This window comes from Sorex araneus, chromosome 3, assembly GCF_027595985.1.
Source record: "Sorex araneus isolate mSorAra2 chromosome 3, mSorAra2.pri, whole genome shotgun sequence".
Taxonomy (NCBI): Eukaryota; Metazoa; Chordata; class Mammalia; order Eulipotyphla; family Soricidae; genus Sorex; species Sorex araneus.
The window spans coordinates 123,952,740-124,096,918 of NC_073304.1; the positions used below are offsets into that span (position 1 = coordinate 123,952,740).

The 144,179-nt window shown below is 46.6% G+C and overlaps 1 protein-coding gene and 1 long non-coding RNA gene across 7 annotated transcripts; one reads left to right on the forward strand and one right to left on the reverse strand.

The window, feature by feature from the left end:
• Positions 1-1,819: 1,819 nt before the first annotated feature.
• Positions 1,820-87,508, reverse strand: RNF24 (ring finger protein 24). 4 transcript variants are annotated; one of them, XM_055130955.1, is made up of 6 exons: positions 87,377-87,508; positions 30,161-30,310; positions 14,868-14,910; positions 12,551-12,592; positions 5,189-5,268; positions 1,820-3,688 (listed from the first exon to the last, which is right to left on the reverse strand). In XM_055130955.1, the coding sequence occupies exons 2-6, from the start codon at positions 30,301-30,303 to the stop codon at positions 3,550-3,552; spliced, it is 447 nt and encodes a 148-aa protein (XP_054986930.1). In that variant the 5' UTR covers positions 30,304-30,310; positions 87,377-87,508; the 3' UTR covers positions 1,820-3,549. The 4 variants fall into 4 exon arrangements, with proteins under 4 accessions (XP_054986930.1, XP_054986925.1, XP_054986929.1 ...); XM_055130950.1 differs by lacking the exon at positions 87,377-87,508 and adding an exon at positions 86,923-87,053; XM_055130954.1 differs by lacking the exon at positions 87,377-87,508 and adding an exon at positions 73,034-73,050.
• A 133-nt stretch (positions 87,509-87,641) lies between these two features.
• Positions 87,642-96,263, forward strand: LOC129403394 (uncharacterized). Of its 3 annotated transcripts, XR_008629175.1 has the most exons (4): positions 87,642-88,201; positions 91,049-92,984; positions 93,249-93,312; positions 94,132-96,263. It is a non-coding gene; the product is annotated as an uncharacterized LOC129403394 (long non-coding RNA). The 3 variants fall into 3 exon arrangements; XR_008629174.1 differs by having other exon boundaries at positions 91,049-93,312; XR_008629173.1 differs by having other exon boundaries at positions 93,249-96,263.
• Positions 96,264-144,179: the final 47,916 nt, after the last annotated feature.

Sequence of the window (144,179 nt, forward strand, 5' to 3'; positions counted from 1 at the left end):
CCTTTCAGAACAACAACAGATTGAAAGTTCCAGCTCTGGGCTGTGCTGAGTGGGTTTAGGCGCTGGAGGCCACGGGCTCTGAAGCTGCCCATCCAAAGCCTCTTGTCCGTGGGGCCTCCAGCCACCCAGCCGGGCGTGCCCGAGCCTGCCGTGGACAGGGCCAGGGCCTGAGCTTTCTCCTCTGAGGGGCAAGGGGAAAGCACCATCTGTCTGCAGGGTTGCCGCCCCTCCCCCCCCGGGGAGGCCCCCTGTGCCTCAGCCGGACGCCCTGTCTGGCCACCCCACCAGGCAGGGACAGGTTTCAAGGCTCTTGCCTGACCAGACTGCACCGCCTCGAGGAAGGGGGCAGAGAACTTGCGCCTTTTGTCTACTTGGGCGGGGTCAGGCTGCTTTGAGTCCCTCTTAAGTCAGCTGAGTTCGCTCCTACCTCTGGTAGCACCTGCTGTGGCATCTGGGGTCACCCCAAGGATCACAGGATCTGAGCTACCAGGTTAAGAAGGAAGCCTGTCGCTGCCCAGTGGCCCCTGTGGGGACCAGACTGTTCCTGTGTGGAGAGACGAGAAGACCAGCACCCAGGGCAGTTCTGGGGCCCGGGAAAGGCAGCCCCACTGCTGGCGGGGGGTGTCATTTAGGAGAGAATTCACCTGACCTCTTACACGGACCTGATTTTAACCAACACTGAAGGCAGGGGCCAGAGCGACAGGCTAGCGGGTGGTGAGGCGCTTGCCTTGCTCCTGGCCAGCCCGGTTTGATCCCCGACGCCCGCTGTGCCACTGCACCCCACCCCTCCCCGCTTACCAGGAGTGATCCCTGAGAGCAGAGCCGGGAGTGAGCCCTTAAGCACCGGTGGGTGTGGCCCAAAGAACAACAAAAAAGGGAAGCAGGCTACTCAGTTCCTCAAGCAGCGCAGCATGATTAAGTCTTGGGAAGAAATGATTTGGGGTAGGGGCAGGAGCGATTGTTCAGCTGGTGGGACATTTGCCTTGCATGCGGCCAGCATGGGTTCGATCCCTGGGACCCATATATGGTCCTCAGGAGTAACCCCTGAGCACTAACCGGGTGTGGCCCCCAAAACAAAAACCGAACGACTTGGACAGCAAATCAGTTGGGTGGTGTTCAGAATTGTGGAAACGGACCCTGGACTAGCTGGACACCAGGCCGAGAGGGGTGCTGAGGGCACAGTGGACACAGTGGACACCCCTGCTCCCCGGTGGAAAAGCCGCACTTAGCCATCATGGGGGAGGGGGGGCGCGGCTAAGGGTAGAGCCAGGTTTTGATTTTTAAAATTTCACCCTTCCCTGCACTACCCCTCGCCCTGTGAGGGTGCACACTTATGGGTGTTAAGGTCATGTGAGGGCCATCTGTGGGGCACCAGGGCAAGGCAGCCCCAGGACGGGGGTACAGGGGGAAGTGCAGTACCCAGCATTCTTGTCATTTCCCCGAACGGCCAAAACCAAGGCATTCCGTTCTAAGCACCAACCGCACTCACTGCCCTGAGCGGTGACACGGGGTGATGGGAACGTCCCTCCCTACAAAGACAGGAATGCCTGTAGCTGAAAGGCAGCAGCAGGTGTCCTGAGCTGACATCATTTGCAGCCGGAGTCTAAGAAATCCTCATGTGATGGGAAGGTTTCACTCCTGTGCGGGGAACCCCATAATAAGAGCATTTTATCCCGAGGCCGGTTCCCAGCAAATAATGGGCGTCGGCCTGCTCAGAAGCAAGCCGCCTTCCGACACCGGGCGCGGAAAGCACTTCACTGTGAACGGGGCTGTGCAGCATTCAACTCTATTGTGCCACAAAGAGAACACAGAAACGGTGGAAAGGAGGAGTGTACAAATGGTTCTTTTCACAGTACCACACAGACTAAGGCTTTCACAGAAAAATATTCCACACCTCCCCAGCCCTGTTTCAGCTGGAGTCCAGTCTGCATACCGCGGGGAGGGCACCTGTGGGAAACGGCCAACTCGGACCAAACTGCATCTGTAACTTTCCAGACTGGATTCCGCCCAGCCAACTGGATTCCAGACTAGTGGGAATTTTCCTCCTCCGGACCCAGCCACCTGAGCCAAAGGCAGGTTTCCTCTCCCGAGTTAAGGTGGAGGTGGGGGTCCAGAAAAAAAAAAACTGGCCCCCTGCCGTGAAGAGTGCAGGCATCCCTCAGTGTGTGGGCAGGGCTGAGGCAGAGCTGGCGGTGGGTGGCAGGGCTGTGGGGGGAAGAGGCCCCGGTGCTGCTCCGAGGGCGCCCGTTTATAACACTATTCACGAGTCCTGACGGACTCTGAGTCGTTTCTGGAGAGGTTGGGACAGAGAGAGCCAAAGAGCAGCATGCACTTTGCTCCTGCAAAAGACACTTGCGATCGCTTCTCACAGGTCCGAACACGGAGGCCCGCGGCACAGGGGCGAGCGCTCGGCCCGAGGGAGCCGCCCGCGCTATTTACACGTGGATCCCAGCTTCACAACGACACAGGGACCCGCCTTATTTGGGCTGCGTGAGATTGTTCAGAAGTGGGTGACAGGCCTTTTCTCTCAGGCGGAGAACAGGGCAGGGAGGAGAGGCCAGGGGTCAGCACCCCTCTTCACGTCTCCGTGGTGACAGGAGGCTCGGCCACTCTCAGGGACGCTCCTCTTTCTCTCTCTCTCGGACCCCTCACAGGACTGACGGAGGCGTGGGGGTCCGGCAGCTACGCTGGGACTATGCTGCATCTGAGGGGTGTGGGCAGCCCCCTGGGACCCTTTGGGTCACACAGGGACAACCTGGGCTCACAGCCCGAGGTGGGGGCTCTCTGGGCGGGGTGGGTCGGAGAGGAGCAAGGTACCGGGCTCTGGGCAGGCCTCTCCCAGCTCAGATGATGTGCTAAGTGGTGTGGACCCGAGGGAGACTGGGGGCGGTGAGGGGCCCGGCTTCGTCTCAGTCACCCCCCCCCGCCCGGGGTTCCCAGATGGCCTTATCGAAGGAACATAATGTGAAAATATTTGCTGGCAGCACCTCCCCAGGCGCTGGCCGCTGGTCATGCTTCAGCCCCGGCCAGTGTCGCCGCTGCCTCTGCTGCCTGCCCAGGTCACGCACGGGGCAAAGGCAGGCGGCGCTGCAGAGACGCCCAGGGGTGAGGGTGTGAGTAGGGGGTGGGGGGGTGTGGGGAGGGGGGAAGGAGGTGCAGACCTGCCCTAGCTCCCTTCTCTAGCACTTGTGTTTCTCGTCCCTGCTGCTGGCTAAAGATTCACCTGGCCACGGAGAGAAGTGTCTGGGAGACGGGGTGTCTCGGAGTCTCAGCCAAGACCCTCAGGAAGTTTCCTGAGCCCAACCCAAAGGCTCCTCAGCTCCTTTTCGCTTGGCATTGGGGTAGTGTCAGAGTGCTTTGGCTGTCCCAAGACCCAGAAGTCAGGGTGCCCAGCGTCGCGGGCCCAAGAGTCCTTCATGAGGCAAAGGAAGTGGCAGCTGGTGCCCTCGGGCAGAGCAGCCAGTGTCGAGGCCGCCTGTGTTCCTCCCGGCTCCGGGTGGCGGGGGGCGGCCGGGCGGCAGCCCCGCCCTGGCTGGGTGCTGTGCCGCGCTATACAATGTTCTCGGCCCCGGGCAGCGGCCCCTGCGGGGGCCCGCGGTCCTGCTTACTGTGCAGCTGGGCCAGCTGCAGCACCGGCATGTTGCAGAGCGGACACACTTTCCGCACCTCCAGCCACTTAATAAGGCACCTGCAGAGGGAGACAGCGCGGGGGGAGAGTCAGGCGCGGGGAGGGCACGCTTCCTCCCTGGGGCGGGGTGGGGGGGCCCAACTCACCTGGCCCACGGGCCCCTTTTCAGAAAATAATTCGCCCAGCATCTCGCTTCCCCTTAGAACTCCTTCAGGGGCTGGGTGATAGCACGGTGGGTGGGGCTCTTGCCGTGCTCGGGGCCAGTCCAGGGTTCCATCCCTGGCACCACATAAGGTCTCCCAGGCTGGGGCTGGAGCGATAGCACAGCGGGTAGGGTGTTTGCCTTGCATGCGGCCAACCCGGGTTCGAATCCCAGCATCCCAATATGGTCCCCTGAGCACCGCCAGGAGTGATTCCTGAGTGCAGAGCCAGGAGTAACGCCTGAGCATTGCCGGGTGTGACCCAAAAAGCGGAAAAAGAAAAAAAAAAAGGTCTCCCAAGCCCTGCCAGGAGTGAGCCCTGGGTACCGCTGGGGTGGCTCCCCCACCCAGATCTTTAGGCAAACAAACAGAACCCCCCACCCCCGCCGTGGCATCCATGGCTACTACAGGCTCCCTTCAGGGCGGGAGCACCCACCCCAAAAAGGACAGCAAGAAGCCCAACAGGCACCACCCTGCGGGAGCCCCCAGGCTCTCAGGGAATGAAACACCCCAGAAGTGGAGTTGGAGAAAAAAAATTTCTTCCGTCTTTTTCTTTTTCTCTTTTCTGGGTCATCCCCAGCAGTGTTAAAAGGTTTCTCCTGGCTCTGCACTCGGGAATCAATCTAGGCAGGGCTCCAGGGACCATACGGGATACTGAGGACTGACCCTGGGTTAGCCAGGCCTAAGGCAAGCGCCTTACCCCCTGTACTATGGCTCAGACCCAGAAATTTTTTCTTTTTCTTAAGGCAAATACTAAGTTGCAAGAGGAGGGAGCACCTGGCAGTCAGGGGATTGGGGAGCACCTTTCCCTAGGACCCCACAGGCAGGCTTCACTTCTTTTGATTCAAAGTAACTAGGGCCCTTAGTACAGCAGGCAGGGTGCTTGCTCCGCATGGGCCAACCAGGGTTCAACTCCCAGCAACCTCTAAGGGCCCCCAAGCCTGCCAGGATTCTCAGCATCACCAGGAATGGCCCCAAAACGATGACAACAAGAAGTAACTAGAGTGGGCTTGGGAGAGGCAGCTCGACAGACTGAGCCTGTTCTTCACAGACAGGAGGCCCGGGTTCGATCCCTGGCACCACAGGGTCCCTTGAGCACGGGGCTGGGAGTGGCTCAGGACCGAGAAGATCTTTCCCTTACAAGTTGCTTTGGAGATGGACGCTCTCGTCGGAAAGTTCCAGTTTAACGGGCCTGCCTGGGCTCTGAAGTCGGCCGTGCTCTCCAGCCCAAGGCCCGCTGTGGGCGTCACGGTCTGCCACCCGGGTCCCTCTGGACGGCATGTCCCTCCCCCCGCCCGCGGGTGCTTCCTGCTGGCCACGCTCCGGACCCGGCCCGCCTCCCCGCGCCGTCGGTACTCACTTTCTGTGGAAGGCATGCTTACACGGGCAGATCCCCAGCTCGTCCCGAGGCTTGAAGTCTTCCAGACACACCGCACAGAGCTGCAAGGCAAACCCGCCGGTGAGCCAGGGCTCGAAGGAAACCGCAGGCCCTGTGGGACCTGGGAGAGGTCCCCCAAGCCCCCTGGCCTCTGCCTCGCTGTGGCAGCAGAGCCTGTCCCCGGTGGCTGACAGCGAGGGGGAGCACTCCTGCCGCTCTTCCACCAAAGCGGGGAGAGGAGGACACGGCACACCCCGCAGGGACTGTTTCTAATTCCCGGGGGCCTCTCATCGACACGGGCCTTTAGTGGGTGGCTGTTCCTGTTACATAGGAAGTAGTTCACAAGGGCATGGGGGAGACCCAGTAAGGCACTTGCTATGCACATGGCTGACCTGGGTTTGATCTCCAGCATCTCATATGGTCCCTGGAGCACCTGCAGGAGTGATCCCTGAGAGCAGAGCCAGGAGTCAGCCCGAGCGTGGCCGGGTGTGGCTCCAAAGGCAAGACCAGTTATTCACAAGCTGCCAACGTTACACTTAGGAAAGTGCAGGTGGTCGGCCTTGCTCTGGACAGGTGCTCTGGTGTCGCTCCATGAAGACAGGGCACCGTGGCACACAGGAGGCTGAGTTACAGCCACGACTTGTTTGCCATGGACCAGTGCCCGTGGACACCAGGCCCACTGCATTTACCCCCTTTCCAGAGGTGCAGAGCGGGAAAGCAGGGGCCTTCAGTGGATGAGTGGCTGGGCTGGTGGCTGAGGCAGTGCTGATGTGCCACTTCCCTCTCCTGCCTACTTGCTTCCGGGTCCACCGAGGAACCCTGGATCAAATCATCACTTAGGATAATTTTTTTTTCCTTTTTGGGTCACACCCAGCAATGCACAGGGGGTCACTCCTGGCTCATGCACTCAGGAATTACTCTTGGCGGTGCTCAGGGGACCATATGGGATGCTGGGTATCGAACCTGGGTCGGCCGCGTGCAAGGCAAACGCCCTACCCACTGTGCTATCACTCCAGCCCTGGGATAATATTTTTAAAAAACAGATTTTGGGGCCATGGGGTACTTGGCCTACACCTGCTGATACTCAGGGATTACTCCCAGCGGTGCTAGGGATTAAATCAGGCTAACTGCTGGCAAGGGCCTTACCCCCTGCACTGTCTCTCTGGGTCTATGATGATGAGTCCTTGCTCCAGTGCTCACCCAGCCTATTACAGGTGTTTTTCTTGGGGGAGGGTGTGGATTACACCCAGTGATACGCAGGGATTACTCCTGACTCTGCATTCAAGAATTACTCCTGGAGGTGCTTGCAGGGATCATAGAGATTGCCAGGGATTGGGACTGGGTCTACTGTGTGCAAGGCAAATGTCTCACCCCCTGTACTATCGCTCTGGCCCTTTACAGTTTTCTTAAGTGACCTAGCAGGACACGTGGCTCTTGGTGGCAGTGGATGCTGGCCTCCCATATTCTCCTGGGAGCCCGTGTGAACAGCAGATGGGATCTTCACAAGAAGAATGATGGTGCCCTCTTATCAGACTTGGCGCCGCTGCTGAGGCGGGGAGAGCCGGGAGAAGGCAGGGGAGCTGGCAGCCTTGGCTCTGACACCCTCCAGCGGGACCTCTTCGTGACCTCTGCCACGGTGAGGACTCGCTCTGTTCCTTCATCTCGCAAGCGGGGCCAGCACCCATCCAGCCCAGCCCAGCCCAGGGCGGGTGGTGAGGGCTGAGGTTATACGGCTGACCGACCCACATGTCTGCGTTTTCGAGCCCCGCTGAAAAGAAGCGATGAGAAACTAGGAGTTCCAGCTTTGGGGCTCAGTTTCTCTAGCCTCATCACCCCAACTGCAAGTACGCCTCCCTCTTGGAGTATGTGGACAGGACCTTAAACGCTCAGCTTCTCTCCCAAGAGAATCTCCGAACTCATGGCCCGATAGCTCCGGCTCTAGGCATTTGGTGTGAATACTAACAAAGGGCAAGAAGTTGGACAAGTCACTCATTCTTTTTTTTTTTTTTTCAGGATCCGATATTAGATCTATAGCCTTTTCAAAACAGACTTATAGTGGCCGCCCCTGATGGGATACTAGGTTACCCTGGAACACATTCTGAAATAACAGCTCCTTGAAAAAAGCAGCGCCAGAACATAAACTCAGACATGTTTAATGCTGATAGTGACCAAAAGCCAAGGGCAACTGTGAAGAGAGAAATCTTAGGTTTGACTGAGAAGGCCCCTGGAGGGTTAAATTCAGTGTGCAACTTTATAGAGCACATTCTGCAACGAACTTTACTTTCTAGGATTCATTTACTTTTTTTTTTTTTTTTTTTGCTTTTTGGGTCACACCCGGCGATGCTCAGGGGTCACTCCTGGCTCATGCACTCAGGAATCACCCCTGGCGGTGCTCAGGGGACCATATGGGATGCTGGGATTTGAACCCGGGTCGGCCGCGTGCAAGGCAAACGCCCTACCCGCTGTGCTATCACTCCAGCCCCATAGGATTCATTTACTTTTAATCGTGGGTAATAGTGAGGGATGGGGCCACACCTGGCAATGCTCAGGGGTCACTCCTGCAGTACTTGGGGCCCTTTGCAGTGGCGGAAATTGAACCAGGAGTGGCCATATTCAAGGTAAATCCCTTAACTCCTGTAATATCTTTCTGGTCCCTGTCTAGTACATTAATGTACATGAATGTCATAAATGAAGGACATTCATCCCATTTTGAAAATGAAACAATCTACCTATAAACCTTAATAGTCTTTCCTTCAGACGTGTATAATTTGTCAATTTTCGGTACATTTGCAAAGCTGTGCAACCATTATTGCTGCTTTAGAACATTTTTTTATCACCTGCCTCCCCAAAGTCCAGATCCTTCAGTAGTTACTGCCCAGCCCTCAGAGCCACTAATTCTGTCTTGATGGATGAGTCATTCTTGTCTAATCCATCTTGAACGGAATCACTCGAGATGGGCTATTTCCAGACGAGAATGGAATCATGGAATTGAGCAGCCAACAAGCCTGTCTCCTGTCATGCTGAAGAGAGAAGGTGAACAGGTCTGTAGCCCCTAAATTCCAGGTTTCTCTGGGTTCACCCATGCTGCAACATGAACTGGGCTTCGTTCATTTTTTGGGGGGTCACACCCAGCAGTTCTCCAATTTTACTCCTGGCTTTGAGCTCAGGGGTCACTCCTGGTGGGCTCAGGGGACGTATGGAGTGCTGGAGATCAAACCCCGGGTCGGCCTGTGCAAGACAAATGCCTGACCTGCCGTACTATCTCTCTGGCCCTCCCACCTTTGTTCATTTTCAGGGCTAAATAGTGTACCGTATTGCAGGGGCACACACATCTTATTTACCCTTTCATCTGCTGAGAGCCATCTGCAAGTGTCTTCATCATGAAAGAATACTGAATTCTGTCAAACGCCTTCCCTGTGCCTATTAGGGCCACAAAGGATCTTTCGCTCTTGTTTTCCTATGAATAGAGTACGCACGTGAATGGATGTCCCTCTGAGGAACCAGCCTTACATTCCTGGGCTAAATTCCATTTGGAAGCCAGGTGGCTGGCCAGGCCACTGAACCGTGGATGTGGGTTTCTGGCCCTACAAGGCTCTGCATGTCTGATGGACTCCCACAGCCACAGCAGGCAGACGTGGCTTTCTCTGGTGGCGGCGGTCTGAGCTGCCTTCCCTACCCTGGCGCCGTGTGGACACGGCCCTTCTGCTGCTGGGAGGGAACACGCCTGGGACCCACGCCGCCTCACCGTGGTTGGTGCCGTGGCAAACCAACCCACCCACCTGCCCAGGAGACTGTCACCATCTACTTTCAGGCACTGTAGCTGCAAGACTGTTTATTTAGATCCCCACAGTCTTCGCCTAAGGGATTCTTCTCTACAGAGTCTCTATTGCAAAAGCTCAAGGAATGAATCTCTGGAAGGGGAAAGGGGGAGAAGAAGAAAAAAAAAACTTAGGGACAGGCAAAAAAAAATAACTACAGTTAGGTCATGCTCCCTTTACCGAGAAGAAGTCTGACACCAGCTGATTTTCTGGCCACATCAATATTAGACTGATACTTTGATTTCAGATGGAACCACAGAGGCCACGAGATACTTGGCCTTCCTACTCTTTTGTTTTGTTTTGCTTTGTTTTTGGGCCACACATGGTGATGCTCAGGGGTTACTCCTGGCTCTGCACTCAGGAATCACTCTTGTTGGTGCTTGGGGGACCATCTGGGATGTCGGGGACAGAACTGGGGTCAGCTACGCAAGGCAAGCTGCCTACCTGCTGTACTCTTTCTCTGGCCCCTGTCCTTCCTACTTTTATGAGATGTGCCAGCCTTATCTGATCACACTCTAGAAAAGTGAGAGTATGAAAACCTCAAAATATTTCTTCGGGGGCTGGAGTGATAGCACAGTGGGTAGGGCGTTTGCCTTGCACGCGGCCAACCCGGGTTCAATTCCCAGCATCCCATATGGTCCCCTGAGCACTGCGAGGGGTAATTCCTGAGTGCAGAGCAGAAGTAACCCCTGTGCATTGCCGGGTATGACCCCCCCCCAAAAAAAAAGCAAAAAAAAAAATTTCTTCAAGATGTGGTATGGAGGATCAGCCGTAAAAGCACTATTTTAGGGGCCAAAGAGATAGTACAGGGGTTAAGGTGCTTGCCTGGCATCCTGCCAACCCTGGTTTGCGTCCCCAGCACGGCATATGGGCTCCTGAACAATGAATGCCAGGTGTCACTTCCGAGCACAGAGCCACGAATAACCCCTGAGCATCACAGGGTGTGGGATCCCAAAACAAACAGCCCCCCCCCCCCAAAGAGCATAAACTGTATTTTATTTAAAAATAACAGTTAACTCTCTCCGATATCTCTGGGGGCACTAGCAGAGATGCGCATATGGTTCTCTGCCTCGCACTGCAGCAGAGGTGGGCAGCAGTCCCAGAATGGCTGCTGTGTGCCATCCCACGGGACTTAACGAGGGGCACAGATGGAAGCCTGCAGCTGCCGGCTCCGTCTTCCTCTGCCTGAGCGCAGGGACAAAAATCATTCTGCAAGAAGCAGGGGGAGACGAGGCGATGTCACGATTTCTGGAGTCCTCCCTTGCCGGAAGTCTCAGTTTTCTGTATTTCTCAGGTCTCTCTGATTTTACGTTCAAGGAAAAGGGGCTGAGGTCAGGGCCAGTAGTAAGCCCTTACCAGAGCTGGGTGGTCCCACCCTCCCTCGCCCTCCAGTCCCCTCACCACCCCAAATAAGGCTTACTTAACTCCTAACTATTAGGGGCAATGCTGCAACTTTTGTAGTCTTAGCCTCAAACACATTTTAAAAACTAAGGAAAGATGAGAGAGGGCACTAAAATGAAGAATAAAAATTCTTGACAGGGGCCAGAGAGCTAGTACAGACGGCTGGGCAATGGCTTGGGGCACCAGGCTGGCCACAGGCAAGGCAAGTGCCCTATTCACTGTACTATCACTCCAGCCCTAACCCCACTTCTTAAAAACTTCTGAAATTAAAGGTAGTTAAGGGGCTGGAGTGATAGCACAGCGGGCAGGGTGTTTGTCTTGCACGCGGCCGACCCAGGTTCTAATCCCAGCATCCCATATGGTCCCCTGAGCACCGCCAGGGGTAATTCCTGAGTGCAGAGCCAGGAGTAACCCCTGTGCATTGCCAGGTGTGACCCCCCCCCAAAAAAAAAAGATAGTTAAGCATACAACGCTACCTGTGGCGTATTTGATATGCCAAAAACAGTAACAACAAGTCTCACAATGGAGATGTTACTGGTGCCCGCTCGAGCAAATCGATGAACAACGGGATGACAGTGCTACAGTGCTACTATCAGAAAATGGTTCAAGACATGATGAAAAACTATAGGGCTGAGGAGAGAGCCCAGAGGGCCAGTGAAGGGACTTTATGCTGGAGCTCAGTTTGATTCCTGGGACCACCTCAGGTGAGCAACCCCTGTGTGGTCAAAAACCAAACAACAGGGGCTGGAGCGATAGCACAGTGGGTAGGGCGTTTGCCTTGCACGTGGCCGACCCGGGTTCAAATCCCAGCATCCCATATGGTCCCCTGAGCACCGCCAGGGGTGATTCCTGAGTGCAGAGCCAGGAGTGACCCCTGTGCATTGCTGGGTGTGACCCAAAAAGCAAAAACAAAAACAAACAAACAAAAAACAAAAAACCAAACAACAACAACAACAACAAAAAGGATTAAAATGACATGTGAAATGCCGACTGGTTCAGCCCTTTTGGAAAACAATATGGACGATTCACAAAAAATTAGAAATTGAGCTCCCATTTGACCCAGCAATACCACTCCTGGGAATATATCCCGCAGAGGCAAAAAGGTATAGTAGAGATGGCATATGTATTTCTATGTTCATTGCAGCACTGTTTACAATAGCCAGAATCTGGAAAAAACCAGAGTGCCCCAAAACAGATGACTGGTTAAAGAAACTCTGGTACATCTACACAATGGAATCCTATGTAGCCGTCAGAAAACATGAAGTCATGAAATTTGCATATAATTGGACCAACATGGAAAATATCATGTTGAGTGAAATGAGTCAGAAAGAAAGAGACAGACATAGAAAGATTGCACTCATATGTGGAATATAATGTAACTGAGAAGTACAAGTTGGCAATGATGCAACTTCTGGCAGATATCTCTCTGGACTTAGTTACTAAAATACTAAATTACAGAAATCCAAAACTGAGAGGCCGCTAAGTGTGGTCACTCGACCTCATACCTCTTCATCCTCAGCAATGGAAAACAAATTATCTAATGCTTCCTTTTCAGCAGGTCTGACTTTAGGGGAGCGACTCTCCAAACAACAATAGTGAGTTTTGTTGAAATATTGTATGCAATCAAAGTGAAAGTAAAGTGAAATTTATTAGTTACACAGGCGGGGGGGGGGCTAGGGGTGGGGGGGTTAGGAGTGTGGGGGGTGGGGTGGAGCTATACTGGGATTCTTGGTGGTGGAATATGAGCACTAGTGAAGGGATGGGTATTCGAGCATTGTATAACTGAGATTTAAACCTGAAAGCTTCGTAACTTTCCACATGGTGATTCAATAAAAGAATAAATTAAGGGGCTGGAGTGATAGCATAGCGGGTAGGGCGTTTGCCTTGCACGCGGCCGACCCGGGTTCAAATCCCAGCATCCCATATGGTCCCCTGAGCACCGCCAGGAGTAATTCCTGAGTGCAGAGCCAGGAGTAACCCCTGTGCATCGCCAGGTGTGACCCAAAAACAAAAAAAAAAAAAAAAAAAAAAGAATAAATTAAAAAAAAATGACATGTGAGAGGTCCTGGATTCAATCGGCAGTGCTGAAAAAAGAAAAACAAAACCCAAGAAAAGATAAACTTACCTCATGTAAATTCAGCTCTTTTACTTTGTCTTTCAATATAACCTGTTAAGATAAAAAAAATCCAATTAAAAAATTTCACATCATACTCACGTATTTTTTCTTTTTGGGTCACACCTGGCGATGCACAGGGGTTACTCCTGAGCACTCATGAATTACTTCTGGCGGTTTTCAGGGGACCATATGGGATGCTGGGAATCGAACCTGGGTCGGCTGCGTGCAAGCCCTACCTGCTGTGCTATGGCTCCAGCCCCCACTAATATGCATTTTCAATTTGAGTATATAGCTCATGCCCTCATAGTAATGTAGAGAATTTCTTTTATTTTCTAGGCAGAACATTTTATCAACTTTTTTTGTTTGTTTCTTTGGGCTAGGCAAGTGAGCGATGCTTAGTAGCGACTCACGAGGGTTTATTCTAAAGGTGCTCTGGGGACTGTGAGGTGCCAGGGATTGACCCTGGGTTTCCTTCGTGCAGAGCGTGCTCTCTGGCCCTTTGAGCTATCTTCCTGGCCTTTACCAACATTTGTTTTCTTTTTGAATTTAAGCAACTCTGGGGCCAGAGCGATAGCACAGCAGGTAGGGCATTTGCCTTGCATGTGGCCAACCTAGGTTCGATGCTTAGCGTCCCATATGGTCCGCTGAGCAATGCCAGGAGTGATTCCTGAGTGCAGAGCCAGGAGTAACCCCTGAGTATCACCGGGTGTGACCCAAAAAGCCAAAAGAAAATTAAATAAATAAATTAAAAATAAATAGATAAATTTAAGCAACAATGCAGTATTCTCCTGAAACGAAATTTTGAAACTCTGATATTAAATTCTGGAGTGAGACATAACACATGCCCTGTAGGAGGCAAGAGTTTGATCCCTTGCACCACCTTGTCCCCTGAGCACAAACCAGGAGTAGCCCCTGAGCATTGCCCACTTGGAATAAATGTACTATGGAGGGGAAATAAATGAAGTTGACTTTCTTACGAGCCTGGATATACAGCATTGGCTTATAGGACTGAAAAATCAATGATTTACAAGAGAATCATAAGTTATGGAGGTATATACTAAATTTATAATGCAGAATGTATTTTGTTTTTGCAGTGACAGGGACTTTACCCTGAGTCTCATGCGAGGCAATGACTTAACTGCTTTGCAATGTTGTCGTCAGTCCTAATTGAGCATATTTTTATATCTAAAAACAGTGTATAGCTATCTTTCTATCTATCTATATAGACAGACTTTCTTTTTGAGCATACCTGGCTGTGCACAATATTTTACTCATGGTTCTGTGCTCAGGGATCGCTCCTGGTAGGTGCAGAGGGTACAACTGCTGGAACCTAGGTCAGCTGCATGCAAGGCAAGTGCCCAATCAAGTGGACTATTGTTCTGGACCCCTAATTCAGTACATTTTAAGAATCAAATTTATTTTCTTTCACATGGCTTAAAGCTCTGTCATTTTCACCTCTTATGTTTGTTCATGTGGTGCCAGGGATTAAACCCAGGGCCTCACATATGGAAGGCATTCTTCCTACCATTGGGCTACATCTCCAACCCCTCCCTTTCCACCTTTTAAAAGCCACTAGGGGCCTGGAGCAATAATATGGCAGGTAGGGTATTTGCCTTGCATGCGGCCAACCCTGGTTCCATCCCCCGCCAGGAGTAATTCCTGACTGCAGAGCTTGGAGTAACCCCTGAGTATCACTGGGTGTGACCTAAAAAGCAAAAAAAAAAAAAAAGAAAAAAAGAGGCTCACTAGGTCATTAACTTTTTTTTTGGCTTGGGTGCCACACCTGGCGGTGGTTCAGGGCTGTACTCCTGGCTCTGCACTCAGGAATAACTCTTGGTGATGCTCAGGGGACCATATGGGATGTCAGGGATTGAACTAGGGTTGGCCGCAAACGCCCTACCTGCTGTACTATTGCTCCAGCCCCAGGCTGTTAAATAGTACTTAAGACAGAAAAAAATACTTGAAAGTGAAAATCTACATCTAAATAAATTTTTTTTTTTTTGCTTTTTTAGGTCACACCTGCCAAAGCACTGGGGTCACTCCTGGCTCTGCACTCAGGAATTACCCTGGCAGTGCTCAGGAACCATATGGAATGCTGGGACTCAAACCTGGGTCGGCCACATGCAAGGCAAATGCCCTACCCACTGTGCTATCACTCCAGCCCCTGAAAATATATTTTGAACTACAAATTGGCATGTGAAATATGGAGTAAATAAATAAATAAATTTAATCCTGGTTTAAATCTAATCCTGGTTTAAATTATGAACCATTCTCATATTTTTGGTTAAAAAAGAAGACCAAAGTCAATCTAAAGTAAATTTCTTACCTGCTTATAGGCATAAAATTCCTTGTGGGCTTGATGTCTTAGCCTGAAAGAAACAAACAATGTGAAATCTAGAATCCCAATATAACAACTTGAAAAACTGAAATTGCTGAATTTTGGTATTTATGATTTGAAGCCCAGTGTCTTTAATCCTAGAATATACCTATATGATCTATTACCACGTTATGACAAAGCACCCAGTAAATTGAGGTATTTTTGTTTGTTTGTTTGTTTTGCTTGTTCATTTGTTTTGTCTTTGGACCACACCTGACAGTGTTCAGAGCTTACTCCTGGCTATAAAGTCAGGGATACTGGTGGTACCTGGGAGACCATCTGGAGTGCTGGTCAGCTGAGTGCAAGGCACAGACTCAACCTGCTCTAATATCTCTCTGGGACCGAGTCCTGAAAGTATGACTTAAGTGTAAGTCCTAGTGAAATCATATTGAAACAGAATCTCATTACAAGTCCTTTTCATATTGATAGTCCACTTGTTTCAAAATTTAAAATAATACATTTAAATGAAAAATCACGTCTTTAACAGTTAAACATGCGACCAATAATGTATGAAACCTTTGGTATACAGCTATGTAAGTATTTATACACATATCAGTGTAAACTATTACCCAGTTCAATCTTTAGAACATTCCCAGTGCCTCCTGAAACACTTTCAATCAATATTGACTACCAAGATATACACATTCTCCAGAATTCTATTATATTGATTAACTAGGCCAGTTGTTATAAAATTTCATATAAATGGATAATTTTGTAATGCTCTTTTGTATTTGGGTCAGCTGCAATTTGTAAATTCAAGTCACTGAAATTTATCCTTGCTGCAGTAATTCCTTTTGACTGCTCAATCATATGAATATAAAATAATCAATTCATCCATTATCCTCATGACAAATATTTAGATTGCTTCCACTTAGAGGCTATTATACAGTTGATCATTCTTCCACATTCCCCTTTTTTTCGGGGGGAAATAGAGAAGCACATCCAGCACTATTCAGGGGCTTTTCTTGGTCCTCTCACAGGCAAAGCGCGTCCATTAGCCCTTTCAGCTCCATCCCTGGCTCTTTTGTTCTGGGGAGGAGGCCCATTCCAGTGGTGCTCAGAGTTTACTCTCAGGGACCACTCCTGGCAGGGCTGAGGGACCACGCAAGGGCTGGGTTCTCTACTGGTTGCAAGATAAGGACCTTAACCTCTATCTCTCCACCTGCCTCTCCCCAGCCCTCTTTAACGGGCTGCTCCGGTGTTTGTTCCAGTTTCTACGATGGATATAAATGTTCTATTCCACATCATTGCCATGGCTCTTGGTAGGGTGAGTTAAAATTTTGTAGCAAATCTGATAGATGTTCAATGGCTTCTCATTGTGGTTTTGAGCCGGTATTTCCCAAATGATGTTTCTGATCCTTTCAGTTACCCGTTGCCTATTTAGTTCGCTTCTATCATGGGGCTGGAGCGATAGCACAGCAGGTAGGGTGTCTGCCTTGCACGCGGCCGACCTGGGTTCGATTCCCAGCATCCCATATGGTCCCCTGAGCACCACCAGGGGTGATTCCCAAATGCAGTAACCTCTGTGCATTGCTGGGTGTGACCCAAAAAGAAAAAAAAATTCGCTTCTGTCAGGGAATGCCTGTCTCTGCCTCCTGAGCTGCCTTCCGTTGCAGACAGAGCTCTCCGCACACAACGCTGGGCGCAGCCTTGCCAAGAGTGGACCTGAGCCATACAGTATGGTTGGGGGGTTGACCCCTAAAGTCGTCTCTATTTTTCCTATTGGAGTCACGTGTTTCAGGTGCAAGCCCTCTGCTCTATCTATGAGTTCTCTTTTACCCTATGGCACCCTTTTATTTCTTTAATAGTTCCTCTTTTTTTTTTTTTTTTGGTTTGTGTTTGGGTCACATGCAGCAGTGCTTAGTGGTTCAATGCTGGGGTTCCCTGTGATGTTGGGGGTCAAATCGGGGTCTTCTGTATGCAAAGTGCTTCAGCTCTCTTAATGGCATCTTTTAGTGAGTGGCATCTTTAATGCACAGATTTTAAATTTAAATAAGCTTTTTTTTTTTTATAATTTCAGATTTTTTTTTTTTTGGTTTGGTTTTTGGGCCACACCTGGAGGTGCTCAGGGCTTAGTCCTGGCTGTGCTCGGGAGTCACTCCTGGCAGGGCTCGGGGACTATATGTGATGCCGGGGACTGAATCAGCCACGTGCAAGATGGGCTCCCCGCATCTCTCCAGGCCCAACAGTAGTTCTGTGTGTCTGGTTAGAGGATCTACAATGCTTTATTTGGATATGTATAAACTTACATTTTAATAAATAAAACAATAATTTCAATGTGCAATTTAGGATTCTTTGGCCTCTCCCCAGGTCATAAAGATACTCTTGTGAATGTCATGAAAACAATTTATTTTGCTTATCACATTTAGGTCTATTATACACCTGAAATCAATTTTTTTTTTTAATAAATGGTGAGGTACAGTTTATTTTTAGGCCATACATAGCTGTGCTCAGGGCTTACTCATGTTGGGGGTGGGGGACCAGGAACTGAACCTAGGTCGGCTGGATGGAAGGCAAGTGCTCTGCCCACTGGGCTACCTCTCCAGCCCCCAAGATTTTTTTTTTAATTCACAGATTTTCATTTGATTCACTTATTGAAAAGCACCTTCCCCCCTCCCCCCTTTTCTTTCTGGTTTTTGGGCCACACCCAGTGGTGCTCAGGGCTCACTCCTGGCAAGCTTGGAAGACCGTATGGGATGCTGTGGATTGAAGTCAGGTTGGCCACCTGCAAGGCAAGCGCCCTACCCATCTCTCCGGCCTCCTAAGATGGAGCCTACTTTGCCTACTGCTTTGAAGTGGCATACCTCGTAAGCTATAATCAGACCCAAGCTGTGGGTGTATTTCTTGTTGTACAGTATCTCTTAAAAAAAAATCAAGTCCACCCGAAACCTCAGAATATATATAACCTTAATTAAAATGTCTCTTGAGGCCTGACCGTCAGTATAGCAGGTAGGGGTTTGTCTTGCATGTAGCTGACCCAGGTTCAATCCCGGGCACCCCATTTGGTTCCCTGAGCCTCGCCACGTGTGACCCCTGAGTGCAGAACCAGGAGTAAGCCCTGAGCACCATGGGGGGGGGTGTTCCCAAAACAAAACAAGGGAACAAAAAAATAGGGTCTTTGTAGATCACTAACGAGTGAAGATGACGCTATACTGAGATTGGGGTGGATATTAAGTACGAATCACGTCATCTGGAGATGAGGCAAGGTCATACAGAGGCACGGGGAGGACCAAGTGAAGCAGGCGGAGACGAAGTATTGGAGCTTCAAAGCCTTCGAGGCGAAAGGCTGCCACTGAGGCCAGATGAGGGAGGAGGATGAGGCAGCCAACCCCCTCCCCTCTTCCTGCCTCCAGGACTGGGGGATTTAATGTTATTTGTTCTGTTTTTGTTTTGGGTCACACCTGGTGGGGCTCAGGGGTAACTGCGCACTGCACTTAGGAGTCACTCCTGGCGGTGCTCAGGGGGCCAAATGCAACGTGGGGGATTGAACCTGGGACCACCGTGTGCAAAGGCAAGAGCCCTACCTGCTGTCCTACCTCTCTGCCCCCCGCGCCCACATACGTTATTTTAAGTCACTCAGTTTGAAGTACTTAGAGCAGTCCTGGGAAACAAATACACCTTGTATTAGTTACAGGCTATTTAAGAAAACCCTTTATTTTGAAATAATATTAGACTTACAGAAGCGTTTCAAAAAATAGCAGAGTTCACAACCCCTTCTATGTCCCCCAAAGTTCACATCTTACAAAGTCACAGTACAAAATGATCAAAAATACAAGGACAGTAGCTTGATACAATATTGATAAATAATGGACCTCATTTGAATTTGACCTTTCCCACTTTTTCTTTTCTTTCCGGTCCTGTGATTCAAGATCCCTCCTTCCATTTCTTGTTTGCTTTCTCCAACCCTGATCTCTACTTTAAAGTTACTATTTTCTCCTTTATAATTGATCAGTCAGTATCTTAGGGGAGAGATGAGGAAACCCTACAAACACCTTGTATTCCCAATTTTTTATCCACTAATTTTAGCACTCATTTTTTGTTTTGGGGCCACATCTGGAGATGCTGAGGGGCTACCCCTGGCTCTGCACTCAGGGACCACTCCTGACGGTGCTTGGGAAGACCATATGGAATGCCAGGGATCGAACCTGGGTTGGCCACGTGCAAGGCAAACGCCCTACCCGGTGGGTCATCGCTCTGGCCCTTAGCATTCATCTTGCCCGCAAACAATTTTTGCCATGTTTGCCCACTGGCAATTTTCTAATTTCTTATACATTCATCTATTGCAATATGCAATAATTACAAAAACAAATGTGATTCTTATGTAAAAAAGAGATTTTAACCCGTTCATTTATTTGCTCATACAAAATTTTATGGGTATTTGTTTCAGTCTAATGGCTATAATAAACTGTAATCATGATTTTCTGCTCAGATAGATTAAGGCTTGTCCTCAATGAGCTCCCTAGGTTGGCTATTATTCTCTCATCAAGCCCTGGTTCTTTTTCTGACGACTTGCTGTTGTTGGGGTCACACTGGCTGTGCTCAGAGCTTGTTCCTGGCACTCAGGCATCACTCCTGGAGGGGCTCAGGGGACCATATGGAATGCTGGGGATCGAACCCAGGTCAGCTACGAGCAAGACAAATGCCTTCCCCACTGTCCTATGGCCCAGGCCCTTCTCCCTGGTTCTTTTACATATTTGCCTGCTGCGCCTGAAGGGTGCTCTGGGTGCATGCCCTTTCATGCCCCAGTTGTGGAAATGACAACTTTTAAAGAATTCTGGTTCTTTTTACTGGAGAAAACAGTATTTCAGATGTTTTTCTAAGTTACACGTGATGGTAAGTAACACTGTTAACAATTTTTTTTTTGGTGGGGGGGGAGGGTGCACACCTGGCAGTGCTCAGGGTTTACTCCTGGTGGGCTCAGGGGACCATAGGGGGTGCTGGGAATCGAACCTGGGATGGCCATGTAAAAAGCAAATACCCTACCTACTGTATTATTATTATTATTATTTTTCTTTTTGGGTCACACAGCTATGCTCAGGGGTTACTCCTGGCTCTGCACTCAGGAATTACCCCTGGCGGTGCTCAGGGGACCATATGGGATGCTGGGAATCGAACCCGGGTTGGCCACGTGCAAGGCAAACGCCCTACCCACTGTGCTATTGCTCCAGCCCCGTTACATGCTGTATTATAGCTCTGGTCCTGACTGTTAAACAATTTTTAAAGCTTTCTTCTTAACAATCTTTCTCCATTCTTCCTGGTCCCCTGCATTAAACGCTTATGGTTCCCCTTATAAATTTCATGAGCGGGTTAATTTCCTGAAAACAATCTTCGGGCTTTTGATTGAAATGATCTAGAATTTATAAATCAGTTGGGGAACAGCTGTTACCCATGTAAAACTGACCTTTCCAGTGAAAAAATAGTGTTCCTCTACTTATCCACATTTAAAAAAATTTCTCTGTGCACATTTCTACATAAAGATCTTAAACATCTTTCATTAAACTTAATTCTAGGTTGCTGTGACTTTTTTTGAGGAACCTCCCAGGGCATCTTGTGGATTCAAGAGCCATTTTTGACAATACTTTGCCTGGTGATCACCAGGGCCCCCCTCCTCAGTGTGCCTGGGGGATATTAGGCCTACCCATCGTCGGGGGGGTGGTGGTCATGTGGTGTTGGTGAGAGCACTCTGGGCCTCATACATGCAAGGCATGTGCACCACCCCCGTGAGCTACCTCCCCGGCCCCCTATGTAGTGATTTTTGATCTACTACTAATGATGTTTCATATGTCAGATTATTTTGTTGAAAAAAAATTATGCTGATCTTCTATTTACTAACTTGCTCATTACACTTATAAAATCTAAATAATTTATCTGTAGAATCTTCTGGAGGTTTTTGGTCGTGGCCCACTGAGGCATTTTAGTTGTACCCTAGAAAACAAACAACGGTTCTTTGGCTCCTACGCTTTTGTCAAGCTTCGATACAGTCCACGATACTAGCTGAGGCTGTCAGTATGCTAAAACCAAACCCAAACGGATTTGACCATTTTCCTCGTCTCTGAGCTGCCCGTCAAACCTGGGGCTGGCTCTTCTGAATCTGTTTAACCTTGAGGGTAACAGTTCCCCCAGCACTGGCTTCATCTGTTATTTTAAATTTGCCAGTGTGACTAGGCTTCATCATCCCAGCAAACAGATGATGGCCCTGGAATATGGCCTAATAAGAACACGGCACTTAGCTTTATTTTCTGCATTGCTGCTGCTCTTAAAAGCGCCAGCCAGGACATTCTGTACACTGTCAGGGAGCACAGGAAGATGGCAGAGAGAGGGCCAGGAAAACACATATGCAGACATGCAGTCACACACACACACACACACACACACACACACAGTGGAAAGTGCTCTTCTATGTTTAAAAAAAATCTTAAAAAAAAAAACCCAAAACAACCAACTTGGTTTGGGGTTTTCCCCAAAAGTAGCCAGGGGCTACAGAGTGCTCCATGCTCTCGCCCAGTGGTGTTCAGGGGACTCCAGGGTGCTAGGGATCAAATCTGGGGCTCCTGCACGCAAGCATGCACCTAGCCCTTGAGCCATCTTCCTGTGCACTCTTTCCGACTAAAACACAAGAGACAGGAATTAGCCCCAAACATGAGGTGTGTGACCTCGAAACAACAACAAAAGCCGTTGTCAGGGGTGGAGGGGTGGGGGGGTGGGGATTCATACCAGGCAGTACTCAGGATCTTGGGCTGCTACCACTGTTAGTGCTCAGCCTGGTGGTACCTTTGAATACTTTTGTGGGGGCTATACACAAGCATAGCCCCCAGTGATGCTCAGGGCTTACTCCTGGTCCTACACTCTGGAATCACTCCTGAAGGTGCTCAGAGGACCAAATCTGGGTTGACCTTGTGCAAGGCAAGCACCTTATCCCCTAGACTATCACTCCAGTTCCACGTTTTTGATTTTTAAGTGCACAAAATCACGTAGAACCACTGTTTGAACTCTACCCTTTACGTATTTTTATACCTATCATGTTTATTTCACTTTTCTTTTATTCCTCCCCCAGCTCTTCTCTCCCTCGGGAGAAAAGGAGAGTTCTCTTTTATTCCTTCTCCCCATAATAACTAGGATCTTTAGTACAAATTGAATAAGCGCATGACAGATAATATCCCAATCAATGTCAGTATTGGTCATTATTTACATATTAAAACAACTTTCATTCCTGAAACCTTATCTTATGTCCATGAATTTGATTTACTAATAATTTGCTCAAATGAGGAACTGATTAATAATTGCTCCCTGTAATGTCCTTGTCAGATTTTTGTAATAAAAATTATGCTGGGGGCTGGAGCAAGAGCACAGCAGGTAGGGCGTTTGCCCTGCACGAGGCTGACCTGGGTTCGATTCCCCTGAGCACCGCCAGGAGTAATTTCTGAGTGCAGAACCAGAAGTAACCCCTGTGCATTGCCGGGTGTGACCCAAAAAGCAAAAAAAAAAAAAAAAAAAAAAAAAAGAAAAAGAAAAAAATGATGCTGGCTTCATTATGGGTTGAGAAATAATTTCCTCTTTCAATTCCCTGGAAGTCATATAAAACTGGATTTTTTTCCCTGAATGTTTGGAGGAGTTCACCAGTTTGCAGTCATTTTGTGGGAATGCTCTAATGCTATATTCAATTTATTAGAAAATCTACAATTATTATTTTTTTTTGCCTATTTACAATTATTATTTTGAGCTAGCTTTTTCTAGTTCATAAATTTTTATTTATAGAACACATTATTAACAAGGTAACTAACCCCCTTCCCTCATTATGAAGTCACTGCCCGGGGCCGGGAGCGATAGCACAGTGGGTAGGGCGTTTGCCTTGCACGTGGCCAATCCAGGTTCGAATCCCAGCATCCCATATGGTCCCCTGAACACTGCCAGGAGTAATTCCTGAGTGTAGAACCAGGAGTAACCCCTGTGCATCGCCGGGTGTGACCCAAAAAGCAAAACAAAAACTTCTCCTGGTAACCTCTAACTTGATTTCTGGCTATGTGGATTTACCTATTTCCATATATGTCACTGTCATCCCATTGTTCATCGATTTGTTCGAGCGGGCACCAGTAATGTCTCTCATTGAGAGACTTATTGTTACTGTTTTTGGCATATCCAATATGCACAGGTAGCTTGCCAGGCTCTGCTGTGCGGGCTCCATACTCTCAGTAGCTTGCTGGGCTCTCCGAGAGGGGCGGAGAAATCGAACACGGGTCAGCTACGTGAAAGGCGAAAGCCCAACGGCTGTGCTATCGCTCCAGCCCATGATATAAAATAAATCAGAACATGCAACCATTTCTGTCTGGCTTTCCGCTTAGCATGATTTGTTTGCTTCTGGGCCACACCTGTGGTTCTCACAGCTTTCTCCTGGCTCAGGGATCACTCCTGGAGGGGCTCAGGGGTCCCTATGGGGCGCCAGGGATCAAACCTGGGTTAGCTGCTTGCAAGGCAAGCACCTGGCCTGCTGTGCTAAGGGCCTGGCACACTTTCTGCAAAACAGGCTCATACTTTTTTATCGGTATGTATCAGTCCTTACTGGTAACTGTATTATCAGTAGTTTTATCAGTAGTATCAGTCCTTACCGCCCCCTTCAGGCTGAATAATATTCCGTGTTATGCCACTTTATTTACCTTTGAATTGTTTGCAGCTCTTTACAAATAATGAAACCAAAACCAAGACAACTATTATGAATCATGATGCTATGAACATTCCTACATAAGTTTCTGTGTGGACCCACTTTGTTATTGCTTAGTATACGTACTTAGGCGTGAAACTGCTGGGTCAAACGGTAACCTATGTTTAACCTCTGTTTTTTCTGAGCTGCAGCTGGCAGTGTCTGGGGACGGACCACATTACCCTGGGACGGAACTGGGGCTCCAGCATGCGTACCGGTCCGATGCTGAACGCTTTCGGAGACACTGCTGAATTCTTTCTGCAGCAGCTGCAGCATTTTACATTTCCATTAGTGAAATATTATAGAAGCAATCTGTCTTAATGAGCTAAAACTTAGTAAGCATACGATTTAAGTAATCTACACCTTTTTGGTGGGTCAGCTTAGAAAAATATACAGAGAAATTAAATAGCAATATTTAAATGAATGAAACAAATTCTATCAAGTGTTCACTAAAATGCAGCTTGGTTTGTAAAAGTGCTTCTCTGACGTGAGTCTCTGCGTTGGCTTATTTCCCAAAGCATCATGACTCCCGGTTTGTGCGCACCTGTTTATTCAACCCAGTGTTCAAAGTTCATCTCTTCTAGGCTGTCCTACTTAAGCGGATTCTTTTGATTACTTAAAACAATTATTTTGATTTTGTGGGGGTCCTCCCAAGCAGCGTTCAGGAGGCCCAGAAGTGACTCCCAGTGGTACTCGGGCAACCAGGCGAGGTGTCACTCAATGGCAGAACTTGAGAATGTGGTGGGGTCCGGCACCACCCCCAAAGTGCTCGGGGCCCCAGGCCCACGTCCAGTGGTGCTCGGGTGTCTTCAGAACCACACACAGCCTCGCCTGGCAGGAGGCGGCAAAGGGTGTCGGGGTTTGTTCTCAGGTCCAGCCCCTGACAGGAATGTGTCATGACCCCTGCGGTATCTCCATGGTCCCCCGATTACGTCCTTATTCTAACCCCCACCACTCGTATGAAACCTAATACTTTGAGCTGTTTTTCTAGAGTGATTATGAAATTCTGCACAGGTCGCTCTGGAAGGAGGCCTGATGAATACAACTCTCCGTTGCTATTTTGGTTTTGGGGCCACACCTGGAAGTACTCACAGGCTATTCCCGGCTCTCTGCTCAGGGACCCTCCCTGGTACAGGGGAGTCAAACTAGAGTCCTTGCGATGCAAGTCAGGTGCCTCAACCCCTATACTAGTTCTCTGTCCCACACCTTTATTTATTTGTTTGTTTTGGGCTACACCTGGCTGTGCTCAGGGATCACTCCTGGCAGTGCTTGGGGGACCATATGGAATGTTGGGATCAAATCTGGGTCCGTGACATGCAGGGCAACGGCCCTTACCCACTGCACTATCTCTCTGACCCTACCACTTAATTTTTTTTTAAGTAATTAAGACAGCATTTTTTTTTCCTTTTTGGGTAACACCCAGCAATGCTCAGGGGTTACTCCTGGCTCTGCACTCAGGAATTACTCCTGGAGGTGCTTTGGGGACCATATGGGATGCCGGGAATCGAACCCGGGTTGGCCGTGTGCAAGGCAAACAAACGCCCTACCCGCTGTGCTATCTCTCCAGCCCCTATGAGTGCATTTTTAAAGAGCACAGCTAAAAATGGATCTGATCCCAGCTTTAACCAAATTCTATTTGCGTGATTACCAAAAAAATTAATTTCTATAAAGTGAAGATAATAAAATTACCTAGACTGGAACGGGAGTAACAGTACAGCGGATAGGGCATATGCCACGCAAGCGGCCAATCCAGGTTCAATCCTGGCACCCTATACTCAAGCCCCACCAGGAGTGAACCCTGAGTCTTGAGCACTGCAAGGTGTGATCCAAAATCAAACAAAATGATAATAAAACAAAACCATCTAGGGGGCTGGAGCAATAGCACAGCAGGTAGGGCGTTTGCCTTGCATGCGGCCGACCTGGGTTCAAATCCCACCATCCCATATGGTCCCCTGAGCACCGCCAGGAGTAATTCCTGAGTGCAGAGCCAGGAGTAACCCCTGTGCATCGCCAGGTGTGACCCAAAAACCAAAAAAAAAAAACAAAAACAAAAAAACAAAACCATCTAGATAATTGCAGGGTACATCATGAGACAGAGTAAATAGGATTTCAAAAAATATGAATGTAAAAGGTGATGATTAAAATAAAACCACGTAGCTCACTGCCACTACAAGTCTCTGCTCTTCAGTGGGACCCAACTCAGCCAAGCCAACCATACCTATTCATACTCATCATCATAAGCTTCATTCATCATAAGCCAGACTCATGTCCATGTGCTTCTGCTTCACCTTCCCCCCTTTCCTCATTTTCAGTCACCCCACAGAGAACAGGGCTGTCAGGTATGGAGCTCTCTGCTCTCCTGCAGTGACTCTCGTCTGTTTGGGTTTCCCCCTTGGTTACGGGCCACAGCGGGTGGAGCTCAGGGCTTACTCCTGGCTCTGTGCTGCAGGATCACTCCTGGTGGTGCTCAGGGGACCGATTTTGGTGCCAAGGATCAAACCAGGGTTGTCTGCAAGCAAGGCAAGCACCTCCCCCCCGTACTATCTCTCAGGCCCACTTTCATCTGTCCTAAAGAGTGTATTCTGCCCACGACAGATGCAGCTGAGACTTTATAGTGTCTTCATACCATCACGATACATTTTTACCCTCCCAAATCTTCCACAAGCATTCCTTCTTCTTAATATACATCCAAGTGTCTGTCTTAAAAAAACAATGCAAACACCAAAATACTTTCTTAACTCCAAAGCAATCTCCTCCACATCACCACCCCCATCTGTTCTTGGCCAACTTGCTTTGAAGATGGATCCATATTCCATTAATCCATTTTCATTTACACTATAGTGAGGCTTTGCCCAAAGCTTGACTTTCATCACCCCAACCTACTACAAATTCCCTAATGAAGACTGTGAATGCAAATGTGGCTGTCAAATGTAATGGAATTTTAAAAAATTCTTCTCTTACTGGATCTTCTTGGGAGTAACTGACAGAACTGAATCCACTGAACTGCTTATGTGTGTTTGGGGGGGGAGGGAAGGGCAGGAGGAATCGTGGGGTATATCTCCTGCTATGCCCCCCCCCCAAGTTCTTTCGTTGGGCTCCTCTAAGATATCGTTTCATCCAGGATTCTGTCCTGGGCTCATTTTATTTCACTATATACAGTCTTCCAAGGGCACACTTCTAGCTTTAACTGCTACCTATCATTACATGACCTCCTAATTCCATGCCTAACTTCTCACAAGTTTTTAGACCTATATTACCCAAACCATATCCAAAACCAGGTATCTTGACTTATATAGGGAACTCAGTCCTCCCTGTCCGGAACAATCTCTTTTTTTATTTGTTTGTCTTTGGGGCCACACCCTCTGGTGCTCAGGGATCACTCCTGCTCTGTGCTCCGAACTAGCTCCTGGAGGGTTTGGGGGACCATATGAAATGCTGGGGATTGAACCTGGGTATAAAAAAGAAGTGCCCTACCCGCTGTGCTATTCCTCTGTTCTGTGAAGCAGAATCACTGTAAGCTTACCTCTGCCTGGTACAAAATATCCATTCAAGCAAATTCTGTTCATTTTCATCTCCCATTCTTTTTTTTTTTTTTTTTGGTTTTTGGGTCACACCCGGCGATGCACAGGGGTTACTCCTGGCTCTTCACTCAGGAATTACCCCTGGCGGTGCTCAGGGGACCATATGGGATGCTGGGATTAGAACCCGGGTTGGCCGCGTGCAAGGCAAACGCCCTACCCGCTGTGCTATTGCTCCAGCCCCTCATCTCCCATTCTTATTATTGTCCATAACCCCATATATTTTCTCCCTCCACTGCCATTATTTTGGTTCAAGACTTTATAATTTTTAATAGGTAACTAAATTTTATCATTTTATTTTTAGTTTTCAATCTTATCATAGTTATGTGTATACACATTTTGCTAAAGGGTTAGCAAAAACATCAACAGTTCTCTGCCTGTTGATAACATGCCTGATATAATATGCATCCTCCCTCTTTAGGCCACTGCTTGATATTTACTTCCCTATTGTTAAAAACCATTCTTGTGTTGCTACTTCTTGATTTTTCACTTTTAACACATCTACTGATTTTCTATTACATTCACCCAACAAAGATCAAGTGCTCATACTGTGCTAAGCACTGTTCTTCATGACTGAGCGATAATAAACAGATAGACAAACAATGTATCTGGGGAAAGAGAAACTGACAGACCGAAATTAGACTATTATGTAACTCATTATGCTACAGGCTCACTCCTAGCATGATGAGATGTCCTCCTTCTGTGTCCCAGGGGTGACATTCCTAGCCGAGAGAGCAGATTCCATACTACGATACCGGGCAGACCGTGGTTCACGGCGAGGGTCTCATCCTGACCGAAGGTGTCTTCCTCTCATGCGTCTGCCCAGTCTGACTCATTTAATTTCACCTATCGGATTTCGTGGTAGGAGGGAGTTCACTATAGGAAAACAGAAGGGCTCTCGGGGAAGGGGCTGGAGAGTTTAAATTATGTTCAAAGGAGGACTTAAAATTTTTTTTTGTTTTGTTTTGGGACCACACCCGGAAGTGCTCAGGGTTTACTCCTCGCTCTGTGCTCAGGTTGGACTCGGGGTCCACGTAGGATGCAGGGGATCAAACCCTGGTTGGCTGGCACAAGGCAAACGTCTGACCCACTGTATTTCTGTTCTGAAACCATCGGACTTGGGTAATTTTAAAGGAACTGGCTCTATCAATCTGTCACTGTCACTGTCATCCCGTTGCTCATCAATTTGCTTGAGTGGGCACCAGTAACGTCTCCATTATGAGATTTGTTGATAGCTGTTTTTGGCATATTGAATACGCCATAGGTAGCTTGCCAGGCTCTCCCATGCAGGTGAGATACTCTCGGTAGCTTGCCGGGTTCTCTGAGGGGGCGGAGGAATTGAACCTGGGTTGGCCGCACGCAAGGCGAACACCCTACTCCCTGCGCTATCACTCCAGCAGACTCTATCAATCTCAAGGTTAATTACAAGTGACTTATTAAACCCAAACTTAGTGTTTGAAGAGTTAAGAGTGACCAGCTGGTGGGAGGGGGGGTGGTTTACTTGGCAGAGCACATGCCTCATGTGTGTGAGGTCCTAGGTTAGATCCTTGGTGCCACAACAGTAAAGAACTAGGATCTCCAGGAAGGGAAAACTCCCTACATCAGAATTAAGCCTTCAATATATCAATGGTTTGTAAATGAAAGTTTAGAAATGTTTGAACACGACTGTCTTTTCTAATTATACAAGGCAATTTTAATGTAGCAGATCTTCCTTTATTTGCCTAATAATAAAGAATAAAAAGTAAATTTTATTTTTATATTAAAATTTTATGTTTATTCCATACAATCATTTTTATGCACTATCAATGTATAAAAACAACTATCATTTTAAATCTCTTTACTTATTCAATTATTTCAAGGAACAGTGAGGTAATGTTTCACAATTTAGTCCCCAAAAAATGTACCCAGATGGGGCTGAGAGATAGTATAACAGGTAGAGCACTTGCCTTGCTACCTAGCTAACCTGGGGTTTGATCTCCAGCATCCCATATGGTCCCCCAAGCACCGCCAGGAGTAATTCCTGGGTGCAAAGCCAGGAGTAACCCCTGAGCATTGCTGGATGTTGCCTCCAAATGAAACAAAAAAAATTAACAATTTGTTTATTAGTGTTTTCCTTCCTTCCTTTGTCTCTTTTTTTGGGTGGTGATGGAGGAAGAAACCATATCCTGCGGTGCTAGGGGCTACTCCTGGTTCTGTGCCTGGGAGTGAGGCCTGCAGTGCTCTAGCAACCAGATGTGGTGCTACGGACCAGAACCAGGGTGTGGTCACTGTAGCTGCGTACAAAATAACGTGATTTACCTGCTATCTCTCTAGTCCCTGTTAGTATTTTTCTTAACACAAACACGTTAACTACTTAATTTTCCAGCCCAGTTGTAAAAGCTGTACTGTGAGCTATATATATATATACACACTCTGGGAACATTTTATAAATAATTCATTTGGAATATTTTGTGTCCTGTCATTCCCCCCCCCCCCCCCCCCAAGAATAATGTGGTTTTAAATACTGGAGAAGAATCACCAAAACATTCAGCAGATCTGTTTCGTGATTCCTAATGACTTTTCCTAACAATGACGCAACACCCTCCTGAAAGGCAATCTCAACATCTCTGTGAAAGTCTATTAAATTGTGGGACAATGACACAAGCTTATCCTAGACCAAAGGCCGCCTTCTGGAAAACTAAACCTGGGCCGTTTTCTGTTATAGAGTGAAACACTGCAGGACTGAAGACTAGAGAGATGTCTTTCTTCCAGCCATGGTGGCGCTTGGGGGTGGCTCCCGGTGGTGCCCAGGGCATTGTCTGGTGAAAAACCTGGGCCTCTGAACCAACCTTCCCTGCCTAATTATCCTGGGCCCTCCGAGCTGTCTCTTCAGCCTAATTATTCTACTTAAAAAACTTGTTTCAAGGACAGAAAGCTGATTCAGTGACGATTAACATATTCTGAAGTAACAGAGAATAAAAATTAGTTACCTAATCAAGTAGCAACAGAAGAGTAAACTAAGGATGAAGACAAATATAGCAGTCCCAAAAACCACAATATATATGTTGAGAGGCAAATTCTGGAATCCAATGTTAGGCATCCTGAAGTTGTAATGTGGGAAATCCGAGCTCATGGATGAACTGTAGGGGAAGAAAAAAAAATGTGGGGGAAAAAAATTAGGCATGAAGACTAAGAAGCAAGATGTATGTATACACATATGAACTTTTTCTAAGACTCGGCCCCACTGGAAACAAACACAGTACACAAAGGGTTAACACGCCTGTCATTTTACTATGCCCAACCAGGTGTACGCTTTGCTTTGCAAATGCCAGGACATGAGTCGGATCCCTTATACCGCTGGGTCTCCAGCGCACTGCTAGGGTAGCCCTACTTGTCCTTGGCACAGCTCTGTAGCCCCAGACCCTTGCGTCACCGGGAGGCCACACCCCATGAAAATTTACCAAGTATTTATTATTGTGATTATTATTTTCCAGGGGAGGGTGTTGAGTCACACCTGGCAATGCTCAAGGGTTACTCCTGGCTCTGCACTCACAAATGGCTCCTGGCGGTACTTGGGGGACCATCTGGGGTGCCAGGGATCAAACCTGGGTTGGCTGGAGTAAACCCCGAGCACAGCCAGATGTGGCCCAAAACCTACCCTCCCCCCAAACACCCAAAAAGAAATTCACCTCTTCTAGATTCATCCCTCCAAGATTCAAAAGTTAAATGTTAGAAATAACATATCTCACAAGACAGTAACAAATAATTACATGATTATGTATTACAATCTAAGGTTTTGAGAATGCTTTTGGGAAAACTTAAAAGTTGGGAGAAACATAAAAGGTATGTGCTAAAAAGCAGGAACAGGGGCTAGAGTGATAACACAGCGGGTAGGGCATTTGCCTTGCATGTGGCTGACCCAGATTTGATTCCCAGCATCCCGTATGGTCCCCCGAGCACTGTCAGGAGTAATTCCTAAGTGCAGAGCCAGGAGCAACCCCTGTGCATCACTAGGTATGACCCAAAAGGCAAAAAAAAAAAAGAAAGAAAGAAAGAAAGAAAGAAAGAAAGAAAGGAAGAAAGAAAGAAAAATAAAAAGCAGGAGCAAACTATAAATATATAACCTCAATCTTATAAACAATTGGAAAAATATGTATATATGTATATGTATGTGCAAAAAATAGTTTATTTACCAAAACATTAACTTTATGGCTTGTGATATAGTAGTCATTTTGATTTTCTTCTTTCTCTAATTAACTTTATTAAGGCAGTTACTAGCATTTTACTATAAATTGACAATTTACAGTAAAAGTATTAGCAATTTACAGTAAAGGTACTAGCAATTTACAGTAAAATTAAGCATTTTGCTGACGCTATTTTATATAATCTTCATATAAAACTTCCTAGGGAAGTACCATAATTTCTCTCAGTTTTACAGAGAAGAAACCCACACTTAGTGTCTTGAACACATGCCACTATGCCTAGGAGCCAGATTCTTTTCCAACTCCAAAGCGCGTGATCTCTGCCTTTATTGCTATAATCTTCCTAATGGGGCCTTTTTCTTTTACTTTTTTTTTCTGTTGTTGTTGTTGTTTGGGTCATTCCCAGCAGTGCGCAGGGCTTACTACTGGTTCTGTGCTTAGGAATCACTCCTAGTTGGTTGGGCTTGAAGACCCATATGAGGTGCTGGGGATTGAACCTTGGTAGGCTACCTCTTTTTTGGTCACACCTGACGATGCACAGGGGTTCCTCCTGGCTCTGCACTCAGGAATTACTCCTGGCGGTGCTGGCGGGGTGGGGTGGGGGACCATATGGGATGCTGGGAATTGAACCAGGGTCGGCTGCGTGCAAGGCAAACGCCCAACCCGCTGTGCTATCGATCCAGCCCCCCACCCACTACCTCTTACCAAAAACCAGCAAACACTGTTTGGGATGTGGCTCAGTGGTAGAGTGCCTGCCTAGTGGATCTAAGGCTGTGAGTTTCATCCCTGGCACAAGCTGTGTGCCTGAGTGTGTTCCCAGTGGCTCTGCTGTTGGGATTCCAGGTGCCACGATGGAGTGTATAATTTCTTTTGTTTTGGCTTTTTGGGTCATACCTGGCGATGCTCAGGGGTTACTCCTGGCTCTGCACTCAGGAATCATTCCTGACGGTGCTTGGGGGACCATACAGGATGCTGGGGATCGGACCCAGATTGGCCGCATAGGACAAACATCCTACCCGCTGTACTATCGCTCTGGCCCCTAGAGTGTATAATTTTTCATGCAATACAATCAAGTGTGTGAGAGCCACAACGAAGGAGTACAACTCCTGGTAGGCACCACAACCAAGGCTAGGACACCCCCAGTCACTACCGAGGCAGCAGCAAAGGAAAGGTGGAAAACAACCACCTCTCCTGGCCCCACTCAAAATACTGTTTGAACATTCAAAAAATATACATATTTTGATTTGTCTGATAATAATGATCATTGCATAATTAAAATGGCATAAATGGGAGTTGCGCCTTGTCCTTTAGGGCATATGAGACTGTGATAAAATGATTTGCCAAGACTTCTTGCTAAATCTCTCGTCATTTTGATTCCTTTCAAATAAAGAGTCTTAATTTTTTTTTTAATCACACAGGTCAGTATTGTACAGTAGCCACAAATGAGCTCTTACTAATTTATTTTCTGATCATTCTATTCACCATTTCCTAAAGTTTTGTTGGGATACGCCATATAGAGTAAATCTGTCATGTGCCTAAGCGGGTAGGTTAGGATGGGGGTGGGGACTGGTGATACTGGTGGAGGGAAGGTCACACTGGTGGTGTTGGAACATTAAATGCTTGAAACAACTATATCATGAACAACTTTGTAAATCACGGTGTTTTCAACAAAAACTAATTTTAAAAAAAGGCAGAAAGAGCTATTGCCGGATCACACACCGGTAACTGAACTGCACATCTGACGATCAAAACGCAGTAAAACCTACCAAGCACACCACAGATGCTATTTATATCAAATGTGTGAAAAGGGTGTTTACAGATCTTTGGCTTCCTATTGGTCTGAAGAAGTATATATTTATAACGTGGGCACCACCGAGATGCTGACTGGTTATATCTGGAGCCTACAGGCTTATTGCTTTTATTTCTAACTTGGAATACCTTACACAAGAACTCAGTAGCTGCAAATAACATCTTCACCCCACAAGAGCTCCTGGCTCTGCATTCAGGAGTGACCCTGGAGGTGCTGGGGGTGGACCCAGGGCCAGCGAGCTGCACACAAGGCAGGTTTCTTAATGCTGGTACTGTCTCCCTGACTGTGCTTTCTTTTTCTTTTTTCTTTTTCTTAAATGCCTTTTCTTTTCCTCTTTGGGTCACACCCGGTGATGCACAGGGGTTACTCCTGGCTCATGCACTCAGGAATTACTCCTGGCAGTGCTCGGGGGACCATATGGGATGCTGGGAATTGAACCCGGGTCAGTCGCAAGCAAGGCAAACGTCCTACCCGCTGTGCTATTGCTCCAGCCCCTCTTAAATGCCTTTTTATTATATAAAGTAGTTTACAATATTTGATTACATTTAATATTCAAACACCAATCCCACCACCATTACATCTTCCCACCACCATATTTCGGAAGTTTCCATCACTACCCCCAATCCCTGTCCCAAAGCAGAACCAAAATAATATATTTTGTTTGTTATGAAAAACTGCTAAAAATGCTACAAAAAAACTATCTTTAGAGGAAAGAGCTCCAAGATTGTTGTATTTCACCTAGGGGCCATTAAGACCTTCTATAAGAGATCACTAACATGTTGTTAAATGTTGAGCCTTGTGTGCTTTTATATATATATATATATATATATATACAGACACACATATATATGTATGTATATATATATATCTGTAAAAAAATATTTGCCTCTAAGATTGGATGTCTACTACTTTGAATCCCATCAAATGTGGTGTGGTACTCTTGGAGTATGGGCAGGGTGTGTCCTATGAAGTGTCTCGGTCCAGGAATAGGTTCACTCGTGGGTGTGGCTCAGCCCGAGTGTATGGAGAGTGGCCGTGAGCATGGCGGTGGTTGGGTTCTGGAGGTTTTTGGCTGCCCGGTCTGGGTCCCTTGGGGCGGGGAGGGCTCTCACCCACCCCCCCTCCTTCTGGGATGCCCCAAGGGAAACATTTGGCTGTTTTCACTCAAAAGATAATTTGTTTTTTCCCTAAAATCAAGGACGGGAGTTTATTTAAGTATAGGAAAATTGTATCACATATATCTAGTACATGTATTGTGAAGTTTTAAGAAAATTACAGTCTCAGGGGCCAGAGTGATACTACAGTGGGTAGGACACTTGTCTTGCACATAACTGATCTGGGTTCAATCCCTGGCACTACATGTGGTTCCCTGAGCCCCACCAGGAGTGACCCCCTGAGTGAAGAGCCAGGAGTGAGCCCTGAGCATCACCAGATGTGGCCAAGGCACCCTCCCCCCACAAAAAAGGGGAAAAGGAAATTAAAGCTTCACACTCAGATCTTCACTTCCATGTTGCTGACAAGGCCTCATGGATACCCATGTGGGAGTCACAATTTAGATTAGATGACTCTCTCAGACACAGCCCGCACCTGACAAACTATGATAAAGTAGCTCTTATCATTTTATTATTATTATTTTTTGCTTTTTGGGTCATACCTGGTGATGCACAGGGGTTACTCCTGGCTCTGCACTCAGGAATTACTCCTGGTGGTGCTCACGGGACTCTACAGGATGCTGGGAATTGAACCCGGGTCGGCCGTGTGCAAGGCAAACGCCCTACCCACTGAGGCTCCAGCCTCAGCTCTTACCATTTTAGAAAAACAAGATTAAACAGCCTTGCTTGGCAGCCTACAGAGAGGAAAAAGGCAAAGTGGATATCAGAACAGGTTTGCAGTTAGTAATTCTGGATGCTGTTTCCCAGCTGTCAATAGCTAGGTGTCAAAACACTTTTTCCCCTTTCTTTTTCTGGGTTTTTGTGCCACACCTGACAATGTTCTGGGGTTACTCCTGGCTGTGCTCGGGGGACCATAGGGAATGCCAGAGATCAAACCTGGGTCAGGCACATACCAGGCAAGCACCCTACTGTACAATCACTCCAGCCCCTAGGTGCCAACACTTGATATATTTATAGATATCTATCTAACACCTATCTACAGCTCCATTTCTCATCTTCTAAATGGGACTAATGAAGTATGTGAAAAGTCTAAGGGTTTGGACAAAAATAGTCAATGTGCATGTGCGTGTGTGTGTGTGTGTGTGTGTGTGTGTGTAACTACTGTGGGTATTTTGGTGGGGATATTAAAGAAGAGTAGTAAACATAAGAGAACCCCTGACAGAGAGTAGGTCTCGGGCGAGAATTCCCCCAAGGCCAAATGCCCCTTGCTCTGGGAGTCCACACAGCTGACTTGCCAACCTGGAAAGCTTCAGACCAAAGAAGCCACGACTATAGGCTACAGAGAGTGAGGCCAGTGGTGACAGAAAACGGTACTTCAGGGATTTCTGCAGAGGGTGGCTCCAACAAGGAATGCCCGGGGGAATTCTCACTGCCACACGCACACCATCAAGGTGGCACTGGGGAGAGACAGGTGCCCCAGTGTTCCTGGGAGCTGACTGCTGAGGCTTTCCTGTTAAGTGCTCAATACCTCGAGGGGCCCCAGGGAGTCCCCTTGTCCTCACTGTGGGCAGTATGTGATGTAAAATACATTTTAGGAATTTCCCCCTTTCTTCTTGTGGATTAAATGGCTTGGTGACAACTGACACACTGGCTCAAGAGTTCAAGTAGATGGTCTATTGCTTCAAGATTCAATTTGGTCTAGTGACATGCTAGTTTGATAGTGTTTTCATCCTCAGGTCTTCTCAGCATGAGTATTAGGAATTATTTTGGAGGGTTTTGGGTAATATTCGCAGTGCTCAGGGAACCATGGGGTGCTGGTGATAGAACCCGTTTTTTTTTTCTTTTTGGGTCACACCCGGCAATGCTCAGGGGTTACTCCTGGCTCTACACTCAGGAATTACTCCTGACTGTGCTCAGGGGACCATATGCGATGCTGGGAATCGAACCCAGGTAGTCCACGTGCAAGGTAAATGCCCTACCCGCTGTACTATCATTCCAGCCCCTAGAACCTGGATCTTAATAATTTTTTAATTGGGGTTGGGAGTAGACAGGGCACAGGCTTGTCATAGGGTCCGCCTTGAGGGTCTCCCAGGCTGCACCTGACAAAGCTTGAGAGAACTGTACAGTAGTGGATATTAAACCAGGGTTGGGAGCATGCAAAAGCTACCTCAACCCCTTATTATCTCTTCAGCCCCATTAGTTCATCATTTTGGGGAGGATGGGTAGAGTCTGGGCTATGGGGCCAAACCAAGGTCAGCAGGATGCAGGCCAAGTCTTAACCTCTGTACTCTCAGGCCCATCAATCTCCATTTTCCATATCATCGGTACCAATCTCCCTTAGACTTTCATTTGTTAATCCATAGTCCCGATTCTTTTGAGAACACTCCAGATCTCTGAAGAGAAGCCCTGTTTTGCTCTTTACCTATGTGATGCTGTTTTCATATGCTTATAGCCTGTATATTTCTGTTTCTTATCCAACTACATTGCCCATCTTTGTTGGGGGTGGGCAAGGTTAAGCCAGCAGTCAGTGCTCAGGGGTTAATTCTGGCTCTGCACATTTAAGTGACCCCTGACAATGATGGGGGGACTCATGTGTGGCTCTGGGGACTCAAATATAGGTTGGCAGGATGCAAGGCAAGTGCCTTAATCCTTTTACTTGTCAAGGCCCCCATACACCTCTATTTTCTTGGTTTTGGTGCCATACCAGGAAATACTCGGGGCTTATTCCTGGCTCTGCACTCAGAAATCACTCCTGGTGATACGTGGGGGACCATATCTCTCCAGTCCTCATAAACATCTTTTAAGTTGAGGCATTTTTCTTTGGAGGAAGGAAAACCACACAGAACACACCGCGCCAAGAGGCTTGATAAAGTATTTTCATTACTCTCCCTGCTTAGCAGCGTCTGGCGTGGAACTGGCAGGTCACTTTATGTCCAGCATTCCAGTCAGATCCAACAAGGCTCTATATTGTGGGTACTGTGCTAGTAAAAGAGATGAGAAAAAGTAGTAACAAGAATTTAGAGGGGGGAGGAAGTCTGATCTAGTAACATTTCCCACATCAGAATTCTGTCTATGTTTGGAATTCTCACAGAAATGGGAAAACGATGGTCCTTCCTACTTCTGTCTTCTAAAGGGCCCCTTTTCGGTGCTCTTGGGAAGGTGGGAGGCACCGGCCCCTCCCACTGCTGCCGAGATGTGACCCCGGGGGCCGCACGCGCGTGCGGCTCCTCCACAGCTGCACGAGCGTGAATCCAGACCCAGCTGAACCAACTTCAACATGGACTGCTCCTTGCAGATTGTCTCCAGCCAGAGAACTAAGCCGCGACCCCATGCCCGCCTAGGAGGGGAAAGGTATTTCTCTCTCTCTCGCCTGTCCCTTCCTGGGGATGAAGGGCGTGGTGACCACCATATTATGATGACCACAGATGGGGTTTACCAGCTTGCAATGATCCGGAAGAAATCTCCCTGGACTTAGTTGTTAAAGTACAGAAATACAAAACCGCGCGGCCGCTGCCTCATTTCTCTTCACAACAGGTCTGACTCTAATGGGGTGCTCCTAATAATATTGGTGAGGTTTGTGTTGAAATATTGAATGTAACCAAAGTAAATAGAAAGTAAAGGGAAACTTATCAGTTACAAGGCGGGGGGGGGGTGCGGGGGTGGGCAGGATGGGAGGTGTACTGTGGTTTTTTTTTTTTTGTCTTCGGTGGTGGGATATGGGCACTGGTGAAGGGATGGTTGTTTCAGCATTTTGTGACTAAGACTTAAGCCTGAAAGCATTGTAATTTTTCACATGGTGATTCAATAAAATAAGATAAAAAAAAATAAAATAGCAAACACTTTTTTTTCACTGAAAGCATTACTGGATCATGTTGTTTAAGGCTTTTCATGTTTTCTTGCTTCCTTCTGCACAATCTCACTATGAATACCTGCCTACTTTATTTATGTAATCAATAAACTAATAAGACCATTATCTTTATTTTATAAGTGAGAAAAGCAAGACCCATTTAAGTGTAAGCAGAGATAATAAACATATATAATCCCTACATTCTTTACTTTGAGGTCACTTTGCAAGGGTCTCCTGTGTACCAGGTATGGCAGAAACCAAATGGACCCTTCCAGCTTTTGGAGCCATTTCCCTGTCCTGTCTCTCTCTCCCTATATGTATTGTTCTGAAAAAGTTTGCCTGAGAATTGTGATATAAAATAATTATTTTATCTACTTAGTTTAATAAAAATCTGAAAATTAAAAAAAATAAATAAAGGGCCCCTTTTCAAGTGCTAATTATGGAATTCATATTGCAGGCTGCCTTTTATTACTAGAAAACTACCTTCTAAAAATTATGTGTATATGAAGGGGTCCAATATGATCCGAAAGGAAACTTGGGAAATACCATCGCCGAAACTGGTTAATTTTGGAACTTTCTCATGTCAAGCTTATTATTATTGTTGTTACTATGATTATTTTATTGAATCAGCATATATACTCAGTTACAAGGTTGTTCATGACTTGGTTCCAGTCATACAATGTTCCAAATCTCACCCCCTTTACCGGTGGACATTTCCCAGCAAGAAGTCCCCAGTTACCCTCCCACCACCCTCCCATCAAGCTTATTTTAAAAAGCTTTACTTTTAATCAGTTCTATTAAAAAAGAAACATGATTTATCAGTCTTTTTCATTTATCAAATGCTGCAATTAAATAGTTTCTGTTTTATTGATCCTTTTTAGTTCAACCACACTGAATACTGCAGAACAACAGGATCTGTGGTAATCCACCACCATTCCCAGGATTGAGGATATGCCCATGAGGTATTAAATAAAAGATTAAATAACAATTTAGCTTACAAGATGTGTGTGTATGCAGTAAGCTTTCCTCCTCAAAGCTCCATTTCTATGGCTTATAGATTGTGTGAAATGCCACTTTCCTAAACTTGGGTAGAAGTCTTCCTTTAATAAACATGTAGAAGTTTTTGTTTCCAATTTCCGCCTCTCCTTTTTGATTTTATTAACTTAACTGAGACATAACTAATTTGCCACAAAATTAATTTTGGGTGGACCTCTTTTTAAATGTACAACGATTTCTAGTGAATTCAAAGTTGTGTAATAATCATCATCATCTGATTTCAGATCATTTTTATCATCCCCAAAAGGAAACTATCTGCCAGTGTTTTTTTTTTATTCCCATGACACCCTGAAGCAACTATACATTCATTCTGTCTCCAGAAAGTCACCTTTTTTGGATCATTTTATGTCAATGGAATCAAACCATATGTGGTCCTCCGCATCTGACTGTTTTTCATTTAGTATACTCTTTTTGTTGTTGCTTTAGGGCCAACCAGGCAGTGCTGAGGGCTTGCTCCCGGCACAGGGATCATTCGTGGTGGGACTCAGGAGACCAGATAGTGTGCTGTGATCAAACCTGGTCAGCCATGTGCAAGGCAAATGTCCTACCTGCTGTGCTGTCGCTCCAGCCCCATAGACTGTCCTTTTCTGGCCCAGCTAGGGACTGAACTCACGGGTTCCACAGGCAAACCACTGTCAATGTTCCTGGCAACTCCACTCCTCAGTTCTCCCCCAAATTTAGGACTCTCTGGGGTTATAAAAAGCTAAAACAGACTGGCCTGGGGCTTATGGATTGGAGGACGTGACAACCTTTCTGGGGAAGCAACCGCATGACATTCTATTGATTATGATGGGGTCAAAGTGGTCCTTTCAAAACACATTTACATCGATCAGCTTGCCGGGGCCCTGGCTGGAGAGTAACAGCCAGTGGAGACCGTGTTTCTTGATCTCTAACACACTTCCAGGACGTTTTCCTGCCATTGTGGGTTCATGTGACACATGTCCACTGAATGTTTCTCAGCAGTTCATGCTAGCCCTCCTCCCTTATGAATATGTGTGACTTTCCTGCACACACACACACACACACACACACACACACACGATAAAAACAAAAAAGCCAAACAAATTGCTGGTATATCATAAGCTGTGATATCACTCTTATCTCATGGGCTTACAACATCCCTCCTTCCCTCTCTTTGAAGCTATTTCCAGTCTAGACTGGCGGACGCCCCTTCCCAACTTGAGTCATTTCCACTGCCAGCAAAGTTCCTCTTTTCCATTCAGTTTTCCTGTGCTTTTCTGAGGATGGCACCATTTTAAGGCTTATTCACCTTATGGTCATAGTAGTACTTGGTTCCTTTTTACTGACAAATAACATTCCATAATTAATGCATTACATATTATTCATTTACCAGCTAATGTACATTTGGACAGTTTCCACTTTGGGGCTATCATGAACAATGCCACTGTGAGCATTTGTGTAATATTTCTGGGAGGTCTACTTATATTTTCACATTCCTTGGATATACACCATGAAGCAGAAATGCTGGGTCAGATGGTAGCCTTATGTTTAATCTTTTGGGGACCCGCCAGACTGTCTCCTACATTGGGCAGAGAATTTTACAATTCCAAGCATAAAACTACAGCTATCAAGGATTCTCCGTATCCTATCCAAAGCCAAAGTTAAATAACCAAAATATTTTAGATTTTAATTATCCTACTGAGTGCAGAATCGTCTCTCACTGTGGTTTTGTTTGAGGGTCATACCAGCTGTGCTCAGGATATGATCCTGGCTCTCTGCGTGGGGGTCTCTCCTGGAGATGCTCAGGGGACCATGCGGTGGTGCTGAAGACTGAATATGGGCCTCTCACATGCAAAGCATGTACTGAGTTATCTTTCCAGTCTTGTCTGCCTTCTTGTTTGTTTGCTTGTTTTTTTTTTTTCTGTTTTGGGGCCACACCTGGCTTAGTCCAGGGCCTATTCCTGGCAGGCTTGGGGGCCAAAATAGGGTCTTGGGGATTGAACCTGGGTCAGCCATGTGCAAGGCAAGCACCCTACCCACTGTACTCACTGTATTATGTCTCTGACCCTCTCTTTATATATATATATATATATATACACACACACATATATATATCCAGCCATGCTGAGCATACTGATCATCTGTATATTATCTCTAGTAAAATATTGAACTTCTTTGTCCAATTTTAAATTGGTTTATTTATTTTCTTCTTGATTTGCAAGACTTATGTGTTGGTTACAGGTACTTGAAATATTTTTTAATTAAGGCTACACCCAGTGGTGCTGGAGAGGGGTCAGGGCCACTCCCAGCTGTGTTCAGCTCAGTGGTCTGGGACTGGTGGTGGGAGGGCGTCAGGATGACAGTCAGTGGTGCCTGGGGTGGAACTCAGGTTCTCGGAGACACTAACCCTTTACCACATCTACTAGCTCCCTGGGACCAGGATACAGGTGCTTTTTATCACAGTCTCAAGACCCCTTTTGGGGGATGGGGGAGGTTTGGGCCACACCCAGTGATGCTCAGGGGTTACTCCTGGCTCTGCACTCAGGAATCACTCCTGGAGGTGCTCCTACATGGGGGAACTATATAGGATGTGGGGGAACTAACCCGGGTCAGCAGCATACAAGGCAAGCTCCTTAGCTGCTGTACTCTCTCTCAAGCCTCTTGAGACCCTTCTAACCCAAGTAATGCACCATGGGGAAAGGTGCTAGACAGACCTGGGAGTAATCGTGCACTCAGAAACCTTGGAGTTCTGTGCGACCTTTCAGGACTCTCCCCCCATACTCAGTTATGCGACTCCACATGGGATAATGATCCACAGTTTAAGAAGCTAGTTTTTTCATTTTTATTTATTTTTTTGTTATTTCAATAGCACAGCGGAGAACCCGGCAAGCTACCGAGGGTATCTCGCCCGCACGGCAGAGCCTGGCAAGCTACCTGTGGCGTATTTAATATGCCAAAAACAGTAACAACAAGTCTCACAATGGAGACGTTACTGGTGCCCGCTCAAGCAAATTGATGAACAATGGGACGACAGTGCTACAGTGCTACTTTTTTTTTTTTTTGCTTTTGGGGTCACACCCAGTGATGCACAGGGTTTACTCCTGGCTTTGCACTCAGGAATTACCCCTGGCTGTGCTGGGAATCGAACCCGGGTTGGCCGTGTGCAAGGCAAACACCCTACCCGCTGTGCTATCACTCCAGTCCTTACTGTGTTATTTTTTTTTTCTTTTTGGGTCACGCCTGGCGATGCACAGGGGTTACTCCTGGCTTTTGTAATCAGGAATTACCCCTGGCGGTGCTCAGGGGACCATATGGGATGCTGGGATTCGAACCAGGGTTGGCCACGTGCAAGGCAAACGCCCTACCCGCTGTGCTATTGCCCCAGCCCCACAGTGTTAATTTTTAAAATCAGATACAGTTTGTGGATTTAGGTAATAATCTGAAAGATACAATCCCAAATGCCATAGTTCTGAATGTCAAAATCCCCAAAATCAAAATTCCTGAAGTCTAAAACATCCTAAATCCTGAAGGATTAAAACCTGTAAACTATATGACTCTGTGAGAAGTAATTTTAAACTCTCTAAGACCTTCACTTGTATTTTTAAAAGGAGATTTGTTTGAGAAACAGACAAATAAAAGGCAGGGCAACAATTAAATGAACGACTGGAAAAGTTTTATCTTCCGCAAATGCAGATATTCAAAAAGATCATCTCTCTTATGAGGAAATGTATGCCCTTTTATAATCACACATTGCTTATGAGGTAGGTATCGTAATAGTGCACTTTGTGGAGTCAAATTCGCAAGAATGAAAGAGCATAACAAATTAGAACTCCTGAGAAGTTTTTACTCTGTATCTCAATTATTGGAAATAATATATAGATGAAAAGAACTTTTTTGTTTGTTTTTTTGGGTCACACCTATTAATGCTCAGTGGTTACTCCTGGCTCTGCACTCAGGCATCACTTCTACTTCTGCTGGTGCTCAGGGGGACGTATGGGATGCCGGGGATTGGACTCAGGTTGGTTGTGTGCAAGGCAAGTGCCCGACTTGCTGTACTACTGCGCTGGCCCCCAAATAAAAATAATTTTATTCATCTTTAATTCAAAAATCATAATGAAAAAACACTGCTGACAGAGTACACGGCAGGGGAATTATAGAAGGATTGCTGACATAACTGGGAATAGCAGAGGGGGAGGGTGGGGGTGAGATGGAGGGGGTTGAATGGACTATGGCGAAGAGTTACTGGTGATAGGCGTGATACTGGAATATATTCAGAGAGGTCTGAACCCATACTCCTCTAAAACACACACAGTGTACTAAACTGATTTTATCTCAATTAAAAAAATAATTTAAAATAATAGAGAAAAAAATCACCTTTCTCTTCCTTCCAAAGATGAAAAAAATGATGTACAGGAAATTTGACATATGAAAAAGTCTGTAACAGAGACAGAAAATGGGCAAATGCATGACAGCAAGTGAGAACAAGCTGGCTTTCAGGATCATTAACTCTATGTCAAATCTTTGCATCTTGAATCGCTGTGCTTTTTAAGGCATGGCTTTTCTCAGAGAATATGTTCGCATTTATTTTTCATGACACCCTGCTCCTTTGGAAAGTAATTCAATGTATACCAACAGGAGCGATTCCCGTTAAGCCTCTCTCCTGTGCCACTCTGCTTGGTGTTCCGTGCGCGCCAACACACGGACACTGATCAAACAGCAGCCGCGCGGCACGGGAGCTGGAGCCTACTGGCATCGCTCAAACAATGAGGAGTTCACAGGAGGATTCTGCAAAGCGGAAAGAAGGCACCCCCATGGTGGAGAGACCCTGGAATTTCTTTTCTTTTTTTGATCCTAAAATTTCTTGGCTCAGACATGTCAGACCTGGAGCTGCAGAAGTCGCAAATCAGGAATGAGAATGAGTGAAGACCAAAAGTACAAACAAGAACAAAAAAATCTAAACAAATCGATTTGGCCACAACAACAACAACAACACACACACACACACACACACACAATAACCGAGCAAGGCAGAAAACTTAGAAGGAACTGCAGTAGAGAACAAGTGGCTTTGCAGGGGCAGGATCAGAAAGGGCCAGTAGGAATCTGGAATTGGACCTGCTGGGGGTAATGCGGGCCCCTCTCTTCGGTACCCATCGATTCGGCCTGCCTAGAGTGAGGCCCACATACACCCGATCCGCAGTCCTCAGGGGGCTGGCTGTATCCCTTCCCACAGGGCGAGATCGGAGGAGTCTGAAGGAGATCAGGCTTTTATTTTATTTTGTTTTATTTTGGAGTCATACCTGGCCTTGCTCAAGGTTTACTCCTGGCTCAGGGGTCATTCCTAGCAGGCTGTGGGGGCCAAAACTGGGTCAGCAAGTTCAAGGCAAGAGCCCTACCTGTACTTTTGTTCCGGCCCCACGAATCTGGATTTTGCCAGTCGGTGGTAATGAGCACTCTCACCCCTCCCAAAGGCTCCCAGTGACAGCCTGGAGAAGAACTGAAACTCCTGTCTGTCCATAGTAGGAAGGAACCACCGTCCTTAATCAACAGACACCGGAGAAGGGAGGTGGCCTGGACTACCATCTTCACCTGGTGGTTGTATTTCAGAATTCTTTAATTTAGGTTTTGGCTGCCACAGCACTGTCTGAAGAAGCCAATTACTATGGAAGGTCTAGTAAGATCACAAATTAAAGTTTTTTAAAATTTAATTTTATTTATTGTTTTTTAAATTTTATTTTAAATCAACAAACACCAGTGATAAAATGAGAGGGTATGTGACAAATATTTTTAAAGCCGTGATTATAAAAAATATTGCAACAATTATGAACATGCTTCAAACATATGAGAAGTCTAAGCAAAGAAGATACAAAAAAGGAAGAAAAGAGAAATTCTAGAACTAAAAATTACAGTAATTAAAATTAAAATCTCAATGGAGGGGCTCAATAACGTGTAGAGGAGAAAAAAGGAAAGAATCAGTGAATATAGTATTGAAGGCAAAATAGAAGTTACCCAACCTTAAGAGAGAAAACAGATTAAAAAAAAATGAACAGTTCCTCAGAGACAAATAGGGATCTGATTTCTAAAATGTTAATATTTGGGCTAGAGAGAGATTAGAGAGTACAGGGAGTAGGGCACGTGCCTTGAAAATGGCTGACCCTCGTCTGAGACCCCCGAACTGCTTATGGGGATCATATGCAGACCCCAATCATGCCGCCAGAGTGGCCCTTGAGCACAGAGCCAGGAGTCGGCCCTGAGCACAGCCTCATGTGTACCTCCCCAAATAAATAAAATTATTGAAAAAAAAACCCCTAAAAATGTAATATCCACATCACTGATTTTTTAAAAAAATTTTATTGAATCACTGTGAGATAGTTACAAGCTTTCATGTTTGGGTTACAATCTCACAATGATCAAACACCCATCCCTCCACCAGTGCACATTCCCCACCACCAATATCCCGGGTATACCTCCCCTTTCCCACCCTCCCCCTGCCTCTATGGCAGACAATATTCCCCATACTCTCTCTCTACTTTTGGGCATTACAGTCTGCAACACAGACACTGAGAGATCATCATGTTTGGTCCATTATCTACTTTCGGCACACATCTCCCATCCCAACTGGTTCCTCCAGCCATCATTTTCTTAGTGATCCCTTCTCTGTTCCATCTGCCGTCTCCCCTCCACTCATGAAGCAGTCTTTCAGCTATGGGGCAATCCCCCTGGCACTTGTATCTACTGTCCTTGGGTGTCAGCCTCATGACATCACTGAATTTTTATGAAGGGAAAACAAGAGCATAAAAACCATAAGTTTTGATATTTTGTCAAAATTCATCAAAATTGATACATTTACAAAAGACAAGTACCGATAAAAAAAACTGAACAAACAGAGTGAGCACAAAGAAAATTGTACCAAGACACAATGCTGTCAATTTTCTTAAAACTATAGACAAGAGGCTGGAGCAAACCTGGCCGGTAAGGCTCTGGCCTGGCCTCAAACCCTGGAGTCAGTCCGAAACACAGACACATCCCCCAAAGGCAAAACCAAAACAAACCACCAACTAAAGAAAAGGAACATATTTTTGGAAGCAACCAGAAACAAATGCATAATACCTCTAGAGGAAAAGCCATTTGAATGAGAGCAGATACCTCATCAGAAAGTACAAAGATAGAAGGAAATGCTGCAATAACACTTTCATATCCTGCAAGAAATGGGGCTGGAGAGAGTACAGTGGTAGGGCACTGAGGCCTTGCATGTGGCTGACCCGGGTTCGATCCCCAGTATCCCATATGGTCCCCTGAGCACCACTAGGAGTAGTTCCTGAGTGCAGAGCCAGGTTGAGCATTGCTAGGCATGCTCCCCCCTTTCCACTCCACTCCCCCCCCCAAAAAAAAAACAATCCACCCAAATCCTGAAAGTAAGTAACTCTCAACCCAGTGGGCTAACCTTCAGGAATGAAATAGAAATCAAAACACAATCACATGAAGTTTAAGATGTTAGTAGCAAAAATACTTTTAAAGACTGAAAGGGAAAGAGAAAGGGAAGGGAAGAACACTGTAAAGGAAGTTTGGAATATTAAAAAAGAAGCAGGCCAACATTGTAGGGGGCTGGAGGAAGTGTCCAGAAGGTAGGGTGGTTTGTTTGCCTTGCACATGGCCATCCAGGGCTTGATCCCGGCACCTCATATGGTCCCCTGAGCCTGCCACGAGTGATCCCTGAAAACAGAGCCAGGAGTAAGGCCCTGAGCATGGCTGGATGTGGCCCCCAAAACCAAAACCAAAAACCGTTTTGGCTTTGCAAACAAACTCAACTCCCCTCAAGCCCCACTGATCCCTGTGTAAACATAAGCTTCTCTCAAGTTTTCTAAATAATCTCTAATGGCTAAAAAAAAAAAAAAAAAAGCTGTCCAATGTAGTTTCAAGTGCATACAAAGAAAATAGTTTAAAAAGTATATTATATAAATGATCAGGAAAATTGATAAAGATTCCCGGTGTTCAAACACCAGCAGACTGCAAACATACATCTATCACTAAAGAAAATCAATGTGCAAATAAAACAATTGTTCACATAACCAAGAAACAAGAGATCAGAAAACAAATACGTATGTATATTTAAATCCTAATGAATAACCTGTTCTTAATAGTAACATTGAAATACAAAAGGAAACTTTATTAGAAACAATAAAAACTGGGTAAAACACAATCATAGTGAAGGTCTTAAAAGCTGACAGACCAGTAGGGGGGAGGGAGCCTGGGGGAGGGAAAAGAAGGGAAGGAGAGGAAGTGAGAAAGGGAGAATACAAATACCTATACAAATAGGGTTTTGTGACTTCAAGAGATGAAACAAACTCTTCCAATGAATCTGGAATATCTACATTTAGATAAACTGTTTATATGTGAAGAAAAACACTTGAAAGAGTAGAAATCTTATAAGCCACATTCTGAGACCACAATGCAATAACGTTAACTCAACAACAAAAAGATAAACGAAAGAAAACAACTTGGAAATTCAAAAAATAATCCTTGAAATGACTTGGATCTTCTTATTTTAGATAATCAAAACAAATCACATTTGGGGAAAAAAAAATCCTTGTACTGAAAGAAAACTTCATACTCTCCAATACTAATGTTGTCAACCTAAATTATGAAACAAATGAAAGATTTCACTTGTTTTCTTTTTTTTTCCTGCTTTTTGTATCACACCCAGCATTGCACAGGGGTTACTCCTGGCTCTGTACTCAGGAATTTCTCCTGGCGGTGCTGGGGGGCCATATGGGATGCTGGGAATCAAACCTGGGCTGGCCGCTTGGAGGCAAACTCCCTCCCTGCTGTGCTATCACTCCAGCCCCCATCTCACTTGTTTTCTTTTTCTTTTTTTTTTTTTTTGGTTTTTGGGTCACACCCAGCGATGCACAGGGGTTACTCACTCCTGGCTCTTCACTCAGGAATTACCCCTGGCGGTGCTCAGGGGACCATATGGGATGCTGGGATTAGAACCCGGGTCGGGTGCGTGCAAGGCAAACGCCCTACCCGCTGTGCTATCGCTCCAGCCCCTCACTTGTTTTCTTAAAGAGAAAGATTTCACTTTATAAGTTAAAAAAGAGTACCTCAACAACAACATAGAAAAAATTAAAACTAAGGACCAGAGAGACTTCACTGGGCTGAGTTCATGCTTTGCATGCCTGCGTTTAGCCCTGATGTCTCATGGTTGCATGAGCAATAGGCTGGAAGTCACACCTTGGTCACCATCACGTGTTTCCCCTAAACAAATAAAAATAGATGAATTAAAAACAAAGTCCAGAGAATCAGTCAACCAAATATGAATGAGATTAAAACTATAGATATGCTAAGATAAAAAAATGAAATGTAGGTGAAAATTCATTTATGTCTAGATTAAATGTGGGGTTTTACTAAATAAGCAAAACTGGCTCAAGGGATCCTAGGTGTGACGCAGCCAGAACAATAACTAAAAGATGGGAGCACAGCCAGTACGTAGGACCCTTGGTGAACATGGGTGTGAGCACTGTGGTGAACCCCAAGAGTAACACTCCAACTGTGTGCCTCAGCTCAGAGCCTAGATCAAACTCAGGTCCTCCCTCATGTTATCATGATCTACACGGAGCTGCATCACCAGCCCTGAGCGTTACAGGGAATGAGTCAGAGAGACCTACCACGTCTGGGCTTCATGCGTACATCTGCATCCCAACAACTGCTTGGGTCTCCATAGCCCCGGGCCTTCAAGCTCCCCTGCTGTTACACACTGGCAGAAGAGAAGGGGGTATCTTCTACACGCTCCTTTCATTTCATTTCTACCACCACCGTGATTGCCTAGGAGTCAAACGCCCAACGCCATTTATTGTTGTGCTCATGCTACTATTTTTCACAAAGAGGATAAAGATGTCTAACCTTAAACAAACAAACAAACAAACATGGAAGCTGCCAAATCTTCCCAGATCAGTAGATCAATCTCTGGCTGAAACCTCCTTGGTCTTCTCAGCACGGGGGTGAGAGATTCCCTTCCCACCACCACCCACATCCGACACCCTCTGACTATGAGCAGCCCAGCTCCACAGCTCCTGGAGTGCACAGCCAACACCTCCAGATCTCACAGTACTGACAGTGCCAGAGGACCACAGCATATCTGATGGGAAAGTTGCACAGCATGGCGGCAAGTTCAGAGTGAAAAGAACAAAGATGGCTCGACCAGCACCACCCCGCTCAGTAAATCCTCAGACAGTGACTTCAGTAACATCACTGTGAGAAAAAGAAATGATCACAAATTGACTTATTGATCTATTTTCTGATATTCCCATTTGCCATTTTTTTTTTTTGCTTTTAGGTCACCCTGCGGTGCTCAGGGGACCATATGGGATGCTGGGAATCGAACCCGGGTCGGCCGTGTGCAAGGCAAATGCCCTACCTGCTGTGCTATTGCTCCAGCCCCCCATTTGCCAGTTATTTAAAAAAATTTATTAGTGAATCACTGTGGGGTATAGTTACAGACTTACAAACTTTCGTGCTTGTGTTTCAGTCATACAATACCCATCCCTTCACCAGTGCCCATTTTCCACCACCAATGGTCCCAGCATCCTCCCACCACCCCCACCTCGTCCTCTCCCAACCCCACCCTGCCTCCTCTGTGGCAGGGCATTCCCTTTTGCTCTCTCTTTCCTTTTGGGTATTCTGGTTTCCACTTGCCATTTTTGGTAACAAGCAATATGAAGTAAATCTGTTTGTGCCTGCTACAGGGGCAGGCGTGGGGTGGCGGTAGGTGGGAAGCTGGGGCCACTGGTGAGCGAAGTGCACTGGTGGTGGGTATGTGAACATTTAATGCCTGAAACAAAGGTACTATGAACAGCTCTGTAAATGGAAGCTTCGAAAAAGAGAAAGAAATTGAGGATATATGATTTTGTTTTCTACCTAGTGTACTTGTATCATTAAATTTCCTGCCTGGTCTTATGTAACAGTGCTTGTACTGTTTTACAGCTTCTGTCTTTGATTTTCCCGTTTGATCCACTGAAACTCATTAGCATCAAATACTCAGATGTTTCTGCAACTCAAATTTAAGTGTTAAATCCACCTCCAGCTCTGTGGCATGGAAAAGACCTAAAATTTTGTATCCAAATATTCATTTATTCCAATATCATTTCTAAAATTCCTTTTCTGCTGTCTTTAAATTTTACCTTTCTGACAGAGCCACTGTTTCCACATATCTGTGAATATCTCTGATTTTTGTAGTGTGTCCCCCCCATTTAGCAGAACACAGCATACACAGAAGGATACTACATTTACCACTACTCTCCCCTTTAATACCTTTAAGGTGATTCTTACACAATCATCTTTCAAACAAGTTTTAAAAAACATCCTGTTTAGAAGTTGACTGAAAGTATATTAAATTTATAACTAAAGGGAGACTGGGTCTTTATATCCTGACACATGATGCATCTTTTCACCTACTCTGTCTTATTTTATGACTCTCAATAGATTGATGGTCTATTCCTATAGGTTCTAAACTTTTATTTAGTTTAGTCGTTATTATTACATGTATATTATATTTATTAGCTATTAAAGAGGAAATATTTTTTCATTATATTTTCTAAGCTGGCTTCTTCTGACACAGAGGAAAAAAATTAGGGCAATAAAACATTTAAAAAAATCTGAGTAAAGCTTCCACAAAACACCACTCTGAACAGTGAACACTCCAAGAAAAATTGACTGCAAAATATATACCTGGGCAACTTATCACAGTGACATTCTATATGGGACTTGTTTACTGACATATCCCCTAAAATAATTATTAGAAATACCAAATACAGCTTTTGCTTTGTACTAGCTGATCACTTGTTCATCTTTCTGATGAAAAAGTAGCACGCTGAAATTTGTGTCTCAAGATCCTGACGGACCTGCATACTTACACACTGCTTCAGAAGCTGTAACCATAACCAAAGATGATCTCAGGAACAAATTATATGAGAAAACAAGCATGCAACCTGTTTTACTCAGCTTATACAGGAGCCAGCTGCCAAAGAGACCACTGGTTCAGACACGTGACTGAAATTCAGCTGAGAGGCTGCCGTGCGTCTGGTCTCACTGGACTGACTAGTACCCAGGCAGACTGAGTCTGAATCAGATGCGAGGCTTTCTGTACTATTTTAACAGCAGGGGCAGACTGGATTCTTCGAAACTAAGCCCACATTTATTGCTCTCCCTTATGCCAGAGGCCAATAAAATCTGCAAACACCTCAGCTACCCGTTGAAATGGGTAGATTTACCATTCAAGAATCGAGGATTTTGGGGGCTGGAGCAATAGCACAGTGGGTAGGACGTTTGCCTCGCACGTGGCTGACCTGGGCTCGATTCCCAGCATCCCATATGGTCCCCTGAGCACTGCTGAGTGATTCCTGAGTACATTAGCCAGGAGCAACCCCTGTGCATCGCCAGGGGTGAACCCCCCAAAAAAAGATTAGAGGATTTTGTTTGAATATGCATTAACTATGTCCTGAGGGAAACCTAAAAAAGTTATACCTAAGCTGCTTCTGGTGGGGAGGGGGACAGAACCTAGGAAGGGTAGCCTTTCATATCTTTTTAATTTTTTCATTCTTAAGTAAAGAAACTGAGTATGTATTTAATCTGCATGGGTTTGCATCTGTATAGAAAAGCTGAGACAATGATCTCAAAGAATTGAAAGTAACTGAGCATATCCACCCTGGTACACAGTAAATCCCTCACCCCCCATCCCTGCCCCAACACCAAAAGCATCCCATCCTAAACCAGGAATGCCACCTCCATTTCATCAAGAACTTCTTAAAACCAATTTTCCTTTACTCTAACTCTAAATTTATAGAAGTTAAAGAATCATTTAACTATTTCCTCCCTGTGAATAGTGCAAAAAAATTTTTTTTTAATTTATTCTTTTATTGAATCACCATGTGGAAAGTTACAAAGCTTTCAGGTTTAAGTCCCAGTTATTCAATGCTCGAACACCCATCCCTTCACCAGTGCACATATTCCACCACCGAGAATCACAGTATACCTCCCCCCACCCCCCACCTCCTCAGTCCCCCACCCCGCCTGTATAACTGATAAATTCCAATTTACTTGAATAGTGAAAAAATTTTATTCATTTCTAATCAATGTCTGAAAAATCTTTTTCATTACGTTTACAAATAGGCAGTTCCATGAGTTTCAGCTATTAGGGAGATTTTCCTAGGTTCTGGCTAATCCTGAGTAGAGGTAAGGTGGTCTTTCTATTTGTACGCAGGCCCAGGCCCTGGAGTATCACCAGGTGAGATTTCACCTGGACAGGTTTTGTGCCTGAGCATCTAAACAGACATTCCTGCCGACACCACTACCTCACTTTCTTCGAAGTGCTCCTGTCTCCACCTCTTTCTTGTACTTCAGAGATTTCTTCTGCTTTCCCAGGCTTTTATCATCTTCCGTGGCACTTGGCTACTGGAATATGTTCTTCTTAAATACTGAGGCTTAAAATCCTGTAATTTCAAAAGGCAAGATAAATGTATCTCCTCTCTATTGTCTAAGCTTCAAAGTCTGAGGTCATTCTTATCTTTTATTCTCTGGAGGAGAGATCCTTCTTTACTCTAGTTTTAAGAAACTGTTAAGTAGGTATGTGAGTACATTGTCTGTTGAGTACCAAATCTGAAAAGTAAGCACTTTACAAACTCAGTAGGCAAAGGTCTATTTTATTTCTCTAATGCAACTTCAAATTTGCCTTCACTGAAGTTCCTTCTATTTGCATCTTCTATTTACACACTCCTTGTTTAGGGAAAATTACTGCAGGAGCAAAAAACTAGGTCTACTGGATTTGTTATAGCTTGTCATTTCCAACTACATTTTAATCTAGAGCTTTCCATTACTCTCAATTTTACTGACCACCTCAATTTTCTGATGGAATTCTTCCCCTCCCTTAGGAGTACTTACATATATATTTTTGCTTTTTGGGTCACACCCAGCAATGCTCAGGGGTTACTCCTGGCTCTGCACCTCAGGAATTACTCCTGGCAGTGCTCGGGGGACCATATGGGATGCTGGGAATCGAACCCGGGTCAGCTGCTTGCAAGGCAAACGCCCTACCTGCCGTGCTATTGCTCCAGCCCCAGGAATACTTATATTTTTATCACAGGTTGATTTAATGCTACCCAGTTCCTTTTGCTAGCCATTGTGTCATTAATGCCTTTCAGTCCTATTTCATTCTTTCTGCTATTTTCCATTTTTTTTTTGTAGGGGGTGGTGTTTAGAGGGCCTCGAAAGAGGCCTCAGCAGGGGCCTCTCCTATAGATTCTTGGACAACAAAGTCAGAATTTCAATGCCAGGACCTGAGGACAAGGCGATGCTCAGGTGCAGCTATGTCACCCCCAGCTACTCCTGGAATTCTGGCAGGGCCATACCCAGCAGTATTCTGGGGCCTCAGAACGGCACCCAGGGCTGGGGATCAAACCTGGGTCAGCTGCATGCGAGGCATGCAAGCCTTTACGACTAAATTATCTTTCTGGCCCCCTCTCTGTTAGTTACCGCCATTTCCTCTGAATTTGTGCACAGTTTTTCTCTTTGTTGGTGTTGCCAAAGTTCTAAACTCAAGCCTTCGGTGTTATCTTTAACTTGTTTAACAAAGGGGAATTTCATCTTCTAATACATTACTTCAGATGTCTGTAATGTTGATGTTTCTATTTTTACTCTGCCATACTGCCAGCAATGATTCTATGTCAGTCCTTAAAGATGCTGCTCCATTTCTGTATAATGACAGGATCTCTATTTCCAATTCAAATCGTCCGTCCAATCTTTCTGAAACTTCACTTTGATGACGGTAAAGTATTAAAATGCTATGTCACATATTCCCTTCTGACCTCTATCCTACAACCATGCATGCACTATAATATCACAAATAAATCTGCATATCAGCATTTAACTGTTCATTATTCAGCTTCGTGACTAAGACTGGAACTCTGGGACCAGAGAAACCAGTATAGGCGGTTCAGGTGCAAGGCTTGTTTTGCACAAAGCTGACCTGGGCTGCATCACCAGCACTGCAAAAGGCCCCCCGAGCAGTCCCAAGATTGCTCCCTGAGAGCAGTTGGGAGAAACCACTGAGCATTGTGGTTATGGGCTGAGAAGCAAAAACAAAACAACAAAAAGGAAGTGATAGCACAGGGCTGAAGGCACTCCCAACCCACCTGGACCCCCAACGTATCATAGTCTCCTGAGCACCTCCGGGAGTAACCCCGGCCCCAGAACAGAGCTGAAAGCAATAGTTCCCCAGCAGTGGTAGGTATGCCCTCACTCCTCCCCCCGCCCGCTGAAAAAAAAGACCTCATAAGAGCATGGGTTGTAGGAATAAGTATGGAATAATGCTGAGAGAGTCTGAAATAAAAGACAAATTGCAAAGGAGGAAAAAAATCTCAAGTTGAACTTTACATCCTAATCACACAAAGCCAGTACAAAGAAATAAGTAATGGGCAATTCTCATCCTTAGCATGGAATAAACCCCAGGTGTAATATAATACCTGCTTAGTTTGAAAAAAAAAAAGCTGGTTTCTCCCTCAATAAAACATGTTTTTCTTCACAACAAAGGAACTTTTTTTCCCAAAAATGCAACAGGAAAGCACTGCCTATGTCACTCAAAACCATATTCTAATTACCTGCAGATGCTTAATTTTCAACATCTCTCAAGTTTGATGAATGGGCCAGTGAGCCTCTTTCTTTAGAATCAGATCTACTCTACATTAATGGCTTACTCTCCCCTGGTCCTTGCACAGGCTGGCATAATAGGCACCTGCGGAGCACGAAACAAATATAACTTAAATATGGTAAAGGGCTGGGAGACTGCAGTGCTTGGGGCACAGGCTGGGCATGCCTCGGTCCAGGTTTGGGTTCTGGCACCCTGTGGCCTCCAGAGCACTTCTATGTTCTACGTGTGTGCGGCTGCTCTGTGGCTGATCGATCACGATCCGGAGGCCAGCTAGACTACTTTTGGTACCAGCAGCTGCTCGCAGAAATGTCTCTAGACTGTGAACTAAGCCATAGCCCCATGCTGCCCCAGGAAGGGAAATGATGCAATTTCTAACATAAATCTCCCTGGACTTAGTTACTAAAATACTAAAATACAGAAATCCCAAACCGTGCGGCCCTTATTGCGGCCGTGCGACTTCATATCTCTTCATTTTCAGCAATGGAAAACTAGTTATCAAACGCTTCCTTTTCAGCAGGGCTGATTTTTTGGGGGAAAACTCCAACAACAATAGTGAGTTTTGTGTTGAAATATGGAATGTAATCAAGGTAAATAGAAAGTGAAGTGAAACTTATCAGCTATGCAGGCGGGGGTGGGAGGTATACTGGGGCTTTTGGTGGTGGAGTATGTGCACTGGTGAAGGGATGGGTGTTCGAGCACTGAATAGCTGAGACATAAGCCTGAAAGCTTTGTAACTTTCCACAGGGTGAGACAATAAAATAAATAAATTTAAAAAAAAGGAAATTAATCTGGAGCGATAGCACAGTGGGTAGGGCTTTTGCCTTGCACGTGGCCGACCTGGGTTCGATTACTCTATCCCTTTAGGAGAACCTGGTAGGCTACCAAGAGTATCTCGCCTGCATGGCAGAGCCTGGCAAGCTCCCAGTGGCGTATTCAAGATGCCAAAAACAGTAACAACAAGTCTCACAATGAAGACGTTACTGATGCCCGCTTGAGCAAATCGATGAACAACAGGATGACAGTGATACAGTGATCCTGACGGACAGGGGAAAGTTGAAGAGCATATCCAAACTCCACATTTACACAGGAATCTAATATCTTTTTTTTTGGCTTTGGGTCACACCCAGTGATGTTCAGGGGTTACTCCTAGCTTTGCGCTCTGGAAACGCCCTTGGCGGGCATGGGGGACCATATGGAATGCTGGGGATTAAACCTGGGTTGGCTGTGTAAAAGGCAAGTGGCCCACCCACTGTAGTATTCTTGGCCCCAGAAATCTAGTACCTTAAAAGTTGTTATGACCCATTAGTGGAAGAAAGGACCCCCACATTTTTAGTGAAACTCAACTGTAGTACAACTGTCAGTCTCCATGACAACAACTTTGCAACTTTGCAAAATGGACACAGCACCCACAATCATGGACGCAGCAATTCCGCACTTAGGAATTTATCTTTCACATGTGTTTATGTGTGTACATAAAGTCATGCACAATTGCTAGGCTTTTATGTAGTCTTGCTTGCAATATCAAAAATTTAGAATCGATCTAAATATGTAATTGGTTGTATTATAGGAGATATCCACAATATATAGCATTTTTGCAGTAGTTAAAAATACTGCATACTTTTATACATAAAGATATATGTATAAATGGTCTGCTATAGGTTTCAGGATAATATTGCTAAGCAGACAGAGACAAGGTTCAGAATGGATTATTTGGCACATCACCATTAATGTAAAAAAGAATGAAGAGGCAAGCTAATTTTGTATATGTCTAGCAAGTCCCTGGAATGATATGTTAAAATTTCCAATTAGGGCTGGAGAGATAGTAAAGGGGTTAAGACACATGCCATGCACCTGGCTGACACCAGTTTGAACCCTGGCACCACTGATGGTCCCCCACATGCCGCCAGCAGTGATCCCTGGCCACAGCCCAAAGTCTAGAGCACCATCAAACATGGCCCACACGCTGCAAACACCTGCCCCCCCAAAAAAAACAACTAACCCTGAATTATACTGACAGGCTGGGCGAGACAAACTTTCCACTGACTGCTATCTACAATTCATTTTATATTTCATACTATTACTTATTAAGAAGAGTAAGATAAAAAATTAATTTTAAGTATAAATAGTACTATCTGTCAAGACCTAAGGATTTTTGAAATTTAATTTTTTAGGGATAATTTTTTTGGCCACACCAGAGATGCTCAGGGCTTGCTCAGGGCTTACTCTTGGTGGTGCTTATATGAGGCGATCATATGAGGTGCTGGGGATTAAATCTGGGTCCCCCACGTGCAAGGCCCTCGAGGGGTTAACACCCATAACCATCTCTCTGGCCTCACCCCACCTCTTCATACAAACACACTCTCTCCAAATTCTAAACTTTAAGTTCACATTTAAATTTTCTCAGAGTTAAATTCACAGAAAGCCATACAACTTCCCATCAACACTAGCTTCCTCAATGTTAAAACCTTACACAACCATATTATAATGAAATTGATGATACAAAACTATTAACCAAACTGCCAACTGTACTCAAATTTCACCACTTTTTCCATTAATGTTCTTTTTTTTTTTCATTTTTTGAACTTAACCCAAGGTCTCATGTCATTCAGTTATGTCTCTCTGTTCTTTTTTGTTTCGTTTTTTGGGCCACACCCGGCAGTTCTCAGGGCTTACTCCTGGTTCTGTACTCAGGGATCACTCCTGACGGGGCTTCAGGGACCAAATGTGGTTCCCAGGATTGAACCTGGGTTGGCACATGCAAGGCAAGCACCTACCCCTTGTACTATCTCTTCTGCTCCAACCTCTTTAGCATATCCAACTTGTGACAAATAATTGTTACCTTTCAAATTTGGTTAATTTTATCCCGAAAACGTCATGTTATTTCTGGAAACAGCAAATACTAAAATTGTGCCTTAGGATTTGTTGCGCCTATGTACTAATCAAGAAAACATTCTTCTATAAGGATCCAAATTTGTGTAAGGACAGAAAAAAAGAGCCAGTCTTTAAATAAAGGGAAGAGCCAGCTGCGATCAACTCAATAGGTCAGCTATACTTAAGGTATCTGCCCGTAGAAAATAAATCAGCAATCCGTTATAGCTCCCTGGAAGAGCACAGAATACCAGATAGAAATCAATACAACTATGTTTAATGGACCAGTTATGAAAGATTAATTATTATTATCATTTTGTTTTGGGACCACACCCAGCTATGCGCAGGGTTTACTCCTGGCCCAGTGCTCAGGGATCACTGCTGGCAGACTGGGGTATGGAACCTAGGTTGGTCGTGTGTAAGGCAAGTGCCCTACCAAGATTAATTAGATTTTTTTTTTTTTTTTTTTTTTAGTTTTTGTCCTCAGCAATGCTCAGTGATAACTCCTGGTGTTGCTTGGGGGACCATATGGGATGCCGGGGATAGAACCCAGGTCAGCCGGGTGCAAGGCAAACGCCCTCTCTGCTGAGCTTTCTGGCCCTGGTGAATTTGTTTTTAAATTTAAAAACTTGAACGGGTTCATTCTACAGAGACATAACTTAGCAGCTAAATTCGAGTGCACAGCATGTTACCAGAGGGCACTGAATTCCCACTAATTACCCCCTACACAGCCCCTCTTATCTAAATTGTCAATGAAAGTTGCTGAGTGTCTGATTAAATTCCTTAACTCATGGAAGGGTGCACAGCTTCTGGGCTGTTCAAGCTTCTCTCAGGAGACAAAAGTCTCCTATAAACTTTGATGGGCTGCCTCTGTTCTCTTAAAAATTATTTCAGTGACCCTGGTTTACAGTAATGTCCGAGATACAGTGTTCTACCACCACGCCCTCCACCTGAGCGTCTGCTTTCCTCCACCAAACATTCCTTCCTCAGGGTGTGGGTTGAGCACCTTGTTCCAGAACGTCTCAAGGAAATGGTCCATTCCCGGAAAAGGCACGATTCTGTCAGAATTCATAAAGACGCTCAGACGCTCGGAAGAAGAAAGACTAGATTGCATTTACAGAAACTGAAGCAAGGAAGTTTAGTAAACTAAAAGTACTTCTGAAGTGGTAAGACAAATACAAGTTAACAAAAGAAAAACGGGGGAGATTCTGCTCTTGACCAGCCTCCTTCCCAGGAGGAGAAAACACCACCCCTGAGGTCTGGAAACCCAGAGAGAAAGGAGGAGAAATCAGACGGCTCCAGTCTGCGGCAGCGCTCCAGGAAAGAGCGGAGGCTGGGACTGCAGCCTCCCTCCCCGGGGAACGCAGGGAAGTCTCTGTGTCCTCCACTCTACAGGAGGGGGGAGTACAACAGTTTCTCAGGGATGTTGTTTCTCTTTTTCCTTTTTTTTTCTCGTGGTTCTGAGGATCAAGCCCAGGGCTTCACCCAGGCAAAGTAAACACTCTCAACCTCGGTCCACAATCTGAGTTCCTCGGAGGGGGACTCATCCTCGTCACGAACATCTCTTCTAAGTCTCCGGTGGGATGCGGGCAGGGAGCTCAGTGTGAGACTCTTCCTCCGCGAGGGATGGTCTGGACCCGGGCCGCGTCTCCCGGGGCCTCCCTGGATCAGTTCCACAGCTCCGAGCGGAGACCACAAGTGAACTCCTTTCTGAAGTGACTCAGAGCAAGGAATTCTGGAAACGGGAATTAGTTGAGCTACATTTTTCTTCGATAACCGTTTCCAGATGGCTAATCCTTGTAAATCAAAAGCCAATCTGTTTTGGGTTCTTCATTTGGTCGGAGAATTCGATAGCCGTAAAACAACATCTACGATGTCCATAACAAGAGCAGCAGCCCCGAGAACGGCCCTGAAGGCAGCGGGTGGGAAGGCTCCCTGCGCCGGGCACTGGTGAGGATTAAGATTCTATGTGTTGCAAGCCATCATGCCCCAAAGTAGAGGGAGAGTAGGGGGGATATTATCTGCCATGGAGGCGGGGGAGGGTGGGAAAGGGGGGGTATACCGGGGATATGGGTGGAGGGATGGGTGTTTGATCACCCATCCCTCCACCCATGTGTGATTGTAACCCAAACATGAAAGCTTGTAACTATCTCATGGTGATTCAATAAAATTAAAAAAGATTCTAGATGTTACAGGACCAAGTACAGATCAAAGCTCCTTCTGTCTACTGCGATCACTTTGTCCCCTTTTTTTAGGGGGGACTCCTAGGCAGTGCTCAGAGGGTCCATGAGCCACTCCCTGCCGGTCTAGACTGATTGGGCTGGCGGTTCAAGGTGAGGGCCTGAGGATGCAGTGAGGCTCAGGTGTGAAACGCTGCTCGACCGAGCAGGGCCAGGGATTGCTCAGGGCAGTGCGTGGGGAACCGTCTGGTGCCCGGGATCACACTAGGGTTGGCTGCATACAACCTCAACCCCTGTACATTTCCCTTTGCTCTGCTAAGAAAGATATGGGAAGATTTCACCCTTGAGATGATTTCAGCTTTGCGTGCAACTGACCCTGATTCAATCCCTGGTACCACAGAGTCCCCTGAGCACTGCCAGGAGCCAGCAGAGCTGGGAATAGCCCTCAAGCACTGACAGGTGGCCCAGACTGAACCCTCCCCCTCCACACCCCTCCACACTGAAGAAAAGATTTAAAGGTAGACAATGGAATAGCTGAGACAACAGCACAGATGAAATATTACTTAAATAGTTTAGTGACTCTGATACCACTTGGGCTGGAGTGATAGCACAGTGGGTAGGGCGTTTGCCTTGCACACAGCTGACCCGTGTTTGATTCCTCCGTCCCTCTCAGAGAGCCCGGCAAGCTACCAAGAGTATCCCACCCGCACGGCAGAGCCTGGCAAGCTCCCCGTGGCGTGTGCGATATGCCAAAAACAGTAACAACAAGTCTCACTATGGAGATGTTACTGGTGCCCACTCGAGCAAATCGATGAGCAATGGGATGACAGTGATACAGTGATACAGTGATACCACTTACTTTCCTGCCCTCCCTTGTTTATGTCTTGGGGGCCACACCCAGAGGTACTCAGGGGTTTCTCCTGGCTCTGCACTCAGAGATAGCTCCTGGGGAGTATGAGGGACCATATGGGATCAAACACAGGTCAGCCGCGTGCAAGTGCCCGACCTGCTCCAGTCTGGCCCCATCATTTTAAATAAAAGGTCATGATTATTCCTGGACAATAAATAACGCCCCTATAGCTGTGCTTGTTGAGGCTACATCCAGCAATGCTTAGGAGTGCCTACTGGCTTTGCATTCAGGGGTCACGCCTGGTGGTGTCTGGGGAGACATGATGCTGGGGATCAAAGCACACGCAAGACAAGCACCTGCTCTTGTACTACCTCTCCAGCCACTGTTAGGTGTTCAAGAATGAAGTCGTAAGCATTACCCCTGGGAGCTATTTCCTACATAAAATGATAAAAGACGAGGCTCTGAATGTGGCTCAAGAGGACAGTACTTGCCTTGCACATTAGGCCCTGGGTTCAATGTTCAGCAACATTTACCATAGTCACACAGAAATGTAAGACTGCTATAAAGTTTCATGATGCAAAGAACAATTGTTCTGATTTTATGAATGAATATAGTGAAAGTGGTTTAAGTTTGAGATTCCCAACCTTCAAGATTAGGAATAAGAAATGCACCGACAGGGCTGGAGCAATAGCACAGCAGGTAGGGCATTTGCCTTGCACACAGTCGACCCCAGTTCGATTCCCAGCATCCCACATGGTCCCCTGAGCACCGCTAGGAGTAATTCCTGAGTCCCGAGCCAAGAGTAACCCCTGAGCATCACCAGATGTGTCTCCTAAACAAAAACAAAACAAAACAAAACAAAAAGATCTTGTGTACTCATCCTGATGACTATAATATATTCTTAGTTATTTGGGGGGCTGGGAGGGAGTGGTTCATACCTAGCACTGCTCAAGCGCGACTCCTGGCTCCGAGCTCAGGAGTGACCCTCCCCTGAGGTACTTGGGGGGAAGTGTGGTGTCAGAATTCAAAACAGGGTCAGCTACAGAGCAAGAGTTTTAACCCTCGTACTATCGCTCCAGCACAAGAATAATTAATATATTCTGAAGAGATGTTCCCCGCCTCCCCCCAAAAAGAAGGAAATGTTCCGGGAAATGTTTCTTAGTTTTCCTGTATCGTTAACCAGACGGTGCTAGAGACTTCCTATGTCCACCCCATCTGCATTATCTTTTCTCCCTTCTTCTCTGACTAGAATTTTTAGGTGGGCACATTGCTATGCTTTCAGCTTTCCTTATTCTATACAAGAACACATATCTCAGTTCTGGCTGGCAGAATGGATGCACACTGAGTGTGCAGGAATCATGCGTGGTGGAGTAAGGAAGGTGCCTTCTACCTTTTTGCTTGACCCTTTTCCTGCTCATTGTAACGCAGACGCCACTGCATTGATCAGTGAGAGTACGGTTTGTGTCCAAGAGGAGGGCAGAGTGCTAAGGGAGAAAACAGTGAGTGGGAATAGTCTCTCATACCATGAAACTCCACACCAGACCTGCGCTGACTTGCGAAAGAATGAGAAATAAATTTGAATCTGAGTTTACACAAATTGTTGTTTTCGTTTCTGGGACACACCCAGAAGTCCTCAGGTCTTATTCCTGGCTCTGTGCTCAGTGCTCACTCCTGGCAGTGCTCGGGGACTGTATGGAATGCTGGGGACTTAGGCCGGCCGTGTGCAAGGCATGTGCCCTACCCACCCACTGTACTATCACTCTGGCCCCGGTTTATATCAGTTTTTTTTTCTTTCTTTTTGGGTTACACTCAGCAATGCTCAGGGCTTACTCTGGGCTCCAGACTCAAGAGTTACTCCTGGCGGTGCTTGGGAGATGATATGGATGCCGGGGATTGAAGCTGGGTTTGCTGCATGCCAGGCAAACGCCCTCCCTGCTGTACTATCTCTCCGGCCTCTACATCAATTGTTGTTATTGTTATTCATAGTTGAACCCACCTACTTCATGCACTAATGTTCTAGCAAGTATTATTCTAAGTGATTTTGTGTTAAACCATTTGGTATATCACACCATGGATTCTAGTTCCCCAAAATAATTATTTTTGCTAAAACAATTTAGGGACACAATGTTGCTACCAGGCTAACACCAAAACACCAAAATCTTGCCACCACAGTCTACAGAACCCTTCAAGCCTACTCCCACTTCTTAGTAATTCAATTCTAAAGTCAGAGTCTAAAAAATATCCCCTTTCTCCCCTCCCCCCGTGTTCATTTTCTACTCTCTAACTTCATTTCTTTGTATTACCACATATGAGTGAGAACTTCCAGAATTTGTCCTTTACCCTTCTTATTTTACAAGACCCACCCCAGACGTCCTACCCATGCTGGAGCAGACAGGGCAAGTTTCTTTTTCTAATGTCTGAGCAGTATTCTCATGTCTACATCATGTCTTTTTTAGTGCCAAGGATAAGAGCCAGGTCTCTTGCATGCAAGGCATGGTTTTATCAATGCCACATATTTATCTAGTCATCTGCTGAGGACACTATGTTTGTTTTCAGATATAAGCTATTGTAAATAATCCTGCAGCTATCATATGATAGCTTTAGTTTTTTTTTTTTAATCTGCGAAGTCTCCATACTGTTTTCCATAGAGGCTAAATGAATTATATTCTCTTCAACAGCGAATGATGGTTCTTCCTCAATATCCCTGCCAGTACCTACTATTTCTGGACTGCCTGCTACAGACTGATTTCACTAGCATGAAAGTGATGTACTTACTGTTGCAATAAATGTTAATTTTTTTTTTTGTTTGGGGACCACAACAGGCAGTGTTCAGGGACCACGTAGCCAGGGATCAAACCCGAGCCTCTTGTAAGCAAAGCATGCCCTCAGCCGACTGAGGCATTGGTCAGGGCCCAGGAAACTTCTTTTTTTTTTTTTTAAGGCCACAATTTCTTCTTCCTACAGGATAAACTGGTATTACTTTGAGATTATTTTTTCCTTTTGTTTTATGGTCACACCTGGCAGTGCTCAGAATTTACTTCTGGCCCCATGCTCAGTGATCGATTCTTGAGGTCCTCCAGGGACCCTATTTGATGCTTTAGATCAAACTGGGGTCAGCCACATGCAAGGGAAATGCCTTTAACTCCTGTATGATCTCTCTGGTCCTAAGAATCTTAATAAAAAGTTAATGTAGTAGACTAGCAATGATACCTCAGTGATAAAAGCTCATGCCTTGCATACGTGAGGCCTTGGGTTCAATCACTGGCACGGCAAAATAAAAAGTGATCACAGATAAACTTTCAAGTCTCATGTTAGGTAAAAGGAGTCAGTGAGAAAGGGCCACATTGCATGTGCTTCTGTTAATATGAAAATCCCACAATGGGCATATACAGGTGCTTAGTTGTGTGTATGTGTGCGTGTATATTTATGTACCTACATATATATCACATATATATACTCACACACTTATACACATATATATCAAAGATTAGTGGTTTTAGGCAGGGATGGGGTAGGAGCAGTGGAAGAACTGGAGAGTAAGGGTTAGAGGAGTAGAGTGTCTATTGGGGATAATAATGTTTAAACTTGATTTGGGTTATGGAATATATCAAATCATTGCTCTGTTTACTTTAAATGAGTGAAATTTCTGGAATTTTTCTCAATAAAACTAATTTTTAAAGGAAAGGATTGGGGCTGGAGCGATAGAACAGAGGGTAGGGCGTTTGCCTTGCACACGGTCAACCAGGGTTCGATTCCCAGCATCCCATAGGGCCGCCCGAGCACCGCCAGGAGTAATTCCTGAGTGCATGAGCCAGGAGGAACCCTTGTGCATCGCCAGGTGTGACCCAAAAAGAAAAAAAAAAAAACAAAAAAAAAAAGAGGAAAAGGTAAGTGACTTAAAGATAACCATCAGAAATAATATGGCCAGAATCTCCTGAAAGAGTTAAAGCATGAAGTGCTGTAAAGTAGCCGTGATTTTCACATCTCCACATCGCCACTAGGACAGAACTCCTAACCAGCTGGAGCAGCAAGGTGGCTAAGCGGACCACAAAACAGGGTTCTTATTTGTGGAAAGGAGAGAACTGAAATCCAGCAAAGATGGTTGGTTCCTGCGCCCTCTCTCTATTGATCCCACTCCTTGTCTAACAAAAACAATTATTAGGAGAGCACTTTGTTAAAGGAGATAAATTACACTTGCTGAGGTCGACGAAAAGAATATTTTGAGTTCAATTATGCAGAACCGTTGACCACAGGCTCCTTCGGTTCCTGAAAAACATCCCCTGCCATGACAAACTATCTCCCCTCCCGTAACCCCCCCTTCTCGGCCTGTTCCCGGAAACAGCCTGCACACCTGCCCTGAGGAAAGGAAACACCGTCTACTAGGAAAATGGGCCACAAGAAAACCTGCAGGGAGGCGCCCCTCCCGGGGGGAGGGAACAGAGCGCTCTCCTCAGTCCTGCCCAATTTAGCCTCTGGGAAGTTCTTCTGTGCCTACGCTGGCCAGCACCCACAAATCATGACCGTCCGGGGACTCCTCTCTCACTCTTCCCAATGTCAGCCCCCTCAGCTGTGTGGCAACGACGTCAAAGAACAATCTCAGGGGCTGGAGTGACAGCACAGCGGGGACGGCGTTTGCCTTGCACACGGCCAACCTGGGTTCGATTCCCAGCATCCCATAGGGTCCCCCAGCACCGCCAGGAGTAATTCCTGAGTGCAGAGCCAGGAGCAACCTCTGGGCATCACTGGGTGTGACCCAAAAAAAGCAAAAAAAAAAAAAAAAAAAAAGAACAATCTCAGCCTCTGGCCAAAGCTCCTCTTGCTTGCTGGGGCTGGCATGGCCGCAGTCTCTGTCGATCACAGCTCAGCAAGGTGGGGGACTTTCTAGTGGACCGACTCCCGGCCCGTGGGCCAGGGCCGGCGGCAGTGTGCTTGGTAACTCACATTTGTTTCATGCTGCCTGGCCTGCCTCTGCCTTTATTTCTTTCTGGTACTCTTATTAGATGGGTCTCCCCAGACTCCTGAGACAGCGAGCATCTCCTAGCAATGAGTAGGACCCACGGGTCAAAAATGCAAATACTTTAAATTTAAAACAATTTTTTTTTATGATAACACCATGGTTTACCAAGTTGTTCATAATACAGTATGTTTTTTTTTTCAGGCACTGAATGTTCCAACACGAATCCCTCCACCAACGTCCCCAGTTTCTCATCCACCACCCCAGCCTGCCCCCTTACCAGGCACAAACAAATTTACCTCAGATTGTTTGTCACAACACAAAGGCAAACAGGAGAGTCGAAACTTAGGTCAATAAGAGTCAGCTCGTGATCCGTGTTATATCCCACAGAGGTATGACCGAAGTCACTGTCTGCTGATTTGCTGCGCCAGTGGAGTCTCCTGAGTCATTGTTTAGGCTCGTTGGGCCTGGTGGTTCTCTACACAGCTGTGCTGTGATCCTACCGGGCTGCCAAGTGCTGTGAAGTTCTGAGGTGTCCAGGAGCTGCGGAGCTGAAGCCATTCGGTGCCTTGGCAGCTTGCCGAGGTTCAGTGGTGGAACGGGGCTGTTTTTATGTCAGAAGGTACCTGCTTTCAGGCAGAAAGGGGAATCTGCCCGGCCCACTCTGAGAAGGCCCAGTGTTCTCAGCCCTGACCCGTCACCCAGGGAAGACTGGGCAGTAGCACCTTCTCTCCGAGGCGAGCTCAGAGGCGGGCTGTTTCTCTGCTTAGCAAGGCCGCAGGTGTGGGTCGGGGCTACTGGGATCGAACACACACTGTGACCCAATGGTGGTTTCACTAAACCGCCTGTCAGGAGGGACACTGATAACAGGTTTCCTGTGGTGGGCTGACAAGCCAGACCTCAGGAAGCCTGATTCTGAGTGTCACAGGTCTACTGCAGTTACTTCCATTCTGTCATAGCAGGCACCAGGGAAAGCAACTCCATTCCCTGAAACTCTGCTCCAGGGTGTTTTCTTAATAACCGGACAAAGCTTGAACCACAAAACCTCAAGGGAAAGTGCCTAATCTTTGTCTGCAGTGTTGCCTGGTCCCAACAGAAACTTGAGCCCTTCATGCTCTCTGGCCACTAACTCTATTCTCTAACTCCATCTTTATGGCCAGCGTGGAGAAAAGTGATCGGAGGTTCCACCGCTGAGGTTTCAGGATTCCAAGCCAGAACCCACGGAGCCTGTCACATGCACCTGGAAAATTTTTCTGATCCTCCTGAAGAACTCCTGAAAAGACCCTTTAATGACTCAGCCACCCCATCCTCTCTCACACAAAGATCTGGGACCCCTCCCCCCTGCTGGGGACCCTTCTCCAGGTCACTGTCTGCCCCTCTGATAGTCTCCTTCAGAGGCCACTGCTTCCCCTCTGTGAACAACTGAAGTGACCCTGCTCATAATCCATCCCCTGCCCCTTCCTACCCCAAAGTCCAGTTCCCCACATGCCATCTGGAAAGCTGCTAACGGGGACACCAGAACTGTCCGGGTTCACATCTGATTCCCCAGGTCTGACTGAACACGGACCACGTCCAAACTGTCTCCTCAGAGGGTCCCTCTCAATTTGTCAAAGAAGCCCGAAGCCCGGTCACAGCCTTTGATCCCACGTGGTAGGACACACACTGTCCTCATCACCTGCTGCTCCTTAGCATCTGGGAAAAACTGTATTATGGACTGGGTCAGTTGTCCTGCTGACAGACTGACAGCCCAGCGGCCAAACAGCCACTGTGCACGAGGAGATGCTACCCCGGACTGTGAGCCCCTCTGGGGCCTGCGAGCTGCCAGTCCAGATTGCTGCTGCTGGTGTCACATGATCATACGACTCATTGCAGCACGAAATGAGGCATCCGTAAACCTGCAGCCACAACAGAATGAGAGAGGTGACTCAGGGTCCCAATGAAAACCGGCTGGTTTCTACCTACACTGGCCAAGGCCCTTAGAAAATATAGCAACACAAATTCTGGTTTCATTTGAGGGCTGCTCTATTCTAGTGATGTATTTAACTGGCAATCCAACCCTGCTATCAGGAGAAAAATGACCAAAACTGGACAGGGGTCACAAGCTTCTCTAGTCATCCAGATGTGCCTTCAGGGTCTTCACTGGTCAACTAAAACTAATTCTGAGGGCCACTAAAACTGCCCCGGCTCTACTCCCATTCAGTGATGGGCACATGCCATGACGAACACTGGACGCTTGATTTTGGGCATCCATCTCCTTTGCAAGGGATTTAAATTCCTCCTGGTTTGTGCAGACCCATTCACAAAGTGGACTGAGGCCTTTCCCAGAAAAACAGAAAAATCCTCTAAGGAATCACAGCCCTATCACATAACCCCTAGATTTGAACTGCCATGCTCCTTATAATTAGAGAATGAACTCTCTGTTGTCTCCTAATTCCCCAAACCATTAATGATGTCCTACAAACCCAGTATCATCTCCACACCGAACGGCATGTACGTCTTCAGGTAAGGTAGAAAGTAATTAGAAGGCATGTCACCTAATGTGTGAAACGCCACAATCATGGGTCGTCCCACCACTAATCACTTTAATTAGGGCCAGAATCACCCCCAAATGCCTCCCTAAAACTTAACCCTTTTGAACTCCTCTATGGCAGGCCCGTTCAGACAACAATTTAACTACAGACCCAGGAAACAATGACTTAAAACATAATCTTCCTAGAGACGCTTATGTTCTTGTACTAAGAGACATTTCCTCCACCCACGTAACTCTTTAAGTCCTCCCCAAACCTTAAAATCCCACTGACTGGTTTCTCTTTTAAGAGATTTTAAGGATTTTTAAATCCTTCTAAGGAGAAAACTCCCTTACATTTTTATCTTGACAGGTGCACATCAAGTCCTTCTGACAACATCCATGGAAATTAAACTTCAGGGACTTCAGGGAATCCCTGTGGATTCACCTGTCAAAAACGAAACCCACCTCAGGTCGACCCACCGACAACTATCATTCAAGCTATAGATGTGAACTGGTCACTGGCCCCTATACACCAGCTTTATAAAACTTTATAAAACTGCCAGGTAATGTCTCAGGACCCTTTCTTTCTCTTTTTATTATCCTCCTTCTTCTTGGCACTTTTTATACCCATGACTTTTTATATTTCGTCATCTGTGGTCCCCAAGACAATCCTTTTGATTGTAATATTGCAGTTATTCTCTATGGGGAAACCTTTTGGGGTCCACACCCAGCAGTGCTCAGGGCTTGCTTACTCCTGGCTCTGTGCTCAGGGATCCTTGACGGTGCGTGGTTCCGAACCATACAGGCTGCCGGGGATCGAACCAGGGTCAGCCACGTGTACGGCAAGCACCTTACCCCACTGTACTATCTCACCAGCCCCAGGACAAACACTCCCTAAGCCCAGTGTCCACAATGTGAGCAGTGACATCGACATTTGCTCTTTGTTTCCTTAATCTGATAACCAAATCTGCTTCCTCTCAATCCAGGCCCTCAACCCACAACTCATGGTTCAGTGCACCAACAATCTAGACCTACAAGTCCACTGTTTCTGCATGGCTACCACCTAGTGTACACAGCAGTGCCACAGGGAGGGGTAGTAGCCCCAATCCAAAGTCAGTTTGAAACAGTTTCAGAAGACACACCATTGTCCCCATTCTCAGATTTCAATCGTCTCCTCTCAGAGCAGAAAATCTTATGAGCTACAAAAATAGTATCTGGAGCACAACTGTGCTGAGTAGCTGACCAAGGGACCAAGGGTTCCTGGAAAACATCCCCTGCCATAAAAACATCTCCCCTCGTGAAAATACCCCCCCCCCCCCCCGCTTCTCCTGAAACACCCTGCTACCTTGGGCAGGAGGGAAAAAAACCACCACTGTCTACTACATAATAAACTTTATAATAATAAATAAATCATAATAAACTCTATAAACACCATGTGCCAGCAGCAGCCCTCTGCTCTGGGACTAAATGTCCCCAGCCCCTAGCCCAGTGCAGACGGCTCTCGCCGGTCTTACCTGCTGCTCTCCCTCAATGCAGCAATAAGGGCTTCTTATTTGCCTCTACTTTTAGAGGCAAATTCTTTTACTCCTACAGTGCAAGTCAAATTGGCACGTCAAGTCAGCACCCACAACCCATGGCAACAGTCACAATAACCCTGACAGGATTCAGTTATAAATTCCATGAAGATCAACCCACATGAAGGTAAGACCGCAGTTAACAAACAGGGCCAGAACTTACTCAAATCGCTCATGCTATTCACTAAATCATGTTACTACCTTTTTTGCCTTTATGAAAATCAACTTGTAGATTTACTTTGCAGAAAAAAAACCTGCTCAGGGCCAGAAAGATAATACACTGGAGAGAGTGCTTGCTATGCACACTGCCAAGCTGGGTCCAATCCCCAGAACCACATATGGTTCCCGGAGCACTGTCAGGAGTAATTTGTGAGCACCACTAAGTGTGGCCCCAAAACAGACCAAAAAATTGCTTAGGTTTTACTTATTTTTCAATGGAATTACCATGAGTTACACAGTTACAAAGTTGTTCATGATTGGGTGTCAGTCATACAATGGTCCAACACCCATCCCTTCACCAGTGCACATTTCCCACCACCCAAGTCCCCCGTTTCCCTTCTGGGCGTTCTGGTTTGCAATACTGAAGGTACCGAACGTTCACCATAACATCCCTTCACCCCCTTCCACTCTCAGTTCTTGTCCAGAGTGATCATTTCCAACTAGCATTGTCATAGCGGTCCCTTCTCTGTCCTAACTGCCTCCCCTTGGCCCCCTCAACTTGTGGCAAGCTTCCAAGCATGGACCAGTTTTCCCGGCCCATGTTTTTACTATCCTTGAGTATTAGTGCCACATTACTATTTTTTCCCCCCAATATCTTATAAATAAGTTGCTTAGGTTTTTCAAAAGAATAAAAATCAATCTGGAGAAAATCCAAACAGGTTTTAGAAATTTCACTGCTTTTTTGATGAGTTACCTTAGTTTGCAGACAGTATTGATATACTCACGAGGAATTAGTTCCCTTCAGTACTGCAGAACTTTTAAAGTCAAATCACATGCATACCTCCAGTAAAAAGTATCAAAATTACAACCTTAAATCTAATACATTCAGAGTTGAGCCACACCTTAGCATCATTAAAAGTAGTGGAGTTAATCAGTAAGTTTCTGGCATAAAAAGATGTAAGATGTGATTAGCAATCAAAATATAATCCGTAATACTTGTTAGTGTGAATTAAGACAGTAAATCCAATGAAATTATTGAAATACTCCTAAAAGAACAATTTAAAAATCCTTATTTTTGGTACTAGCTCAAAAGGAGAATGTACAAATCTTATGGTCTCTAAAAATTAGATTGAATCCAACTAATAATTCTACCATTTTTAGTTCACAAAGTATTTAGGCAAAAAAAAGTATTTAAGCAAAGAATTTAAGTAAAGAATTTAAGCAAAGAGTCCTCAAAAGTTACAGAGTAGGGCCCAAACCCTATGGGCATTAAAAATGAGAGGACAAAACAGCTGAAACACAATTTCTAGTGGGCTCTTGAGAAAAATAAAATAATTTTTCATCTTCATCTGGTGAAACCAACCCTACACTCAGCACTGAGGGCAATGATTTGCACAGAGTAGGTGTTAAAAATTTACATTAAACATGTTTAACTCAATAGGTATGAAAATGTATTTTTAGCATTAAAATAATTTAGTGCTAGTGAGATTTTATGCTAATAAAAGAAGTACAGAGTGATCTTACTTATGGTTTTTCGAGGCATCTCATCTTTCAGAAAAGAGCCGTAGTATTACTACCTTTAAACAGCGTAGTCATAACAAGAGTTTGCCAATGGAGAAACTGCATTCACACAGATTTTACTTTTCCTTATTTAAACTGTGGTAATGTGACGTCCAGGCCTCTGTATTGTTTATACCAACAGTGCTCCTCCACCTTCCTCATCATTAGTATCAATGACCTTCTGTCACTGTCCCAAGGCCCCTTTTCTCATTCTGAGACTGACAGGGGTAACTCATGATCACAGAGCCAACAGACCCCCAACACCACTGTGGGTATGGCCCAAACCACCCGAAATAAGCCTTTACTCATCATGTCCTTTAAAATTTAACTAAATAAGAATGCGAAGACAAGAGCCAGACAGTACAGCAGCTAAGGCCTAGAAGGTGGCCAAACTGAATAGGTTCAATCCCCTAAATCCCATTTGGTCCCCTGAGGTCTGCCAGGGGTAACCCCTGAGCATTGCCGGGTGTGGTCCTAAAACAAAAACTAACCAACCAAACAAAAAATTGTGGAGTCATGAAATTAAACAAGACATTGTGAGAAACGGTGATCAAAGGATTCTGTGTCCCACAAAGCATATTTTATTAAAAAGAATAATTATGAGGGCATCTTTCTTCTATCTCTTTTTTTTTCTTTTTGGGCCACACCCGCTAATGCATAGGGGTTACTCCTGGCTCATATACTTAGGAATTAATCCTGGAAGTGCTCGAGGGACCATAAGGGATGCTGGGAATCGAACCTGGGTCGGCTGCGTGCAAGGCAAACACCCTACTCGCTGTACTATCACTCCAGCCCCCATCCTTCTTCTCTTAAAGATACTGAAGCATCAGTTCTATAATACATACCTTGATTTTTTTTCTGTATAATTTTTCACAAAAACGTCAAAACATTTTTCACACATTTGCTGCCACAGGAAAAGCCCAGGCCAGGGAGAATGACTTTGTTAGACAGCAAGGGCAGGGCCAGAAGTACTCTGAAAATTTTCTGATTTTTTTAAATCCTAATTTAGCCATCTTTCCTATCCACTGCCTGACTCCATTCTCTCTAAGGCTTCCCTATATCACTACGTTTTAATTTGGTGGCAAATGAAATACACTTAACAACAATAAAGGAAAAGCAATCATTCACATTTTGCTGCACTTAGAATTTTGTTTTAACATCAATTAAAACAAGAAACTAACTCAGTACTTTTCTTCTGATTCAAATTTTTTTTAATTGCGCAGTAACTACTTCACTATCTCATACAAAATGTACTTCAGGGTAACCCAAACAAGTCCAGTTGATGACTTAAAAAGATCTTTCTTACAAAGTTCCTGCTAATTAATAAACCGTTAATATTTTAGAGTATTAAATGCATATTAAATATTGATAATATAATAAAACCAGAATTTTGCCACAATGGATGAAATACCTGACACTCACATTTCATTTCAAAGACACCGGTGTGTGAGATACTTTCTCTGCTGGTATAGGTGGAAACAAGGTTCATTTCTATTTCTATTTCTATGCTTTTCTGCTTACCTTCCACTTCCCTTTCCTCTTCTCGTGCTGGGGATCAAACTCAGGGCCCTCAAGCGTACAAGGTATGTGTTCTACTGTGAGTCATATACTGGCTCCCAATGATTTATTTGTGATCTCCTCCAGGAAAGATAGAACTATATGGAAAGAGCATCCACATGAGATCACCAGGGGCTAGTTCCTGGGACAGAGATCTTCCTCTTCAGTAACTGTACTAAATTCAACTTTAGCATCATTGCAGTCATTTAGTCCATCGAAACAGTTTTACAAAAATCTTAAATCTGATTTCAATCAAGCCTCCTTAAGAGCTAACTTCTATTGGCAGGAAATACCAGGAACAAATAGACCAACAAACTGACACCAGCATGAAGCAGAAGAGAAACATGCAGAGTGTGAGAATTTCCATAGGACTGATCTGGTTCCTGCAACTAGTACATAACAGAGTCGCAAAGGTCGGGAGTGATGGAGGAAGAACAACTACTCTACAGTAAAACAGAGGTGGGGGTAGGGGGGAGACTAAACGTGATCTGGGGATTTCTGATCCCAGTGTGGACCAACCATCTCTAAAATACTCTTGATATATTTAGACAACTCTAAAGGGTGTTGCTATTAGAATACACCAAGGAATAACTATTAATTTTGTGGTCTGTTTTGGGGGCCACAGCTAGTGGTACTCAGAAGTAACCTCTCACAGTGCTCGGGGATCAAACTGGGGTCTGCACGCAAGACAAGCATCTTAACCTCTGCATTATCTCTCTGGTCCATGAAACTACTAATTTTGTTTGGTGTGAGAACAACATTTTGGTTCTATGTAAGACAGCCTTACGTTTTAGAGATATATATATGAAAGCATGTCAAGGAGAACAGAAAATTCCTAGATTTTGCTTTCAAATACTTCAGGAAATAAACATGGAAAAAAAATGAAACGAGTGCGTTTAATTCGTTTGGTGTTGTTTTGGGGACATATCCAGCAGTGGCCCCCGAGCTGTGCTGGTTGTACGGGGGATGGTGTACAGTGCGGGAACCCAGAACTTTGAGCCACAATCCTCAGCCCTTTATAGTCTTTGTAATTAAATTTTAAGTTGGGAGGACCTGACCTATTGGAGAAGCCTCATGGATTCGGTAAATTAGGTGAAAAATTAGGTAAATTGTGTGTGAAAAATACATGGGATCAATGAAAAATTAATATGACAATGAATATTTAGAAATAGAACTACATGAAAAAATTCATTATTTCTTTTCTTTTGAGGGAGGCGGACTTGGGGTCACAGCTGGCAGTGCTCAGGGGCTAATCCTGGCTTGTTGCTGAGAGGGTCCACTCCTGGCAGTGCTAGGAAGATCAGGTGGTGCCAGGAATCAAACCTGGGCCACTGGTCTGCAAAGCACGAATGCTAACTCTTTGTGTTCTCGCCTCAATTTTCCCTTTTGACATATGTTCAGTGCGACTGTTGGAATGCCTATCTCACATTCATATCCTGAAATTTAATTCCCAACCTGATGGCATTGGGAGGTGAATAGAAGTTGAGGGTGTGGCTCTCAGAAATACAATTTTTGTCTTTACCCAGGTAGTTCCCTCAACCCTTTAGCCCTGTGAGAATGCAGCAAAAAGTAACTATTGATGCCCTGGGAAGCTGGTTATCACCAGGTGTTGAGTTTGCCTGCATTTTGAAGCCGGATTTCTCTGCCTTAGACCAGGAAGAAATTTATATCCCTTGTAATGAAGGTTTTCAACTCTTTTATACCTGTAGACTGGCACCAGTTCACAAACTGGGGGCTGAAATGGCTTAAGACACTGGGAGGCTACAGTGTTTGTGATAACAATTCAAGTGGACTGATGGTCAAGTGGCTATATATAATAGATTGTCTTATTCCTGAAGTAGGCCATTTCATTCAAAACCCAGTAAAGAACAATTTTATAGAAAATCCTAAAACTTCAACAACAAAATCTTTTAAGAATGCAGTTGTCCATTTTCTTCCCTTGGAACCGTTATGTTTTTCTGTAATTATTGAGTTCTCAATGGTTGGGGATAGTGAATGAAAAGGAAAACTGTGACTGAAAACAGAGCTGCCATTTGAACCTGATTGTAGAAAAATAAACTTTTTTGGGCTGTCATTTGAAAATACTGTTTCAGGGGTGATATGAAGAACCTATGTTAACTTCTAGCACGCAACATTCACAGTATTGGACAGAGCTGACTAGGGCTCTCTGGAGATCCATTTTAAATTATCTTCCACGTAGCTCAAAGCTAACCAAACAGAAAATCAATAATCTTCCATAAATATTTTCAAAGCATAAAATAAGATTTCATTTCTAGCAGAGATATGGTTTTTAACCTTTAAGGAATAAACTCTTTTGAGGTTTTCCCCTCCTCCCCGAAGTGTTTTATTATAGCTCTGAAGGCCCATGTGAGAAACCTTGGTGATACAGGTTGTCATGGATAAGCAATTCTAAGCAAAGTATAAAATCATCAAACCAACACACAAAGTCTTCCATTGATTGTGTGTGTGTGTGTTTGGGCCACACCCAGTGGTACTCAGGACTTTCTCCTGGCTCTGTGCTCAGGGATCACTCCTGGCAGGGTTGGGGAAAAGCTATGTGTACGACGGATCGAACCCAGGTTGGCCGAGTACAAGGCAAGCACACTACCCACTGTACTATCTCTCTAGCCTTGTCTCCCACTGACTGATTCAAACTTTTTGACACAAATGCTCTAGTATTTCTTTAAGTATTGCACTTCAGTCAAATGCATTTGTTATGGTTTCCGTGGGTGCCTCCCTATCTTGGTTCTTGCTATTTCTACTATCTGCACATTCCATCTGATAAGGAGTCTACCTATGTACTTCACGATCTGTCCCAAGCAATACAACCTCCACGAAAACTTCTTAGATTCTCTAAACCTTTCTCTGAACTTCAGTCTTGTAGTCTTCTAAACTTCCAAATACCTATCTCCTATTTTGCATCATGATCTACTGAATATTTGTCTGGTCTGTGATTCCGTGTAACATAACAGCTGAACTGAAATTCATGACCAAGGAAGTTCTTACTTCACAAGTACAAGGGTTGCGTGAGGTTCCCTAAAAAGACATATTTAGGGACACAGTTCCCAGAAATCTGTGAGTTGATATTATTTGGAAAAAGGGTCTGTGAGCAGGTGTGATGAGGTCAGGACAAAATAATTTTCTATTGCGTTCTTTTGGGAGTGGGAAGAGGGGCATTCCTGCAGGGCCCAGGCTATGTCGGGCTCAAGACTCACAAGCTCTACTAACTCTCTGAGATATCTCCCCGGCTGAGTTCATTGTGAATTATCCAAGTGGACACTAAACCCAATGGCAATACCTTTACAAGAGAAGGTAGAGAGGCCAGATAAAGACAGAGCATAAATTGGAGTTACATGGCCACAACTCCAGAAATACGTGTGGTCATCAAAAGCTAGGACAAGGAAGGATTTTCTCCCAGTTTTTGAAGGGAGTGCAGGTCTTGGTTCTGCAGGCATCAGTCTCAGATTTCTGGCTTTTGTGTTAACTTGTTACAACAAGCTGGGGAAATTATACATCTTTGCTCCAACCTAACTTGAACAAGTCACTTCTACTTGCTTACGGAAGCCCTGCAATAGAGAGTTGCTTCAAGAGAATCAAAAGAGCTAAAAGAAATGCTCCCCAGATGTCTCCCATCTCTAGTTATTTTCTGTTAAGATTTCTGGAGTCTTGGGTTTGTTTTTCGGCGATACCTGGCAATGGTCAAGGTTTCTCTTGGCTCTGCACTCAGATATTATTCCTGGTGGTGTGCAGGGGACCATATGGGATGTTGGGTATTGAATCGCCTGTATGGCAAGCACTTCACCTGCTGTACTATCACTCCAGCCCCTCAAATTTCTGGATTTTTAACCAAGAAAATCATCTTTCATAAGCTGGAGAGATAGTACTGCCTTATCCAAACTGACCTGAGTTCAGTCCCTGGAACCACATAAGGTATCCTGAGCACCACCATGAAATTTTTAACAGTGCGGTAGCATCTGAATAGTAGTAAGTTGTGTTCTAGAGAAAGTTAACATTCACTGTGACTCGTAGTAGGTCGGAACATGAAGATCTGTCTTCTGAACCTGGTGCCTGACTTTGTGTACCTGATCATGTTACATTTTGGACCTTTTATCATTTAAAAACAACCCTTGGAAGGAAGTTAAATGAGCTATGCATGGAAATCTACCAGCACAAAAGGATTTTGGGGACCTAGAATAAATAGCACAGGTCCTTAGAGCATCTCCCTCGAAAAGGCAAGATTTCGAGCTCCATCTCCGGTTTCCTTGAGTACAGTCCTAGCAACTCTGCTTTCGGCGCCTGGGAGCAGTGCTGTCAGTGATCCAGAGCTGCAGCCAGGTGGTTCGTGGTGTTCCACAGGAGCTGTGTGAGCACCACAAAAAGAGGTATGACTCTAGATGAGCGCCACAAACTGAAGTGCCAGGGGGTTGTCAGGAAGGCTCAGAAAACAGGAACATCTGCTTCCCAGGTAGAAGCCTGGCTTGATTCCCCGGCACCTCACGGGCCCAGGGGCACAGTCAGGAGCAACTGAGTATGAGTCAAAATTATCCCTGAGCATTGCTGGGTGTGGTCCCCAAACCAAGCCAAGTAAACAAACAAACAAAAAAGAAGAGTGAGAGAACTATGGCCAGGAAATGTGACTTCTGGTGAGCACGTCTGTGAGAGCTACATAACCCTCACAGACACCGTAACCATGACTCGTCTGTTTCAATAAGAGTGCACACCCCAACGATCATGGAAGTGCAACCAAAGGAGGGCAAACCGAGGTGAGCATCGCAGAGATGTGTGCAACGACATGCGTGACCCCTGGCCCACCCTGCTAAAAAAGGCAAGGCCCATTTTTTTAGCATTAGAGCTAAACATGTGTGAGCACCACAGACAAGCAGTGTTTGTCCCCAGACACTGCAACATGTCATCAGCAATGGAGGGAAGGCCGGGGGTGGGGGGCAAAAAATAAAATAGTTTCCCGCATAAATCACTAATGTGAGAGATGATTTTTTTTGTTGTTGGGGGCGGAGGAGAGCTTTTGGGCCACGCCTGGTAGCGTTCAGAGTTTACCCCTGGTTAGGAGACACTCATGGTGGTGCTCAGGATACCTTATATGGTTCCAGGGACTGAACTCAGGTCAGCTGGATAAGGCAGTACTATCTCTCCAGCTTATGAAAGATGATTTTCTTGGTATAATACTTTCCTCAACTACTGATATACTGCTCTATAATTAAAAAAATATATATGTATATAGTCTTACTACCACAAAACTGATTTACAGAGGCAATTAAATTTAAAGAGCATTTATTTAATTATAGTCATGCATAAGGTTTCTAATATTTCCAAAGACGCCTTGCAGGGGCCAGAGCAATAGTAGAGCACGTAGGCGCTTGTCTTGTATGCAGCTGGCCTGGGTTCAGTCCCTGGTGTCCCATATGATCCCCTGAGCAACGCCAGGAGTGATACCTAAGCACGGAGAGAGGAGTAAGGCCTGAGCACTGCAAGGATGAGGAGGAGGAGGGTGAGGAGGAGAAGCTGCGGAGGCAGCAGCACAGCAGTTTCTGTTTTACTGAAGAAAAAAAAAATTGGGCCAGGAGACATTACAGCAGTTAGAGAGCATGGCCAGCATGCAATCACCCTGAGTTTGACCCTTGGCCACCAATGTGATCAATGTCCATCCCCAAGGATTGTAAGGTACTACCCTGGGGACCTACTGGGTACTTCTAGGGTGGTCCAGGTGACCCCCAACAGCACAAGGCCTTAGCAGCACCGCATCTTCAGGCCTCCTGTTGAACCACGTCAAGAATCGCCAGGAGGGATGAAAGGAGGGGAGAGAGAGTAGGAGAGGGAGAGAGAACACGAAAGCCTACACCTTAGATTTCGCTTTCCACCCATTTCCCGTAAGCTGTATTAGTCACACCTCGGGGTTTCATTATCTACCAAAGGTGGGTATCCTTCAGTCAAAGGTGAAGATTCTGTTTGGATATGAGAGCTAGACTGCATTTCAAGTTTATACTACCGAGAACAGTTTCTCATGCTCAGAACTGTAAGAGAAGAATAGATATAGGTAATCATAACTTTTTTTGTTTGCTCAGATGAACTTAACATAGACAAAGGAGGCCCATGAAATCTCTTATTTGACAAAAAAAAGTCACTTTAATGACATTGAGAATTCAAATGATCTGGACGCTCAGACTTAGAGTGCCTTATTCACATATTTTTGGTTTGCAATTTAATTATTATGACTATAGGTTTGCTAAAAAATTGTATTTGATCATGGTGCCTTAATAAAAAATTTCAAGATAGCACTGCATTTGATACAAACTTCCTTTTTAGTTAAGAAACATTTTTTATGAGTAATAGACAACAGGAGACACAGAGTTTTAAGGCCAGGCATATAATTAACTTTCTACAGACTTATATAAACCGGGGCTTATTTTTAGCAGTCAGTTTCATGGACAAAATGAAAACTTTTGCCAAATGACCAAAACTTTAGAAGATAACAAAAAGAACTCTCACTATATAAAAGCATTCGCAAGAGTTACTTTAGTAGTAAACAACTCTAAAACACTTCACAGCACTGAATCCATAGAAGTTCAAGTTGCATTACATTTCCCCAGAGCAATTCATAACTTGCTGTGAGGTTCACTTGTATGCAACTCCAAAAGTGATTTTCCTTTCCTTGCCATCCCTGGAGTACCATGGAGACACAGAGCAACTCTGGTATCTGACTGTCCTTAGAGCAGATGGAGGGCCCAGGCAGGCTTTCCCAGGAATGGTCAACCAAAAGCAAGGCCAGTGGCCAGCTACTTCTGGGCCAGCTGGCTAGAAGCAACGTGTCTGGTTTTTACCTTCAGAGCAGAAGGGGAGAAGCCAGCTGGCTTTCAAAGGACTGCGCTAGCTGGAATGCTCACAATTCCTTTCAGACCATCTGGCATTCTTTCTAAACCCTAAATTTACCCACAACTACACGCTGATGTGAAATGTTCAGATAATTGCAGGAGTCCCCATTACCTATCAAGATAAGGAAAGGACGGGGGGTTGAGTAAATGCTAAGTCAGTTGTTTCAAGAAACTTCTAAAATTAAAATTTTCTTCCAATTTTAGTTTATCTATCTGGAAACCTAAACTAGTCCCAGGATTAAGGAAAACCTCAAAATAAAAAAAAAAAAAAAAAAAAAACCTGAGACAGAGAAGGGAATAAACTAAAATACATGACTTAACATGCAAAAGTATTTTTGTTTTGGGGTCACACCCGGCGGTCCTTGCGGTGCATGGGGTTCCATATCGTTGAGCAAGTCAAGGTAACCCCTGCACTATCTTTCTGGTCCTGCGGAAAAGTCTTAAGGATCCCTTAACACTGCTAGAACATGACTCTTCCTACTCAGGATTTCCAGAGAGCCCATCCTTCTCCTCAGGGTGGGCTTTGGGTTACTACATCTATTTACTTTATCACCTAGCTAGTAAATAAGAGCAGTGTCTTGCAGTTACTAAAAAAGACAAAACAACACTGTTGATGATTTAGTTCTTTTAAGAGTTTTATTTCCAGGAGAAAACTTAATGTGTAATATGAAGAAGGAAACTCACCTCTGGGCAAGCCAAAAACAAACAAACAAAAAACCCCAAAATACAACCAGCGAACAGAATTTGACTTCAAATAAAAAAAATTTATTAAGTAACCAAAATGATTTATCAAACTACTGGGAAGTGCTACAGGGCAATCATCTGTTAACAGTAGATCACTTTACTAATCATATAGGAGTACTATGAGGAATACAGAGGAATAAAAAAAATCGCAAAACTGAAAAGACTAAGCCACAGTTATAGCCAACATGCCCTAGCAGATATAAGTATGTCAAACAAAAATATCAGTGATTAAGTCAATCAAATATCAGAAACAGGAAAGCTATACAAACAATTATATTTTTATTGCATCAATTCCCATGTCAAGTACTGAATTTAGCATTTTAAATGTTACCTCACTTTACCCCCCAGTGAACATACAAGGTAGGGACTATTATTAATTCTATCTTGCTGATGAAGAAATAGGAAGGTAAAAATAAAAACTGTTCAAGGTCACATGACAAAAAGTGAAGGAGCTAGAATTAAACTTTAAGTAGTCTAACTCCAGAATCCAGTGTAACACTGTCAATGTGAGATTATACTTAAGGAATAGTGAAATCTAATAATGAACATGGGGAAATCCAATCACTAGTCTTCCTATTATTTCATCTCTAAGTGAATGGTAATTAAATGGCAAAAAAAAAGGGTAATAAAACAAAACAATTGATTTTCTTGTTAGAACTTTTTAAAAGGCAGGAGCTAGCCTACTTGGCTGAAAATGGTCAGTTTGGGCCATTGAAACATGTTACGATTTCGGAGACAGGGCTTCCTAAACACTCAACTCTCAACCCCTTTTCATCTGAGAAATTCAGATGACACGATGGCCATTTAAGATACAAAAAATAGGATAACAAATCAAACATTTGCTAATAATAAACTATAAAGATTTTTTTTCTTTTCGGGTCACACCCGGCAATGCACAGGGGTTACTCCTGGCTCTGCACTCAGGAATTACCCCTGGCGGTGCTCAGGGGACCATATGGGATGCTGGGAATCAAACCCGGGTCGGCCGTGTGCAAGGTAAACGCCCTGCCCACTGTGCTATCGCTCCAGCCCCTATAAAGAATTTTTTAGTTAAGGTTTTTTTTTTTTTTTTGCAGTTCCCACATTGTTGTGTGACCTGGTATGGGGTTGTGACTCACAATCTAAATAGTAAGGAGACAGCGTAAATAGAAATGGTATAGCGGGTTTGGCGCTGGTCCTGCACGTGGCTGACCTGGGTTCAATGCCTGGGCACCCTGTAAATTCCCTGAGCCTACCAAGTGTGATTCTGAAGCACAGAACCAGGAACCAGGAGGAAATTTGTGGGGAGCATGAAAGTATGCTCCCACAAATAACAACAACAAAAAATCAGAAGAGATGAGGTCTTTTGTTCTTGGAGCTAACCTTCCAGTAAGACACCAAAGCATAGTTCAAAACAAAATTTCAGAGAGCGATATGCAATACAGAAGAGGTGGGGAGAAAAAGCAGGTTTCCCTTTTGAGTTGCTTTTTTTCTTTCCTTTTTTTTGGTGCGTGGGATTAAATCCAGGGCCTCATACAGGTCTACATTCCAACACTTAACTATATTCCCAGTCTTAGACATCTATTTAACCATGAAGGTACACAGAGTGGGATGGAGGGTAGTTCAGGGGAAATTTTATAGTTTTTTCCTTTTGACTTAAAAGATAGGCAGTATTACAGCACGTATGCATACTGCTATGAATGGTGCCTTGGAGAATCTCTAATCATATAGGCTGTACAAATGCAGGAGTCAAGTCTTTGAGTTAACTTAGAAAAGGACTATGGTGGAGAGGGTTGCTGATCTCTTAACGGATCCTAAAGAAGGTGGCTACTATGTTTGCGAAGGGGGAAACAGGGTTAGTTGATAATTTCTAAACTCTCATTAAAGCATGAGGCCTGCATTTGTATACAAGTGTTAATAAATGTAAAGAATGGGGAAGAATTATTAGCTACAGGCCAAAAGATCTTACTAGGAATCTGGTAGCTCTCTATGTACTGATAAGCGCTCACCTCAGATTTTGTTTGGCTTGGTTTTCTTGGCTTTGTGCTTGAGAAAAAGCCCAGTCAGTGCTCAGGGAACAATATGTGGTGCCAAGGATAGAACCAGCGTCAGCAGTATGCAAGGCAAGAGTCTTAAGCCCCGTACTATCTCTCCAGACACCTTATTTCAGACTCTGGTCAGAAATCTTTAGCAATACTCAGTCACTTTAGCAATACTCAGTGTATGCATGAAGAAGTTCTATGTGGGATATAGCAGTTGTAAACAGAAAAAAAAAACATGGTAATGCAAACTATTAGATGGGGCTTCACAGATAGTAGAGCAGGTAAGCTGCTTCTGCCTTCAACGCAGCCGACTGGAGTTTGATGCTATGCACCAAACAGGATCCCCTAAGAACCACCAGGAGTGATCCCTGAGCACAGAACCAGTTGGAGTAAGCCTGAGCACCTCCGAATGTGGCTCCAAAGCCAAAACCAGATCATACAAAAATGTATTAGACAGTATCCATAGTTAAACAATGTCCAGGAAGGCCATGGTCTATGAAACTCCATTTGTATCCATCTCATCCAGAAAATTTTGCACATATTTGTCATACTTAGTCATGAAGTATTTAATCATAAAACTTGAGTTTGCTTCCTTTTTGTCATGAGTGGTTCTGTCCCTTCCTAAGACAAATTTTTAAGAATGCACAGGTAACCTATATAAACTCTATGTTCCAGTGGCAATCTACTGGTTGATAAAACTCTCGCTGGCATTAGCTTATAATTTCAACAAAAATTTTATCCCCCAAACTTCGATCACCGGTTTCATGCTTTTGATCAGAATGAAGCTCTGTAGTGCATTCATAGAATGCATAGGCTCAAGAAGAGGTAACAGACCCCATTCCCCACGGAGTTGTGTTGATGGGTGTATATACACTCAAAGGTGTGAGGGGATGAGATGGTGCATGTACACACATGGGTGTGAGCGGATGAGATGGTGTACACGCACACCTATGTATGATTAGTTGGAAGAGATGGTGTATACACTACATAGGCAGGATTAGAAGAGATGTTGTGTGTATACACACAGGTGTGAATAGATAAGATGGTGTGGGTGTGTATACATGCAGAGGGGTGAGTGGGTAAGATAGTAAGTATACACACAGAGGCATAAGTGAGGGATGGAAGGTCGGTTGAGGACAGCTCAGTTCCCAACATCTAAAACATATGCTTATAGATAACACCCAGGGTGGAAAATCAAGAAAGACCATATAAATGTTAAAATCTATGCAGGTAAGTAGAAAGAAGTGAAACATTAAAAGTAGCTGAGCCGTAAGAAACTGCTAGGTTTTGATGACTCTCCAATCTAAAAGGTGAGTTTCAAAGGACTCAAGCCAATGCACTGTATTAGTTTAGTCCTGATTTTAGAATAAGTTGTTTCTCGAAAGAGAAAACAATTATTGACAGAATGTTCAAGGAGGGGGGAACTCTACTTTCCCCACCCCCGATATTATTGGCAGTATTATATCCCAATTCTGGGTAATAAAAGTGTCATCATGTGTGATACTATCATTACTAACCTATCAATATTATATTTTCTAGTGATTAAAATAGAAATGTTTATTATAACTTAATCTACTTTAATATCAGAGAAATTATTTTAGCATCTTTCTTCAATCACCATACTCCAGAAATGGCAAACTAATGGTCTGTGAAGATTCTGATTTACAGAATACTGAATAACAAGGTCAGGGTGTTTTCAGGTTCCAGACAATAGCTAAGTCATTCTTGCAAAATTAAAGTTCCACAATACTGTGGTACCACGCAACCCTATTTCAGTGAAAATTCTGGTAATATTCTGTTTATCTAAGACTTCCCCTTATGGCTTGTTTTAAGGGTATGTCCTAAACACATCTTATGCTGATCTTTACGTATGGGGGGATGGGGTGGAGATGAAGTTCAGAGGAAAGCACTGCTTTGTCTTGCTTGTTTGTGGCCCTGGGTTCTGGTCTGGGCACCACACACATTAAAACAAATTATTGGGGTTGTTTCAATATTAGTGACCTGGTCAAGGAAATTAACAAAGATATTTCCAAGTTAATTTATTTTGTGGTAATTTTATTAATTTATATTTTTACTTAAAAGCTATATTATAAAGCCAAAACATCCCTAAATTAAAAAATGACTTACTAAATTTCTTTTTTTTTTTTTTTTGCTTTTTTTGGGTCACACCCAGCGATGCTCAGGGGTTACTCCTGGCTTTGCACTCAGGAATTACTCCTGGCAGCGCTTGGGGGACCATATGGGATGCCGGGGATCGAACCCGGGTCAGCCGCGTGCAAGGCAAACGCCCTACCCGCTGTGCTATCGCTCCGGCCCCAAAATTTCTTTCTTTTTTTTTAAAAAAAAGTTTGGCCATGGTAACATAAAGAATTTTACAAAAAAAAAAAAAAGAATTTTACCAACAATAATGTGTCCAATCCAACCAATGGAAAATTTCCCCTTCAAATTAAAATTAAAAGCAAATGTTTTCAACAGAGGGAATATCACAGATGCTGTGCATGACTGTTTAGTTTAGATTTCATTTTGCACTGAAAATTATCAGGAATTAAGACAGATGCAATTAAGACTTTCAAAGAGCATCTTAAAGAAAACGGAACCAATTAAATTATTGTGTCATTCAATAAGCTTCTCTTAGTTTTTCTACGAGGGTTTATTTGACTCAAAAGATCAGAGCAAAAATATATTTTGAGAGCGTTTCTTATAGCTGAGTTCAACCAGTTTCCCATCACTCTGCAAACTAAGGGTCAAAAAGAAACTGAAAATGTAGCTTAAGTAACGTCATCTAAGAGGGATGAAATCTAGTTTGGAAAAGATCATAAGGTCAAAAAAAAAAAAGGCAACTAATACTCTAAGGCGGGTGCAACCGCCCGGTTGAATGGCTCCGAGGCCGCTCTCACTCCCGGTCACTATCCATGCAGGAGTCCTGCAGTCAGTGGACAGAGCCCGTGTGCGGGCACCTGCAGGGCTGCCTCTCTGGGACAGGGCACGGATAAAAGGTGTTCTGTTTTCCAGTAGTCCTGTAAGAGGAGCCATTGAGCTGGGTAGCACGACCTGACAACAGAACCCTGGAAAAACTGAGATCAAAGCAAAGGCGCATGCCAGGGTAATAAGCAATAAAGCCCTTTGCCAAGGCACTAAGAACAAGGGAGGGGGGTAAAAAAAAGCCCAACCCAGTGAAAAGGTGGACAGAACCTGCTGGACCACCTTCTTAGGAACGCAGAGAGGCTGGACCACTTTCTCAGCAAGGCGGGGAGCGGGCAAGAAACAGAACCTTCCCGCTTGCCCTGGGTCCATCAGCGGAGTCCTACAGCCGGGCACGGACGGACGGACGGACGGGGTGGGGGACGCGCCCACGATCGCCGGATGCCCCGAACCCCGACAGCCGGGTCCTCCCCGCCGCGCGCCGCTCAGCGCGCTGCCACGCACGGAACCCCGGGCGGCTGCAAAGTTTTCCGGACAGACCCACGGCGGCGGCGGCTGCCCCGTGGCCGGGCGCGACCCGCGGCTTTACCCGCAGACACAAACACCATCTGTTTTTGTTTGGTGTCTGCAGCCAGCACCGGGGCGACGGTCCGAGGACGGGATGCGTGCGTGCGGCTCCCCGCACCCTTCCACCCCGACCCCGTTTTCACTGCACACCTCCCCCCACCCCGCCCCCGAGAGATCGGACCTTCCTCCACTCCCCCTCCAGGAGGGTGACCCGCGCGCGCACCCCTGCCCACGAAGTCTCCAGAAACAAAGAGGGTTCCCGGGGCTCCGGCCTGCGTGCGGACAGACGCCCACCCTCCACCTCACCCCCCCCCCCACCGCCTCGCAAGACCCGGAGAGAAGAGACCCCCACCCCCATCCCAGCGGGAGTGGCCATCCGCGAGTCCATCGAGGGCAGAGGTCTCCCGCAGACAGCCCCCCACCCCCAGCCGCGGGTCCCGGTGACACTCGGGCACGAGACCGCCGCCACAAAGAAAGGGGAGGAGCGGCGGGGGAGCAGGAAAACAGCGGCACGCCGCGCCCCCCGCGCCCGCGCCCGCGCCCCTCCTCCCCCGCCGGCCCCGCTCCGCCGCGCGTGCGGGGCGCCCTTTGTGCGGGGCCCGGGACGCTCCGGGGCATCCCCGAGCCCGCGGGGCCGCCCGCCCGCCGGGACGTGCAGCCCCTCGCGGCGCCCCCGCGCCGTGTCCCCGCCGGCCCTGGCGTGTCCACTCACCCGAGAGCGCCGGGGGCGGCGGCGGCGGCAGGCGAGCGGGAGGGTCCGCGCCGGGCGGCAGCGGCGGGGCGGCGCGGGCGGCGAGCGTCCGTCGGACCCGAGCGCGGCGGAGACGGCGGCGGCGGCGGCGGCCGAGTGCGCGCGGCGGTGGCGGCGGCGGCCCCCGGTGAGGGGCGGGCCCGACGGGGGAGGGGCGGGCGCCGCGCCTCTCATTCATGCGGCGGGGGCGGGGTGAGGGACCCGGATGCCCGGGCAGCCCCCGCCCACCTCGCCCAGGCCGCCGGGGCTTCAGAGCGGGCAGTGCGCAGGCGCGGGGGCTGGCGCCGCGGCTGGCCGCATCCCGCCGTCGCCCTCCGGTGCCACCGACTGGAGCCCCTCTCCTGCGTCTCCTGAGTGTTTCTACGTGCCCGGCAGCATTCCCCTCTCCCCTTCAAGGGTCAGCCCGGACCGTCACCTCCTGCCTCGCCTCCCGCCTGCCAGCCTCCGGGGGCGCAGGGATGAGCGCAGGTTTGATGATGGGCAGACCGCCCCCTTCCTCCATCTGTGTCTTCTGCGGCAGCGTCGGCATCGCTGGGGCTCGTAACACCCAGCGTCGGCGGCGCGGGTCTTGGAGAGAAGTGTGTGCCAGGAACAGTGCCTGACTTCTTATTTACCTCGGCCCGGGCCCCGTAGCCGCACGACTTCTCACATTGACCTGGCCCCCTTAGCTCCCAGCTCCTTGCGTTGTGCAAGAGAGGCAGGGAGCAGACCTTGTTAGCTGTTGGCAGGGTGGTTTTGTTGTTTGTTTGCCTTGCTTTGGTGGGGGAGGCAGGGGAGAAACGAGGAGTGTATGTGAGGTTCAACCTTTTCTGGAGTCCCCAGGCCTAGACTGCTCCAAGGATTTGGGAGGGCCCCTCGGCGGAGGCAGGCAGTTGGTTCTGCAGAGACCCTGCTGCTTCCAGCCTGTTGGCTCTGCCCCTCCCGGGTCACGGAAGCCCTGGCAAGGCTGCTGTGGTGCAGCAGGCCTGACAGCATCGCTTCGGCTTCTCGGCCGATTGTGGACCCGTGCCGGCGATTGCCCGCACCCCTCTCCTTAGTCCCATCTCCTCTGAGCTGAGAGGTTCTTTCTTCTACCTGAAAAGCCCCTGCTCCCCTATAAACCATAAATGACTGAGTAGTTTCACTTCGGGAAGCAAAAGTTATCATGGAAAGTGCCTGCAGGCAAGTTCCTTCTGCTTTGATAAGCCGTAGGTCCCCTGAGCAAGAAGGAAGTACCTGGAGACAGAGACATCAGGCACAGGTGAGCGGCTCGGGAACTACTCAAGGGTCAGTCCCAGAGGTGAGATGGGCAGAGGGCGCTGTGCTAGCTGGAACATGGCGTGTGCACACACTGTGTAGGGACCCACTCCTCCTCCAGAGCTGCCTGTCAGCACCGCCACTGCTATTCACGCCGGCATCCCTGGGGCCTCTTTTCTCTTCCTTCCTAGTTCCTCATAATAGCAGACACCAGGCGGGCTGGCTGCTACCTTTCCATCAGCCTGCATACATCAGGCTCCCTTTTCTCTCTCAGAGCTATGGCTGGGCTCTCATGCCAGTCGGTTCTTGCACCTTGCAGATCTGCTCTCGTGACTGCATCTTGGAGTTTCATTCTTGGGACTTGGGCTCTGCTGTTTCCATGCCCAGGGATGCAACACTCACACCTTATTTTTTGATTTATTTATTTTAATGAAGATTTCCTTTTATTGCAGGATATACTAATTTTTTTCTTTTTGGGTCACACCTGGCAATGCATAGGGGTTACTCCTAGCTCATGCACTCAGGAATTACTCCTGGCGGTGCTTGGGGGACCCTATGGGATGCTGGGAATCGAACCCGGGTCGGCCACATGCAAGGCAAACGCCCTACCTGCTGTGCTATCGCTCCAGCCCCCATACACTAATTTTTTGCAGCATTCATCTGTTGTCCCTGCCCATGTTTCTGCTCACGGGCAAATTTTCCTCCCCGGACGTGAGTGCTTCCTTGATAGGAACAAGGTCTCCTGGAGCTCTTCCATGGGACTGGCACACAGTGGGCAAGTAGAGGTGATGGGGCAGGTGATAGTCACAGGGGGTGGCCAGGGAGGCACCACAGGGGAGAGAGAAGCAGAACTCGCTTTTCTTTCGCCTTCCGTCTTGTGGTTTCCCCTGCCTGGTATGCTGAAACCTGTTTTGTTTGTTTAGAAAGCTTGGCTAGAAATTGCTAGTTCAAACAGGCAGTAGGGAAGAGGGTGGAGTCGCTACCGCTTTGTGTGACAATTGTTCGTGTGAAAATTAGGTGGGGAGAGAGGGAGAGAGAGAGAGAGAGAGAGAGAGAGAGAGAAGATGAGAGGGAGAGAGAGAGTGGGGGTTCGGGGAATAAGGACCCAGAGTCAGGCTCAGCTGCTGTTATCAGGGAAACCCATTTTTTTCTTTTGGGCCATACCCAGGGATGCTCAGGGGTTACTCCTGGCCTCTGCACTCAGGAATTATTCCTGGAGGTGCTTGGGGGACCATATGGGATGCTCAGGTTCGAACCTGGGTCTGTGGTGTGCAAGGCAAATGCCCTACCTGCTCTACTATTGCTCTGGCTTCTGGGCAGTTCATCTTAGGAAAATGCTCTTGAGGCATTCACTAGTCCATTGCAAAGTCTCCCCTAGGGCGGAACAGGTGGAAGCTGGCCTCAGTTTCTTGAATACTCACAGTTGGATCTGGCCTTCCTGTGGTGGGTTGTTCCTTGTCCCTCCTGGGGAAGAAGTCAGAGGTTTTGACTTCCAGCTGACAACTCCCTGCCGGCCCATGGGCCTGTCTCCCTCAAGATAAGGGACGAGGGGCCAGAGCCATAGCACAGCAGGTGGGGCATTTGTCTTACATGTGGCCAACCTGGGTTCAATCCCCAGCACCCCAGAAGGTCCCCTGAGTCCCACTAGGAGTGATCCCTGAGCATAGAGCCAGGAGTAAGCCCTGATCCCCCATTGCCAGGTGTGACCCAAAACCAAAACCAACCAACCAACCAAAAAAAAAAAAAAAAGAGGATATGGAACAATTTACTCCTCTCTCTGCTCTGAACCATGCCTCCCCTTCTCTCTGCCAAATGTATGGCGGGATGGAGTGAGGTACCCTCAGGGAAGGCAACCCCAAATACCCAGGGTCAGAAGTGGTGCCTTTCTTGGCCATGACTTTCTTGGCTGGCATGTTTTCTTGTGCCCCTTGACGGGAAGAGGTTTTGGTCTTTCATTTCAGAGGGTGTCTCCCTTCCCCTCCATCTCCCTTCCCCCCAGCCATTTCCCCTCCTCATCCTACACTGTGTGAAGCAGCATTCCAGGCCCATCCTGTGTTCCCAAGCCATTTTTTTCAGACAACTCTGTCCCTCTCCTTTCCTCGAGGAAAGTCCTTCAATGCTCCTCTAACTTGGGGGAAAGACATGACGTCTAATTTTAAATCAAATGTCTGTGACTAATTCTGGAAGAGCAGCTTGCCCGGATGGTGAGGGAGCAGGAGGCGCTGGCTTTAGTCATCCAGAGAAGTGGGCGGAGCTGGGGACTCGGATCTGGCCCTCGGTACAAGCGTGTGGAGTTGCCTGACCCATAAAAGGCAAAATCTGTCTTTAAACACATGCTCGGACTCAAAGGTTGTCACAACCCAATGCCTCTGCCTGTCCTCCCCTCCTCACATGGACCAATCACTTGACCACGGGTTAATAGTCTAGCTCCCGAATGACTCCAATGAGGCAAGGGTTGACATTCCACGCTTTGTGCTGTTGTCCCTTGAACTGATCTGCCAGAGTCTCACCATTCCCCAGGGGGCCTGAGGTATGCTCTCATGTTTCAAGTAAGTCCCTTCCTATAACAGTCGCAAAGAATGGGGCAGATAGTCCAGCGGGTAAGGTGCTTCCTTGCACGGGGCCAACCCAGGTTTAATCCCCTCCACTACAGGTGGTGCCTTAGTGCAGACAGAGCCAGGAGAAAGTCCTGCATGCCACCTGGCCTGGCTTAAAACCCCGCCCCCGCCTGCCCCCCCCCGTCCCCCCTCCCTCCCCCGCCCCCCGCAAATAACTAAATCAAAAGAATCTACTTCCAGAGCATCTTCTCCAGCCAGAACCCTCACAGGGGTCCTCCTTCCTCTCTTCACAGATATGACACGGCCCAGGAGAAGAGAATTGCTGCTGCTTTCACGGATGGAGGGCACATACCTGGCAGTGCTCTGGGGACCATGTGGTGCCGAGGATCAAACTCAGGCTCTCTGCATGTGTGCCCTATCTGGCCCCTGGAATTAGATCTTATTTAAAATTTTTTTCCCTTTTATTTTTTTAATTGAATCACTATGAGATACACAATTACAAAGTTGTTCATGATTGGGTTTTACTCCTACAATGTTCCAACACTGTCCCTTCACCAGTGCACATTTCCCTCCACCACTATCCCCAGTTTCCTCCAGCCTGCCCCTGCCCCCAACTGCCACCTACCTTTTATGGCAAGCATTTTTCTTCTCTGCCTCTCTCTGTGTGTCTCTCTCTGTGTCTCTGTCTGTCTGTCTCTCTCTGTCTCTGTCTGTCTCTGTCTCTCTCTCCCTCTCTATCTCTCTGTCTGTCTCTCTCCCTCTCTGAGTTTCATCTTGAGCTAGGGCCCATGTGCATGACAACATGACAGTGCTAATGGGCGACAAAGCACACATTGCTCGGTGTAGGTCCCTAGTCTTGGGCTGGTGGGGTTTGTGAGACCACTCTTTAGTTTGGGGCCACAAGAGGCAGCACTCAGCATCTGCTCCTGGCTCTGTGCTCTGGGGATCATTTAGTGCTGGGGACTGTACCCAGGCCAGTGGCTTGCAAAGCTTGCCCTCAGCTCATTGATTCCCTCGCAGTACTCTGAGTCAGTTCTTATGATGTGGTAGCTGACGTCTCTGTTTCCACGGCCACCAACCATCCGGGTTGCCTTTCAGGCACATACGGGCCCACTCAACCAGTGTTTTCTGAAGTGGGTGATTCTGCTCCCGGGTGGGGGTTCTGGACTGTGGGGGAGGCAGTAGTGGCCTAGGGTGCAATGAGATTCACTTTCTGTTCCCACAAAGTAGGCAGAGTCCCAGAGAGCCATTGCATGATTTTCTTTTCCCCGCCTAAGAGGAAAGGCAGGCGAAATAAATATGGGAACCTTTGAGAACTCAGAGCTCCTGGAAACAGATGCTCAGAGTCTGGAAGCAGAGCTTCTTAGCTGCGACTGGCACAGGCAGAGGCACGATTTCCCAAGGGTGGTACAGCCTGCTCAACCTTGCTTGGGGGACTTTGCGGTTAATGTGGAGTCCAAGAGCAGAAACAGAGGAAAGGACGAGGATGTTGGCCATTTGCTTGGGAGAAGATCTGGGAAATAGGAATGGGGAAATGGGAAAGAAGATCTGGACGGGAGAAGAGCCAGTACCACGACGAGATGTTGGTGGGCACTGGTTGCCGTGGGCCACTGCCAGGGCCCCCCCATCCTGTGAGGAATCCACTGAGAAACCTGTACAGCAGCCTCAACTCTTCCCAGCCAAAGAGCCGGGAGGTGGGAGCATTCACCCACTGACTTCTGGCCCCTCCATGGCTTCTAAGTGGCTAGTGGGGACTTTTCAGGTTACGTCTTAGCTTGGCGCATCCTGCACGTGGTACATGGCTTCTCGATTCCTGCCTCTCCTGAGCAATGTGGCACTGAGCCTGAAAGCGGAAGTGAAGTGAGATATCTTTGCCACAACACATTCTAGGAAAAAGGAACTGGAGGAGTCCACTTCTCCTGTGTCATTCTATTTCATCTGCCTAGGAAGTCTCCAATTATTATCATCTCATGCCAAAGCAAGGGACAGGGCAAAAAAAACCCAAGAAAACTCAAGCCAACTTTCTAGAATCACTTCTGACACCCACTGGGCCATGGAAGCAGAGCTGGAAGGGGTAAACTCTGTCCTTTGGAGGATAAGACTCTCTCTTTGGCTTTTCCTGCGACAGCACCTCCTCCTCCAGGCAGGCTTCTCAGGATTATCTTGGTTTTTTGCCCTTCCTGCCTCTCTGATCAGAAATGGAAGCCATTTCTGATCATACTCTCAGAGGTAGGTGAAGGTTGTGGGTGGGAGAGTAGCTTCAGCTCTATAGGGGAGAGTGTAGTCTCTGAGGAGATGCAGCTTCCCTTGTAGACTTCTTTATCTGAAGTTCTCACCCCGTTATTTCTCACCCACAGGAGCTCAGGGGAGGAAATGTTTTCCTTTACCCACAGAGGGTTAAGAAAGTGGATCGAACTCACACATTGGCTTCTGCTCCTTTCTAAAGCCCTCACAAACGATATAGATTATTGTTTTGTTTCTTTTCTTTTCAAGACTCAAACTCAAGAATATAGAGGAGACAATAGCAAAAAGAATTTTGGAAGCTGGAAACAGATGGGTGAGTGGTAATTGACTTAGCAGCCCGAAGAAAGCTGAAACCCAGAGAAAACTAAGGGCAGCATTACTTTCATGGAAAATCCTAAAAAAGTGGGGGGTGGGTGGGGGAGAGGGAGGAATTGGCAGTCTTCAAAACCTCTGGGATGAACAAATCAAAGTCAGGAGAACTGGGTGAAAGGTGATCGGGAAGCATTCAAGTCCTGGTTCTTCTCTCCCATCCTCTATGTTACAGGGCCCCTCTCCCTCCCCACCCCCCGCCCCCGGAAGAGGTCCTAGAGAGGCTAAAACAGAGGGTCTTGAACAGTGGGGACACCAGGCACAGCTGTGGACAGAGTTACCGTGTATGGAACAGGGCATTCCAATGGGTGTTTACTCACTGCAGGCCGAGATCCTCAGCTTTCTCCACCATCCATCCCCTCACTGGTAGCCACACCCAACCCTTTCTCTCTGGGAACTCGGTCTGAGAGCGCTAAAACTGAGATCTCCAAATAGAGACCACACATTCCTCCTTCCAGTGAATCCCTTAGTTGACAGATGTAACTCACACACTCAGGACTTTCCAGAAGCTAGCTTTCAGGCCTCAGCTCTTTCATTGTTGTTAGTTCATGCCCTTTATTCACACACGCGCGTGCGCGCACACACACACACACACACACACACAATTAATTGCTTGTCTTCTGGCTGGTAGAAACAATAGGTCAGACAGCCTCTCTCACAGTGATGTCTGTTCAAAGTGGTTGGTCATCAAAACTCCAGCATCACATGCACAGGAAGGGCATTCCCCGGTGAACGCAATTGGTGATGTCATTCTCATCCACAGGAACTTGAGAAGGAAATGTATCCCTCTCTTTAAGTTTTGGAGCCACACCTGGTAATGCTCAGGGGTTATTCCTGGCTCTGCCCTCCGGAATCACTTCCTGGCGGTGCTCTGGGAACCATATGGGATGCCGGGGATTGAACCCGGGTCGACCACATACAAGGCAAGTGCCTTACCTGCAATCCTATCTCTCCAGCCTTACCATAATTTCTCTTATGCTTATTCTTCTTGCAAGACTTCCTTTTCTTAGCCTCACCACGAAGTCTCAAAAGAAGATGAAGAGTGGATTCCTTTCGGAGTCTGTAGCCAAGGGACATCCATCTTCCAGTTGTTTGCCAGCCAAGATCAGCCTTGGCTGATCAGGAGGAATTCCTTTCTTCTTCAGGATTATGGCCTCTACATTTTCTACTGTGTCCACGGGGTCAACCGTCCCCATCAGGGTTGTTCGTGGAAATCTTCGTCTTGGCGGCGGTTTCGTGGCAGATGGCGGATCTGGACGCTCAACTTGTCAGAGTTACCAGCTCTTTGCTGAGATGCACTGTCTTCAGTTCCCTGGAAAGGAAGATCAAGATGAGGATTCATGTGCACGTGACTTACTGAGGGTGGGTTCTTAGGAGAAGCCTTGCCCACTGCCCATCCCCCAGGAGTTACAGGGGAAGGAGCTGAGCAAGGGCTGTGGTTTCAGCTGGAGCCTAGGCTCCGTCTGATCCCACAGGGGACCCCCCCCACCGCCCCCCGCATGAATTGCCCCATGGAGTTGATGTGACTTTGAAGCCAAAGGGCTGCTTTGTACCCACATATAAATCAGGTTGTGGGGTTGCCAGGGAGGGGCCCAGAGCCTTCCAGGCAGAGCAAGTCCTGGCCAAGGTCCACAGAGTTTCTTAAACTTTTCCAATTACGACCCTTTTTCGCCCGAGACATGCAACACGGGTGAGCGCTGCCAGGAACACGTCAGCTTCATTGTATGCTTGGTTTTGAATTAATTTTTGCTTGTTGCATGCTCAGAAACTGTTCGCTGTTGCCAGTATTTCCCCCCCCCCCGGAACCCCCATATTCAATTCTTTGACCCCCTGTGGGGTTGTGACCCACAGTTTAAGAAGCTGGGGTCTACAGAAAGGGGTAACTCAGAGCCATGACCAGGCAGCACTCATAGCAGCTGTGCGTCTGTGAAGCCCATCAGTAGCATCTGCTCTGGATTACCAGCTACGAGAGGAAAGCGGCAAACTAACACGGACAGTAGGGAATGATAATGAAAATCAAAAGTAAGCAAGCTAACAATTAAACAGGAAAGGGGCCACGCAATAGTACGGTGGATAGGGGTCCTGCTTTACACACAGTCGACCTGGGTTCAATCTCCGGATAGCACCTCTGCTCCCCTGAGCCCACCAGGAACGATCCTTGACTGCAGAGCCGGGAGTCAGTCCTGAGCACAGTCAGCTGTGACGCCCCAAACCAAAAAATTTTCAAAATGAAAATTAAAATCAACAGGAAAAAAGAAAAGCAACATGAAAGACACTCAGACTTATTTTTAAGCTTGAGAGAGGATATTTCACCCATGGAACAGGAATAAGTAAAATTTTAAAACTCAAGAGACGGGTTGGAGGGCTGGTGCAGCAGGTAGGGCGCTTGGCCCTGCTTGGATCCCCAGAACCTCATGTAATTCCCTGAGCATTGCCAGGAATAATCCCTGAGTGCAGAGTCAGGAGTAACGGCTGAGCATGGCTGGGTGTGCCCCCCAAACCAAAATTAAAAACAAAAAACCCTCAGAAAACAATAACCTTTTGAGGGGGGCTCCCGAGTAGTGCTCGGAGGTTCAGGGGTCCCACCAGTGATTGCCAGCCAGTTGGGTTGTTGGTTTGAGGATGTGCTCCTACTTGGGCCCTGGTGCTGGGGACATCCGGCCCACCCCCCAGGGCCATACCTAGCAGTGATTAAGGGTCTCCAGTGCTGTTCCTGGCTTTGGCCAGAAACCAGGTGGTTCCAGGAATGGGCACATGCCAGGTACATATCCTAAGCACTGTATTATCTCCCAGTCCAACAAACATTTTTATTTGCTTAATTTCATTTGTTTCATAATAGTGAGATTTTTGTTGAAATATTGAATGTAATCAAAGTAAAGTGAAAGTAAAGTGAAAGTTACCAGTTTCACAGGTGGGGTGGGGGGCGGGAGATGGGGGGTGGGGGGAGGTATACTGTGATTCTTGGTGGTGGAATATGTGCACTGGTGAAGGGATGGGTGTTCGAGCATTGCATAACTGAGACTTAAACCTGAAAGCTTTGTAACTTTCCACATGGTGATTCAATAAAAAAATTAATTAATAAAAAAAAAAGTTTAAAAAAATTTCGTTTGTTTCAGGGTCGCACCTGGCAGTGCTCAGGGCTTACTTATGATTCCTTTTATTTTCTTTTGGTGGGGGTACGCCCAGTAGGGCCCAGAGGTTACTCCTGGCTCTACATCACTTCTGTTTGGTTTGGGGGACCCATATGGCATGCCAGGGATTGAACCTGGGTCAGCTGCATACAAAGCAAGCACCTTACCCACTAGATTATTTCTTCTGTCCCACTTACTCCTGATTCTATGCTCAGGGATCATTCCTGGTGGGATGGGGGATCATATATGGTGAGAGGAATAGGGATTGAATCCAGGTCAACTGTGTGCAAGGCAAGCACTGTCCCTCCTGTAATGGCTCCTCAACAATGAGCTTTTAAGTTAAGAAACAATAGTACAAATAGAAACTGCAATATGTTGTTAAAAAGTGAATTAGCCCTCAAAAATAGGCCCATCAGGTAAAAGAGGGTAAAATCCTAATATTAGGAATATTAAGAAAAGAGGAAATATTCAGAAAAGAGGAAATTAGGAGGAAGAGCTCAAAATTTTTAACATGAGTAATAGGCATTCTAGAATGAAAGGGGAGGAAATCACTGAGATTGTTCATGAAAATATTTTAAGTAAAAAAATGAATTTCCAGGTTGAAGGTTTTACCATCCACCTCAATCGGTGGGTATAAAAGGGTCTAAACAGCTTGCATATTTGTGAAATTTCAGAACCCTGAGAATAATTAAAAAAAGAGCAGAAAAGCTTTATTATCTTGAATAAAGAAAAGCAAAGTCTGATATGCCAAACTGAAAGAATCAGAATAGATTTAAGCTTTTCTTCACTGGAATTATTCCAACTCCACTGGATGTAGAATGAAAGAGTCTGATCTTCAAAATTCTATGAAAAATTGGTTCCAATCTTGGAATTCTATATTTAATCAAACTATCATTCAAGTGGAGTTATATCCCTAAAGTCATATGATATTGTTAAGCAGTGACAAATCAATAATAACAATTTTTAAAAAGCAAGTAGAATAAAGAAAGACAAGCACAATTCCATGTTAAGAAGTAATTCTCACTTCTAGGAAAAAGGTGGGGGAAATGTTCAACCAAATCAAGAGGATGTTAACTGAAGAGAAAGATATGGTAAGAGATCCCACTTGGGAAGACGTCCGGGAGGATATTCTGTGAGCCCACACAGGGTGAATGTAGAACTGGAGTAGGGACATCAGCAAGATGACCATTCTCATTGTCCTGCCTCTACGACCAATTTTTCTTAGAGGCATCAACTTGTAAGGTAAATTGACTAAATTTATAAGGTAAATATTGGTTAAAAAGATAGAAACTCCAAGATTTGGAATCCAGACCTGAATTTGTCCTGGAGTAGCAGTGGGACCTGGGTAAGGGTTTTCCTTTCTGCACATCAGGATAATCTTCTGTAAGCGTAGAGAAACAACTAAGACAAATTTGTTCTTCCCTTCATTTGCTTTTGGGGGACACACTTGACAATACTCAGGGATTGCTTCTGGTGGTGATCAGTGGACTGTATGTGGTGCTGGGAATCTAACAAGGGTCAGCCATGTGCAAGGCAAGTACCTTAACCCCTGTACTATCTCTACAGTCTGAAATAAATCTCTATCTTTAAGTTATCTGTATCTTTGGGAAATTAATTTTTTATACTATACTGTCTATGAGTTTTGAGAACCGTATAGTAATTACCTTGACAATCATTCTACAGAATAGTTCTATCACTTCCCCTGTGTAGCAAACCCCTCCTTCTCTTCTTAATTCCTTGAATCCAGTATTCTACATCCTCCATCTACCTTTTCTAGAAAGTCCTATCAAGTGGAACCATATAGCATGAAACCTTTTGAGTGGGACTTCTTTCATATAAGACAATGCATTTGGATCCTACAGCTGCTGCTGTGTTGACTCATCCACCAGTTCTGCTCTGTAGATTCATGACTAAAGCTCCGAGAAGATGCAATCCACACTACTAAAATTCATGGATGCACCACTAAAAATTCATGGGTGCACATCTCCCGAGAGTGCATCTGCTTGGATATACTGGCCAGCAAAGGTAGTTTCTAGAGGCCTTTTGGTTTGCCTGGTACTTGTTCCTGTGGCCATGCACTCAGACAGAAGGTTACAGGTTCACAGTAGGCAGCTATTGGTGTGCAGAGGTGAGTCCCAAGGGAGATGCTAGGGTGCTGAGAACTTCAGTTATACCCTGCCCCTGCCACAAGAGAGTGAAACTCTCATGCCACAAAACAACGGCCTTGGAAGCTTTGGGGGTGAAAGTCAAATAAGACATCCAGAACAATGAACCCAGGATTTCACTGGGAGAATTCTAAACTGGGACTCTTTACTCTGAAAAGGGCCTCTGAGAGCCAGAGTGATGGTACAGTCAGTAGGGCATTTGCCTTGAGCGTGTCCAACCCGGGTTCAATCCCTGGCATCCCATATGGTCCCCCAAGTTTCTCCAGGAGTAATTCCTGAGTGCAGAGCCACAAGTAACCCCTGACCCCTGAGTATCCCTGGGTGTTACCCAAAAAGAAAAAAAAAAAAAAGGTAAGGGCCTCCGAGAGGTAAGATGACCCTTTCTGAGTAGTGACAAAGACTCCCTCCAGTAGGGCTGGTTCTCCCCACCTAGGCTGTTTCCCTTCTTCTTCATTACTGTCCAACTCCTGATGAGAAGAACAGTAGCACCCTTTCTCTCTGTAAGTTGTGGGGCAGCCTGTGTGTTCTATGTTCTGTGAATCTGTGTTAACGCTATCATAGTTGAGACTCAGAACAGTCAGAACAGTTTGATCATAAGGAGAATTGTGCTGCCTTTTTATAATCACCCTCATATTTTTCCTGCCCTACTCCCCTGAAACTGTCCCAATTCTTGGCAACTTCTAATAGACCCTCTGACTATATAATTTTGTCATTTCAGGAATCTTCCATAAATGAAATCATATAGTATGTAGTCTTTTGGAATTAGCTTTATTTACATAGCACGTTTCCCAGAAGATTCACCTTGAAGACAAAAGCTGTTGTGTGCATCAATAGTTGTTTCTTTTTATTACTGAATGATATTCCATGATATAGATTGTGCCCAATTTATTCAACCCAGGCACCCATTGACAGACATCTGGATTGTTTCTGATTTTGACTATTATAAAGAGTTAAGCTTTGAACATTCATGTATAGGTTTTTGTGTAACTATAATTTCTCTGGGGTAAATGCCTAGGAATGCTATTTCTGAGTAATATAGAAGTTACATGTTTAATTTTCTAACAAACTGCCAGATTATTTTTTCCAGAGTGACGGCTCACCAACAATATATGAGATTCAGATTCTCTGCATTTTAACTAGAATTTGGTGTTGTCACAGCTTTTAATTTTAGCTGTTCTGGTAGGTATGCCTGGTCTCAAACTGAATTTCACTTTGCATGTCCCGAATGGCTAATGACGTTGGACTTTTTTTTTCATGTGCATGCTTGCCATCTGTATATCCTTTTTGGAGAAATGTTTGGTCAGATCTCTTGCCCATTTTCTAATTGGATTATTTGTGGGTTTTTTGTTCTTTTTAACTATTGAGTCTTGAGAGTTTTAAAAAATACATAGATACTAGTCTTTTGTTGCATATATGCTTTGAAAATATTTCTCCAAGTCTGGCTTTTCTTTTCATCCTCTTTAAGGGTCTTTTATAGAACAAAAGTTTTGAATTTTGAATGAAGTCTAAAGTTTCCTTTTATGGATTGTGCTTTTGGTGGGCGGTTTAAGAATTTTTTGCCTAGGGGCCAGATAGTTCAGTGGCATGAGCACATGCTTTGCATGCAGGAAGCTTAGTATGATTCCCTGAGCACCATTGGGAGTGAACCCCCTCCATCTTTCTCTCCCCCCAAGCACAGAACAAGAAGTTTCTCCTAAGCCAGATGTGGTGAAAGAGAACTCTGCCTAACTTTAGACCATGAAGATTTTTCTCCTAAGTTTTTTCTTTAAAAAATTAACTTTTTACAGGCAGCTCAGATAGAGAAGGGACCACCAAGTAAAGGGTGCTAGGAGGGCCCGCTCTGGATGGGAGATGCTAGGAGGGCCCACTCGGGATGGGAGATGAGGGCTGAAAGTAGACTACAGACGAAACATGATGGCCACTTAATAACTCTACTGCAAACCACAACACCTAAAAGGAGAGAGAGAGCAAAAGGGAATGCCCTGCCACAGAGGCAGGGTGGGGTGGAGGGGAAAGGGTGGGGGTGGTAGGAGGGATGCTGGGACCATTGGTGGTGGATAATGGGCACTGGTGGAGGGATGGGTACTCGACCACTGTATGACTGAAACGCAAGCACAAAAGTTTATAAATCCGTAACTGTACCTCACAGTGATTCACTAATAAATTTTTTTTTAAAAAATTACATTTTATATTTAAGTTCATGATCCATTTTAAATTCATTTAAAAAAACCAGACATGATATTTGGGTTGAAACTCCCCCTTCCATCTCTCCACAACCTCTTACCCTCACCCGCACCCACGCACACATTTAGATGTTTGTTTCAACACCTTTTGTTGAAAGGCTGTCTTCCACCACGGAATTGCTTTTGCATGTGAAAAGTCAGCTGGACATACTCTGTTTCACTGAGTATGTCTACCCTTTGTCAGCATCACATGTCCTGATTACTATGACCATAGAGCAGGCCTCCGAATTGGGTATTGTGTATTAACTTCCTACATTTTTATTTGCTTGGGGGCCATGCCCAGCAGTGTTCAGAGTTTACTCCTAGATCTGTGCTTGGGATAACTTCTGGGGACTATATCAGGTGCCAGAAATTGAACTGGGATTGGCTATATACTAGGCAAACACTTTATCACTGTACTATTTCTTCTCCCCCTTTACTTCTTGTATATATTTTTTAATTTATTCCATGGATTATGCTTTTTCATATAATTCTTATTTTACCTTTTTTATTTTACTGAGATTAAATTGATATATAACATTGTTAAAGTTTAAGGCATAAGTAGTAACAGTGACTGTATGTGTGTGTGTGTGTGTATAACTGCATGTTGATTGAAATAAAGTTAGTTAACACAGTTTTTATCTCACATAGCTAAATGTTTTCTTTAAAACTCTACCTTCGTGGCAACTTTCAAATATACAACACAGTATTGGTAATTATAGTCACTATATCATATATGGAGCGATAGCACATTGGGTAGAGCGTTTGCCTTGCACGTGGCCAACCTGGGTTCGATTCCTCCGTTCCTCTCAAAGAGCCCAGCAAGCTACCAAGAATATCCCGCCCACATGGCAGAGCCTGGCAAGCTATCCACGGCATATTCTATATGCCAAAAATAGTAACAAGTTTCACAATGGAGACGTTACTGGTGCCCGCTCGAGCAAATCGATGAACGAAGGGATGACAGTGCTATAGTGCAGTGCTATGTCATATGTTACATTCCCAGAATGTCATCATCTTATGGATGAAAATTTGTACCCTTTCACCATCTTCAGCCATTTCCCCCACCACTTGCCTCTGGCAACCACAAATCTATTCCCCGTTTGATAAGTCTGGGGCTGTTTATAAAATGAGATTGTTTCATTTTATCTATTATCCTCCATTGCTTTTCCCCCCTTTCTCTGCCAGAGATCGGAAGCTTGGCTGCAATGTTTGTGCATGTTCTCTGGGTGTTGTTCTCTTGAGTTGTAGCACTTGCCCACACCTGGTTGCAGTGTGTCAAGGGTCACTGACTTTGCTGGGGCCCTGGACATCTGGAACAGCAGGGCCACTGAACTTGCACTCAGACATGCGGGCTCGTGCTGGGGATTAAACACCTGGATTGGTAGGTTCTTTTGCCACTGAACCATCCCTGGGTTCCAAGTTTGGTGATTTAGATATCACATATAAGTGAGAATCTTTTTATTATTATTGTTTTTGGGGCCATACCCCGTGGTTCTCACCTGGCTCTGTGTTCAGGGATCATTCCTAAAGGTGCTTAGGGGACCATATGCAGGGCCAGGGATTTAGCTGGAGTTCACTGTGTGCAAGGCAAGCGCCTTAACTCCTGTGCTCTCAGTTTGGCTCTTCGGCCTGGTGAGACTCATTCTGGAATAAATTTGCCCTGATCTACAAATATTCCTTTCATAGGAGTAAATCTAGAGATAAATTTAGGGAAAATTTCTTTCTTTACTATACTGAATCTTCCAAACTAGAAACATGCTATGTCTTTACAATGATTTGTATTTTCTTTAGTTCCTATCACCAGCATTTGTAAATTTGGACATATAGGACCTCTATAGGCTTATCAAGTATTTTCCTAGTTTTTATTTGCTCTATTTGCAGCATTTTACAGTGGGCAAGGTGTTGGTTTGATCCCAACACCCCATACAGTCCTCCAAGCTCTTCAGGAGAGATCCCTGAGCCCAGAGCCAGGAGTAAGCCCTGACCACCATGGAATATGACTCTAAAAATAAATAAATAAATAGAATAATAAAATGCAATTGTGAGATCAGGGAGCTCACTCAAAGTTTTAGGAGCTAAGGCTTTATATATTGGAGCCTCAGGTTTGATTCCTGGCACCACAAGGTCCCATGGACACTGTTGGGAGTAACCATCAAACAGTAAGTAACCTTTGATCACAGCCAGGTGTGATCCCCAAACCCAAACTGAAAAATGTCCAGGAGGTAATTCCAGTCCTTTGAGTCCCCAATGCCTCTTCCCAAAGCTTCTCTTTTTCTAGCTTTCAGAGTCCACTTATGTTTGTTTTGTATATAGTGTCCAGGGTGTTTGGTTGTACTTACCAGGAGGAATGAAGACAAGTACAATCAATATTCTGTTCCCGCAGGGGACTGTCAGAATGTGACAAAGAGCTGAATACCAAGTGTAAAAGTTATAATGACTGAGTCCATGCATTTGAACTTCTAGAATACACAAACTCACCTAAGACAATAGACATCAGAATCACGAAATCAGGAAATCCCCGCTAATCGTCAATTTCTCAAGCGGGCTCAGTAACCTCTCCATTCGCCCTTTCCCTGAGATCTTAGAAGTCTCTCTCGACTTGGCCCTCCCAAGGATGTCGCACTGGAGATTCTTTCAGGGTCAGGGGAATGAGATCCAGACATCAGAATAGTAGGTCCTTCTGTGAGCTATGGCTTGGGAAGAAGCAGGAGGAAGCCTTCTGTGTCCCCAGAAATGTGTTCTATCTAAATGGTGAGGGAATATAAACTTTTAGGCGTGTAGTAAAAATCCTTTAAAACCACATTTGATCATATATTTTGTATCACTAAAACCAAGAGGGAAGAACAAAAAAGTTAGTAGAAATGACATCTGCACTTGTATGTTCATTGCTGCACCGTTTACAATATCCAGAATCTGGAAAAAACTCAAGTGTCTGAGAACAGATGACTGGTTGAAGAAACTTAGGTACATCTATACAATGGAATACTATGCAGCTGCTAGAAAAGATGAAGTCATGAAATTTGCATATAGGTGGATCAACATGGAAAGTATCACGTTAAGTGAAATGTGTCAGAAAGAGAGGGACAGACATAGAAAGATTGCACTTCTTTGTGGAATATAAAGTAACAGAATGGGAGAATAACACCCAAGAATTGTAGAGATAAGTACCAGGAGGTTTGCTACATGTCTTGGGAGCTGGCCTCACATGCTGGGGGAAAAGGCAGCCCAGATAGAGAAGAGACCACCAAGTAAAGGGTGTTTGGAGGACCTGCTTGGGATGGGAGATGTATGCCGAAAGTAGACTATAGACCGAAACATGATGACCATTCAATACTTGCATTGCACACCACAACACCCTAAACGAGAGAGAGAGAGAGAGAGAGAGAGAGAGAGAGAGAGAGAGAGAGAGAGAGAGAGAGAGAGAAGGGAATGGACCTGTCACAGAGGCAGGGGTGGGGAGAAGGGGGGGATGGGAGGGATGCTGGGAACATTGGTGGTGGAGAATGGGCACTGATAGAGGGATGGATACTCAATCATTGTTTGACTGAAATGTAAGCACGAAAGTTTGTAAGTGTAACTGTACCCTACTGTGATTCATTAAAAAATAAAAAAAATTTTAAAAAAGAGAGCAGAAGCCCCTATATCTGCTTCATTTTTCCCATGGCGACCAGTTTGCTGTGCTCTCATCGCTGGATGATTTAGAAATGGGCCATAGGCTATACAAAAATACCAAAAGCCAAAACTAAAATTAGAGGGCTGGAGAGATAGTACAGCAGGTAGGGCACTTGCCTTGCATGCAACTGACCCAGGTTCAATCTTCAGCATCCCATCTGGTCCCCTGAGCACCGCTAGGAATGATTCCTTAGTGCAGAGCCAGGAGTAAACCCTGGACATTGCCAGGTGTGGCCCCCAAACAAAACAAAACAAAAACAAACAAACCCATCATCCCCCCATGAACTAAAAACAAAAGAAAACCAAACAATAACCCCCCCAACTAAAATTAGAGCTTTGGTTTTAGTTCTTTTCCCAGCCAGAGACCATGTGATGCTATGGCTCAAGCCTGAGCCTCCCACATGCTGAGAGAGCATTCTCAGCTCATTGAGCTATCTCTGGACCCTTATAATTGGTACTTTGAAAAAATTCCTTTGCTCTCCTGGGTAACGGATTTCATGTGGTCACTCAGACATTAGCCTGTGACTTTAAGAGCAGGGGTGAGGGACAGAGGAGAGTCTGGGCTTATCCCCAACCCCTGCCTTTGTGCCCTTCAGAAATCCTTTTCATCTCTGAGGGTAAGAGGAGACCAGTTCCTGGCAAAGCTTTCTCTCCCTCCATCTCTTCTCCTTGCACCAAATCAGGAAGAGTCTCCTGCTTTGACAGCTGCCTTTGGCTCACCTGACACGGCTGAGCAGATGGGAGGTTCACAGCAACCTTGGGGTCTCATTTCCCTTAGCCGACTGGGGGCTGTGCACTCCCAGAGATGTGGGCCAGGTTTAACCTGGTCTCTTTCCTGACAGTGGCCAAGGCATCTCATCCATGCTTGCAGTGGACCGGTGAGCAAGTCAAGCAAGGCTGAGCTCAGAGGAGACAGCTCCGTTTCTCCTTGAGAGCTGCTGGGTTAGGAGCACGTTATACTTGGGATGTACACTTTCCTACGTGTTCATCCACCTCACAGTGACCTTTGGCGATGGATAAATGGGGAAACGGAGGTGCAGAAGAATTGTCCATGAGGTCTAGAGACGAGGCAACAGAAAATGAGCACTGGGCAAGCCCAACAGGAAGAGAGGGTTGCACTGAGAGTTGCCAACGTTGGTGAGCAAACAATTTGATGAGAAACAAAAACTCAGTGTTTCTCCCCAGGATATTGGTTAATTATAAAGGAAAAATGTGAAAGAGAACCCCAGCAGACCCTACTTCAAGATGCAGGCATGGACCTTTGACCACCAGCAATACTGTCTTTGTATCACGTAGCCCTGAGATGACATGCCAAGGGCACAGTTGTGCTTGTTTTGTTTGTTTTTTATTTCCTTTTGTCTTGAGGCCATTCTTGGAAGTGCTCAGGGATCTCTCCTCACTCTGTGATCAGGGAACACTTCTGGCAGGGCTTGGGGGACCATATGGAGTGTTGGGGATGGGACCCAGGTCAACTGCATGAAAGACAAGCATCCTACCCATTGTACTATCTCTTTGGCCCCATAGTAGAGGGAGGTGCTTTCAGCCTAATCATGCCAAAACACCAGGCAACCCCAAATCGAGAAACATTCTACAGAATCCTTCAGAGGTACCAGCCATCACCTGAAGGTCATCATCTTCCCACTTGAACCAAGAGAGTACAGAGGACAAGAAAATGAGGGGACCCTCTTTCTTTCTTTTTTTTTTTTAATTTATTTTTTTAACTACTGAGTCACCGTGAGGGTACAGTTACAAATTTACCCATAATGTTCGAGAACCCATCCCTCCACCAGTGTCCATTCTCCACCACCAATGAACCCAGTATCTCTCCCACCCTCCAATCCTGTTCCCCCACCCCCCACCCCAGCCTGCCTCTGTGGCAGGGTATTCCATTTTGTTCTCTCTCTCCTTTTGGGTGTTGTGGTTTGTGATACGGGTATTGAGTGGCCATCGTGTTCAGTCTCTAGTCTACTTTCAGCACGCATCTCCCTTCCCGCGTGGGATCTCCAACCACATTTTACTTAGTGTTCCCTTCTCTATCCAGGCTGCCTTTCCCCCAGCATGTGAGGCCAGCTTCCAAGACATGGAGCCAACCTCCTTGTATTATGTACTACTATTCTTGGGTGTTAGTCTCCTACTCTGTTATTCTATATTCCACAGATGAGTGCAATATTTCTATGTCTGTCTCTTTCTGACTCATTTCACTTAGCATGATACTTTCCATGTTGATCCACTTATATGCAAAATTCATGACTTCATCTTTTCTAACAGTTGCATAGTATTCCATTGCATAGATGTACCAAAGTTTCTTTAACCAGTCATCTGTTCTCGGGCACTCGGGTTTTTTTCCAGATTCTTGCTATTGTAAGCAGTGCTGCGATGAACATATAAGTGCTGATGTCATTTTGACTATACTTTTTTGCTTCTCCGGGATATATTCCCAGCAGTGGTATTGCTGGATCAAATGGAAGCTCAATTTCTAATTTTTTGAGAAGCGTCTATATTGTTTTCCAAAGGGGCTGCACCAGTTAGCATTCCTACCAGCAGTGTAGAAGGGGAGGGGACCCTCTTTCTGCAGGGGTGCTCTGTTGACCAGACAGGCCTTCAGCTCACAGAGGGACTCACTGCTGCCCAGCGCTTGTGGCTGGTATCCACATCTATTTGCTGGAGGGCTTTCTTCAAAGCATGACGGAGGTTCCGTGTGTACTGATCAGAGAGCAGAGCGTGCCTCCCACACCACCTGCCTCGCCACCCGAATGCAGCCCTCACCTGAGAAGGTACATAAATATCCCAACTTCTGCTCCCTCTTAAGGTCAGGGGATGGTGGGAAGAACTCACGCTGAGACAATATTCTATTCAGGTTCCCAGAGTTCCTCTGGGAGTGGAGATTTAGCTGCCACACTGGTGGCTAACTGATAATGTACTCTTTTGCGGGGGAGTACACTCAGCAGTGCTCAGGGGACATGTCTGGTGGTGCTTTGGGTACTATATGCGGGTTGGGATTTGAACCAGGGTCTCAGACACAGCCACATACTAGGTAAATATCTTAACCATTGTACTATCTGTCTGGCCTTGATAATGCACCTGTGACTCCCCTTCATGTGCTGTTTCCCTACTCCTCTGCCTGTGTGTCCCAGCCTCACCTCTTATTGAAACTGCTTGCATCCAACACCTCAGTTTAGACATCCTGACCCTGGAGAACCTAAACTGAGGCCACTGCTAAAGAGCACCATTGTCTTTCAGTCATAGACAATAATCTAATCAAAGACTTGATGCCTGGCAGGGCCAAACAGGATTGCCATGAACAGTTACCCAGGCGGTGCACTGCCAAATTCCAGGGTCAGGACTAATGGATGCCTATCTTAACTTCCTATGACTGCTGTAACTAGTTAGCTTAAAACAACATACATTTGGGCTGGGGAATTAGCTCAAAGTGATGGACCATATGTCCTTGCATGCGTGACTCCCTGAATTCCATGCCTAACACTGAGAATCCACTCCAACTGTCCCCTCTTCCCGCCTGCATTTCTGGGTCTGACCCTACTGACCTCCAGCACTGCCAGGCCTGGAAAACTGCCCCAGGTTCCAAACCCTTAGGTTCATGCCAGCCAGCTCACTGCTGCTGGGAGTAGCTTCTAGAACCCTGAGAGTCATTGGAAAGCAATCTATTAAATAAACACACACACACACACACACACACCCCACCCCCCACATATTTACTATATCAGAGTTCCAAAGGTCAGTTTCCAAAGTGGGTCTCACTGTACTGAAAATCAAGGTGTTTGAAAAACGGCTCTGTGCTCCATCTAAAGCTTTGTCTCCTGTTTCTTTGCTTTTTTTTTTTCAATTTCTCAAAGCCTTACACATGTGTGTGGATATGTACACATTCCTTGTCTTGCGGTCTCTTTCTTTATCTTCAAAGTTATCAATATACAATCCTTTAATAGTTCTTTCTCTTCCCCACTTCTGCATCTAGCATTATTTCTCTGTCTCTGGTTCCCTTCCTCCTCCTTCCCTTCATGAAGATCTTCATGAACTCACAGATAAAACCAACCTGATACATCCAAGATAGTCTCCCCATCTCAAGATCTTTCCAAATTAGAGACCCCTGACCCACTTTCCAAGGTTTGTGTGTGTGTGTTGCGGGGAGGCAGGTTTGGCCATTCACAAAGTCATCCCTTATGCCTTATGAGGGGTCAACTCAACAGGCTCTGGCCATTTTGCAGGGAGTGCATTATTCTGCCTGCCCTCGAACCCGCAGTCAAGATCCAGAATGAAGGGGCTGGGAGTTGGCAATATCTACCCTGAGAAACCAGTGCTGTGAGGGAGGGGAAGGTAGCCAATGTGTGGGTGTGTGTATACATATATATATACACACATATAGTGTGAGTATACATGTGTATGTGCTTGTGGGTGTATCTGTAGAGATGTGTGTAGTGTGCGAGGATATGTGTAAATGTGCATGTGGGTGTACATGTAGAGGTGTGTGTATGAGTATATGTGTATATGTGCGCATGGATGTATCTGTAGAGGTGTGTGTGTGTGTGTGTGTGAGTATATGTGTGTCTGTGCACATGGGTGTATCTGTAGAGGTGTATGTGCATGTGGGTGTACATGTAGAGGTGTATATGCATGAGTCTTTGTGTATGTGCATGTGGGTATATATATATAGAGGGGTGTGTGTGTGTGTCTGTGTGTGTGTCTGAGGGAAGGGAGTGGTTGAGTTCAGATAAGGGTGGCAATGACAGGAGGCAGCATAAGGAGGGCCCGAGGGTGTGATATATATCTGAGAAAGTAGCCCAGACGTGGGTGGCACTGCAGAGAGGCAGGCTGAGGTAGAAATCACAGATTTTTTTTTTCTTTTTGGGTCACACCCAGCAATGCACAGGGATTACTCCTGGCTCATGTACTCAGGAATTACTCCTGGTGGTGCTCGGGGGACCATGTGGGATGCTGGGAATTGAACTCGGATCGGCCGCGTGCAAGGCAAATGCCCTACTTGCCGTGCTATCACTCCAGCCCTGAAATGGCAGATTTTTACAGCATTTATTTATTTGTTGGAGGGGGACACTGGGAACACACCCAGAGGTGCTCAGGCTTACTCCTGACTCAATGCTCAGGAATCGCTCTTGGCAGTACTCAGGGGACCAGATGTGGTGCCAAGGATCGACCCCAGTGGTCAAGGTTCAGGGCGAGTGCCCTGCCCTATACTACATACGCTGTATTATCTCCTGGGTCCTCTACAGAGAGGTTTGGAAGCTGCAAGGCACGTGTGTAGGAGGCCAAAACGGAGGCAGAGAGTGAGCTCTCAGCTGGGAACTGCATTGGCTTTGAGGCTGAGAGGGTGAAAGCCCTCCCCTGGTGTCCAGGATTACAGAGAGGGCGGAGGCGGGCCTCTGACACCAAGGAGGGGAAAGAGAAAGAGAAACTAGGTCTATTATGGGAAATGGGGCCATGGTTTTCCATGGAAAGTGGCAGGTGGGTGGGCATGGTGAGAGTGATGGCTTGCTAACAGGTATGGGAAGAAGAAACAATTTGCAACTTTCCTAAAGCCTTTGTCCTCCTTCAGAAAGTCTCTGTGCTCAGCGAGTGCCATTCACCCATGAATGCAGGTAATCAGCGCTGGGCTGCTGCAGACAGAAGGTAACAGTTACTGCAGGGTGCTACAAACCCAGAGTGAATGAGCTCCGCCACAAGAGGATGGAAGGAGGGAGTAGGGGAGTGGGCGGCGAGGAAGAAAGGCTGATCTCAGCGTGCAGGGTTGTGCATTCTGCCCCTCTACCCACCTCCTACCCTGTGCACCCCCCGTCATCCTTCCTACCACTATAGATGGAAGTTTGGGTAGCTCTGTCCCTCCACCCACTGAAGCATCTCCTCTTTCATTTCCCGTCGTCCTGGTAGAACCACGATGAGGAGAGATGGTGACTGTGGATTCCTTCTTGTGTTTCCATCTTTTCTTTAAAACAATGGGGCTGGACAGGGCTCGACAGACTGAGCATATTCTTCTTGTATAAGACACACACCTTAATTATTTTTGTATTTTCTTAGCGCCTTCCCTGCCCCTCAGTGCATGCATGCTTTGTAGGAGGCTCAGATGCAATCTCCAGCACCTCATGGTCCCCTGAGACTACTGGGAGCAACTCTGGAGCACTGAGCTGTGGGAATCCCTAGCACCACGGGCTGTGGCCTGAAAGCAAACAAAACAAGACTGGAGAGATAACACAGGGGTTAAGGCACTTGCCTCGCATGCAGACAGTTCCTGTTTGATCCCAGCACCACCAGGAGTGATCCATGAGCATTGACTCTGTTTTAACACCCTGGGCACCCACCCAAAACTCCCTCCACCCGCCAAAAAAAAAAAAAAAAAGATAAAGACCCATTGTGAGTCTGGAAGGATGCAGAGTGTATAAGATGTGAGATTCCCATGGCCAGACGAAACTTTGCAGTGAGGGCATCTGGGAGACTTAGCAACTGACACACACAGCAGCTGGGTCCAGGGGTGCCAGCTGGCTAAAGGAACCTACGGGAGACACCAGTGGCATTCACCAGGGCAAGTCTCGGAAGTAGGAGATAATCTCACAGCCAGCTGGAGGCAAACCAGTATAAATCTCGGGAGAACAGTTTGGTTTTATCTTTTAGAGTGAGAGTCACACATGCCCTTTGACCTGGAAATTCTAGCTCCTGACATCCGCTGTGGGCAATGTTTGCAGGTGCTGGAGGAAAAGAATGTTCATTGCAGCAGCTGAGTTTGAAAGATTCCAAACCCAAGGCCCACAAAATATCCATCTACTAAGAAGGTGGTTCCATGCCTATAAGGAAGTACAGCCAAAAAGTGCAGTGAAATAAGTTACAAGTATGGGAAGTAATTAACAGCAAAATGTTCAGGGGAAAAAGCATGGCACCTAATATCTGCCTAAGGATTTTATTTATACAAAGTTTAGAACGTGCACAGGTTTAGAGGAGATAAAAATAGCGGGTAACATGTTTGCCTTGCACCCAGCTGACCTGTGTTCCATCCCTGGCACCTCAAATGGGTCCTCCATGCCCACCAGGAGTAATTCCTGAGCACAGAGCCAGGAGTAATCCATAAGCACAGTCAGGTGTGGCCCTAACACCCCCACCCCCCAGAAAAAAAACAAACCCCATAAAAAGTAATTTGTGTTATTCACACCTATGTGTATTGTGTATGTATATTATGCATAAGCACTGATATATATTTGTGTATTTATATTTGTGTGTACACATACAAAAATGATACAAAGTGAAGAAGACCCAACAGGATAAAACCACATATGTGTATGATTCTTAAAAGACTAAGGATGTGAGTAAATATAGAGTAGTGGGATTTAAAGGCAGACTGCTTGACTTGTGTTCTGTACCATCCCTTACTGATTGTGTAATCTTAGAAAAGTTACTTACCTGACTGCTAATCAGTACTTCCCAAAGTGAGTGATACCTGCCCCCCCCCATACCTCACCAGGGACGGGGTGGTGGTAAAACAATCTAGATAAACAAGATAAGCAATCTAGATAAATAGTAGTAGCCCAAGGTATAATTGTGGGGGAACTTCATTCTTTCATTTCTTCCACTCTTTTTTTTGGTGGGAGTTTGAGCCACACCTGGTAGTGCCAGTACCATGCAAGGCAAAATGCCTTATTCCCTGTCTTCTTTTCTCTCTGCCCCTGTTTGTTTGCTTTATTAAAGAAGAAATATTTCCAGAGGACCCCGAGTTAGCACAGTGGGTAGGGTGTTTGCCTTGGTGGCCAACCCAGTTCAGTTCCGCCGTCCCTCTCAAGAGAGCCCGGCAAGCTACCAAGGGTATCCCACCCACACAGCAGAGCCTGGAAAGCTACCCATGGCATATTTGATATGCCAAAAACAGTAACAACAAGTCTCACAATGGAGACCTTACTGGTGCCTGCTCGAGCAAATAGATGAACAATGGGATGACAGTGACAGGAAAAACACATTATTATTACTATTATTTTGCTTTTTGGGTCACACCCAGTGATGCTCAGGGGTTACTCCTGGCTCATGCACTCAGGAATTACTCCTGGCTGTGCTTGGGTGACCATATGGGATGCTGGGAATTGAACCCAGATTGGTAACATGCAAGGCAAACACCCTACCCGCTGTGCTATCGCTCCAGCCCCAATTCTTCCTTCCTTCCTTCCTTCCTTCCTTCCTTCCTTCCTTCCTTCCTTCCTTCCTTCCTTCCTTCCTTCCTCCCTCCCTCCCTCCCTCCCTCCCTCCCTCCCTCCCTCCCTCCCTTCCTTCCTTCCTTCCTTCCTTCCTTCCTTCCTTCCTTCCTTCCTTCCTTCCTTCTTCCTTCCTTCCTTCCTTCCCCTCCCTTCCTTCCTCCCTCCCTCCCTTCCTTCCTTCCTTCCTTCCTTTTCCTTCCTTCCTTTCTCTTCCTTCCTTCCTTCCTTCCTTCCTTCCTTCCTTCCTTCCTTCCTTCCTTCCTTCCTTCCTTCCTTCCTTCCTTCCTTCCTTCCTTCCTTTCCCTTCCTTCCTTCCTTCCTTCCTTCCTTCCTTCCTTCCTTCCTTCCTTCCTTCCTTCCTTCCTTCCTTCCTTCCTTCCTTCCTTCCTTTTCCTTCCTTCCTTCCTTCCTTCCTTCCTTCCTTCCTTCCTTTTTCCTTCCTTCCTTCCTTCCTTCCTTCCTTCCTTCCTTCCTTCCTTCCTTCCTTCCTTCCTTCCTTTTCCTTCCTTCCTCTTCCCTTCCTCCCTCCCTCCTCCTTCCTTCCTTCCTTCCTTCCTTCCTTCCTTCCTTCCTTCCTTTTTTCCTTCCTTCCTTCCTCCTTTTCTTTCTTTCTTTCTTTCTTTTCTTTCTTTCTTTCTTTCTTTTCTTTCTTTCTTCTTTCTTTCTTTCTTTCTTCTTTCTTTCTTTCTTCTTTCTTTCTTTCTTTCTTTCTTCTCTTCCTTCCTTCCTTCCTTCCTTTCTTTCTTTCTTCTCTTCCTTCCTTCCTTTCTTTCTTTCTTCCTTCCTTCCTTCCTTCCTTTCTTTCTTTCTTTCTTTCTTCTTCTTTCTTTCTTTCTTCTTTCTTTCTTTCTTTCTTTCTTTCTTTCTTTCTTTTCTTTCTTTCTTTCTTTCTTTCCTTTCTTTCTTTCTTTCTTAACTAGTGAATCACCATGAGGGTACAGTTACAGATTTATATACACTTTTGTGTTAGTGTTTCCATCATACAATGTTCAGGAACCCATCCCTCCACCAGTGCCCATTCTCCACCACCATGAACCCAGCATCCCTCCCACTCCCCAATCCCATCCCCCCACCCCACCCTGCCTCTGTTCTTATTTATTTATTTATTTATTTTGGAAAGAGGGCAGGAAGTTAAATATACTCTGTAGCTCTCAGTTCCTTGTGAGAACAAAAAAGGGAAATGACAGTTGGCTCTGCATCAATTGGTAGGCTAATGCTGTGTAACAAGCACCCCAGGCCTAGTGGGCCCGTAGCTATAGCATTTCTCTCATTCTCAAGTCTGTGGCTGGCTGGAATCCTGCTGGGCTTGACTTCATGCTGCAGATGGTGCTCATGCTTGCCCACTATCTGCATCAGCAACTCTCCAGGGCATGTTTCCCTGGCAAAGGTTGCAAGCCTGAGTGGCAAGTGGTAACACTGGATGTCTTCTTAAGCCTTTTGGCTTTGAACTGGCATTCTGCTTCTTGGAACATTTCACTGACCAAATCATCACAAAACTGAAATTGGGGGCCTGGGGGATAAAAGATTTCATCCACAGAGAACCAGGGAAACAGTCAGGGGGGAGAAGGAAGGACCAGGAAACTGATAATAGCAATCATCCTGACTATTTCTGGGGTGATATGGAGGATTAAACAAGTGCACCTAGTAAAGGGCTTGGCACATGGGACAGGTCTGGCACGCAGCAAGAGCTCGGCACGCAGCAAGAACAAAGTCGGGGAGAAAGAGAATTCAGTTCTATCAAATCCCCCCTGATAGGCGGAACCACAATCACTGCTCGGGGGGTCACGCCTGGCTCTGTACTCCGGGGTCAGGCTTGGTGGTATTCGGGGAACCAAATGGGTTCCAGGGATCCAACATTGGTTGCAGCCACACCACATGCAAGGCAAGTGCTATAACCTTTGTACTATCTCTCAGCCTCCCCAGGAAGTGCTCAGGAGACTTGGAGGCCCCGCCTGGCAATTCTTGGCCAATCAGGCAGCTGGTTTAATGAGCGGGTCAGGGGATGAGGCCCTCTAGGCCTGGGGTTGCTTGGGGTAATCCAGGTAGCGTCAGGGATCCAACTGGGGTGGGGTGGGGAGAGTCAGCCATGTGCAAGGCAAGTGCTATAACCTTGGTACTATTTCTCTGCACCTCCCCCCACCCCATCTTTTAAAAAAGAGCAGAAACAAACAAAACAGAGGAGCTAACGATTGAAATGTCTATAACCGGTGTGGACTGGAGCAATAGCACAGTGGTAGGGCGTTTGCCTTGCACGTAGCTGACCCAGGTTCGATTCCTCCGCCCCTCTCAGAGAGCCCGACAAGCTACCAAGAGTATCTTGCCCACACGGCAGAGCCTGGCAAGCTACCCGTGGTGTATCCAACATGCCAAACACAGTAACAATAAATCTCACAATGGAGATGTTACTGGTGCCCGCTCGAGCAAATCGATGAGCAACGAGATGACAGTGACAGTGACAGGAACTGGTGAGCTCTCCAGACGGCAATGCCAGGACACATAGTCACTCCCAGTAGGTGGACATGTGAAGTCCTCGGAGTGGGCTGACCGGGTGTGGCAGAGAGGAAGCTACTGGGTGGCGGAGGGATTTAGGCGGAGGAGGAAGAAGAGGATGGGAGATGAGGTTGTCTATTCAGAGAGGGAGGAACGGCTTGGTCTTGTTCAGTTACGTGCCTGGCATGTGAGAGATGCTTCTCCGGGGTGCAGGGAAGAAGAAACAGGGCTGGAGACACGGATCCGAGAGGATCTGAGAAAATGAGGCGCTTCACCTCACCTGGAAAGCCAGAGGAGGAGCGATGGAGGGAAGGGATTGAACAGCTGCCTGGTGGGTTGGCCGGCCTTGGCCACTGATCTAATTTGGACCCAGCCCCACTGGGAGGGACTGTGGGGCTGGTGTGGCCAGACGGAGGGGCGGATTCCTGCTTCATCTGCTGAATCCTGTCTTTGTCCCGGCTTCTGAGCAGCAGGCCCTGGCTGACGGGCCCTGCCCCTCCCGGCCGCACGCACATCTTCTTATTCTCTCCCCCTCGACTCTGCCCAACGTGCCTCCGTCCTCCTCAGGTCTCTTCTGTGGGGAGGACCAGGTGGAGGATGGGCTGTCTTGCTTCTCTGAGGCCAGAGCGGGCTGGACTGGAGGGAGCCCTTCTCTCGGGCCCCAGCCTTGGCCTGGGATGCTCCTTGGAACCTTCATGTGGGGCAGGCCGCCAAAGGCCTAAGGAGAAGGTAGAACCATTTCCTTATAAATTATGTGGTTATAAAGGCGGGAGTTTCACATGTGGCTTTTTGCATAATCAGGTTATTGGGTAGTCAGCCCAGTAGAGCCTTGTAAAGAGTCTGACTCATGGCCGGAGCAGCCCAGCCTCGCTGAGGTGAGCAGCAGGGACGGCATCTGAGGAGGAACCTGCCGGCCCCGGGCTCAGGTGGGGCTAGCCTGGGGGCCCACGTGTCAGGCATGGGCTTTCGAACCCCAGCTGAGTTCACCTGTGGGCCCGGCCTTTTGCCAACGGTGTGACCTCGGGTGAGTCGCTCACCCTCCCTGAGCTCTGCTTCCTGATGGGGGTGTGGTTGTGGCGGCAGGTGGAGGATGGGCAGGCTGAACGACTGGCTGCCCTTAGACAGCCTGGAGAGCACATGGACAGGGGCTGGCCACCCACTTCCGGATTCCCTCGTAAGCCTAGTGGTCGGTGCTTTGACCGATGGCTGCAGTGACTAGGAAACGGGCGGCATTTGTCTCCTAGGACCACCCCAACAAAGTATTACTGAACTTGCAACAACCGAAACTTGCCTTCGCATGGTTTCTGGAAGCCCACAGTGAGAAACTGAGGTGCTGGGAAGGCCACATGCTCTCTGAGGCTCTTGGGTGTCACCACATGCAGGCCGTCTGCAATGTGATGTTTTCTGTGGAGGCTGGGAAAAGAGCACAAAGATGACTGTGAAATGGTTGGGAGCCGTCCCAGCAGGAAGCAAGTCGGGGACATTATGGGTGGGTTTCTGGGGGCCCCCATATCCTCTCCTGTTCCTTTGAGATGGTCCCGGGACTCTGATGCAAGATCACCAGGAACAGTTGGGAGGAGTGAGCACTGGCAAGTGTGACCCCTTTTGGATCTTGCTGTCCCTCACCCTTCTCCTCATGTCCTGATCACATTAGGGAGCCGAGGTGGGTTGAGTCTAATGGGAAGTGATGGGGAGTTGGGGGTACCCCCCTGAAGGGGGTGCTTGGGGAACTGGCTATGGGGGCCAGACAGGTCGGGAGAGTGGAGTTTTTCTTGGTTCCCCAAAATTCAGAGAACAAAGAGGGGTTTGGAGAGTCAGAATCTTAAAGCTGTGATTGGGGTACATGCCTTGGCCATGGTCTCGAGGAAATGTCATTGCCTCTTTAACCTGTCACCTCTTGTTCTCTTTGTATCTGTATTAGGAGGGAGAGAGAGAGAGAGAGAGAGAGAGAGACAGAGACAGAGAAAGACAGAGAGAGACAGAGAGAGACAGAGAGATAGAGAGACAGAGACAGAGACAGAGAGACAGAGAAAGACAGAGAGACAAAGAGAGACAGAGACATAGAAAGACAGAGAGAGACAGAGAGAAAAAGAGAGAGAGACAGAGACAGAGACACAGAGAGAGAGAGGAGAGTCTCTTTTCTAAGCCAGTGCTCCTACCCTAGCTTCTGCCACCTGGTGACTGGACACTGACAGGTGTGACCTGTCTGGAGGATTGACCGTGACACTGAAGCCTATATCCAGACCCTCCTGGGGACACACACCCCCTCTTCTCCAGAATTGGATGGTGACTGGTAGATTCAAGGATTCAAGAACACAGAAGCCTGGCTGCTTAACTCAAGTGGGGGAGACTCTGGATCCTTCACCCCTTTAAGGTGAGACTGAGGGGGCTCACAGCAGAGACCACATCTTCTCGAGCATCTTCCCTTGCAGTGTCCTGCATCCCTCCCTGCTTTTCTGCCTCCTGAGATCATTTCCTCAGTAGATTGTGTGACCCCCAAATCACCATCTCAGATGTGATTTTAGAGCGTGAAATTGAAGGAGGTTGTGTGGGGATTTAGGCATGAAGTTGAGGCCTCCAATTTTATTTTATTTTATTTTGTTATTGTAATTTGGGGTTGGAGGAATTTTTTTTGCCACACCCACTGTGTGCAGGAGCTATTCCTGACTCTGCTCAGAGCTCACTCCTGGCAGTGTGGAGAGGGCCATATGTGGTGCCGGGGATCAAACTGGGAATGGCCCTGTGCCAGACAAGTGCCTTATGCCCTAAGCTATCCCTCCGGCCCTAAGCTCAGAATTTTATTTTACTTTTGTTTGTTTACTGGGAGGGCTACACTAGGCAGTTCTTAGGGCCTATTGGTGCTGCTCTAGGGACCACCTGGAGTGCCAGGGATTTGAACTAGGGTCGTAGGCACTGCAGCCACAGGCAAGTCTGACCTCCTGTACTCTCTTCATCCCCCAGCCCAGAATTTTATTTCTTTTAAGTTTGGGGTGGTAGTGGAATTATTTTTTTTATTATATCCAGCAATGCTCAGGGCCTACTCCCTGCTCTGTGCTCAGGGATCACTCCTGGTGGTGCTTACGGGACCATATGGGATGCTGGAGATCAAACCCGGGTCGGCCACGTGCAAGGCAAGTGTCCTACCAGCTATGCTATAGTTCCATTGCCCTAGCCCAGAATTATTATTATTATTATTATTATTTACGATGATGATGATGATGTTTTTACTGGTGAGAAAGGGATGAACATTTTATTTATTTATTTTTGCTATTTTTGTTTGGGAGCCACACGTGACTGCGCTCAGGGCCGTGCCTGATCCTGGTTCTGTGCTCAGGGGTCAGTTCTGTCAGGACATGGCAGCCCGGTCCAGTGGTTTCAAAGCGGGCCCACAGCACCCCGTACTGTCGGCAGCTGGGGCGCTGAGGCTGACATGCAGGGCGTGCCAGGAGAGGACAGGGGAATCGGGCCTTTTGAAGGTCCTGATGACTTGGACACACCCACCCTCTTTCACGGCTCTCTCATTTTACCAACCCCCCACACCAGGGGCAGGGGTGGGGGACGGCTGAAGGCTCCCCGAGGGGGTGGCTAGTCTGTGAGTCCCATCCCCCAAACTTTCCAGAGCAGGGAGTCCCTGGCTCTCCAGCGTCAGGAGACCAGATGTGCAGCCATAAGAACAGGCTCCAGGCCTTGGGTCGTTCCTCAGGAGCCTGTGGGAGCCAAGCCTGGCCGCCAGCTCCAGGCCCCCATTCGCAGCCCCTCAGCTGTCCTGGGAGCGCTGACTCACCACTCTGGCAGAGCCTCTGCTGGATTTTTCCAGAACTTGAAGGTTGGGAAGCAGAGCGCCCAGTTGCGCCTGCTCCAGAAAATCCCCCCTCCCTGGACCAGCGTCTGCATCCAAGAGAGGCCCAGTTGCTGGATTAGGGGGGTGCTGCTGGAGGGGGCAGGGGATCCTCTCTGGCCTCTGGGGTCTTCTAGCCCACATCTTTGGGGAAGGAAACACAGGATGGGTCGCCTGTTAGCAGAAGAAAAGAGAAGTGCTGGTCTCTTGGTTAAAGACGGTGCACAGCTAGTATAACATAACCTAACACAAGACCGACACCCAAGGACAGTAGATAGGAGGGCCAGGGAGATTGCTCCATAGCTTGGGGCCTGCCTCACGAGCGGGCGGGGAGAGGACAGCAGGAATAGAGAAGGGATCACTAAGAAAAGGATGGCTGGAGCAATCGGTCGGGATGGGAGATGTATGCCAAAAGTAGATACTGGACCAAACATGATGACCTTTCAGTGTCTGTGTTGCAAGCCATAATGCCCAAAAGCAGAGAGAGAGAGAGAGAGAGAGAGAGAGAGAGAGAGAGAGAGAGAGAGAGAGAGAGAGAGAGAGAGAGAGAGAGAGTATGGGGAATATTGTCTGCCATGGAGGCAGGGGGAGGGTGGGAGAGGTGGAGGTATACTGGGGATATTGGTGGTGGGGAATATGCACTGGTGGAGGGATGGGTGTTTGATCATTGTGTGATTGTAACTCAGTCGTGAAAGCTTGCAACCATATCTCACGGTGAATCGAAAAAAATAAATAAAGATGGTCCACTACTGCCTTCTCTATGGATTGATGGGGGTGCGAGGTGCAGGAGACCTGATTGAGAACCTCGGTCTGGGCCAGAAAGAGAGCTCAATGCATGCAAAGTAAACACTCCAGGTTTGACCCCAAGCACTTCGTGGTTCCCCAGACAATGCCAGGAGTGGCCCCTATGCATGAAGCCAGGAATAACCCATGAGCACTGCTGGGTGTGGCCCTCAAAAAAGTCTGAGTCTGAGAAGCTGGGAAAAATCAATGATTTAGATTCTCAGTTTCCCTATCCAGAAAATGGGCAGCCACATGAGCACACAGCCTCATCCAGATGGAGGAAGGAGTTCAGCGAGAGACAGGCCGCACGCTAGAATCTAATACGAAAGGAAACTGCAGACCACTGGGTCAGGGAGCACCCAGGGGTCAAAGTGCTTGTATATGGCCAACAGTGGTTCCATTTCCACCTCTGAGTAGGGTCCTCCTGAGCACCTATAGTGGTGACCCCTGAGCCAGGAGTAGTGGTCCTGTGGCCCATCCCCTGCCCCCACACCCATTCACGCACAAAAGACACAGAAGACCTCAGAGCACTTCATCAAGGAGACTCTGGCTTGCTTATAGACCTGGATGGGGACGTGGGCCACTGCTCGCGGGCTGTAAGGCGCGGGCAGGCGCCCCGGTGACAGCTGCGCACCCTCAGCCCCCAGACACTCGGGCTGGTCTGAGGTGACGTGAGGAATCCTCGTGTGACTCCACCCTCAGACCGAGGGCTGTCCAGGCTCTCCTGCGGGAGTGCCTGCGGGTGGGGAGGAGTGAAAGGAAAGAGAAATCGTCCTTCATAGGCATCCTTCTGCTTGAATGCTGGAGAACGGAGGTGGCAGAACAGCCAGAGCTCCTGAGCAGAGGTGGGATGGGGGGCGCGGAGGGAGTCCTTCTGGGAAACCCCTCGCTTGGTGGAGTTGGGGGGGAGGTGCTCTGCGGCTGCCTCTCTCAGGTGCTCAGGCTGAGACAAGGATTCAAGTTCAAGTTGCTTATTTGTAAAGTAGCCCCCAAGGCCTATGGTAGAACATTCTGGAATTGAGACAGGAAAGGAGCAAAGGAAGCTGCAGCAAGGAGTGTTGAAACAGAAGCTCTCTGGAGGTCACTGGAGCTGCTGGGGAAGTCTGCGTGACCGGGCAGGACGCACATCTGAGGGGCAAGAGAACTAGGATATATTATGTACCTCCCACAAGTCTAGAACAGTGGTCTTCAAACTCAGGTCCACGGGCCAGTGCCTGTCTGTAGGTTGGAAACCACTGGTCTACATGTTGGTCCATGGCTGGTACGCAGGCCAGGTGCCTGCCAGCAGGTATAAAGGGTTGAAGAAGGCTAGTCTAAAGGACAATCAGGACATTAACTCTAGTTACAGATAGAGTGGAAGGGCCGGAGAGATGGTACAGTGGATAGGGCGTTGGCCTTGGCAGCTGCAAGCCACAGGTCTGGATCTCATATGGTCCCCTGAACATGCCAGGAGTGATCCTTGAGGTGGAGAGCCCTGGGCACCACCAGATACGGCAAAGAAGAAATAATAGGAAGGAAGGGAGGAAGGAAGGAAGGAAGAAAGAAAGAAAGAAAGAAAGAAAGAAAGAAAGAAAGAAAGAAAGAAAGAAAGAAAGAAAGAAAGAAAGAAAGAAAGAAAGGAAGGAAGGAAGAAGGGAAGAAAGGAAGAAAAGAAGGAAGGAAGGAAGGAAGGAAGGAAGGAAGGAAGGAAGGAAGAAGGCAAGAAAGAAAGAGAAAAAAGGAAGGAAGGAAGGAAGAAAGAAAGAAAGAAAGAAAGAAAGAAAGAAAGAAAGAAAGAAAGAAAGAAAGAAAGAAAGAAAGAAAGAGAAAGATGGGAAGAAAGAAAGGAAGAAAAGGAAGGAAGGAAGAAGGCAAGAAAGAAAGAGAAAAAAGGAAGGAAGGAAGAAAGGAAGGAAGGAAGGGAGGGAGGAAGGAAGGGAGGGAGGGAGGAAGGAAGGAAGGAAGGAAGGAAGGAAGGAAGGAAGGAAGGAAGGAAGGAAGGAAGGAAGGAAGGAAGGAAGAGCAGTTCTTACTATTCATGTTGTCCCCAAATCCCAAGGAGTTCAATGGGTCTGCTCAGTGAAATCAGGGCAGCCTAACCTCTTCTTGGGTGGAGTTCTTTTTTTTCCTTTTATTTTCAAAGCCAGCAGCTTCACCTAGCTCCACTCCTAGGGTCATACAGTTCCTGTTTTGGACTGAATCACCAGAATCTTAATGATGAAAATTTCACAGGGATTTCACACTTACTCTAGAACAAGTGCTCTGGTAATTGCTGTAGAAGCGTGAGCTCACCGAAGTTTCGTAACCACCCTGCGAAACAGGTGCTAACACCAGGGCTGCGATTTGGCAAGGCTGAGGTTACTGAGTCATGCAGACTGTGTCCGGTACTGTATGTGTGTATTCCTCCAGTGTGCATGTCTTGAAATCCTGGCCCTCTTGACAATGGTTGTGACTGGAGGGATCTTTGGAAGTGTGTTAGGTCACAAGGATGGAGCTCCCAGGTACAGATTGGCACCCTGATAAGAGGAGACAGATGAGAAATTGCCCTCCCTCCCCGGTCCCCACCTTGGTGAAATGATTATCCACGGAGCAGGAAGTTGACTCTCACCAGACACTGAACCTTGGTCTTGGACTTACCAGACTCTGGAACTCTGAGAAGAAATGTTTATTGTCGAAATCACCCAGTCTATGGTCATTTGTTATAGCAACAAGGACTGACGGAGACAGACGTTCTGCTGCTATCACTGTCCTGTCTCATATCCACGACGGACATTGCTTATTATTCATCAACATTTTTTTTGTTTGAGTTTTTGGGACACACTTGGCTATACTTAAGGCTTACTCATGGCTCTGCACTCAGGGATCACTCCTGGTGGAGCTGGGCGTGGGGGGAACCTATGGATGCCAGGGTATGGAATGTGGGTTGGCTGTAATAGAAGCACTCTGCTGTTCTAGCTCTCTGGCCCCATCACCAAACTTGTTCAGCCAGGGTGCTCATAAACTCTCTCAGGAGCTTGACTATTTTGGCCATCCCATGTAATATACAACTGAAGATATAATACCAGGATAATCTCTATTAAATACTTAACCTTGAGAATTGGCAAACAGTAGATATTCAATAAATGGAAGTTGTTAGTGTTGTTACATTTTGGTGGGGGGAGGATGGGTTTGCATACCACACCCAGCAGTGCTCAAAGGGTATTCCTGACTTTATCCTCAAAAGTGACTCCCGGCCGTCCTTGGGACCATTTATCCTGCCAGAAATTTGAACCAGGGTCGCAGGTGACACAGTCATCACATGCAAAGCAAGTGCCTTACCTCATATGCTATGTCTCTGGCCCCCGGTGTTATTGATTGTGATGCTGGAGATGACATTGGCCAGATTACTTGACCCTAAGAGAGAGATTTATTTTGTGAAATTAAATCTTTGAGAGCAGGTCCCAAAAGTGGAACTAGAGGGAAGCTTAATCGGAGCTTGGCATCCAGGAGAAGCTGGCAAGAGGGGAAGGAGGAGAAACCTGGTCAATTGGACTTTGTTTCTGGTGCTTTGTTGTTACGTCCTTGTCACTGGATAGGACATGTCCAGCTTCCCAGGCCTTCCCCTCATTTGATTTTCCTTCCCACCTTCCTCTGGTACCCACTTTGGTGTTTTTTTTTCTTTTTGGGTCACCCCCGGTGATGCACAGGGGTTACTCTTGGTTCATGCACTCAGGAATCACTCCTGGCGGTGCTCAGAGGACCATATGGGATGCTGGGAATCGAACCCAGGTTGGCCGCGTGCAAGGCAAACGCCGTACCCACTGTGCTATGGCTCCAGCCCCTGGTACCCACTTTGAATCAGAGGGAGGAAGGACTTCCGGGGTTCCCAGCAACTTGGTCCTATGTCCTCACCTAATCTAGACGCCAGTGGGTGGGGAAGATCTTGGGGAGCAATAGGGTAGAGAGGCTGACATCAAAGCAGTTGGTGAGTGGTTTAGGGATTTGCTTAAAATCCTGCTTATTTTTAAAATAGTTTTTGGATTACACCTAGCAATGCTCAGGGGTTACTCCTGATTTTTCACTCAGGGATCACTTGAGATGGTGTCAGGAAACCATATGGGGTGCTGGGGATTGGAACACAGGTCAGCTATGTGCAAGGCAGTGTAATAGTACCTGTGCAAGGCAATAGCACCTGCAATAGTACTATCGCTCTGACCTGTTTTTTTAAACTTCCCCATTTATTTAAACACTATGGTTTACAAAGTTGTTCACAGTACATTTGTTACAGGCATTCAATATTTCGGCATTATCCACCACCAGTGAGACCTGTCCTCCATTATTGTCCCCATTTCTCCAAGTCTGCCCCCTTAGCAGGAACAAAAATCACTTGTATCACTTGTCATCTCTTTGTTCGTCAATTTGTTCGAGTGGGCGCCAGTAACTTCTCCATCTGTCCCTGTCACATGCTAGTATAGCCCAATGGCGTCTGCTCGCTCCAGGAACACGAAGAGCCTCAAACCGTTCATTCAGGGTCTTGATGAAGAAGTCTGACCATCTCGTAGGTGGGCAGCCACGCAGTCTTTTGACATCCAGTGGAATCCAGTCAGTAACAGTTCTAGTCCAGTGGTCGTCTCTAAATCGCATTATGTGTCGGGCCCATCTGATTTTCGATGCCTTGGTAAACGAGACAGCGTTCCTGATTTTTGATCGTTGACGGAGGTCGGAACTCTGGATTCCTTCTCTCACTTGAGTGAAACGTGATACACCAAGCATAGCTCTTTCGATTCCTCTTTGAGATACCTGAATAGCATTCTATATTGCTTGTTACAACTAAGTGGCTAATGGAATTGCAAAAAAATCATTAAAAGAAAATTTATGAAAGTTGTTATATCTCACCGTGGGCAAATAGAGTCCTTGCCTGGGGGTTTACTAAGCTGTTGTTGCTAGTTGAGCCTTCTGAGTTAATGTTTTGGTTTCCTGAGCTTAGTCTGCTTCTTGTTACATTCCCATCTAATTTGGTGAGTCGGTAGTACAGAGTTTGGAGGTTTCTCCTCAGCAGCATTTGCTACAGAAACTCTAGAATATGTAACTGGGCGGAGAGTTTACATCGTGGCAGTAGTGGGGTGTGGGTGTGGCTGCCAGGCTTCTGGGAGTGCAGAGGGCAGGGATACTGTCTGCCCCACAGTCCCAGCAGACCCCAGAGTTCTCAGCCAATAGACCGGTGTACCTGAAATTTTCGGTAGTTTTGCATCTCTGCAGAGATGCACAGTCATGAGGCTGTGGAGTCTCGTGATGTTGGCAAGGCGGCAGCTGTGGGGGTACGAGTGAGGCTGCTGGGACTTTAGCGCGGCAGGGACTCTGCCCCCACCCCTCCAGAGGGCACTCCAGAGTTCTCAACCTTGAGACTGCTGCATCCAGGAAGTTTTGCTGTTAGCTGATTGATCTCTTTCCAGGTTTAATTCTAAGTCTGTCAAACTGGGTCGATAGATGAGTTTATATGGCAGTTGTTGTGAGATGCGGGTATGGTTGCGGGGGCTTCTGTAAGTAAGGACGTGGGGGGATGCTGCCTATCCCTTCTCCAAGACAACCCCTGGGGTTTGCTTTATAAGTAACCAAACTTACTGGAGTGATGGTACAACAGGTAGCATGTTTGCCTTGCATGCAGTTAACCCAGTTCCATCCCTGGCATCTCATATGGTCCCTTGAGCCCCACCATGAGTGATCTCTAGTGCAGAGCCATGAATAAGCCGTGAGCAATGCAGGTGTGGCCCCAAAGCAAAGCAAAACAGAGCAAGCAAGCAAACAAAAAACAATCCTGAGATTTAGCCAATTTTATGCCAGGATCACCGCTGCCCTTAACAGGAGAATGGTATTGCAAAGAAGGCCCCAATTTCACCTCCCCGAATCCACATCCTTCATAGCTGTGAGCTCACAGCTCCTCCCCTAGAGAGGCCTCTGCTTCCCCATTCCTTGAATTTGTGAATATGGGGAACCTCCATGCCCTTTGGTTTTGTTTTTAGTTTGGGGGCCACGTACGGCTGTGCTCAGACCTTCCTCTTGCCTCTGCACTCAGGCTTCACTCTAGGAGGTACGTGGGAGGCTGTATGAGGTGTGGGGGATAGACCCAGCATTGGTGTGTGCAAGGAAAGTGCCCTACCTACTGTACTATCTCTGCAGCCCCTCTGCTTTCTCTCTTGAATGCTGCTGTGACCAGGTGAATGGGCTCAGATCAGTCTCCTGGGAGGGGGAGAGACGCAAGTCTCCCCTGCTGAGGGCAGCCGCTAGCCGGCACCACTCGTGTTAGAGACAAGCCAAGATCAGCAAAGATCCGGACTAGACTCAAGCGGACTGTAGACACAAGCGTGATCCCAGGCAATGCAGAAGCTGCCCAGCTGACCTGTAGGCTCAGAAATGATAATAAATGCTTATTATTTTAAGCCACTTCGGGAGGCTTTGTTACACTGAATTAGCGAACTGACATACCCAAATCTCAGAGGTCAAGCTCTGCCTTGTGCCGACAGGACACCCTGCCTGTCCAACACAGAATCAATGGCCAGTTTGCTGGAGGCTTTTGTCAAAGCTCCCTCATGGCCCCAGCCAGCTCTCATTTGGACTTCCTCTCTGTCAGACAGTGCCCTCTGCGTGCCCACCACCCTGCACTGCCCCCCCTTCATTCCTTTTTTTTTTTTGCCTTTTTTAGGTCACACCCGGTGATGCACAGGGGTCACTCCTGGCTCTGCACTCAGGAATTACCCCTTGGCAGTGCTCAGGGGACCATATGGGATGCTGGGAATCAAACCCGGGTCAGCCGCGTGCAAGGCAAACGCCCTACCTGCTGTGCTATCACTCCGGTCCCCCTACATTCTTTTTTGTGGAGGTTTGTGTATATGCACCTATAAGCTCTAAGATTCCTTGCACATCTTGGGTTCTGGTCCTCTCTCTGCGGGCGTCTGAAGGCTCAGGCATGGTTTATTCCCCCACAGGTATTTCTAGGAAGGGATAAGGCCCCGCACTCCATGAAAGCAGCTCTTCCCAGTGCTTCACCTCCGCTGGAAGGCTGCAGCTCTGTGGGTTCTAGTCTACGCCCAGCCCTACCTCCAGGTCCGATGCTGGGGGACTGTAGCTTCCACTTTCAGAGCCTTGGAACTAGAATCCCCAGCTGGCTGGCCCTGAGGTTGCCATCGGCAGCTCTCCCCACCCTCCCAGGGCACACCCTGCCCTCTGGCCTTCCCCCGGGAACAGGGTTGGCATGGGGCAGTGGGACTTGATGAATCAGAGCCACTTAGATGTCCTAGTAGCTGAGACTTACTTGGTTCTCTCTCGGCAGCACTCACGCATCCTGGGTTTTCCTCCACATAGCGCAGATACGCCAGGGGGCATTTGGTCCCCAACCACGGAGATAACTGTGGGCAAAGCCGAGAGACTTTATCTTCTTTTCACAGGGGTAGGGTGGGATGGAGTGTGTGGGGCCATGCACTGTGGTGCTTAGGGCTTGTTTCTGGCTCAGTGCTCAGAAATCACTCCTGGTGGGGCTTGGGAGACCATATGGGGTACCAGGGATAGAACCCCATTTGGAAAGACAAGCACCCTGCCTGCTGTACTACCTTACACTGTGACTTAGGGGTTGATCAGAGGGACTCACTCAGGAGCAGCGCAACCAGTTCTGGGTGCTACTGGCACTAGGGTCTCTGAATGCGACTAAATCTTTGCTTTCTGGGGCCTCACTCCAGACTCTGGACTCCAAGAATGTGCCCAAGAAGCTGGACTTGATTGTGGGTCTATGTGTGTGTCGCAAGACCCAGATGTTGGCTTTCTGCAAATGTGAGGAAGGGTTTCAGATGTGGCAGCCTCCGCACCCACTATACTACCCCTTTGGAACCTGTCATTAGGAGCGAGGTCAGAGCCTGAGCCAGCCCTTTACCTTTGGGTGATGTACTCGTGGGATGTTTTAATTGAAGGCTCATTTACACACAGTACAATGCACACATCTGAAAGGTTCAGCTCAATGAGATTTTGCAGACTTTTCAGGAAGACGGCGGGGTTTGGGGTGGGGGGGCTCCCAACAATTCTCTTCCCCAGGTCCAGCAGTTCAGTGCTGGGACCTGAGGCTGTGATGCTTCTTGGACCCTGTGACACTGACCTCCCACCCTGGCACCTACTTCATCACTGCTCACGGATCCCCAGGGATATCTCTGGCTGTGCTTGGGCACCAGGTGGGACTAGGGATTGAATCAGCTTCATAGATCCTAACCCCTGTACTCTCTCTGGTCCCTCCATGAGATTTGATGGTGTGGGCTGGAGAAGAAGGGAGGCCTGTGGGTGGGCCACACCCAGGGGTGATCAGAGGCTTTTCTTGGCTTTGTGCTCAGGAGTGACTCCTGGCACTGCTCGGGGTCTTTGGGAAAAGTTATGCACCTTAATCCTTGTACAAGCTGTCCAGCTATCAGTGAAAAAAGAAAAAAAAAATTTTTAACCTTCTATACGCAGGCATTTCTTCCTGGCTCAAAAATAGAACATTTTCCTCACCCTGAGAAGGCTAATTGCGCCCTCCTGATCCATTCTATTCTCTGTTTAGAGGGAACGGCTGCTGAGTTTTAGTTGAGTTCCACCTATGCCTAAACTAGACGTGAAACCACCCGCTTGCTATGCTTACATAAGGCTTCTTTTACTTAGCGTATGCATTTGTGATACAACCGGTATGTGGCATTTCTCAGTCGCTCCTTTTTCTTACCACCCTTTCATTCAGTGCATCCATAGGCTACAATCTGCTCTGTATTCTTTTCTCAATAGACTTTTGGGTTGCTTCTAAATTTTATATAATAGTTTTTTTTTGGGGGGGTGGGGAGAAGGAGTTTCTGTGCCATGATTAGGGGTGGGGGGTGGGGGGAGAGTGCTCAGGACTCACTCCCAGCCACCCAGGCTGGACACTTTGATGCAATTCCCTTCGAAGGTCCACTAATATTCTTGGGCCCATGGATGCAGGGCTGCTGAGACTGGGGTCTTGCGAGGGCTGCACCCCGCGGTGGTCTTTAAGTCTATGAATAAGGCTCTGCAGGTTGAGGTATTAGCCTTTCTGGAGTCAAGCAGTGTTTTCAGCTCAGATTTTGTTATGCTGGCCGGCCTGCTGGCCTGGGAAATTTCCCTGCCAAATCAGCCACCAAGTTAGCCACCAGCGAGAAAGATGAGTTTCTTCCGTGAAGTCATATCGGAGATGGAACAGCTTGCCTCTGTCCTGAAATCCGCCTCCTCCAGTTTCCAGCAATTTGAATTTCTGAACTGCTTGGGGCCAGACTCCCTTTTCTGGAGATGGGGCACACCTGGCAGTGCTCAAGGGTTACTCCTGGCTCTGTACTCGGGAATCTTTGCTGGCGGTGCTCAGGGAACCACATGGGATGCCGGGGATCAGACCCCGGTCTGTTGTGTGTGCGGGCAAGTGACCTCCCTGCAGTAACATTGCTCCAACACTGTATTTTATTTTTCCCTTCTGGGAGCGGGATTCATTTTTTCTAATTCTGCAGTGGGATCCCATGTGACTTCAACCCCCCTGACTACACCCTCCTTCCATGCTCCCAGAGGGCCTGTCCCCTGATCACGGATCATTGGCGTCTCCTCTCCTCTCTTCCACTTGGCTTCTCTCCCCCCTCCCAGCCCCTCCCTCTGGATGATTCGGGTTCTGGCTCCAGCAGCCAGAGCAACACTTCAAGGGGTAATTGAGACCATATTCCTGCTCTTGGCTTAAGACCCTCCCACGACTCCAAACCTTAGTGAAAGCCTGTGTCCTGGGCCAGAGTGATAGTTTAATGTGAAGAGAAAATACTTACATGCAGGAGGAGGCCTGGGTTGGTCCCCCGAGGCCTGGAATGACCCTTAAGCATGGAGCTGGGTGTAGCCATTGAGCACAGAGGCTGGAGTAGCCTCTCAGCATTGCCAGGTATAACCCCCCAACCAGCCAACCCACCCTTCTGGCCTTCCATATGTCCTCGAGAAGTGTCTGTTCGTCTCCTCTCCCATTCTTGGATGGAGTTATTGGCATTGTTGTTGTTGAGCTTTGTGGGTGCCTTATGTATCTTGTTTATTAGCTCTTATTTTATTTTATTTTTTTGCTTTTTGGGTCACACCTGGCGATGCTCAGGGGTTATTCCTGGCTCTGCACTCAGGAATCACTCCTGGCAGTGCTCGGGGGACCAAATAGGATGCCAGGGATCGAACCCGGGTCAGCCACGTGCAAGTCAAGCACCCTACCTGCTGTGCTGTCGCTCAGGCCCCTTGTTTATTTGCCCTTTATCTGAAGTACTGTGTGTAAATGTTTTCTCCCACTCCACAGAATATCTTCTTCTCTCCTCTTCCTGCCCTTCTCCTCTTCCCTCCCGCTGTGCTGCTTCCTTTCACAGACTGAGCAGCCCCCCCCCCCCCCGGGACATGGGCACTGGCTTTCCCCAGTGACCGCAGGGCTCCATGTTTGCGTTCCTTTAGGCCATCAATGTTACCATCTCTACTACCCACAGAGGCCCTTCCCACCCCTGACACACCTACTGTCTGTGTTCCGTGTACCAGCCCAACGGAGCGGGGACTTTGATCACTGGCACCTGTGTTCCCATTGCACATGTCAGAGGCACCAGATCAGAGATGTGGAAGATCTGAGAGGATTCCCCTGCACCTAATAGGAAGAACTAAGACTGGTACCTTCTCACCTTAGCTCCAGTTCTTTTGTTTATTTGTTTGCTTGTTTGGGGCCTTACCTGGTGATGCTCAGGAATTATTCCTGGCTATACCATCAGAAATTACTGGTGTTCAGGGGACCATAGGGAAGCCTGGGATTGAACCTGGGTTGGCTGCATGCAAGGCAAACCCCATGCCCGCTGAATGACATACTATCGCTCTTGCCTTGAGTAATTGGCTAAGGGCACCCTTTTGCTGCTCTCTGTCCCTGCAACGTTTGGGGCACTTGGGTCCAAGTCTGTGTGTGTGTGTATGTGTTTGGGACAAACCTGGGAACAGGAAGTGGCTTTGGGAAATGGTAAGGCAGAGGACAGAAGGACAGCAGGGAATGGCATAGGGACATTAGTCAGGTAAAACAGGAAGGTCGGCACCTGGGACTGAGTCTCCCCCGAGGGGTGCCCCCTTGCCGCTCCCTCCCAGGCTGCCCGGGCAGGGCTTGGCAGGAGAGCTGCACACTCCACTCACCCCAGCTTGTCCTGCCAATATGTCATTAGCTGCAGCCTGGATGTGGACTTCTGTCATTTTTAGATTGTTTTTCCTTTAGTTCTAAAGTTAGGCCACGGAAGAAAACTTTGTTCCATAAGAAAGCAAGCTGACAGTATTTCTGTACACACCAAACTGAAGGGCCTCAACCACCTTCAGGAGAGACCAGTGTGCAGCTTATCTGCCCGAATCAAGAGTGGTGGGACCTGTGCCAGCGGCTAGGAAGGCCGGCCCCCACCTGCAGGCCGGGCTGGGCCACACCCTGGGCACTGACAACAGGGCCTGGCACCTGACGCCGGACTTTGGAAGCCTCCCCAGAAGTCTCTTGCCCTCCCTGGAGGTGCCCATGCCAGCTGTCCCCACCCCCTCCCTGGCCCTCAGCTTCTGTCACGGGGCAAATTCTTCCTGAAGTTCAAACTGTCGGTCAAAAAGATTTGGAGAGGCTGCCTCTGGAAGAGGGGTAGGGAGGGGCCGGGCAGATAAGCCAAGGGGGTTGGCAGGTGGGATGCCAGGGTTCCAGCCCTGGCACTTCAGCGGTCCCTGAGCACCTCCAGGAGTGACCCCTGGACATACTGCGCCTCCAGGGATGGAACCAAATGAAAACAACAACAATAACAACAACAAAAATTCAAAGTGTGGGGTGCAGATTGTTTGGAATGGGTCTGGGAGAAATGGTTATGGGGATCTTGAAATGATCACAGGGTGCCACAAAGGCTTGTCAGCCTGTTGTAGGTTGGGTGACAGGCAGACATGGGGTTGATTTCCTAGGATTCTGCCCAACTCAGCTCTGGTGTATTGAAGTGAGAATAAGTGTATTGGGTATTCCTTTCTCTATTTTTTTTTTTTTTTTGCTTTTTGGGTCTCACCTGGCGATGCTCAGGGGTTACTCCTGGCTCTGCACTCAGGAATTATCCCTGGCGGTGCTCAGGGGACCACATGGGATGCTGGGAATCAAACCTGGGCTGGCCGCGTGCAAGGCAAATGCCCTACCCGCTGTGCTATCGCTCCAGCCCCAGGTCTTCCTTCCTCTTTCTGTATAAGAAGGATATGGGGGTGGGTCCCCAATTCCTTTGGTAGGCTGTAAGCCTCATGGGCTTGTTCCAAAAGAATGACCTTAAGTGCCCAAAATAAGACAACTGAATAACCAATAACAACAGGTGTTTGGATAACATAACATTTTTTTCTTTTGATGTTGAAAAAATAAATTTCAGCCTGGACCACTGTTAGTGTGACTTTCATGTTCTCTGAACATCTGTGCAGATTTTCTGCATGTATACCCACATCCAAAAGATATACAAGGAAAGGGAACTGGTGTGTCTCAATTGTCCCATGCTGACTCTGTGTGTGTGTGCGTGTGTGTTTGCAACCCCCACATTACATTCTGTAATCCCACCATTTAAGAAGCGAGGGTTTAGAGAGAGCCTGCCTCAACTGTATGGCCACGAGTTCAAATCCCTGGTGCCACTCATTTGCCAAGAACAATCCTGGCAGCTCCGCTGTTTGAGCCTGCCGCCGTGCCGTTTGGGATCCCCAGCACCGGACGTGATTTCTGGCTGCATTACAGACAGGTATGTGTCAACATCACATAAAATAGGGATGGGACCTTCCTCTACGGAGTCCAGCAGCTAATAAAAAAGGAGAGGACAGCCCCATGACCAAGGGGGTGTGGCCTCTGGAGAGCATGTGTGTGAGCAGCACAACCATAACTTGCATGCCTCAGCCAAGAGCATGTTCACGCCCTACTTGAACTCAGGGAGGGCAAGCCTGGGGGAGCACCGCAACCAAGTGTACAAACACTGCAGCCCACGTGCAGCCTCTGGTCTCCTCCTCCTCCTCGTGCAGGTATGGGGACGAGAGGGGAATAACTACCTCTGAGGTTCTGTCACATCTGTACATTTCTTCACACTCTACTTTCCCCCTTCATTATTATTATTATTATTTTTTTTGCTTTTTTTGGGTCACACTCAGTAATGCACAGGGGTTACTCCTGGCTCTGCACTCAGGAATTACTCCTGGTGGTGCTCAGGGGACCATATGGGATGCCGGGAATCGAACCTGGATAGGCCACGTGCAAGGCAAATGCCCTACCTGCTGTACTATTGCTCCAGCCCCCTTATTCTTTCTATTGTTAGTATTAAACATCGTGCATGTATTTTATTTAGTCATTGTTGTTTCCCTAGGATTTTGGGTTTTGTTGGGTTGTTTGTCTTTGTTTTGGGGTCACATCCAGCGTGCTCAGGTGCTAATCCTGGTTTATGGGTGGCTCCTAGAGGTGCTTGGGGGACCATGGGGTGCTGGGGATCAAACCTACGCCTCCTGCAAGCTAAGAATGGGCTCTAGTTTGTTGAGCGACCTTTCTAGCCCCCAATTTTTCTTTCTCTCTTCAAAAAAAATCTGGTTTTGGGGTACTCTAGTGCCACTGTGCTCCTGAGAATGCTCAGGGGACCACGTGGTAGTAGGCATTGAACCCAGACCTCCCATATACAAACATACGCATTGAGCTGGCTCTCTGGCCAGGATCTTTTTTTGTTTTTATTGTGTGTTTTTTTTTTAATTGAATCACCATGAGGTACAAAGTTACCAAGTTATGCATGATTGAATTTCAGGTATATAATGTTCAAATACCAATCCCTTCATCAGCATTCACGTTGGTCCCCTCATGTCCCCAGTTACCCTCCTGACCTGGTAGGCACTTTAATCTCCTTTCAGCACTCCATCTCCTCCAGAGTGACCACTTCCTCCCCCCAGTGTCATATTGTTCCCTTCCCTGACCGTTACCTTTGGCCTTTTGTTATTCCCCTACTATGTTTCCTTATAACTGCACCTATGAGAGAAATCACTCTGTGTCTGTCTCTCTCCCTCTGACTCATTAATTCACTCAACACCATACTTTCCGGATTCATCCAGGTAGCAGAAATGGTATGACTTCATCTTTTTTATGGCCTGCTAGTATTTAATTGTGTATATGTGTCATAGGTTCTTGATCCAGTCATCTGTTCCTTGACACTTGAGTTGTTTTCAGATTTTGACTATTATGAATGGTGCTATAGAGAGCAGAGCAGTACATGTGTCTTTTTCTGCATTGTGTTTTTGGGCCCTTGGTGTATATTCCCAGGAGTGGAATTGCTGAGTCATGTGGAAGCTCAATTCCTAGGTTTTTGAAGAATGTCTGTATTCTTTTCCAAGGAGGCGAAACTAGTCCATATTCCCACCAGCGGTGGTGAGAGTCCCCTTTCCCCTGCATCCACACCAACACTGGTTGCTGTTGTTCTTTTTTTTTTCTTTTTGGGTCACACCCGGCGATGCTCAGGGGTCATTCCTGGCTCTGCACTCAGGAATTACTCCTGGTGCTGCTCAGGGGACCATATGGGATGCTGGGAATCGAACCTGGGTCGGCTGCGTGCAAGGCAAATGCCCTACCTGCTGTGCTATCGCTCCAGTCCCTGTTGTTCTTTTTGATGAGTGCCCGTCTCTCTGGAGCGAGAGGGTACCTTCTCGTTTTGATTTGCGTTTTCTCTGATGATTAGCAATGCAGAGTATTTTCTCATGTGCCTTTTGGCCAATTTGTTCTGGCCAGGATCTTAGTTGGTTTTTTTTTTTTCCTTCTTCAGTGTTTTTAGGCAATCTGGTAGTGAATGTCCTTGCTTATGTCTCCTCGGTCTGTAACTTGATGCAAAATGCTCAGTCAGAGGGGTGTGTGTACTCTTTGAATTTTAATGGAAACTTTTTAGCCACCCCATGTCTGGGATATAGGTGGGGCCCCAAAGCCAGAATTTAGGCATAAGTTTCCTCTACTTCACCCTGTTCATTCCATCCATCAGCAAACTGGCTAAACCTCCCTCCTGGCTGTTGCTCATATTGTCTCCTGTCTCGTCCCTCTAAGCCCCCTCATGGCCTTGGACCAACTCCCCATCATCTCTTCTTCTTGCCTTGGCAATTGAGGAGAGGCTGGGCGAACAGTGCTGGGAGGGCCTCTGGAGCTACACCTGGCAGTGCTTGGAGGCTCCAGACCTCCCCAAGCAATTCTGGGGAACCATGAGGTTCTGGGAATTGAACCCAGATCAGGTTCCTGCCAGTTATGTGCCCTAACCACTATACTCTCTGCTGGTCCCTCATTTCTTGTTCTTACCTTGGTGATTGAAATGTTGGGTTCGTGGAGCTGGGAACCTCAAGGTGGCATCCTACGGTGCTAGGGGGAGGGGCATGCGGTATTGGCCATCAGGCTGGGAACCTCACCCACGCACAGCCTGTCCGCCCGTTTGAGATCTCTTTCTGGTACAGAATTCTTTTTATTTTTTTTGCCTTTTGGGTCACACCCAGCAATGCACAGGGGTTACTCCTGGTCTGCACTCAGGAATCACTCCTGGCGGTGCTCAGGGGACCATATGGGATGCTGGGCATCGAACCTGGGTCAGCCGCGTGCAAGGCAAACACCCTACCTGCTGTGCTATCACTCCAGCCCCCAGAATTCTTTCTTGATCCTCAGCCCAAGCCCTTACTCTTCATTGGATAATGTCAGCTTTGTCACGTGATCTGCTGTTTCCAACCAGCCTCACTGTTCCCAAACCTCTCTGCACAGCTAGAATCTCAGGACATGGACATTTAGGACCCAGAATTTGTCATACTGGTTCACACCCCACGCCTTGCTTGGGTTTTCTTTGATGCGCTGCTCCTTGCACTGTTCCTCCTCCTGTTCTCTTGGGGGAACATCCAGCCATCTTTTGGGTCTGACCACTCAACCTGGGGAGCCCTTTCCATTTCCTGAGGAAGAAAGTCCATTTTCCTCCTGGCATTGTTCAGTCTCATCCCCACTGAGCATCTGATCTGTTTCCCGGCTCACTCCTCTCGAGACTAGTTGCTCCTCGAAGCCACTGAACAAACAACGATGACGTGGCACATCCAGGAGGGATACCCACTGCACGAAAAGTGTTCAGGTCTTCAGCCTTTAGCTTTCTGGAAACAGGAAAAAAGAAGTTTGTTGTGTTCCCAGCACCTGGGACCTTGCCTTTGGAGTATTTTGGTATCTACCCTTGCCTTTACCCCACACCACCAGACACCACATTTTTGCTCTCATCTGGTGCAGGGGCAGCCAGACGTGGACCTGCCCTTTGCTCTTCTCCCAGATACTGGTACCCAGCAGATACCACCACAGCCTCTACTCCATATCCCCCCCCCCACATGTGATCTGCACATTCTGTCCACCTATTCTCCCCCTCCTCACCCTGCCCCTGCCCTAGCCCCTGTGCCAAGTTCAGCTGCTGCTTCTTGTCCAGAACCTTTGGGGTCCGTGGCCTCCCTGCCCACCACCGGCACCTTGTGACTCCTATTGTAATGAGCTCGTGCGTTTCCTCAGCCTGTAGTGCTGCGGCCTGACCTGTGACACCGGGATGACCCACGCCATCACCCAATATAGCGGCCCTCTGCTTACCTGTTTTGTGAGTGTGTGTGTTTTTTTAAAGTCTAGAGGGCAAAGAATTAGTGTGAGGAAGGGGAGACGAAGGAAGGGCTGGCGGGGCTCTACCCAACTGGTGGGCTTCAGTGTGATGGATCCCACTCTCTGTATCTCCCCGTCAGGTGGGAAAGAACTCACTATGCCCTCAGCTCCTCGGACCAGAAAGCCTCCCACCCCATCCAAGCTTCCAGGACTCTGGTTCCCAGTGTGGACAGGCTGACTGCCAGCATCCAGGGGTGGCAGTAAAAATATACATCTCCAGGCAACTTCTTAGACAGACTGAGTTAAAATTGCTGGGCTGGAAATTGGCATGAATTCCCAGTTGTGTGCCAGGAGGTACGTTTGTGTAAGAATAGAGAGAGTAGGCTGGGAGACAGCACAGTGGTTAGGGTACATGCCTAGCATGTGTCTGACCTGGGTTCCAGCACCAAGTGACTCCTTGGACATCAGCTGGGGTGGCCAAGGCTTCTCGGCCACTGCAGGGCCCAGACAGCAGCACATCTTTAGGTTCTGGCGTTGAATCAAGAGCCTAGTTGATGCAGAGTCGCTGATAAGGGTCCTAGGTCTTCTGAGTCTCCTTCCACTCCCCTGCCCCACCTGCAAAGTTTAGAAAACTACGTCAGCAGGTTGGTGGCATGTATAGAGCCTGGCCTGGCCTCTCTCCAGACGCTGGCTGGGATCCTGATTCCCAGAGATGGAACCGTCTGGGGAGGTCAGAGGTAACTGCTCCCTAGCTGGGGGAAAGGGCAAACAAATAAGTCACTGAAGCTTTGGCCTGTCTGAGCACAGTTACATCAATGTAAATAATAGCGAAGATGTGAAGATTAGAGACAGCCTTAATGTCTGCTGGGAGAGAATGGTAAATGATGGTTTGTCCGTGTTCTGAAATACTATCTGAAATACTACCTATGGTATAATAAAAAGAAGGAAAAGAAAGGGAACGAGAAAAGAAAGATCTCCAAGATAAAGTGGTGAATGTTAAAGAACATGTCAGAGAACACATTTGCAGTTGCTAAAGATATACTTGCAAAACAATTCCAAGCATGTGAATAAATGCCTAGAAAAAAAAAAAGGATGCTTCAGGGAAGGGATTGGAGGTTAGAGGAGATAGCTACAGAACATCTAACTACCTCTGTATCACTTCTGTTTCTCACATGGAGAATGTATTCTAACATAAGAGAGATAATTTAAATAAAATACAATTTTACTTTTTATTCAAAATTTTTTTTATTGAATCACTATGAGATACAGAGTTGCAAAGTTGTTCATGACTGGGTTTCAGTCATACAATGTTCCAACACTCACTGTCACTGTCACTCATCGATTTGCTCAAGCAGGGACCAGTAACGTCTCCATTGTGAGACTTGTTACTGTTTTTGGCATATCGAATATGCCACGGGGAGCTTGCCAGACTCTGCTATGCGGGCGAGATACTCTTGGTAGCTTGCCAGGCTCTCCAAGAGGGGCGGAGGAATTGAACCCGGGTCAGCTGTGTGCAAGGCAAACGCCCTATGACTGTGCTATCGCTCCCACATTCATCCCTTCATAAAATACACTTTAAAAAACAGTTTTGACGCCCTGTGTATTTGAGTCCTCCGACTGCTGGGAGAAATACTGATCAGCCAGTTAAGTCGTATTAAATATTTAATGTAACAGATCATGTTTGGCCATTTGCAGGATCTGTGCTCTTAGAACAAGAAAATGAACATCTTTGCCTCTTGGTTTCTTATTGTCTTAATCTGAACCCCTCTACAGAACCTGAGGCAAATCTTCACAAGCAGGCAGTTTATTTGGGGATGTGATGAACCCAGGAGCAGAAGGGAAGACAGGAGGAGTGAAACAAGGAAGAAGGAAGAGCAAAATACAAAATATGTCACCAAGCTGGAAATGCTACAGAACTCAGTACCACCGCGTCCTTCCAAGGAGCCCTCTCAACTGCGTTTCGGGATTCTCTGCTGGCGCGGGGCGGGGGTGGGGGTGGGGGGAGGGCAGGGAGGGAAAGGGAGGACTATTCATTCATTGACCTTTATCCCCTGTGGGTCAAGGAAACACACAAAGATTTTTAGCTTCCAGCATTCTTTTTTCTATTTTATTTCCCTCCCCACCATTTCATTTAAACACCATGGTTTACAAAATTGTTCATGATAATTTGTTACAGGAATTTGTAATATTCCAACAGCAATCTCAACTCTACTGTCACCTTCCTTCCACAGTTGTCTCCATTTTCCCAACCCTCTTTTAACCCTGTCCCCAAAACGGGCCACAATGACTTATTTTATGTTGCTTGTTACACCTAAATGGTTAACAAGAGGATCAAAAAATATTTCTGCAGAGGGAAATTTGTGAAAATTGTTGTATCTCACCACTGAGACTTTGAGTTCTTGTTTGGGGTCTACTCAGCTATTGCTGCAAGTTAACCTTCTGTGTTAATGTTTTTGTTAGTCAAGATTGGTTTGTTTTTGTCACATTCCATCCATCTACTACTGTGATGTTAGTATTGTAGATATTGAAGTTGTTTTGTGGCCTCATTTGCAGCTGCACATTCCAGAAAATCCAGAATTCTTAACTAGGCAGTTCAACTGGAGTTAAATTTTTAACTAGGCAGCGTCTTTGGGGTGTGGGAGCGGTACCGTGGCTTTGGGTGGGAGCTGGTCCTCCCCCTGGGAGAGCTTGGGAGGTCTCAGCCAGGAATGGGTGTTAGAAATTTTTTTTGCAGTTAGATGATCTCTTTAGAGATTTATTTGAGTCTTTGGAACAAGACTGGTAGATGAGTTTCCATGGTGGCAGCGGTGGGACATGGCATAGCTGCTAGGGTTTCTGGGAGTAGAGGGAGATGGTGGGAACTGACTATCCTGACTCCGAAAAGGCCTTAGTTTCCAGCATTTCTGGATTGATCATTGATGAGGTTTTCTAGTTTTCTTAAGACGTTCCACTTGACTGTAATGGTGAAGCCCAGGTCAGGTTAGAAGTCTTTCCAGAACATGTTAGCTTAGCATAGGTTATAGAAATAGGTTTGGACAAGAAGTTTTTTGAGATGCTACACAAAGAGTAGCCAACACACTCATCTCTACAATAAGGACATAAAAAACAAGAAATTCCAGGAAACACTACAGAGACCAAGCTTTGTTGAGGTTATGGTAACAGAAGCAGAGGTAGCAACTTCATTTGGAAGACTTGAGTAGCTGGGGTGGGAATTTGGCTTGGAAAGATACCAAGAGCCAGTGAACCGAGAGCAAAGGGAGTATCCACTCACTTTTCTCACAATTCAGCATCTTAAAACCCATTATTATTTATTATTTCTCACTAGCCTATGGACTAGCTGGGTAATTCTTCTTGTCTGGTCTGGCCTAGTTAATCATGAAGCTTACCTCATGAACCCTTAGTTTGCTGACGAGTTGGCTGGGGACTGATTGATTCAGAATGACCTCATCCTATAGTTGGCATTTCATTGGTTCTTAGTTGGGCTGATGGGTATTCCTGGGCTATATGGTTTCTCATCTTCTAGAAGTCTAGCCTAAGCTTGTTTACATGGCGAGTGAACGTGATTTCTAGGACATATGGAAGTGAATATAACATCTTGATGCTAGGTTCAGAAATGACCCTTCATGAGTTGTATTATATTCTGTTCTATCAAATTTTACCAAAGCACTTCACAAGACCAGTTCAGATTCAAGCGATGGGGAAAGATAGTCTCTTCTTGATATGAGGAGATACAAAGTCACACTGCAAAAGGTCTGGACACAGGAAAGAAACTCATTGTCATCACTTTCCCCATTGATATATCACAGAATGCTTGAGGGTAGCTGATGGAACATGAACTATAGGCAGAATCTTCACTGCAATGAAGTAGTCACATGACTTTTTTTGTTTTCAGTGCTTATCAAGCTTGTGTTTATTTCATACTACTGTCTATTAGGTGTGTGATAGCATTATGTCTAAAATATACATAAGTACACATATATGAGTGTGATATTAACTAAAATATTTTATTGCTTAAAATGCTAATCATCATCTGAGCCTTCTGTGTGTCATAAGCTCTTTGGAGGTGGAGGGTCTCGCCCCTATGTTGATAGAGGCTGACTGAGCAAGGTGATGGCTGCTAAGAGCTGGGATGGATGCAGCAATTCTTTCAAATAAAACAATCAAGGTGCAGAATCTGCTAACTCTTTGTTTATGGAAGACTTCTCCACTAAAGGCTGTTTGATAGCATTTACTCCCAGAGCTTCTTTAAATATTGGAGTCAGATCTTTCAGGCTGTGCTTATTCTCGGTATTTTAAATTCTTTCTTGTCATTGCAACATCATTCACAGCATCTTCACCCGGAGTGGATTCCATATCAAGAAACTACTTCCTTTGCTCACCCATAAGAACTCCTCATCTATTCAAGTTTTTGCAGTTCCTCGCACGTTCAAGTTTAATTATGATGTAGTAATTAAAAAAAACCTTCATTTTTTTAAACTTTTTTTGTTTTGAGGGTCACAGGTTGTGCTCAGGGCTTACTTCAGGCTCTGCACTCAGGGATCCCTCCTAGCAGGATTTGGGGGACCATATGTGATGTCTAGGATTGAACCCAGGTCAGGTATGTGCAAGGCAAGTGCTTTACCCCTCTACTATTTCTATAGCCTCCAAAGAAGATTTTCAAGATCCACTTTTAATTCTAGTTCTCTTGTTATTTCCACCAAATCTGCAATTACCTTTAAGTTACATCTTGATTGTCTTTACATCTTGATTGTCTTTAAGTTATCCTGAAAGGTTTGAGTCAACTTCTTCCAAACTCAAGCTAAGGCTGGGAGATAGTTCAAAAAATTGGAGTGATATTTGCCACATAGAGTCATCAGATTTGAGACCCAGAACTGTATGGCTTTCCAATCACCCCTGGGTGAAACCAGAGCAGCACACACATGCTGTGGAGGTCTCTGAAATGGAAGAGCACTAGTCTTATGTGTGTTAGGCCCTGGGTTTGGTTCCAGAACTGCAAAACAATTCAAAACAACTCAGAAATAAAATGTTAAAATAAACGAATGCAAATGTTGACATTCTGATGGACTTCCACAAATCACAATTGTTCTTATGGCATTTAGGATGGTGAATCATTTCTAGGAAGTTTTCAATTGCCCAGGTTTATCAAAGGAATCACTATCTATGGCAATTATAGCCTTTTAAAAGTAAGATGTGGAAGTCAAAATGACTCCTTAATCCATGAGCTTCAGAATGGATGTTCTGTTAGCAATATCCTTGAAAATGACATTAATCTCCTTGCATATGTTCAAAAATTTTTTGGTAACTAGGTGCACTGTCAATGAATAAGCTATCCCCCACCCACCAAGCTGTGCATCTCAATCACTGTATCACTTTATCACTGTCATCCCATTGTTCATTGATTTACTCGAGCGGGCACCAGTAACGTCTCTATTACACTGAGCCCTGAGATTTTAGCAGCCTCTCCTTACTCGTCTTTCCCAACAATTAGAGGCTCTTTCAGGGTCAGGGGAGTGAGACCTATTGTTACTGTTTTTGGCATACTGAATATGCCATGGGTTTCTTGCCAGGCTCTGCTATGCGGTCGGGATGCTCTTGGTAGCTTGCTGGGCTCTCCGAGAGGTATGTATATATCTGTTACTGTATTTGGGATATGAATACACCACGAGGAGCTTGCCAGGCTTTTCTATGTGGGCAATAGACTCTCCGTAGCTTGTCAGGTTCTTCAAGAGGGAGAACTAGGCTATTAGATGTCGCATGGCAGCATCGAGGCTCTGCGCTTCCAGGAGCTTGGTTTTAATAGTCTCTGGATGTTGGCCGTTGATGGGATTACATGGGCGCCAGGGCAGTTTCTGGGTGTGACTGCTTAGCTACTGGAAAATGGGGGATCTGGGTGGAAGGGGCCTAGTCCTGATCCGAGCAGCCTTGGAGATCTTGGTCCTGGGTCCCGTATACCTGTGTTTCTCTGCCTGTTCCTTCATGTGTGAGGCTCGTCTGAACATGTGGAGAGTGGCCTTGAGCATGGCTGTGGCTGGGTTCCAGGTGCATCTCAATGGGAGATCTAAAACATCCAGGGGATCATATTGTAAAAATATGTTGTTATCAGACTTCATTGTTCCTATTAGCATATTTCTTAATGCCCTGAGATTTTTAGGAAATGATCATTGGCTTCCATTAAAATAATTGAATTGCATTAAACCCTAACATATTGTTAGGATAGACCTTTTTCCTTCCTTCCTTCCTTCCTTCCTTCCTTCCTTCCTTCCTTCCTTCCTTCCTTCCTTCCTTCCTTCCTTCCTTCCTTCCTTCCTCCTTCCCTCCCTCCCTTCCTTTTATTTTTTCTTCCTTTCCTTTCTTTCTTCTTTCATTCTCTTTCTTCTTTCCCATACCTGGTGGTGCTCAAGACTTACTACTCCTGGCTCTGTGCTCAGGGATCACTCCTGACAGGCTGGGGGAACCATATAGGGTGCTGGGGATTGAACCCAGGTCGACCACATGCAAGACAAGTGCCCTTCACACTGTACTATTGTTCTAGCCCCACTGTTTGACTTTCTAAACATTTGTGTGTTTGCTAGAGTAGCATTTTTAACTTCCTTCAGGAACTTTTCCTTTGCATTTGGCATAGGAGACCTAGCTTTGACCTATCTTGGCTTTGGACATGCCTTACTCACTTAGTTTTCCAGCTTTTAAAGTGAGAGTCAGGCAACTCTCATTTCTCTTGAACACTCAGAGGTTATTGTAAGGTCAAGATAGTTTCAATATTGCTGTGTCTTAAGGAATTGAGAGGCCTGAGGAAGAGAAATAAGGGGGTGAGTTGGCCAGGGAAGCAGTTAGGACTTGTAACTAACTTTAGTTAGTTTTATTTATTGATTTATTGATTAAGTGTGCCATCAAAGATGATATAAGATTTATTGATTAAGTTTTCTGTCAAAGATGACGGATCATAAATCACCACAACTGACACAACAACACAATAGTAAAAAGTTTGAAATATAATGTGAAAAGTTTGAAAACCGATAATTCCCAATATGTGACACAGAGATGTGAAATAAGCACATGCTGTAGGAAAAAAAAATGGCACCCATAAGTTTGTTCCAGAAAGGATTGGTTAAAAAAAAAAAGTATCCATGCAGCACATTAAAAAGTTAGTTCTGGGGGCTGGAGTGATAGTAAAATGGGTAGAGCACTTGCCTTGCACGTTGCCAACCCAGTTTGATCCCCAGCACCTATATGGTCCCTGTCCCCCCTCCAGCACTGCTTAAAGTAATTCCTGAGTGCAGACCCAGGAGTAACCCTTGAGCATCGCTTGTGTGTGAAATGTTATAAAGTCATTGCGATATAATGAGGTATGCCTTGAGCAAGGAAGAACCCCAAGGAATGGAACTGATTTGAAAGCAGTTGGAGTAGTGATGGAAAAGAAGGATATTTGCAAAATGGAGAAATAATATGAATTTTTATTTATTTATTTTGTTTTGGGGCCACATCTGGCAATGCTCAGGAGTTCCTCCTGATTCTGTGCTCAGAAATTACTCCTGCTGGTGCTCAAGGGAACGTTGGGGTGCTGGGGATGGAGCCCTGGTCCGCTGTGTGCTAAGCAAATACCTTACCTATTATACTATCACTCCTACTCAATTTAAATTTTTAAAAATACATACATACACACATACATATGTTTGGGTAGGGACCACACCTGACAGTGCTTAGAACTTACTTCTGAC

Coding starts and splice junctions, on each gene's coding strand:
- RNF24 (XM_055130955.1), bottom strand. CDS start 30,303: ATGAGCTCGGATTTCCCACATTACAACTTCAGGATGCCTAACATTGGA. Junction 14,911..30,160: donor TTCTGTTGCTACTTGATTAG/GTAACTAATTTT, acceptor TGTTTCTTTCAG/GCTAAGACATCAAGCCCACA. Junction 12,593..14,867: donor AATTTTATGCCTATAAGCAG/GTAAGAAATTTA, acceptor TTATCTTAACAG/GTTATATTGAAAGACAAAGT.